Genomic DNA, 144,179 nt, shown 5'->3' on the forward strand with positions numbered 1-144,179 from the left:
GAGCATTTAAGAGTCGAAGAGGTCACCAACTTGATTAATGATGCTGTCAGAGAAACGATTAGACCCAAAGCTCTTTTCCTTCAGAAAATGGAAGTCTTGTTTCAATCAAGACAACAACAATAAAAAAAAGGGAACACCCAGTTGCACAAAAAAACGAGACTTTGAGGAACATATTGTTAATCACACTAAGCCCAGCCATAAAATGCTATTTAAATTCATCCTAGCAGGAACCTACTTTAAAGGGTGTGTGAGTGAGAGAGACAGAGGCAAGAAGGATGGGGAAGGAATGCCAACATGAGAACCAGTGGTGAGTTTCTACTGGTTCACCCTGGTTCGGACAAACCGGTAGTGTCACTCTGTGCATGCGTACACTCACCGTTCTGAACCTGTAGCGAAGGTAAGTGGCACCCACTACTGATGTGAACATTGCAATGAAACTACCGGGAAACCCCAGGACGTGTGTGTTTGCATTGTGTGTCACTACATTGTTAGTTCTCAAGATTAAGAAAACTAAGATCATGGGTCCCGACCCTCTCAATTCCTGGCAAATAGATGGGGAAGAAATGGAGGTAGTGACAGATTTCATTTTTCCTGGGCTCCAAGATCACCGCAGATGGGGACTGCAGCCAAGAAATCGAAAGACGCTTGCTCCTGGGGAGGAAAGCTATGGCAAAGCTAGACAGCGTACTAAAAAGCAGAGACATCACCCTGCTAACAAAAGTGCGTATAGTCAAGGCGATGGTTTTCCCAGTTGCAATGTATGGCTGTGAAGGTTGGACCATAAGGAAGGCTGAGCGCCAAAGAATGGAGGCCTTTGAACTCTGGTGCTGGAGAAGACTCCTGCGAGTCCCTTGGACTGCAAGGCGATACAACCGTTCAGTCCTAGAGAAGATCAACCCTGACTGCTCTTTAGAAGGCCAGATCCTGAAGAGGAAACTCAAATACTTTGGCCACCTAATGAGAAAGAAGGACTCACTGGAGAAGACCCTAATGCTGGGAACGATGGAGGGCAAAAGAAGAAGGGGACGGCAGAGAATGAGGTGCTGGATGGAGTCACTGAAGCAGTCGGCGTGAGCTTAAAGGGACTCCAGAGGATGGTAGAGGACAGGAAGGCCTGGAAGAATGTTGTCCATGGGGTCGCGATGGTGGGAAAAAAATGAAGCTTTGATTTTGGGTTTTGCTGATGAGTAGAGTAGAGTAAGGTAGAACAGAACAGAACAGAATAGAATAGAATAGAAATGAGCTGGAAGGGACCCTGGAGGTCATCTAGTCCAGTCCCTTTCTCAAGCAGGAGAACTTATACCATTTCAGATAAGTGAAATGGTATAGGTTAAAAATATAGCTTAAAAATATCCAGTGATGAAGTGCTCACAATTTCTGAAAGCCAGCTGTTCCACTGGTTAGATAGGTTTGATGTTATAGAAATGGCTAGTTTACACTATCATGTAAAAAAGTAAAAAGTTTCATGTTATTATCTTGTTCTACCACGTCAAAAGGAGTCAATGCTTTTTAAATTATTATTATTTTTCCCCCGACCCATTTTTCTCTCTTCCCCTTTTCCTCCCCTCTTTTACCTTCATCTTCCTTTATATTTTTGTATTTTAAATTTTAAAAAAATATAATAATTTTTTTTTGATTAAAGAGAAGAATATAATTCCTTTGTTGCTGCATGGAAACCTCTGTGCTCGAGGTGGGGGGAAAAAACGAAACTATGATTTTGGGTCTTACCAATTCAATGGATATGCATTGATAGAAATGGCTAGTTTATATTACTACAGGATAAAACAAAGCAATAAAGTTGTGGTTTGGTGTTAATGCTTTATTTTACTGCAACAGTCGGAAGTCAAAATTTCTTTTTTTCATTTTCTCCAGCCCTTCCTCGCTTCTCTTTCCCCCCATTTCTCCTCCCTGTCTTCCTATTTTCTTTTATATTTTATATCTTATTGCGATGTCAGCATTCTGAGCAACGCGTCAGAAGAAATCAGAACTCCAAGGCAGGGAAGTTCCTCAAAGAACATTTTTTTGTATTTCTATTTATTTGACAAGCATGTATTTTATGACAGATACAAGTGTAAACATAACTATAAATACATGAAAAGGATACGAAGGTACGCCCCTTACAGACCTCTCAGGAATGGGGTGAGGTCGACAGTAGACAGTCTAAGGTTAAAATTTTGGGGATTTATGGAAGAAACCACAGAGTCAGGTTGTTGTGCCTCATCCTCCTCAGCCGGGCCCCTCCCATCTCCTCCCGGGCCTGTTATCAGACTCCGAGTCTGATAATGAAGATGAACGGCCTGTCATGCCTCCAGCCCCCGGCCCTGGCCCCATGCCCGGAGTGAAAACAGAAATCCAATACAGCTCACTCATACTGTGTGTGTTCCTTCGACACAGCCGTCAGAGCAGGAAGTCAGCCAAGTGGTGCAATTACCCGGACCTGCTCCCTCTGACCCCTCCCTTTCCCAGATGCCGACAGTAGAGACAGCTGAAGATAATTCAGAGTGGGAGGATCCTCGCTTCCGGAGATCTGAAAGGCGACGCCAGCAGAAGGAAGGGTGGTGCAGGACTGGATAAATGCTGAGTCATGGAGCCACACCCCACAGCCTATATAAAGGACCTGCTTTTGGCATTCCAACCTTGAGTCAAGCAAAGTCTCATCTAGTTTGCTGAAGTCACAACTTGGACTCCTGCCTGCCCTGAGAAACCTGGAAGGAATTTGGCAAAGCTTCAGAGGCTTCGTTGCCATGCTTGATACGGACTTCCTAGACTCCCCATCAGAGGGGGAATGGAACACGACACAGGTAGTGCATTCCAGGCATTGACCACTCTGTTGCTGAAGTCATATTTTATGCAATTGAGTTTGGATTGGTTTTCCATGTGTTTGTATCCATTGTGCGCTCTTGTATTGCTTTGGTTGAAGCTGAAGTATTCATTGGCTGGTAGGACATTGTAGCAGATGATTTTATGGACTATGTTAGGTCAGACTGAAGACGGCGAAGTTCTAAGTTGTCTAAGCCCAAAATTTCGAGTGGTGGCCATAAGGTATTTTGTTGCGAGCGGAGGAGTGGAGGACTCTTCTTGTGAAATATCTCTGGACTCGTTCGATTATATTAATGTCCGATATGCAGTGCGGGTTCCAGACAGATGAACTGTATTCAAGAATTGGTCTGGCAAATGTTTTGTATGCCCTAGTTTGCAGTTCAATATTATGGGAGAAGAAGCTATGCAAGATTAGGTTAACAACTCTTAATGCTTTTTTTAGCAATGCTGTTACAGTGAGCTCTGGCAGTTAGATCATTTGAAATGAGTACTCCAAGGTCTTTGACAGAGTGAGGGTCATCTTTTAGGTTGTATCTGTCCAGCTTGTATTTTGTGTTCTGATTTATTTTTTTTTGCCATTGTGTAAGACAGCATTTGTTGGTTAATAATAAACAATAAATATTTTTATTGTATACATCATATTGGCACAGCTAGTGAAAACCAACTCTAAAAGTTTTCCTGTGGTTATTATGTAATTAAAGTAGTACCCTCCCCAGGTGGCCCAGCAAAGCTAAACAGCGCTGCACAGCTGATCATCGGAAATACCGGTTCGGAGGAACCGGCAGCATTTTTTTAACTACTGGTTTGCCCGAACCGGTAGCTAACTACCGGTTCGCCCAAACTGGTAGCTTTTTTAACTGCCGGTTCAACCAAACTGGTAGCTTTTTTAAACTACTGGTTCACCCGAACCGGAGCGAACCAGTAGCATTTCACCCTTGATATGTATATATGTATGAATGTATGCATGCGTATAATAAAAATTTCAAAGCCGAAATTCTAAAACAGCTTTGAAAGCATCGATCCTTGGAGATCGCGGTGGCTAGTCATATGATCTATAAATGCATAAAAATATGCAAGTAAAGAATCTGGTGGCTGAGCTTCCGAGAGAAATTTGAAGCAGCTCCCGATCAAAGTTTTCTAAGAAAGCCAAAAGAGTCATAGGAAATGTGTCAAAGGAAATGTTCTACCATGTGCCAATTATGCGCAGAAGGGGACGCAAAAGCAGGAAGAAATAGTTTGGTGGAGGAACGCATGTAATTGGGTCCCTTAGGAAATAGGTTGAAGTTTATAGCTTTTGAGTTTCTTCGGAAAGAAGAAAAAAAAATTCAATAAAATGAAAGTAAGGTTGATAGAAATACTCCTCAACTTACAACCACAATTTGTGAGCCCAAAACTCCCGTCGAGTTAAACGAGACAGCCGTGAAGTGAATTTTGCCCCATTTTTACGACCGTGCGAAAAAAACGGTCGTTAAGTCACTTGGCTGCTGGTATTTCTGCTGACGGATTGCGTTACTTTTGACATTCTTTCCACCCAACAGTCGTCGAAAGACTGGTGATTAAAAAAAATATAAGCGAAGCCGCATAAAAGCATCCATCTCTGTCTTCCCCTGGTTTTTTGGCTTCCTTCTAATTATTTCATTAATCGATTTAATTTTTAATTAATCTTTCCTTCCAGCTACAATGTGGGCTGCAACTAGGGACAGAACTGAAAGTGCTTGAAATGAAAACAGTGAATATTATCTGTCTCTTTGCCAACTCTAGTATTACATTATGAGTTTCACTTCCATTTAAATTTCCTTTTCTTTTTTTCTTTCTTTTTTTGGCTCGGGGTTTTTTTGTACGTCCGGAGGATCAGATGTCTTTCACTGAGGCGGCTTGCAACATGGTTGAAGACCAGTCAGGAAGATATGTCTTCTTGAAGGAAAAATGCAGGCTTGGAAGAAATGTCCATCTGGGTTCTGCTCCAAGTGGGGAGAAAGACAGTGAAAACATGGAGACTGCTTGGAAAGATGGTTTAATGGTAGACAGGACCACGTGGTTTTGAGGTCCTGGGCAAAACAGCACATGGGAGAGAGAGGGGGGGAGGGAGGGAGGGAGGGTAGATTTATACCCTCTGTTGAGCTTTAAATTTGAGCCTGTATTCTGATTGGTTGTCAGACTCCCATGGGGTCATGCAGAGGTAACTTTGTAGGTTGTCTTTGGAGTCCCGGGCTTGGTTGACTCTTTCTGGGTGATGATCAGCGATGAAATCCTCTGAAGTCTGCTACGGGTTCTATGAGTTTGCTACCGAGCGCGAGCTTCACGTGCATATCCGCCTGAGGCATACCCGCACAGCGCTAAAAAAGGAACATTTTGAAGCCTTCCGAGACTACAAAGGTAGGTTGAACAGTGAGGTTATGTGTGTGTGTGTTTTATCCGCTGTGCCACGTGACTGGGCCTCTGTGGCTCAGACTGGTAAGACAGTCTGTTATTAACACAGCTGCCTGCAATTACTGCAGGTTCTAGTCCCACCAGGCCCAAGGTTGACTCAGCCTTCCATCCTTTATAAGGTAGGTAAAATGAGGACCCAGATTGTTGGGAGCAATAAGTTGACTTTGTATATAAATATACAAATAGGATGAAGACTATTGCTAACATAGTGTAAGCCGCCCTGAGTCTTCGGAGAAGGGCAAGATATAAATGCAAAAAAAAAAAATTTAGATTAGCTCGAAAGCAGGAAATCGGACGATTCTAGCTAATATAAGTTGCGCGTCACAGCTGATTGTCGCCCAGCTGTTCGTCGGAAATACCGGTTCTCCCGAACCGGTAGCATTTTTTCCTACCAGTTTGCCCGAACGAAATGATGTAATGAAAATGATGTAATGAAAATGATGTAATGAAAATGATGTAATGAAAGGGCTTTGGCCAATTCCTACTATGGCTCTGCCTGAAGGAAGTAGATCTGTGCTATGTAGAATGGACTGGCCCAGGCCTTAATGGCCTATTGACAAAGGTGGAGTGGAGGCTGAGTTTCTGCCTCCCTTTTAGGGCAGGGGTCTCCAACCTTGGTCCCTTTAAGACTTGTGGACTTCAACTCCCAGAGTCCCTCAGCAGGAGACCCCTGTTTTAGGGGAAATATTCTGCCCTTTTTAATATTTCCTTAAATATCTCATTTTCCTAGGATGCTAACTTCCCACACTTTGATAGCCTCTCATCTCTACCAATCTTGGGGGTGTGAAAAGGAGGGAGAGATTAAGAAAAAAAAAAATCACAGCTAGAAACGCTGAAGGAAAGCGGTTAAGAGCAGATGCAAAATTCCACACGAACGTTATCATTTAAAAGAGAATTTTTACAAAATGATGTACGGCGTGGTTGGCTACTGGTGAAGGCGGTTGCCTCCCACTTGGAAAGTTGAGAGTTCAATCCTAGATAGCAGCAAATGTTTCTTTCTCCGAAAGCGCGAAGAGAAAACCTTTACTGTGAACTCCTCCTAGGTATCAGGAAGGGCATCCGGCCAGTAAACGCTCAGCTCCATCCAACCGCTTTGACTCTACCCAAATTAAGGGACTACAAGGTCATAAAAAAAAGGGAGCTATGTACGGCTGGTGGATGACACCAGAAAAAAAACAACAACTTTCTCGAAGGTATAAAGGTATTTTAAAATCTATGTTGGAAATGGGAAAGCTGTTCTCGGCTGGGATTAATTAAAAGACCACCAGAAAAGATTTATTGGTTTTGTACCTGATCATTGCAGCAAATTATACACACAAAGATGGAGAACATCTGAAATGCCCACCCTGGTAAAGATGATGGGACTTGTTGAGAAGGCAGCACTGACTTGCTTGAACCGGGGAAAGGTAACGACTCTATTGAGAGTGACTGGAAAATCGTTTTGCTGCAAACAGGGAAAAAAACGAACTTGTAAGTTTGATGGTTAGAAAGTATGAAGTATGAAAGGAATGAAATTATAATGTAACCTTAGAGAGAGAGAGAGAGAGAGGGTAAAATATAAATGTATCTGTAACTGTTGTTATGAAGATTGGAATTCCTTCTCTTTTCCTTCCTTCCTTCCTTTTTCTCTTCACCCCTCCCTTTCCTTCCTTCTTCCCTCTTTCCCTCCCTTCATTCCTTCCCCCTCCCTTTTCCTTTTTCCTTCTTCTCTTCCTTCTTTTCCTTCCCTTCCTTCCTCCACCCTTCCTTCCTTCTTCCCTCCCTTCATTTCTTCCCCCTCCTTTTCCTTCCTCCCCCTCCCTCCCTTTCTCCACCCACCCTCCCTTCTTCCTCCCTCCCTCCCTTAACTTTCTTCTTGCCTCCTTCCTCCTTCCTTCCTTCATTTTCCCTCCCTCCTTTTCCTTTTCCTTCCTTCCTCCTCCTCCTTCCCTCCCTCTCTCTTCCTTCCTTCTTCCCCTCCTCCTTCCTTCCCCTCCCTTATTTTCCTTCCTTCATTTTCCCTCCTCCTTCCTCTTCCTCCCTCCCTCCCTCCCTTAACTTTCTTCTTGCCTCCTTCCCTCCTTCCCTCCCTTCATTCCTTCCCCCTCCCCTTTTCCTTCCTTCCTTCCTTCCTCCTCCTCCTTCCCTCCCTCTCTTCCCTTCCTTCTTCCCTCCCTCCCTCCCTTCCTTTCCCCTCTCTTCTTTTCCTCCCTCCCTCCCTTCCCTTATCTTCCCTTCCTTCCTTCCTTCCTCCGTCCCTCCCTCCTTCTTTTTCTCTTTCTTTCCTTTTTGCATCTTTCTCTTTCTCTTTTCTTTTCTTTCTTTCTTTTTCTTTTCACTTGTATTTTTGTGAAAAATGGCTTTAATAAAAAATCAGTTCAAAGGAGCAACCGACTCCAATTGCTTGCTGCCAAGCTGAAAAGTCAAGATGTTTTACGGGTTTGAGAAGACAATCGCCCCATTGGGGCAAAACTAGTGGAATAGTTTCATAAGGAAGATTCAGAGGTCTTCCTTCTTCCTGCCCGTCTTAAAATTGGAGCTAGGATAAATTTGGTGGAAGAATTCACCTTGCCCCCATTTCAACAATGTGTTTGATCATCGCACCCCAACCATCTCATCCCAATGATTTTGGATGGTCTGCGGCACAGAGGGCTAGCAACACAAATTAAAAACAAATCCAAAGGGAGAAATTCACTCCTCTGAAAATAATAAAATACCTTATGCCACCAGACTTGAAATCCTGAGATTAGAAAACTTAGAACTCCGCCGACTCCGACAAGACCTGTGTTTAACTCATAGAATTATCTATTGCAATGTCCTTCCTGTTGAAGACTACTTCAGCTTCAATCACAACAATACAAGAGCAAACAATAGATTTAAGCTTAATGTCAACCGCTTCAAACTTGATTCCAGAAAATATGACTTTTGTAACAGAGTTGTTAACGCTTGGAACTCACTACCTGACTCTATAGTCTCTACTCAAAATCCCAAAAACTTCAACCAAAAACTGTCTACTATTGACCTCACCCCATTCCTAAGAGGACTATAAGGGGCGTGCATAAGAGCACAAAAGTGCCTACCGTTCCTGTCCTATTGTTCCCTTTCATTACATCAAATTAATATAGTTGTTGCATACTTTTGCTTATATATATGTTTTTCTTTTATGATGTGTTGTTGTTTTATGTAGATGTTTATGTATACTGTTGTGACAAAATAAAATAAAATAAAAATGTTTCCCCTTTTGCATTTGAGCATGCAAGAGGGGACAGAAAAGGAGAAAGGGAAAGAGGAAAGACAAAGTAAAAGAAGGAAAGACGGGAAGAGAGCAAGGAAGGAAAAAGAAGGAAAGAGGGCAAGGAAGAAGAAAGGAGAATGAAGAGGGAAGCAAAAGGAAGAGAAGGAAGGAAGGGAAAGAAGGAAGGAAAGGAAGGAAAGGAAGGAAGGAAGGAAGGAAGGAAGGAAGGAAGGAAGGGAGGAAGAAAGGAAGGAAGGAAGGAAAAGGAATAGCGGTGGGTTGCTACCGGTTCACCTCAGTTCAGGCAAACTGGTAGTAGCAGAAGCAGGAGGCTCCGCCCACCCTCCCGGACATCATCAAATACTATCTGCACCTGCAAACCAGTAGCTAAGGTAAGTGAAACTCACCCCTGGAAAGGAAGGAAGGAGGGAACGAAGGGAAAGGAAGGAAGAAACTCCTTCCGCTGGAGTAGGGTGGGAATGGGGATTTTAGAATTAGAATTAGAATAGAATTTTATTGGCCAAGTGTGATTGGACACACAAGGAATTTGTCTTGGTGCATATTTTGCAGTATTCTTCCCCTGGAGTGAGGAGGGAATGGAGATTTTGCGGTATCCTTCCCCTGCCATGCTCACCAAGCCACGCCCACCAAGCCACGCCCACAGAACCGGTAGTAAAAAAAAATTGAATTCCACCACTGAACGGAGGGAAATTTTTCAGATGGACGTTGTGATATAGTCTTCCAAATTTTCATCTTGGGACTTACAAGAAACAGAGAGGCCTGTCTGAAAAATCTGTTCAACATCACAAATGTTTCTTTAAGGAAGTTTTTTTAAAATAATTTTTCTGTTTTTTCAGTCTGTGCCTTTCATAGACCCTGAAGGGAGATTTTGTAAATTTCACGTAGGTTTTTCTGTCTCTGGAGTGCCAGATAATCAAAGACAATATTTATGATGTCCTTGCTTGCCCTATCTGTGAGGAAAAATCAGGAGAAAACAAACAAACAAACAAACATTTGAAAAAATAAAGAAACTTTTTGGTAATTTGGTTATGGTTTTTTTTTTTTTTCATGCCTGTACTCAAATAAATAAAACGAGCCCAAAAAACCCCCTCCAAACCTCTTCATGGTACAAAAACCCCGAACTATAAACAAAAAATAAACAAAGTTAAACAACAACAAATGAAACGAGAGAAGGAAGCAAACAACCTTCTAAACTGTGTTACCTAAACAGGGGAAGAAAATTTCCAATTGCAAAGAAGATTCTTGGATTATTGAAAAAAAGATCGTAAAATTTGGGCCGGATGGAAACGAACACACCTCCTCCTTCGGTTTGTAGAAAAGATAAATTAAAAAAAAAAAAATGGTGGGGGGAATTGCAAACCCATTTCAGATACCATTTTACGACATCGAATGAAAGAAGAATACAAAACATTAAAAATATTTTTTTTTTAAAAAAAGCAAGCAAGTTAGGTAGAATTAGTGCTACAAATATAGTTATTGGCTGGCAGCTCCAGCTCACATTATTATTAGGTTTGCAGGAAGCTAAAAAGGATTGGATTTGGTTAATAATTGGATGGGAAATTTGAAGGAAATCCAAGTTTATAGGATAAACCTGGGAAGAGGAAAAAGAAAATCCGAGCAGATAATACAGGAAGTCCTCGATTTAGGACCACAATTGAGCCCCAAATTTATGTTGCTAAGCAAGACATTAAGTGACTTTTGTCCCATTTTACGACCTTTCTGGCCACGGTTGTTAAATGAATCGTTGCAGGGGTTAAGTTAGACAGTTAATCCTAAATAACACTAATGGTCTCCTAGGTGGATCTCGACTTGTAACCATAACTGAGCCCCGCATTTCTGTTAACAGTTGTTAAGTGAGTTTTGTTCCATTTCATGACCTTTCTTGCCACGGTTGTTAAGTGAATCACTGCTGTTATTAAGTTAGTAACATGGTTATTAAGCGAATCATTGCTGTTATTAAGTTAAGTAACACGGTTGTTAAGTGAATCACTGCTGTTATTAAGTTAAGTAACACGGTTGTTAAGTGAATCACTGCTGTTATTAAGTTAGTAACACGGTTGTTAAGTGAATCATTGCTGTTATTAAGTTAGTAACACGGTTGTTAAGTGAATCACTGCTGTTATTAAGTTAGTAACACGGTTGTTAAGTGAATCACTGCTGTTATTAAGTTAGTAACACGGTTGTTAAGTGAATCACTGTTGTTATTAAGTTAAGTAACACGGTTGTTAAGTGAATCACTGCTGTTATTAAGTTAGTAACACGGTTGTTAAGTGAATCACTGCTGTTATTAAGTTAGTAACACGGTTGTTAAGTGAATCACTGTTGTTATTAAGTTAGTAACATGGTTGTTAAGTGAATCACTGCTATTAAGTTAGTAACACGGTTGTTAAGTGAATCTGGCTTCCCCATTGTCAGAAGGTCGCAAAAGTTGATCACGTGACCTCGGGACACTGCAATGGTCGCAACTACGAGTCGGTTGCCGAGTGCCTGAATATTGATCACATGACCATGGGGGACGCTACAATGGTCATAAGTGTGAAAAACAGTCATAAGTCGCTTTGTCTAGTGGCGTCGTAACTCTGAATGGTCACTAAGTGAACGATTATAAGTCGAGGACTACCTGTACTGATACAAGATAATGAGACATATAATCAACAGTAGGCAAAGTTGACCGCAGGAAAACTGTATTATTTTACTGCAGAACTCTATTAGGGCGTTTGGAGTGGACAAAGTAATCTTTTACCGATGGTGAAAAAAAATATGTAAAATGTATACTTGATTATTCACGTAATAAACTGCGGCTAGAATTGTATTTGCAAAGAATTGGAAAGGTGAAGCGATTCCCCGCAGATGAAAATATTAAGAAAATATTGGAATGGGCAGAAATGAATAGATTAACATTAGCAAATAAGGGAAAGGCAGAATCTGATTATTACGATAGATGGGATTTACTTTTCTCAATGGTTAGAGAATAAATATGAAAGTAATGTATAATAAAGTTAAATAAGAAGAGAAATGGTATGATAATAGATATGTTAAGTATTAAGCATTAATGTTAAAATAAGAGTCGATATAAATAATGAATACGGTGGTAAGCTTTAATTGCTATGACAGAAAAAAATTTGTAAATAGACAACACACCGTTTAATGAATGATGGAACGTTTTGTGTTAAAAGAAAATTTAAATTTTTTTTTAAAAAAAATGAAATTTAAGGGTTTGGATTATCATCTCTTTAATCACCGTTCTTGATCTGATGCTTTTATAGAAGAAAGCTTCTTTGAAAGTGGCCAATGACCAACGTAAGCAACTGTTAAATAAAACAAAAAAGCAAATATATGATAGGTGGGTCCAATCCTAATGCGTGTACGAAGACCGGAGATGATAAAACTGCTAAGACGATAAAACTTCTTGCTTTGGCCCGTGCTTGAAGCTTGGTCATTGGGTGGCTGTGTGTAAGTTGTGTGAATTCAGGTACCCTGGTTGACCGAGCTTTGTGAATGGTTGCTATTCCTTTGGCTGATATGGAGCCTACTTGAGGCTGCAGAATTTTAGACAATTACGCATTGCAAGCATCCATCTCTGTCCCTCCCTCCCTCTCTCTTACTCTCCTTTCCTCCCTCTCTCTCTCCTTTCCTTCTTTCCCCCTCCCTCTTTCTTTTACCCTCATTCTCCATCCCCACCCTCTTCTGCTCTCTCCTTCTTACTTTCCTTCCTTCCCTCTCCCACTTTCACTTACTCTCCTTCCCTTTCTCCCTCCCTTGCTTACTCTCCTTCCTTCCCTCTCTCTTATTCTCTTTCTCTCCCTCTCCTTCCCCATCCTCTCCTGCTCTCTCTCTCTTACTCTCCTTCCTTCCCTCTCTCTCACTCCCACTCACTCTCCTTGCCTTTATGCCTTCCTCTTTCTCCCACCCTTGTTTACTCTCCTTCTCTCCCTCGCTCTCTTCCCTCCTCTCTCTCTTCTCTCCTTCTCCCTTTCTTTCTCCTTTTCTCTCTCTTCCTCCCTCCTTCCTTTCTTCTCTCTCACCTCCACCCCTCCCTTGCCCCCACCACCTTGATTAGAACCAACCTAGGTAACACACAAAGCATCTTCTTGCAGAACCCTTGGCCTTTTTAATCCAAATTGGGTGCAGCACCATCAAATAGAAGAGAAGAGAAGAGAAGAGAAGAGAAGAGAAGAGAAGAGAAGAGAAGAGAAGAGAATTAGAATAGAATAGAATAAAATGGAATGGAAGGGAAGGAAGGAAGAGAAGGAAGAGAAGAGAAGGAAGGAAGGAAGGAAGGAAGAAGGGAAGGGAAGGGAAGGAAGGAAGGAAGGAAGGAAGGAAGGAAGGAAGAGAAGAGAAGAGAAGAGAAGAGAAGAGAAGAGAAGAGAAGAGAAGAGAAGAGAAGAGAAGAGAAGAGAAGAGAAGAGAAGAGAAGAGAAGAGGTATTTTTATTGGCCAAGTGTGATTGGACACACAAGGAATTTGTCTTTGGTGCATATGGTCTCAGTGTACATAAAAGAAAAGATACCTTCATCAAGAATCATAAGGTACAAGACTTAAGGATAGTCATAGGGTACAATTAAGCAATCAGGAAACAATCAATATCAGTATGAATTGTAAGGATACAAGCAACAAAGTTACAGTCATACAGTCATAAGTGGAAAGAGATTGGTGATGGGAACTATGAGAGGATTAATAGTAGTGCAGATTCAGTAAATAGTTTGACAGTGTTGATGGAATTATTTGTTTAGCAGAGTGATGGCCTTGGGGGGGGGGAAACTGTTCTTGTGTCTAGTTGTTCTGGTGTGCAGTGCTCTATAGAGTCGTTTTGAGGGTAGGAGTTGAAACAGTTTATGTCCAGGATGCGAGGGGTCTGTAAGTATTTTCACGGCCCTCTTCTTGATTCCTGCAGTATACAGGTCCTCCATGGAAGGCAGGTTGGTAGCCATTATTTTTTCTGCAGTTTTAATGATCCTCTGAAGTCTGTGTCTTTCTTGTTGGGTTGCAGAACCAAACTAAACAGTTATGGAGGTGCAGATGACAGACTCAATCGTTCCTCTGTAGAATAAGCCTCTCTCTCTCACACACACACTGCCTCACCACCACCATCCACCAACTTTTCCCAACCCAGACGGGAAAGAAGGCCAAGCAAGCAAGCAAGCAACCCCCCCCCTTCGGGGCTCTAAGGGGCTAGCTTTCTGCAAGCAGGGAGTTTTTTTTAAAAGTAAGAACAATCCTCCAGCTCCAAAGCGGAGCTGCTTCTCCAGAGTGGCTTCTCGCCACCTCCTTGGAGGGGACCCCCCACCCTACTTTGGAAACGTGGGTTCTGGCCGTCTGCGCTGCGCTGCGGTGGTCTCTGTGCCTCTCGGTTTCCCCCCCTCCCCGGGCTGGGCTGGCGGGGAGGGGAAGGCGGGGAGAGCGCGGCGGCGCCGCTGCTGTGAACGCGCTTTCTTACCGTAAGAGGGAGTTGGGACCGAGGGTTTTCCTGTTACTCACTCACCCAAACCGGGGCTCTTTGCAATAAATAGCAGCTCCTCGCTCTCGGGCTCCTCTGTTGCCTCCTCTGCCTCCTTTGGGGACCCCTGGAAAGGGGGAAGAGCCCTCCCCTCCCCTCCACACCGGCCCCAGGTAGCCAGCCCCCCCTCCTCCTCCCCATCCATGTGGACCCACCAGCTGTTGTCACTCGGGCTCTTCTTCCACTCCGTCCTGACCGTCCCGCCGGCAGGTTAGTTTGCGCTCTAGTTGGCCGGGCGCCGCTTTCGGGGGGCGGCGGGGGGGTCCCAAGCTGTCGGCGAGGTGAAGGCTGCCGGTGGCTTTGGAGAGGGAGGTGGGTCGTGAAGACGCGCACACGCGTGTCCGAGGGAGGAGGAGGAGGAGACAGAGGTCTGGGCGCTCTGGGCGCTTGGAGGCAAACGCAGCGGAGGGGCCTTGGGCGGAATGCAATGGTCGGGGGGGATGTTACGGGGTCGTGGACACGCGGACACGCGTGTTACGCGGGAGGGAGAGGAGGAGTTCTGGCCCCTCCGGGAGCTTGGAGGGAAACGCCGCGAGGGGCGTTGGGCGGAATGCAATAGTCGGGTGGTGGTGGTGTTATGGGGTCGTGGAGACGCGGACACGCGTGTACGCGGGAGGGAAGGGAGGAAGAGGAGGGGGAGAGAGGTCTGGACGCTCGGGACGCTTGGAGGCAAACGCCGCGAGGGGCGCTGGGCAGAATGCAATCGTCGGGGGATGTTGTGAGGTCGTCGCGGTCGTGGAGACGCGGACACGCGTGTACGCGGGAGGGAAGGTGGGAAGAGAAGAAAGAGAGGTAGCGTCTGGGCGCTCCGGCCGTTGAGAGGAAAACGCCGCGAGGGCTTTGGGCATATTGCAATCGTTGTGTGTGTGTGTGTGTGAGGGGGATGTTATGGTTCTTTATGGTTGTGGAGAGGCGCAGACACGTGTACGCGGGAGCTTGCGCGTCGCGCGCGGCTCTTTAAAAGGTTTCGTCCCTGGGGGAGCTCGGGGTCCAAGAAGTGTGCTCTTGGACATCTGCTTGCCCGCCCAGGTTTTGTTTTTTTGGGAGGGGGGACCAAGTGAGGTGCTGTAGTCGGGACGAGGAGACGCGGGAGAAAAAAAGAAAATCCGGGCCTGCAAGGGTTACGTTTGGGGGTGGGACGCCTCTTCCCGGGACAGATTTAAAGGGAAGGGGAGAGCTGGAGAAAGTTCTGAAAGAGACCCAAACAGCTGGCTGGTCTTCGCAGAAGCGCCTTTGGTCTCCTTTTGCAGACTTCGTGCGTCTATTTGGACCGATAAAGGAGAATAATATTTGTAGCTTCAGAGTTGAAATGAGCGGTCCTCATTCTCAACTAGCTAAGATCAGCGCTGATGACCAGCATTGGTGGCTTCCCCTAGTTTGGGTCACGAAACGCCTGCAAGCAAACTTACTAAGCTCGGAGAGCTACTCCCCCGAGTGTGCTAGTGTATACAAACAACAAGTAGGCGCGCGTGCGTTCTTTAAACCCTCTGAGCGTTTGTGTGTTTGTATGTGTAGATCTATCTATCTTTCTACCTTCTCTCTCTTCTTTCTCTTTTCTCTCTCCTCTGTCTTCTCTCTCTTTTCTATCATGTATCTATGATTTATGATCTATGATCTATGTTTTTACCTATCTATCCTCTATGATTATCCTCTCTCTCTCTCCTCTATTTCATTATCTATCTATCTATCTATCTATCTATCTATCTATCTATCTATCTATCTATCTATCTATCTATCTATCTATCTATCTATCTATCTATCTATCTATCTATCTATCTTTCCTATCTTTTCTCTTTTCTGTCTCTTCTATATCTTCTCTTCTCTCTTTTATCATCTATCACCTATCTATATTTATGATCTATATATCTATTCTCTCTCTCTCTCCCCTCTCTTTCATCCATCCATCCGTCCGTCTCTGTCTGTCTGTCTGCCTATCATAATCTCTCTCTCTCTTGTATCTCTTCTCTCTTTTCTTTCTATGTCTTCTCTCTTCTATCATCTATGATTTATGATCTATGTATTTTGTGTATTTATTTGTTTGTCAAACATGTACAAGGTAGCAAGTATAAGTATGAACATAAACATGAACAAAGGAAGTAAATACAGATAAATGGGGTATCTACCTATCTATCTTCTAAGAGCTATGATCTGTCTATCATCTTTCTTTTATTCTATCTATCTATCTATCTATCTATCTATCTATCTATCTATCTATCTATCTATCTATCTATCTCAGTCTCTCTCTTCTCTCTCTTCTCTCTTCTCTCATCTATCTATGGTTTATGATCTATTCTCTTTCATCTGTCTGTCTCTGTCTATCTATTTATTTATCTATCTGTCTTCTATCATCTATCTATCTTCTATCATCAGTCTATCTATTTATCTATCCATCCATCCATCCATCCATCCATCCATCCATCCATCCATCCATCCATCCATCCATCCATCCATCCATCCATCCATCTATCTATCTATCTATCTATCTATCTATCTATCTATCTATCTCTTGTACGTGTGAGCAGCCCGCACGGCTGGTACGCCAGTACACGTGCAAAACCGCTCAGCTGTTGGACGACTCGGCTGTGCCAGCTTCGGGGTAAACCTCCACTTTAAATTCCAGATGCGGTTGGGTGGGAGGGATTCGTCCGTTTGAGAAGGAAGCAAAGGATCCCCTCCCTCCCTCGCCTGTCCGGACCTTGGCAATCTGTCCACTGGGGCAGGGTAACCCTTTCGAGCAGAGTTTAGGACAGTCAACTTCTCTATACCAGTGTGACTTTCAGCGCTTGTGCGTGCCTGGGGTTGTCTATTTTTGGAGCCAGATGGTTTAATTTTGCCCTCTCTGACCGATCCCAACTTCAGACAAGTGGCAAGGAAGAAACATACATGCCAGAAGTGATGCGTAAATGTACAACGCTGGATGGAGATTTTTTTTTTCTGAGGGTCTTGGATAGGAATTGCAGCTCTTCCATCTTTTTTAAAAAGATTTTTTTAAAAAGTGGGCTTGATTTCTTGTCTCTCTCTCTCTCTCTCTCTCTTTTCCCCCTTTCACTATTTGAGTTGAGACAGAATAGAATAGGAGTAGGAGTAGGAGTAGGAATAGGAATAGGAATAGGAATAGGAATAGGAATAGAACAGATATTGGAATGAAGAATACAATAAGATGGAGTGGAGTGGAGTGGAGTGGAGTGGAGTGGAGTGGAGTGGAGTGGAGTGGAGTGGAGTGGACTGGACTGGACTGGACTGGACTGGACTGGACTAGACTAGACTAGACTAGACTAGACTAGACTAGACTAGACTAGACTAGACTAGACTAGACTAGACTTGACTTGACTTGACTTGACTTGACTTGACTTGACTTGACTTCCTTATTGGCCAAGTGTGATTGGACACACAAAAAATTGTCTTTGGTGCATATGCTCTCAGTGTACATAAAAAAAAATACATAAAGTTGAGATACGATACAGAGGCAAGAAATCTTAGAGGACTTTAGAGAGAAACAGGAAGCAACTAAGGTTCACCCAAATGCCATGAGTGAAATGTTGCTTTTGTAGGTTAAATTAGGAAGGATTTTTTGTGTGTGTGTAAGTGGGGCAGGGGGAATGGATAAGGATTCCTGACCCAAAAGCGCTAGCGACATATAAATGCCAATAAATAAATAAATAAAATTAAAAACAGGTTCGTGTTGAGTAGTCATCGGGAGTTGACTTGGAGTCTCCAGAGAGACTTGACTTTGATGCCAACGGGATGGAAGCATCTCACCAACCTTGGCTGAGCTCCAAAAAAACCCAAAGCAAGACTGGATTAATTAGTTATGGATGCTTGCAGGAGATGGTCAAGAACATTGTTAAAACGGTGGCCATGAAGATGTAGGAAAAAAAACAGGTGGAACTTCCAATTTTTTTTTAATTTGAATTTATATCCCGCCCTTCTCCGAAGACTCAGGGCGGCTTACACAGTGTTATGCAATAGTCTTCATCCATTTGTATATTATATACAAAGTCAACTTTTATTGCCCCCAACAATCTGGGTCCTCATTTTACCTACCTTATAAAGGATGGAAGGCTGAGTCAACCTTGGGCCTGGTGGGACTTGAACTTGCAGTAATTGCAAGCAGCTGTGTTAATAACAGACTGCATTAGTCTGTTGAGCCACCAGAGGCTGCCATCTTGACTTGTTTTGACTGTACCTTGGGAACATCATTGTAGCATCACTGTAGTTGGGATTGAATGGGAGACACTGGAAAATCCCAGACTTGGGGTCTTGATTGGAAAGCTGAAACACATCCAAGAAGGCAAGAGAAAGCTTCTATCGATCTATCGACCTGCTGACTTACTTCTCTCTCTCTGTATCTCTCTCTCTCTCTCTTTCTCTCTCTCTCTCTCTCTCTCCCCTTATCTATTGATCTATCTATTGATCTATCTCTTCATCTGTCAATCTCTTGATCTATTGACTTATTGACCTACCAATCTCTCTCTCTTTCTCTCTCTCTTTCTCTCTCGACCTATCTGTCAATCTATTATTCGATCTATCTGTTGATCTAGCAACCTATTGACCTACCTCTCTGTGTCTCTATCTCTCTACCTCTCTCTTTCTCTCCTTATCTATTGCCCTATCTCTTGATCTGTCAATCTCTTGATCTGTCTGTCAAACTATTGATCTATCAATTTATTGATAGATAATCAATCTCTCTCTATAATCTCTCTCTCTGTCTTTCCCTATCTATATCTCTCTCCCTATCTCTTGATCTGTCAAAATTGATCTATCTGTTGATTGATCTATCTATTGATCTACTGATCTGTCGACCTACTGACATACCTCTCTCTGTCTCTCTCTGTCTTTCTCTCTCCTTAGCTATTGATCTGTCAATCTCTTGATCTACCTCTATTTCTCTGTCTCTCCACCTATCTATTGATCTGTCAATCTATTAATCTGTCAAATCTATTTTATTGATCTATCAACTTGCTGACCTACCAACATATCCCTCCACCCACCCACCCACCCATATTTGTCTGTCTGTCTGTCTCTCTCTATCTCTCTCCCTCTCTCTCTCTCTCTGCCTATTTCTGTCTGTCTGTCTGTCTCTGTCTCTGTCTATCTCTCTCCCTCTCTCTCTCTCTCTCTGCCTATCTCTGTCTGTCTGTCTATCTATCTATCTATCTATCTATCTATCTATCTATCTATCTATTTATCTTATCTTATCTTATCTTATCTTATCTTATCTTATCTTATCTTATCTTATCTTATCTTATCTATCTATCTGATTGATTTGCATGTCACCCATTTTGTCTAGATAACTTTCCTAATGTTGACCTCTGGAGGTATCAAGAGTACCGGCTGACTCTACTTTTACCCTTGCAAACATTATATAAAAAATATAGTTTACGCACCAGGAAAATTATAGCTTCTCATCTGATTGCAATTTTCAAGAATCTTCCCAGTCATCATCTCTATCCATTCAAAATATTAGAGCAGGCTTGTCCTTGTAGCCTTCAACTGTTTTATCGATGCTGAGGCTGGTACCGGGGTTTCCTCTTTTTTTCATTCTGTCCCCTTCCAAATAACTTCACCATCTAAGCAATTCCATCATTAACATTATCTCGAGACACAATATTTTCTTTTGGATCACGTGGATGTTATTTCAGTCTCAGTTCCTCCTTTTGGGGGAGATAATAATGGCATTTAACTTAAGTAGAGCTGTGTGTACAATATGAGTCCACTCTTTAACACCAGACTGATTTTCTTATTTTGCTAGTATGGATGCTAAAGACTCCCCCTCCCCACTCCAAAAAAATTCATTTTTCATCTCAATTGCAACCGAATCAGTAACAGAGTCTCTTTTTTGAGGTGGGTGGCTACAGACGTTAATTAAATAAAATTCCCTATACCTATTCGAAATAAAATTTTAAGTCTGGATAGCCTTGAACTATTTTGCCTATGTTCCGACCTACGGTTAGTTCATAAGATTATTTACCAAAACGTCCTACCTGTAAATGAATACTTTAATTTCAACTGTAATAAGACAAGGGCCATCAGTAGATTCAAACTCAATGTAATTCGCTTTAATCTTGGTTGTAGGAAATACGACTTCTGCAACAGAGTAGTAAATGTCTGGAACACTCTACCTGATCCTGTTGTTAGGCTCTTTAATCCCCACACTTTTTACCTTAAACTGTCTACAGTGGACCTTTCATGTTTCTTAAGAGGTCCCTAAGGGGGTGTGCATAAGCGCACCAGCGTTCCTACCATCCCTGTCCTACTATTCCCAATGATATGTAAATAAACATATTAATCATATTCCATTTAGAAGTTTTCTGCTGTGGGGTGGGTGATTCTATTTGCTACAGGCTTTGTAAAAAGCGATTTCACTTAATATTTCCAATGAGGTTTGAATTTGCTACAGCCGACGGTGAGATTTGCATTTAGCTCCAGCGCAAGGGGAGAAAACAAAAACAAATGCATGTTCACAATTTCTCTTCACTTTGAATTAAACTCCTTTTAATATAGTCCGTTAAATGACCTCAAGCCATCGGATCTGGATTGCAAAACCTTGAACGAGTCCAGTGTGACAGCAGGCATATTTTTTAAAAAAATCTCTCTTCCTTGTCCTCATGTGGACACCTGGATTTTTGCAACCCAAATTGGACATCCTTAAATTGTCAGAAATATGGGTACAAACTGGCCTGTATTTGTATATTTTTTCTTTCTTTCTTTTTTTTCCTTCTGCAATCTGTTCTCTATTTTTCCACATGACCAAACTCTGCAGGTTATAAACATAGGTGGGATTCAGCCTGTTTGCACCAGTTTGAACAAACCTGGTTTGGCGACTTGCCTGTGGCGCAATCCCGTCCTATATGGCTGTGTGTTTGAAGGCATACGAATGTGCAGGTGATATGCGCAAGCAAATTACCATGTTGTTTGATGTTGCATACATGTTGCATGCAAAAAAACACAAAATGCACAGGTACTGGATATGTGGTACCTTGCTCAATAGTAGTAATTGTGAGAGGGATCTTGGAGTCCTAGTGGACAACCATTTAGATATGAGCCATCCGTGTGCAGCAGCTGCCAAAAAAGCCAACACAGTTCTGGGCTGCATAAACAGAGGGATAGAATCAAGATCACGTGAAGTGTTAATACCACTTTATAATGCCTTGGTAAGGCCACACTTGGAATCTTGCATTCAGTTTTGGTCGCCACGATGTAAAAAAGATGTTGAGACTCTAGAAAGAGTGCAGAGAAGAGCAACAAAGATGATTAGGGGACTGGAGGCTAAAACATATGAAGAACGGTTGCAGGAACTCGGTATGTCTAGTTTAATGAAAAGAAGGACTAGGGGAGACATGATAGCAGTGTTCCAATATCTCAGGGGTTGCCACAAAGAAGAGGGAGTCAAACTATTCTCCAAAGCACCTGAGGGTAGAACAAGAAGCAATGGGTGGAAACTAATCAAGGAGAGAAGCAACCTAGAACTAAGGAGAAATTTCCTGACAGAACAATCAATAAGTGGAACAACTTGCCTGCAGAAGTTGTAAATGCTCCAACACTGGAAATTTTTAAGAAAATGTTGGATAACCATTTGTCTGAAGTGGTATAGGGTTTCCTGCCTGGGCAGGGGGTTGGACTAGAAGACCTCCAAGGTCCCTTCCAACTCTGTTATTATGTTATATGTGTGGATGGCGCATGTAAGCGAATTGCCGGGTTTTGTGACACCGCACACCTGCGCGGATGGTAAGGTGACTAACTTTTTTACAACGAGGAGGAGGATACAAATAAATTGAAGAAAAAGAATAATCATAAATAAAAGAAACATTTTATTCATTGCAACAGTAATACAGAATACACTATGAAACGATAAATGCATAGTAAAAAAAATATTTGTAATAATATTATTACGGTTATTTACGGGACCGCCTGCTGCCACCAATAGCCTCCCAGCGACCTGTGCGCTCCCATAGGGAGGGCCTCCTCAGGGTACCGTCAGTCAAACAATGTCGACTGGCGACACCCAGGAGGAGGGCCTTCTCCGTGGGGGCTCCTGCCCTCTGGAATGAGCTGCCTCCGGGGATAAAACAACTCCCCGACCTCCAGACCTTTCGGTGCGAGCTGAAAACCTTCTTGTTTTATTGTGCAGGGCTGGCCTAACGTATTTTAAACTTTGGTTTTAATGTGGTTTTATTATTCCTTTATCTTTCGGCCTAATTGAATTTAGTTTTTAAATTATTTCTTAATTTTTGTAACCTTATTTTTATCTGGCTGTGAACCGCCCTGAGTCCTTCGGGAGAAGGGCGGTATATAAATCTAATAAATAAACAAACAAACAAACAAACAAACAAACAAACAAACAAACAAACAAACAAACATTTTATATTGTAATTTTGCTTACGTGCCTATGAATTGTTATTTAAACGAGTACTTTTCCATTGAATAAATAAGCTTGTAAATAAAATTATATACATTTGGAAATGATTAAATAGATAATGAATTAATAAAATGTGAATTATTGTGCTCACCTGTGTATGATTGAATATTCACTGAGAAAGAAGTGAGTCTAATGCACGCATGTGTGCTGTGTCGTGTTTCGGTAGGAAGTAAACAAAGCCACTTGCGCGTGGCACACTCTTGTGCACAGTGCACTCTCTCAAAACAATTCTCTTATGCGGAGCGCATGCATCTCATAATCGCGTCTCACCGCCCTGTACCGAGCCTTGACGAACCATCATGTCAAATACAAATACGTCACATCACACGCAACGGATTGGATCGGCATCGATCGAATAGGGAGATTTACAGATTAGTCTTCAGATATCGAAAAGGAGGAGATGTAGGAGGACACTTATCGAGAGAGGACAGAACTTACAAAAGAAGGACTCTCCTCCCTAAAAGAGGACAAATGGTTTTGTGAATATCTATTTGAACGCTTTCCTCTTTCTAAGCGTCTCCGATCAGTTAAGTAAATAAGGGTCGAAACCGGTCAAACTCCCTTCCTTCTATTATCCTGGATTAACACTATGGCCTCATTTGAACTTTCTGAGGTAGATTAGGGTTGCGAAACAATTTAGTCAAGGCTATCTTGGAATTAAATGTCAGACCAGGAATTTGAACCTGAAAACATACGTCAGTATAAAATGTATAAAACGTGCTACATTTTATTGTGCGTTGTTAAAACTTCCAGCAGGTGCAATGAACAACACGACATAGCTAAAGTAAAAGTAAAGGTTCTCCTCGTACATATGTGCTAGTCGTTCCCGACTCTAGGGGGCGGTGCTCATCTCTGAAGAGCCAGCGCTGTCCAAAGATCATGGTCATGTGGCTGGCATGACTCAATGCCAAAGGCGCAAGGAACCCTGTTCTCTTCCCACCAAAGATGGTCCCTATTTTTCTACTTGCATTTTTTAAGTGCTTTCGAACTGCTAGGTTGGCAGAAGCTGGGACAAGTAACGGGAGCTCACCCCGTTATACGGCACTGGGGATTCGAACCGCTGAACTGCCAGCCTTTCTGATCGACAAGCTCAGCATCTTAGCCCCCGAGCCACTGCCTCCCTTCCCAACATACTTGCTTTAAAAATTCTGACTTTTGCAAATGTCCATAGCAGTTTATGTCTGCCCAGGACACAAAGGAGCGGTTGTGTGGACAACAATCCTGTACACGTTTATCTGGGAATACATATTTTTGAACTCGGAAGTATTTTCTTCCGGAGGACAGCACTGAAAAATAAAATTTTGTACCAGTTGAACCATCGCCGTACAAAACCCTGACCCTAAGTCTACTAGGGGAGTTAACTCTTTATGGAATTACACTTCATAACAACAGATAGCCCTGGATTTACAACCAAAGAATTCTATCGTTGAGTGAGACATTTGTTAAGTGAGTGATTTTGCAAACTTTTGCAAACTTCGGACACGCAAAGTCAAAGGGGAAGGCCGGATTTGCTTAACAACCCAGTTGCTAACTTAACAACGGCAGTGGTTCGCTTGACAAGAGTGACGAGAACAGTCGTAAAATGGGGGCAAAACTCACTGAATGAAGGTCTCACTTAGCGAGAGAAATGTTGGGCTCAGTCGCGGTCGTAAGTCGAGGATTAGCTGTATTCTGACTGAAGAACCAACTCCGTGGTTTTAAGCCGCCCGGTGTTTCCTTGGGACCCTGTCTGAACACAGAAAGGGGGATCTTGCTAGCTTAAACAGAATAGAGCTGGAAGGGACCTTGGAGGTCTTCTAGTCCAACCCCCTGCTCGAGCAGGAGGTCCTATACCCATGATGGCGAACCTATGGCACAAGCTGTTGCCCAGCTCAGCTCCACCACGCATTGTCGTGTCCCACTCCTCCGCTGACGGCCGGGTCAGGGAAATCCGAATCAGGCATGCCTCTGCAGCTCTGCCAAAGTCCTAGCAAAGTTCTCAAGGCAGGCAGGAGACCAGAAAGTGATTTCAGCAAGATATGTTAAGACTTTGCCTGACTCAGAGAATGCCAGAAAGCAGATCCTTTATATAGGCCATGGGGTGTGGCTCCATGACTCAGCACTTATCCAGGCCTGCCCCTCCCTTCCTTCTGTTGATGCCGCTTATCAATTCTCCTGAAGCGAGGGTCACTCCAGTCTGCAGCTGTTGGTAATTGACCTTCCTCAGGCTCACATGCTGTGGGGGAGGGGGAGGGGTCTAGTTGCTCCTGGGCATGGAGCCAGGGCTGGGGGCTGGAGGCGCTTCTTCTTCCTCAGCCTGTCTGGGCATGGAGCCAGGGCTGGGGCCGGGAGGCATGCTAGGACATTCTTCAGCGTTCGGAAGCAGATAAGAAGGCCCCGGCTGCGAGGAAAGCGGACGAGGCACAACACGCATGCGCGCGCGCCTCCCACCAGCCAGCAGATTTTCTGGTCTCTGGCACTGGGATGTGGCCCATTTTTGGTCCCATGAGGCTTCAAGGAGGCCTGCTAGGCCCAAAATGGGCTGTGGGGGTCGTGAACACATACGCGGGAGCACAGGGGGGGGGTTGTGCACGCATGTGCAGGGCGGGGGGAGCACGGGAGGAGGCGTGCACATGTGCAAGGAGCATGGTGCACAGGGGGACATTGCATTATGGGTGTGGGCACATGTGTGTGTGTTCTGTCCCCCTCGCCTCAGTCCGAGCGATGGCTTTATTAGCCAGCATTATCAGCTCTGGCAGCAAACTAGCGAGCGTCTGCCAAGTGTCTCTGTTATCTCGCTTGATGCTGATGAGTCAATCAGGAACAAACAGTACTTCAGCTCTAGTCAAGCAGTTGATTTGCCTGCTATGAAGAGGCATAGCAGCCCTTGCTGCTTTTCTATCCTGTGGGGTGTGGCTCCATGACTCAGCACTTCCTAGGCCTGCCCCACCCCTGCTTCTGTTGTTCCCACCTCTCCTGCCTATGAAACCTAGGGTCCAGCCAGGCCTGAATGCCATCAGCTGGGCCTGTAGATGTGGCCTGGGGGGGAAAGAGTCAGGGAATGGAGGCCTCATTATGTCCTCCACCTGGCCTGCCTCTGGCTCCTGGAGCAGAGCCAGGGAAGCCGATGCTCCCAAGGTAAGTCCTGATGGCCCTTCCCCCTCACTTTCCAAGTCACTTTCTGGCAGGGGCCCCAGCTCGGGGGGGCGCAGACACAACAGCGTGTGACCCCCCTCTACTCTCCCTGCATTTGGAACATAACAGCAAAAAGGTTAGCCATTACTGTCCTATACCATTTCAGATAAATTGCTGTCCAGTCTCCTCTTGAAAACCTCCAGTGATCGAGTAACCACAACTTCTGGAGGCAGGTTGTTCCACTGGTTAATTGTCCTCACAGTTAAGAAATTTCTCCTCAGTTCCAGGTTGCTTCTCTCCTTGCTTAGTTTCTACCCGTTGCTTCTTGTCTTGCCTTCTGGTGGTTTGGAGAATAGGTTGATCCCCCTCTTCTTTGTGGCAGCCCCTCAAATATGGGAAGACTGCTATCATGTCACCCCTTTAAACAGTTTCAACTCCTACCCTCAAAACGACGCTATAGAGCACTGCACACCAGAACAACTAGACACAAGAACAGTTTTTTCCCGAAGGCCATCACTCTGCTAAACAAATAATTCCCTCAACACTGTCAGACTATTTACTGAATCTGCACTACTATTAATCTTCTCATAGTTCCCATCGCCAATCTCTTTCCACTTATGACTGTACGACTATAACTTGTTGCTGGCAATCCTTATGATTTATATTGATATACTGACCATCAATTGTGTTGTAAATGTTGTACCTTGATGAACGTATCTTTTCTTTTATGTACACTGAGAGCATATGCACCAAGACAAATTCCTTGTGTGTCCAATCATACTTGGCCAATAAAATTCTATTCTATTCTATTCTATTCTATTCTAATTCTATTCTATTCTATTCTTAGTCCTTCTTTTCACTAGACTAAACCTACCCAATTCCTAACTCAATACTTTCGCTGGCTTTGATGTTGACGTAAATACTTGGCCCTGCGTAGCTGTTGACCTCGACTCTCCTTAATAAATTGCACAGTGGGAAGTGGGATAAAGGAAAGGTGTAAGAACCAGTGGGAGGGAAACCATGGGAAAACAATGTCCTTTCCGCCATAAATATGACAAAGCTGATGGCCCTCCAAAGGACAGAGGAAACCACTCTTACGGGCGCACCTGAGCTTCCTGCAACACACTGAGATCAAATCCGCATTTTTGTGGTGTTTCCTTGTTATTCTTTCCAAGCCCAACGGAATGTCGGAAATAAACTATGGAAAAGGGATCTGGGACCTTCTCTGCTCTCACCAACTTAATTATTCTCCAAACGCTGAAAAGCATCGAAGCAAAATATGGGTGTCGGGGGAGAAAGTGGTAATAGAAAGGTTGAGTTCAAAAGTTGGCTGGATCTGACCAGGGTCTGCAGGCATGTGACTCGGGAGAATTTTATTTATTAAGGGGTAGGAAAAGCTCATGAAAACCAGATTTCCTCGCCATTTATGATGAGCAATATTCCAAGTGTGCCTTGGTAAGGCCACACTTGGAATCTTGCATTCAGTTTTGTTCGCCACGATGTAAAAAAGATGTTGAGACTCTAGAAAGAGTGCAGAGAAGAGCAACAAAGATGATTAGAGGACATGAGGCTAAAACATACGAAGAACGGTTGCAGTAACTGTATGTGTCTAGTTTAAGGAAAAGAACATGATAGCAGTCTTCCAATATCTCAGGGGCTGCCCCAAAGAAGAGGGAGTCAAGCTATTCTCCAAAGCACCTAAAGGCAGAATAAGAAGCAATGGGTGGAAACTAATCGAGGAGAGAAGCAACTTAAAACTAAGGAGAAATTTCCTGACACTTAGAACAATTAATCAGTGGAACAACTTGCCTGCAGAAGTTGTGAATGCTCCAACACTGGAAATTTTTAAGAAAATGTTGGATAACCATTTGTCTGAAATGGTGTAGGGTCTCCTGCCTGGGAAGGGAGTTGGACTAGAAGGCCTCTAAGGTCCCTTCCAACTCTGTTATTATTATTATGAACAAGAACGATCTGAAGTTGGTGAGCTTTTTTTTTTTTTAACCATTGGATTTCATTTTGTTAGATAGCGCCCATTGTTCAAGTCTGTCAAGATCCTTCTGTATGTTCTAAGTCTATCTTCTGGAGTGTTGGCTGTTCCTGCCAGCTTGGTGTCCTCTGCAAATTTGATGAGTTCCCCATCTATCCCCTCGTCCAAATCATTGATGAAGATGTTGAAGAGTACTGGGCCTAAAACAGAGCCTTGGGGTACTCCACTGCATACTTCCGTCCATGTGGATGTAGTTCCACGGAGGACTACACGTTGAGTGCGGTTGGTCAGCTAATTACGGATCCATCTGGTGGTGGTGCTATCTGACCCACATTTTTCTATCTCATTAAATAGTTGTGTGGTCTACTTTATCAAATGCCTTACTGAAGTCTGGTGGCTCAACAGACTAATGCAGTCTTGTTATTAACACAGCTGCTTGCAATTACTGCAAGTTCAAGTCCCACCAGGCCCAAGGTTGACTCAGCCTTCCATCCTTTATAAGGTAGGTAAAATGAGGACCCAGATTGTTGGGGGCAATAAGTTGACTTTGTATATAATATACAAATGGATGAAGACTATTGCTTGACATAGTGTAAGCCGCCCTGAGTCTTCGGAGAAGGGCAGGATATAAATGCAAATAATAAAAAAAAAGAATGATAACCCCAGCATTCCTCTGGTCTACTAATTTTTTTGTTTTTGTTTACATTTATACCCCGCCCTTCTCCGAAGACTCAGGGCGGCTTACAGTGTATAAGGCAATAGTCCTCATCCTATTTGTATATTTATATACAAAGTCAACTTATTGCCCCCCCAACAATCTGGGTCCTCATTTTACCTACCTTATAAAGGATGGAAGGCTGAGTCAACCTTGGGCCTGGTGGGACTTGAACCTGCAGTAATTGCAGGCAGCTGTGTTCTTAATAACAGGCTTTACCAGCCTGAGCTATCCGGCCCTTTTATTTTGTCACTTTTACAGGCAACACCCCCCTCCTTCTCTCACTCACACACACACACTTAATACTGCAGGTGTTAAGTTAGTAACATGGTTTTTAAGTGAATCTGGCAAAAATTGATCACATGGCCTCAGGAGACTGCAACCGACATAAATATGAGTCGTTTGCCAAGCGCCTGAACTTTGATTATGTGACCATGGGGATACTGCAACGGTCATAAGTGTGAAAAATGATCATAAGTCACTTTTTTCTGTGCCCTTGTAACTTCAAATGGTCACTAAATGAACTGTTATAAGTCAAGGACTCCTTGGATATGTTTAATGTGAAACTGAAAAACGATTTGCATTCTTTTTTTTTTTTGTATTGTATTCTTTTTCCCCCCTCGGTTTTCTAGAACTGAGTTTGAGAAGTTTACTTCTCAAATCATCTACTGCAATATCCTTCCTGTTAAAGACTACTTCAGCTTCAATCGCAACAATACAAGAGCAAACGATAGATTCAAGCTAAATGTCAACCGCTTCAAACTTGATTGCAGAAAATATGACTTCTGTAACAGAGTTGTTAACGCTTGGAACTCATTACCTGACTCCATAGTCTCTACTCAAAATCCCAAAATCTTTAACCAAAAACTGTCTACTATTGACCTCACCCCATTCCTAAGCGGACTATAAGGGGCGTGCATAAGAGCACAAAAGTGCCTACCGTTCCTGTCCTATTGTTCCCTTCATTATATCAAATTAACATAGTTGTTGCACGTTTTTACTTATATATACATATATTTCTTTCATGATAACTTGTTTTTTTATTTATGACGATGTTTGTGTATACTGTTGTGACAAAAATAAATAAATAAATAAAAAAGTTAGATAGAAAGGACCTTCATTCTCCGTAGCTTGATGCCTGAAACATGTCTGAATTCAATTATGTTTTGCCAAGGATAGATTTTTAGATCAGGGGGATGCAAATTTTATGGCAATCTGGGAATGGGTGCATGCATCTCACACGTTTCCACCAATTTTAGAACCAGTCGGACTTGCTGCTGTTGAAGGACAGAAACAATTTTGAGACACATATTTAATACATGATCGCAAAGCATGCTCCCATCTAACGTCGCACATTAGGAAAGAGAGAAAATATACTTGGTTATTCATCCCCTTCCCCCCACCCTCCCCTCTTCGGAGCCTTAATTGGCTCTGCATGATTGTGGTTGTGTATTGTTTGAATAACATCGTTTGGGAAACTGTTCCGGTGAGCTAACATCTTTATTAAGTCCTTCTGTGTTGCTAATAGAAAATCGTGTCTATTCAAATTCCCATCCATCCCCTTTCTATGGTTAACTTTGCCAGCCTTCGTTTTTTTTTTGGCAAGCAAAAAGAAAAGAAACAAAAAATTTGCTTGGCGAAGATGGGAACAGGAGTAGAAATTTTTTTAAAAAATGCATCTGGGAAGAATTCCTATATTCAGATCCCAAAGGATTGAATTAACCCTGGATCATTTTGGCTGATGTGCTGAACCATCACTTGAGTGCAGTTCATCTTTATTGTTAGTTGTGAAGTCTTGTCCGACTCATTGCAACCCCATGGACAACTTTCCTCCAGGCCTTCCTGTTCTCTACCATCCTCTCACTGATGGGTTTCAAAAATTTTTACTACTGGTTCTGTAGGTGTGGTTTGGTAGGCGTCGCATGGCTTGGTGGGTGTGGCTTGGTGGACGTGGCAGGGGAAGGATGCTTTAAAATCTCCATTCCCACCCCATTCTAGGGGAAGGATACTGTAAAATCTCTATTCTGTCCTCAATCCAGGGGAAGGTTACTGCAAAATTCCCATTTCCTCCTGATCAGCTGAGACTTGGGAGGGAGAGAATAGATATGGGCAGGGCCAGTCAGAATTTTTACTACCGGTTCTCCGAACTACTCAAAATTTCCGCTACTGGTTCTCCAGAACTGGTCAGAACCTGCTGAAACCCACCTCTGCATCCTTTTAAGCTCACGCCGACTGCTTCAGTGACTCCATCCAGCCACCTCATTCTCTGCTGTCCCCTTCTTCTTTTGCCCTCCATCGTTCCCAGCATTTGGCTCTTCTCCAGTGAGTCCTTCCTTCTCATTAGGTGGCCAAAGGATTTGAGTTTCCTCTTCAGGATCTGGCCTTCTAAAGAGCAGTCAGGGTTGATCTCCTCTAGGACTGACTTGTTTGTTCACCTTGCAGTCCAAGGGACTCGCAGGAGTCTTCTCCAGCACCAGAGTTCAAAGGCCTCCATTCTTTGGTGCTCAGCCTTCCTTGTGGTCCAACTTTCACAGCCATCCATTGCAACTGGGAAAACCATCGCCTTGACCATACCCAATTTATCTACAAGTCACTAAATGAACTATTGTAAGTCAAGTCAAGACTATCTGTTCTCCCTTTCACCATTAGAAAATGTAGGAAAAGATTGAAGTGCATCAAGACCTGGATACTTATTCATGCTTTGGCAAGTCAGTTTCTCTCTTTTTTTTTTCTTTTTAGCAATTGTATTAATTTCATGAGTCTGGAACCATAAGCCTGGCATGTTTTTTATCTGGAAGCTTGAGAAGCTACAAAATAATGCAATCCCTGCAAACTTTTTCTCCAGCCAAGATCTGATTTATCTCCCTGCACAATAACTCCTTCAAGAGAGCTTTGAAAGCAGATACATCCAGCTGCAGAATTCAATATTGTGCCTCTCTGCCTTGTATGATACCAATCTTTTGGGAGAAAGTAAAAACAGGATTGGCTGGACGAGAAGGCAGATTTGAGATGAAATGAACCTATTTTCAAGTTGCCTCTCATAGCGTAAAACTAGTTAGAGATGCATCAACCTCAAAACAGCAGCACAATTCCATAAAGTTATATACCGTGTTTCTGCGAAAATAAGACCCTGTCTTATATTTTTTTGAACCTCAAAATAAGTGCTTGGCCTTATTTTCGGGGAGGTCTTATTATTTTGGGACGCGTGGAGCGAGATGGGGCTCCTCTTGCCATCTTACCTGATTTCCAGTTCTGCGTTTAAATATTTTCGGGGAGAGCTTATTTTCGGGGGGGGGTAGGTTTATTTTAACGCATGCGCTCAAAAGCCCGATTGGGTTTATTATCAGGGGATGTCTTATTTTCGAGGAAACGGGGTATTTTTTTAAAAAGTCTATCCGGTAAACAGACAAAATCAGATTTGGGTCCCAGTTGAAAACCTAAAAATCCCAGGCAGTGACTGTTTTTTCCTGGAGGTGTAAAAAAGTATGTGTGTGCGTTTTTTTTTTAAAAAAAAATGCAAAGTCTTTGACAGAATTCATGCATCTTCTGTATTTTGTCCCTGGTGTTTTCGCGAGTGTTTTTCAGGAAAACGAACGAATGTAGCCGAGATTCGTCTTCGGTAGCTCTGAGGTTGCGTTTCGATGTATGTTGTAAAAATCTATGCTGTGGGGATTTGAATGATTCATTTCGCTTCAAGTCACTGGATTTTGAATTATCCATCTGTTGCAAAAAAAAAAAAAATCGGCTTGGTTAAAATGGATCAGCTTTCTCGTTTGATAAAGAACTCGCCAAAGCACCAACTGACATTCTTTTCTTAATTAAAAATAGAAAGTCTTTTTGATTAAGGTTCATTAACTGGTGGCTACTGGCTAGGCAGCTGCTCTCCCTGCAGATAAATATCTATTGGGATTCCAGCTGTATGAAAGATGTAATCTGTAGCTCTGGTACGCCTTGAGATTTTAGATAATTTCAAGAAAAAAATCAGGAAGCTGCATAGAATTAGCGCTTCTTATATGGGTCATCCTCGACTTATGACCCCAATGGAGCCCAACATTTCTGTCGCTGAGTGAGACTTTTGTCAAGGGAGTTTGGCCCCGTTTTAGGAGAAGTTTGTCATGTACCACTGAGTCAAAAGCTTTACAGAAGTCTATGTAAAAGTCTTCTGCAACCTTGCTTGCCAATCACTGCCGTCGTTAAGTTAGTCACATGGTTGTTAAGTGAATCTGGCTTCCCTATTGACTTGGCTCATTGGAAGGTCTCCAAAGGGGATCACGTGACCCTGGGACACTGCAGTCGTCAGAAATGTGAGTCAGCTGTCAAGCATCTTTCAACCATCATAAATATGAACCAGTTACCAAATAGCTGAATTTTGATCACATGATCAGAGGAATGCCGTAACGGTTATAAGTGTGAAAAACGATCATAAGTCACTTTTTCATTGTCGTTGCAATTTTGAATGGTCACCAAATGAACTGTTGTAAGTCAAGGACGACCTGTATACAATAGTGGCCAAAATTGTGGAAACATTTTGGGAAAAGTTTCTTTTCTAAAACTAGCTAATAACACCACGTTTTTTGGGAGTACCCTAAAATTATATATCAATGGAAAGATAATTTAATCATGAATGTGATGCAATAACTTTTAGGAAGGGTTTGCTATTAGAGTAGCAGTTCCAGTAGAAAGAAGAAAAGTGAAACATGTAGAAAAAACATGATATACAAAAATTATCACCATGTCAGTTAATCCTTAGTTGGGTAAACTTTAGCATGAATGACGGCCTTACAAGGTCTTCCCATGGAGTGAACCAAGTCTTTTAATTCTGCAGCTGTTAACATGTAGAATAGAATAGAATAGAATAGAATTTTATTGGCCAAGTGTGATTGGACACACAAGGAATTTGTCTTGGTGCATATGCTCTCAGTGTACATAAAAGAAAAGATACCTTCATCAAGGTACAACATTTACAACACAATTGATGGTCAATATATCAATATAAATCATAAGGATTGCCAGCAACAAGTTATAGTCATACAGTCATAAGTGGAAAGAGTGAAACCAAGATTGAATGATGGCTTCTATTAACTGGGTTTTATTGCTGGGTCGCTTCTAACTAACAAGTTTCTTTAGTCAACACCATAGATTTTCAATTGGGTGAAGGTCTGGGCTATTCCCAGGCCATTCCAACAGTGGAATATGATTATCCTGAAACACAAAAAAAAAAAAAAAAAGTGCTGTTATTAGCCATTAAACCTCAAAAATACACTTTTCCCAAAAGGTTTCCACAATTTTGGCCACTACTGTATGTTTTCGCATCTGGTCCCCTAAATCGTCTTAGTTGCTCTTCTCTGCACTTTTTCTAGAGTCTCAACATCTTTTTTTTTTTTTACAGCCTGGTGACCAAAACTGGATGTTGACCTTAGCTGATCTCAAAAACAGCTAAGCAGGCAGACATTTGTAGGGAAAACTCAGAATAATAGACTAGCCTGAGAAGTAAAATATATCCTAAAAGAAAGCCGTGTCAAGACCTTTTCCAGATCATTACCCCCAAACCTAATGAATATATCCATGAATTTCACAGGAGCTGAGCCGAGGGAGAATTAATCTTACATGCATTGATGTTGTATTTAACAAGAATGTTCTCTGCCTTACGTATTTACTCATTTTCCTTTTTTTTCCTCGCATTAAAAAATGACCACCTATTGCTTTCAGGGGCACCATGGAGGTCTGGGAGGCTCTAAATATCCATATGCACCCCGACTATATATTGTCGTGTGCCGGGAACTTAATATTTATATCACTAAGCACACGCTCTTAAATCAGCGAGGCTGAATTACATCAGGGCCCCAGGTCTGAATAAATAGGCAGAGAATTATGACATCACCCAGTCCTTCTCTTGCTTCCTGGACAGACAGACAGACAGACAGACAGACAGACAGACATGTGTGTGTGTGTGAGTGTATGCATATATATGCATACACACTGTATATATATAAAAGGAAGAAACAGCTGCGAGCACACATTGCTCCCAGTAGCACGAAGCTGAAGCCTGAAGATGACGAATGAGACTTCGTTGAAATGTTGCCAACACACTTCCAATTTTAGGCGGGAGAAAACCCAAATAACCAAAGACCTACATACATACATACATACATACATACACACACACACACACACACACACACACACACACACACACACACACACACACACACACACACACACACACACACACACACACATATATATATATATATATATATATATATATATATATATATATATATATATATATATATATTCTGAGGTTTTCATGGGTGTTTGTATGTAGGTCTTTGGTTATTCGGGTTTTCTCCCACGTAAAATTGGAAGTGCCTTGGCGATGTTTCGACGAAGTCTCATTCATCATCTTCAGGCTGGTGTTTACAGCTTTGTGCTTCTAGGAGCAATGTGTGATCGCAGCTGTTTCTTCCTTTTAACTGCTAGTGGGGGTTTGAACCAATCAGTAAACTAGAATAAAAAAACCAATGTTAGATCGGTTAAGGTTTGTTGTTGTTAGTTGCGAAGTCGTGTCCGACCCATCGCGATCCCATGGACAACGTTCCTCCAGGCCTTCTTGTCTTCTACCATCCCCTGGAATCCATTTAAGCTCACGCCGACTGCTTCAGTGACTCCATCCAGCCACCTCGTTCTCTGTCGTCCCCTTCTTCTCATGCTAGGACTTATTTTCTAGTTGGTTCTTATTTTTGAGGAAACAGGGTATTCCCCAAAGACCAGAAGGCAGAATGAGAAGCAGTGGATTGATACCAACCAAGGAGAGAAGCAACCTAGAACTAAGGAGAAATTTCCTAAGAGTGAGAACAATTAACTAGTGGAAAGTTCAAAGTTACAACGGCGATTAAAAAAATGACTTATGACCATTTTTCATACTGTTCCATTTTTGCAGCATCCCCATGATCAAGTGATCAAAATTCAGATGCTTGACAAGTGACTCATATTTATGATGGCTTTCCCGGGGGCGGGGTCATGTGATTCCCCTTTTGTGACCTTCCAACAAGCAAAGTCAACAGGGAAAGTCAGATTCACTTAACAACCGTGTTGCTAACTTCAACAACTGTAGCAATTCACTTAGCAACCAAGGCAAGAGAATAGGGCAAAACTCACATCATAAATATCTCACTTAACAAGAGACATGTTGGGCTCAATTGTGCTCATATGTTGAGGACTACCGTGTCTGATGTAACATGCAAGGTACATTGTGGTGATGAGTTGTGATTCCTTGTTACCTTTCCATCTTCTGAGGATATAACGCTGCCTTGTGTTGTGACCCAGGCCCAAGTAGGTAGTAGTAAACTTAGTCCGTGGAAAAACAAACTTTATTCGAATAGCTGGGAATTACTTGATTCCCAGCGTCGTTCAACTCAACGTAAAACAAATGCCTCCCAACACAAATTCCTCAGTTATCTCACAAACCTTAGTCCAATTAGGCAAACTGCCAAAGGCCTTTTTTGGCAAACGTTCAGAAGTCACAAAAATAAAGATGTATACGAAGCAGAAGATGAAGCAGAAGATGACGCTACAACGTTGTTTTCCGGCAAAGTTGAAATGCCGTTGCTGGTCGTTTAAACCTAATGGGAGGGGTCAATCATCCCTTGGCCCTACTCCCAAGCCATCCTCTTTGCTTGAGCTACTCTTGCCTTCTGGCAGCTCTTCTCATGCGTGCATTAGGAACAGACTCCTCCTGTTCCTCTGCCTCACTACTACCAGTCTCTCGAGGCTCTGGAGTCCGCACATCATTCCCCGATGGTCCTGGCCTCACCTCAGCCTCATCGCTGTCCAACTCTGTTGCCAGCTCCATAGGCTGCTGATGGACCACGACACCTTGGTTCAAGTCAGACATAATAATAGAGCAATGATACAAGAGATTCAGGGCTTTGTTCCTTCGGGTTTGTCTTTTTTTTCAAATCCTTCTAGGAAACTTGTGTTGAAATCTGAATACTTCTGACACACGCCTGACTTCTTACTGGTGCAGCTTCTTTAGAGGAAGTAAGGAACAATTGCAAAACAAGAGAGAGAGAGAGAGAGAGAGTTTTATGAGAAGCAAAATGACATGTTTTGGGCACTTCTGAAGTTGCTTCGAGATTTAACATCTCATGCAGCTTCTTTGCAAAAAAATGCAATCGATTGGATCTCGCCAAGATCCTCATTGCAAACCAGGGAAGACCATTAAGGAATGGCTCCCTTTAGGGTGCTTGATATTTTTCCCTTTTGGAAATTGACGGTCGTTCTTGGTTGTGTTTAGGTTGTCGTAAGGACAAACCTTCCTGAGGGCTTATGCCAGTGATGGCAAACCTTTTCCGGACCAAGTTTCATCGGGGCCACGACCAGGAAGAGGAACTGTCTGGGGGCATGCGCGCGCCGGATAAAGTACTTTTGATTTCCGGCGTGTGCATGCACACCGGCCAGCAAGTCTTCCAGTGGTGGGATTCAACCGGACAACTGGTTCGCTTCGTGCGCGACAAACAGGCGAACTGCGCGCAGGCAGTACATTTGAAAACAACACCTTCTACAGCAGCTCCGGTGACTGAAAGAGCTGCGGCGTGGCAATTCGCGCTGCCGCACTGATCAGCTGGGCTTCAAACAAAGGAAATAAAGGCAGGTATATCGCAGGGACAGGCAGGCCCAGCTGATCGTTGGAGCGAACCGGTTCACTCTCAGCTGATTGTCGGAGCTACCGGTATGCCCGAACTGGTCTGAACCACCAGAATTCAACCCCTAAAGTCTTCAGGTTACTGCCGCGCATGTGCACACACCAATCAGCTGGCCGGCATGCATGCTCATGCCAGAAAATGGAAGACCAGCTTTTCCGGTTTCCAACACTGCTGCACATATAAAGGCCAGCTGATTGTCACGTGTGCGCCAGAAACCCAGAAGAGGAACGGGCAACATTTAATATACCAGGCGACATGGCTTAGCATGCCACTTCGGACACATGTACCGTAGGTTCGCCATCACAGGCTTATGCCTTAATTTTAGCGAAGGACAGGTTGAAGTTAATCTCCTGGGGAGACAGCAAAAAGAAAAAAGAAATTGCAAGTATGGTTTTAAAATCAGCGCTTCTTCCGAAGCCATACAAGTTAGTCTCATGCGCTCTGATCCAGTCTCCTTATATCTTTGCCCAAAATTATTTTCACTCTAGAAATAGCCGTTGTCCATTTCAGAGGGAAAGTCAAATAATTCTTATATCTGGAGATTTCCCCCCCCCTACTTCCGAGATTTTTCAAATAAATAATTTGAATTTAGAGAAGATTTTTTTGGGGGGTAGGGCAGGGGGAGTTGGGAACAACAACATATGGGGAAAAGAATGGTACTTTTTCGTCGACTGTGGTCTTGTTTAAAAAGAAATTCCCACCCCATCAGATGCTAAGAAGACATGAGTCAGCACTAATTTGATTTCAGCTGCGCTTCTGAGATTGAAAGAAAAACACGCTTTGATTCTGAGTTTTTTGGCTCTTTGAAATTCAAAGGTAATCTCATCTGATTTGATCTGATCTGCTTTGGGATTCAGTTGGAGGGGGAAAAATTGGTCCCTAGGCGATAAAGGAAGAACATCAAAACTGTAGTTGCTTCATTTTTTTTTTGTTGGCGGAGGTAGATGAAAGTTGCAAGAATCTTTTAGAGGACATCAATGGTGCCAAAATTCAACTCAATATCTTCAATACTTTGTAGAATTGTTTTTCTGTAGCTCTTTTAAGGAAAAAAACAACAACGCAGTGATCTCCAAATTGTCTAACAATTTTTTGTGGAAGTAGATCCTCTGTTGAAGAATTAATTTAAACATATATTTTGCAAAAACATCCAAGTTTTTGGTTTTAAGCTCTCGGTTTTCTACTCTTTTATCTGAGATGCTATGTTGAAGAATCCCAAAGGTGCTTAGATACAGATAAACGGAGTGGGAAGGGACCTTGGAGGTCATCTAGTCCAACTCTCCGCTGAAGCAGACCCTACACCATTTCTGACAGATGGCAGTCCAGTCTCTTCTTGAAAGCTTCCAGTGATGAAGCTCCCACAACTTCCGAAGGCAACTTCTGTTCCATTGGTTGATTGTTCTCACTGTCAGAAAATTTCTCCTTATTTCCAGGTTAAATCTCTCCTTGATCAGTTTCTATCCATTATTCCTTGTCTAGTCTTAGGGTGCTTGAGGAAATACGTTGACCCCCTTCCTCCTCTCTGTGACAGCCCTTCAAATATTGGAAGACTGCTATCATGTCTCCCCTGGTCCTTCTCTTCACTAGACTAGCCAGGCCCAGTTCCTGCAACCGTTCGTCATCTGTTTTAGCCTCCAGTCCCCTAATCTTCTTTCTTGCTCTGCACTCTTTCTAGAGTCTTAATATCTTTTTTATAGTGTGGTGACCAAAACTGGATGCAGTATTCTAGGTGTGGTTTTACTAAGGCTTTATAGAGTGGTATTAGTACCTCACTTGATCTTGATTGTATCCCTCTGTTAATGCAATTTAGGATTGTATTGGCTTTTTTGGCTGCCACCGCACATCGTTGGCTCATATTGAATTGGTTGTTCACTAAGACTCCGAAATCCCTCTTCTAGTTACTGCTATTAATCCTGGTTTCACCCAGTCTATATGTGTACTTTTGGTATTTCCTGCCTAAGCGTAAGACTTGACTTTTCTCTATGTTGAATTTTATTTTGTTAGCGTTTTTCCCCCCAAAAAATTCAACTGGAATATTTTTTTTTCTTGAAGACATTTCGCTTCCCATCCGAGAAGCTTCTTCAGTTCTGCTTTGAAATTCCCCACCATTCCGTCAGAGTTGAAGAAGCTTCTCGGATGAGAAGGGAAACATCTTCAAGGCAAAAAAAAAAACCCCAAGAAAATCCATTTGCCTCTTGAAAAAAGCACCTTTGGGAGTCACCATGACCTGGATGAGTGAGAATCTCTATAGATGTTGAGTTAAAATTCTGTGGTTTTTCAGGGAACATTCAAGGTTTCTCTCAGATTTCTGATGGGTATCATGGAAGTAAGTAAGTTAAACATTTATTCATGGTCCCAACTAAAAATCTTTTCCATTAAGATGTCAGATTCATTTTTATCCTAATTTAGCATTTGGAGGCAAGAGACTGTAAGGTTCTTCCTATTCACACACGCACCTGGAACAGGTTAGAGACTACAGAAGCTTTGAATTATGTGCTAAACAAACTTTTACTATTAAAAAGGGCAGTAGTTCAAAAAAACTGAACCAATTTTCTCTACTTTCCTTCACTCGGTACATCCACTTCCCTTGTCTCTCTCATGCCTCCCACACAGAGTTCCAGCCTATAACGAGTGACTTAATTTGTTTTGTTTTTGCAATTTAAATACCATGACTCAAGGGGAACTCTTGGGCTTTTCATTGTAGAAGATGACCAGGCTGAGCTGGAGGGAAGGGTCAAATGTATCATCAGTCACGAGTCACTGCATGTCTGCAAGAGATGAATAGAATATAGAATTAGAAGAGAAGAGAAGAGAATAAAATAAGAAAAGAATTAGATTAGATTAGAATAAATACTATAGAATAGAATAAACTAAAATAAAATAAGAAAAGAATTGGATTAGAATAGAATAGAATAGAATAGAATAGAATAGAATAGAATAGAATAAGAAAAGAATTTAGAATAGAATAGAATAGAATAGAATAGAATAGAATAGAATAGAATAGAATAGAATAGAATAGAATAGAATAGAATAGAATAAGAGGTTGGGTTGGGATGGATTGGATGGGATGGAATAAAATATAATAAAATAAAGAATAGAATAAATAAGAAAAGAATTAGATTAGAATAGAATAGAATATAGAATAGAATAGAATAGAATAAGAAAAGAATTAGGAATAGAATAGAATAGAATAGAATAGAATAGAATAACCAAGTTGGAAGGGACCTTGGAGGTCTTCTAGTCCACCCCCTGTTTAGGCAGGAAGCCCTCTACCATTTCAGACAAATGGTTGCCAATCTCTTCTTCAAAACTTCCAGTGTTGGAGCATTCACAACTTCTAGACGCAAGAGATCTAAGTCCGACCTACCTTGAATGACTTTCTTATCTCCCGCTCATTTCCCTTGACTGTTAGTTGGCCAGATTCTTGTAGAGAGCTTAACCTTGCAATAAATCATTATACTCAATTGAACTGCCTGAATTTCCTGATTTCTCCTGTGCTTGACATTCATAAGATTTCCCACCCCCCCCTCCCCATAAAACCTACAAACAAAATACAAATGAACTGTTCCCAGGTGCTAGTGAGAGCAAAACACTTCTCCAGTTATTATTATCTTATTAAGGTTACAATTTACGAACACAATGGAGACCAGAATCCCCGTTGTAATATAGACAGGGAGTCCTCGACTTACAGCCGTTCATTTAGTGACCGTTTGAAGTTACAACGGCACTGAAAAAAATGACTTAGGAGCGTTTTTCACGCTTATGACCTTTGCAGCATCCCCACGATCAAAATCCAGACGCTTGGCAAGTGGCTCATACTTACGACGGTCGTAGTGTCCCGAGGGGTCCCCTTTTGTGACCTTCTGACGAGCAAAGTCAGTGGGGAAGCCGGATTCACTTAACAAGCAGGTGACCCACTTAACAAATGCCCTGATTCGCTTAATCGCGGTGGCAAGGAAAATCGTAAAGTAGGGCAAAACTCCTTTAACAAACGTCTCACTTAGAAGCATGGATTTTGGGCTCGATGTTGGTCGTAACTCGAGGACTCCCTGTATACAGTTGTCCTTTATCAGGTTGACTTTCTTGGAATGATGCAACGGACAGGTGTGTCTGTCTGTCGTGTACCACCCCCACTCCGACGAACGAGTCAAGGAAATCCGTAACAAACTTGGCAACGAAGTCTTTGCAGCCTGCCAAGTTCCTTCGAGGTTTATCAGGGCAGGCAGGAGTCCAAGTTGTGACTTCAGTGATAGGGTCTGATATCAGCAAACTAGATAAGACTTTGCTTGACTCAAGGTTGGAATGCCAAAAGCAGGTCCTTTATATAGGCTGTGGGGTGTGGCTCCATGACTCAGCATTTATCCAGGCCTGCCCCGCCCTTCCTTCTGCTGGCGTCGCCTCTCAGATCTCCGGAAGCGAGGGTCCACCCACTGTGAATTGTCTTCAGCTGGATCTGCTGTCAGCGTCTGGGAAAGGGAGGGGTCAGAGGGAGTAGGCCCGGGTAATTCTACCACCTGGCTGGCTTCCTGCTCTGAAGGCTGAGCCAAAGGAACACACGCTGTCTGAGTGAGGTTTATCGGGCTTCCCCTTTCAGTCCTTGAATCCTCTCCGGGCATGGGGCCAGGGCCAGGGGCTGGAGTCATGACAGGGCTTTCATCTTCATTATCAGACTCAGAGTCTGATAAAAGGCCCGGTTGGAGACGAGAGGGGCCCGGCTGAGGAGAGGAGGGAGGACGAGTCACAACACTGTTGCTTCCTCCTGCAGAAAACAAAGGGAAAAGAAACCCACTCCATGACTACCGGAAAACAGCGGATACCTCATTAATAAGGATAGACAAGGCACTGAAAGTGAAAACGAAGCTGCTAAATACGACAGAACAGTGTGCCAAGAGATGCAGCCGAAGTAAAGGACTTTTATTCATTTGCAGGTAAGGAATGTTGCAATTTTTTTTTTTGGCATCTAATGGTTCTACTCAGTGGTGGGATTCAACCGGTTTGCATCAGTTCGGGAGAACCGAGTTGTTAACTTTCTGAAGAGTTTGGCGAACTGGTTGTTGGAAGGAATCATTAGGGCAGAGAACTGGTTTTTAAATTATTTGAATCCCACCACTGGTTCTACTTTTTAGAAGACGCAGACAGAAGCAGCTGGAGGGAGCCAGTTCTAAAATATAGTACAAAGCTATATTTTTTCTCCCGGGAATAGGACAACTCGCCGTGGCCCATTCAACATGGTCATCCTGCCCTGGTCACCTTTCCGGGATCAACTCACCACAGGACAACTCACTGCGGGAGTTTATTTTGAGGTCCTGTTCTGACCTGGCTCCCAAACATGACAAACCCTCTGTAGTTAAATAAATATTCCCTTCATTAGGAGCACCGGCAGCCCCTGCAAAAAGTTTCTCTCTCACTGCAGGCTAACAAGTCTGTCCGGCAGAGAGAGGAATAGTCATCTGCCACACTTATTCATCTCCACCCCTTGCCTTTTATCCTGAGATGGGCTTTCACTAGCAGCCATGTCTCTTCCATGCCAAGGACCGGGATTATGGGGTCATTAAAAGAAGATGAGGATGAGGCTGATGTTGTAGAGGTTGAATTTTCAAGATCTTGGAGCAATGATTGTTCCCTTGCACGGAGTGTTGGATTTTTCAAGCGTTTCATGGTTAAAAATGAAAACAAAGCCTATAGCTTTGTTCTAAAAAATAAAAAAAAATATTCCAGTGGAAGTAACAAATATTCTCTGCTTATAGTATAGACTTCATGAGGGGGTGGCAGAAAAGTTTGAGATTCTCCAACTTTCTTGAGTGTGACAGATTCTGGGCTCCATCTAGAAGTTGTTTGTGAGGTAACTGATACTTAATTGGTTGAGACTCAGAAAAAGTGAAGGATAATAAGACTCTACCATACAATAACGTAACATTTTTTTACTCCCACACAGCTTACTCTTGTGCAAAATTTAATTTTTTTTAAAAAAAACCCATTTCCTTTCCATGTAATCATTTTTGAAATCAGAGTTAAAACCCCCGATGATAAATCACCAGGACCTCCTCTGCTCATAAATTATATTCTCATCATCAGAGTCCTTCCTACTGAGTCCAGCTGGAGTGAAGCCCAAAGAAAATGCTTGTTTACATTCTTCAAGTTGTGTTTTCTGAGTCTATTAGGTACAACATCTTTTATTCGAAGAAAACAGGCTTCAGGCCTCTATCATCAGCTGAGCAAAGCGATGATGGATCAGAAACTTCTTGGCCTACCGTAACCTTTCCAGATATTTTGACCATAGCAAAACCTTCTCGGACTGGTAAGATTCCTACATTTGTCTGGATCAAACTCGACTCTCAATGAAAAAGGCTAGTCTTCTTGAGTCAAGAGGAAGAAGAGAAAGAGGAAGAAGAGGGAGAAGGGGGAGAACGGAGAAAAGAGGAGGTGAAGGAGGAGAAAGAAGAGGAAGAGGAAGAAAATTATTTTATGTGAAGTTAAATTACTTTTATCTAGACTGAGATTTTCGGCTAGGAAGCCTCCCTGAAGCCTCCTGGGAGCAAAAACGGGGCTATCATCAGCTATCATCAGCTGAGCAATGCAATGATGGATCTGAAACTTCTTGGCCTACCATAACCTTTCCAGATATTTTGAACATAGCAAAATCTTATCGGCCTGGTAAGATCCTACATTTGTTTGGACCAAACTTGACACTCAATGAAAATGCTAGCCTTCTGGAGTCAAGAGGAAGAAGAGGAAGAAGGGGGAGAATGGAGAAAAGAGAAGGAGGAGAAAGAAGAGGGGAGAAGAAGAGGAAGAGGAAGAAGATTATTTTACGTGAAGTTAAATTACTTTTACTTAGACTCTGAGATTTTCGGCTAGGAGGCCTCCCTGAAGCCTCCTGGGAGCAAAAATAGGGTGTGTGGAGACTCCTGAAAGGGGCAGAGCCAGCATCAATTTAACTACCGGTTTGCCCGAACCGGCTCGAACCAGCTGAATCCCAGCACTACTGCTAGTTATGGTAATAATGAAAGCCATATGTCCTCATAGAAGTTAACTCCGCAATATGTTTTATTTTCTATCCAGAGCTTTCGCATTTGACAAAACAGCCAAACGTTGCCATTGGTTATCTTTTACTAGCCTAGAAAATGGAGTCAGGAAGAAACATGACAATGCGTTCCTTCTCTATGAAAAGAAAGGTACGTAAGTGGCTAACTTGGGTGAGCCATGCTACAGAGCTCAGACCATTTTTGTTGTTGTTGGAGAAGAGTTTCATGTGATTATGCAAAGAAGGTGGGGCTGTGGGTTATGGATCAGGTGGAAGGGGGATGAGGGTTTTTCCTTGTTCCCACTGATGCTGTTTCATTCCACCTTTAGAAGAGAATATTGGTTGCTCAGGGTTGAACTGTGGGGTACTTGGTGCTCTCTGAGTTTAGTTGTTTCCTTGCAGATGTTTCCTTATCTTCAGTGGGGGAGGAGGAGGAAGAAAGAGGAAAGAGAAGAGAGGAGGAAGAGGAGGGGAGGAGGAGAGAGGAAAGAGGGAGGGTAAAGAAAGAGGAGAGAGGAGGAGGAGGAAAGAGAGAGAGGAAGAAGAGGAGAAGAAGAGGGGAGAAGAAGAAGAAGAGGAAGAAGATTATTTTATGTGAAGTTAAATTACTTTTATTTAGACTCTGAGATTTTCGGCTAGGAGGCCTCCCTGAAGCCTCCAGGGAGCAAAAATAGAGTGTGTGGAGACTCATGAAAGGGGCAGGGCCAGCATCAATTTAACTACTGGTTTGCCCGAACCAGCTGAATCCCAGCACTACTGCTAGTTATGGTAATAATGAAAGCCATATGTCCTCATGGAAGTTAACTCCACAATATGTTTTATTTTCTATCCAGAGCTTTTGCATTTGACAAAACAGCCAAACGTTGCCATTGGTTATCTTTTACTAGCCTAGAAAATGGAGTCAGGAAGAAACACGACAATGCATTCCTTCTCTATGAAAAGAAAGGTATGTAAGTGGCTAACTTGGGTGAGCCATGCTACAGAGCTCAGACCATTTTTGTTGTTGTTGGAGAAGAGTTTCATGTGATTATGCAAAGCAGGTGGGGCTGTGGGTTATGGATCAGGTGGAAGGGGGATGAGGGTTTTTCCTTGTTCCCACTGATGCTGTTTCATTCCACCTTTAGAAGAGAATATTGGTTGCTCAGGGTTGAACTGTGGGGTACTTGGTGCTCTCTGAGTTTAGTTGTTTCCTTGCAGATGTTTCCTTATCTTCAGTGGGGGAGGAGGAGGAAGAAAGAGGAAAGAGAAGAGAGGAGGAAGAGGAGGGGAGGAGGAGAGAGGAAAGAGGGAGGGTAAAGAAAGAGGAGAGAGGAGGAGGAGGAAAGAGAAGAGAGGAGGAAGAGGAGGGGAGGAGGAGAGAAGAGGGAGGAAGGAGGAGGAGGTGAAGAGAAGAGGAGGAGGAAAGAGCTTTAACCAAAAACTTTCTACTATTGACCTCACCCCATTCCTAAGAGGACCATAAGGGGCGTGCATAAGCACACAAATGTGCCTACCGTTCCTGTCCTATTGTTTTTCTTTTCTTCTTCCTATATATATATATATGTAGGTCTTTGGCTATTCGGGTTCTCTCCCGCGTAAAATAGGTAGTGTCTTGGCGACGTTTTGACGAAGTCTTATTCGTCATCTTCAGGCTTCAGCCGTGCTTCATGAGCACTAAGCTGAAGCCTGAAGATGACGAATGAGACTTCGTCGGCATCATACCAATTCTTACGGGGAAATAACCAATAACCTACATGCAAACACCATAAAACCTCAGAAAACAAATATATATATATATATATATATATATATATATATATATATATATATATATATATATATATATATATATATATATATATATATATATATATATATATATGCATGCTTATACCTCCTAATATTTACTCATATATATGTTTATATACTATATAAATTTTTTGTATGATGTTTTGACAAAATAAATAAATAAATAAAATAAATAAATAGAGAGGAGAAAAGAGGGAGGGAAGGAGGAAGAGGAGGAGGAAGAAAGAGGAAAGAGAACAGAGGAGGAAGTGGAGGAAGGGGGGGGAAGGAGGAAGAGGAGAGAAGAGGGAGGGAGGGGGGAGGAGGAGGAGGAGGAAAGAGGAGAGAAGAGGAAGAGTAGGGAAGGAGAAGAGAAGAGGGAGGGAGGAAGAGGGAAGTAGAAAGAAGAGAGGGGGTGGAGAGGAGGAGGGAGGGAGGAGGAGGAGGAAGAGGAGAAGAGGAAGAGGAGGAAGGAGGAGAGAGAGGGAAGGAGAAGAGGAGGGAAGGAGAAGAGAGAGGGATGGAGAGGAGGAGGAGGAGGAGGAGGAGAAGGAGGAGGAGGAAGAAGAAAGAAGAGGAGGAGAAGGAGGAGGAGGAGGAAGAAAGAGGAGGAGAAGGAGGAGGAGGAAGAAGAAAGAGGAGGAGGAGAAGGAGGGGGAAGAAGAAGAAAGAGGAGGAGGAGAAGGAGGAGGAGGAAGAAGAAAGAGGAGGAGGAGGAGGGCCACGATGACAACTGTGGAGTCCTTGGTGTTTTCTGAGCTTGGTTGTTTCGTTGCAAACATTTCACGATTTTAACATCATAACAAAAAATCGATTGAAACAGACATTTCAAGGCCTCAATCACCCGCTAGGTTTGTCCTCCTGCTCTTCAGAAAACGTTCACCTTCCTTTTGTCTTTGTTTCGTTGATTCTAACAGACTACATTCAAAACTGCATCATTGGGAAAGGCGCGACCTACAAGGGGAACATATCGGTCACCAAAAGCGGGATCGAATGCCAAGCCTGGAATTCGACCATACCTCACGAACACAGGTAAGATTGGTGGGATCCACCCTGCCTTTTCCAACAACGGGGGTTCTTTACATGGAATAGGATCCTGGATCTCTACAGAGAGGATGGCTGTAAAAAGTCAAGATCGTAATCCCTTGATGGCTGCCATCTTCTTCCCTTTTTGGACGCTGAGCTTGTCGATCGAAAGGTCGGCAGTTCAGCGGTTCGAATCCCTAGTGCTGCCGTGTAACGGGGTGAGCTCCCGTTACTTGTCCCAGCTTCTGCCAACCTAGCAGTTCAAAAGCACGTAAAAAATGCAAGTAGAAAACTAGGGACCACCTTTGGTGGGAAGGGAAGAGCGTTCGGTGCGCCTTTGGCGTTGAGTCATGCCGGCCACATGATCACAGAGACGTATTCAGACAGCGCTGGCTCTTCGGCTTTGAAACGGAGATGACCACCGCCCCCTAGAGTTGGGAACGACTAGCACGTATGTGCAAGGGGAACCTTTACCTTTACCTTTATGGGTGTGTTGAAGTGTGATGGAAACCTTCTTGCTTTGAGTAGCTGACCAACACGTGTTTCGTGGTATGAAAACAGGAACGTACAGGAAGTCCTTGACTTAAACCATTCATTGAAGTCCCAACAACAGAGTGGTGTGGTGGCCTAGAGGTGCAGCTCTCGCCTCACAATCAGGAGGCTGTGAGTTCGATCCTAAGTAGAGCCAGATATTTCTCTCTCTGGGCACAATGAGAATGTATCTGCTGTACAAAACTCCACATTGGTGACAGGAAGGGCATCCAGCCAGTGAACACTCAGCTCTAATCAGTTGCCCGAACTCCACCCCGCGAGGGATTATGGGATCATTAAAACAAGGTGATTGGAGTTACAACAAAGAGGACTTATAATTGGCTCTTGTTGCTTTAGATACGTTTATTACAATTTTTTTTCTGGGCCAGGCTGAAGGACGATAGTACATTTAGGATAATCTGGGTGTTTGCTACGAACTTGGAGTGAGAGCTTATCTCTCCTAGCCTGGAAGATTTTGCTCAGATGTGGAGAAGGATATTCCCCTAAATACAGATAGTCCTCTACTTCTGACCACAATTGAGCCTACAAATTCAGTCGCAAGAGGGGATCACGTGACCCAGGACACTGCAACAGTCATAAATATGAACCAATGGCCAAGCGGTTGAATTTTGACCACGTGACCTGGGATGTTGCAAAAGTTGTAAGTGTGGAAAATGTTCATAACTTCACTTTTTTTCTGTGCCGTTGTAACTTTGAACGGTCACTAAATGAACTGTTTTTAAGTCAAGGACTGCTTGTACGCTGCTCTCCAAGAGCGGAGCGCACTTGAATGTAAAAATGAAGTGGAATTATCAATCAAAAAAGCTTCCCTGAAGCCTCCTTTGGTTTAGAAGTTGTAAAATAACTATACAAAATCGTGATGGGCTGCATTACGCAGCCGAGTGTATCATTCAGGATGATACCGCTGCGCCATGGTGGCGCAGTGGTTGGAATGCAGTACTGCAGGCTAGTTCTGCTGACTGCCGGCTGTCAGCAGGTCGGCAGTTCGCTCCTGACCAGCTCAAGGTTGACTCAGCCTTCCATCCTTCCGAGGTGGGTAAAAGGAGGATCCAGATTGTTGGGGGGGCAGGGCAAGAGGCTGACTCTGTAAACCTCTTAGAGGGAGCTGAAAAGCAAATTGAAGCAGTATATAAGTGCTATTGCTTGCAAAAGAAGGAAAGGAAAGGAAGGAAGGAAAGAAGGAAGGAAGGAAGGAAGGAAGGAAGGAAGGAAGGAAGGAAGGAAGGAAGGAAGGCAGGCCAGAAGAAAGAAGGAAGGAGGGAGGGAGGGAGGGAGGGAGGGAGGGAGGAAGGAAGGAAGGAAGGCAGGCAGGCCAGAAGAAAGAAGGAAGGAAGGAAGGAAGGAGGAGGAGGGAGGAGGAAGGAAGGAAGGAAGGAAGGAAGGAAGGAAGGCCAGAAGAAAGGAAGGAAGGAAGGAAGAAATAAGCCCAATTGGGCTTTTGAGCGCATGGCAATAAGGTCAAGCGCTTATTTCAGGGTTCAAAAAAATATAAGTCAGGGTCTTATTTTTTGGGGAAAACGATATCTATGTATTTATTTATGTATGTATGTATGTATGTATGTATTGGGGTGGGTTCTACTTACCTTTACCACCGGTTCGCAACGGGACTGCGCATGTGCAGATCACCCCATGATGACATCATGGCGGGTGGGTGGAGCCTCCCACTGGTTTTACTACCGGTTCTATAGAACTGGACCGAACTGGGAGCAACCCACCACTGGTATGTATGTATATCTGTCTATCTGTCTATATGTCTATATATGGGTGGATGCAGTTATGTTTATGTATGTACATAGCATTTGTATATGTGTGTTATATATGTGTTTAGGTCAGTGATGGGTTGCAATTTTTTTTTACTACCGGTTCTGTGGGTGTGGCTTGGTGAGCGTGGCTTGGTGGGCGTGGCAGGGGAAGGATATTGCAAAATTTCCCCATTTCCTCCCAGTCAGCTGGGACTCGGGAGGCAGAGAATAGATGGGGGTGGGGCCAGTCAGAATTCTTACTGCCGGTTCTCCAAATTACTCAAAATTTCCGCTACTGGTTCTCCAGAACTGGTCAGAACCTGCTGAAACCCACCTCATGCTTTCTCTTGAGAGCAGGCAACGGAATTTCATTTTTAATCTGGGCCGAAGCTCTCACTCGAAAAATTATGAGAATAAACGCTATCTATCTAGAATATATGGGTCGAGGAAGCCCACGGTCAGACCGTTTAATTCGTGAAGTTGGGGAGCTTCGGAGCCACATGTGCATGCCCTTATATACTGTAATGATTGTCATTTTAAAACTAGCTTTTTACCTTCGAGCTATCGAGGTAAAGATCTTCAGAGTAACTACTGCCGGAACCCGCGAGGAGAGGAAGGGGGCCCTTGGTGTTTTACCAGCGATCCGGAAACACGCCACGAAGTCTGCAAGATCCCGCTCTGCTCGGAAGGTAACGCCCGGGCGGTTGGGATAACCTGGCTTCAGATTGGGGTGACGGTTGGCATCGGGGGGGGGGGGAAGGGGGGAAACATCGCCAGAGGTTGGGTGTCACAAATGTTAGGTTACTCCTCCCATTCCGCTTTGAGGTTTTTCTTTCCTGCATCTCTACAACCCCCTCATCACTTTGTGGGGTGGGTGTTTTTGTTTTTAAATTACATTGTAGAGTTGAATAATGGTGTTTGTTTGGCTTCTCCCGTCTCTTCTGTAAGCCAAGGAGAAGAATGAGAACTCACAGAAAATATGTTGGTGATAAAGGCATGGTATCTTGGAGCAGTGGGACTGATATTCAAAATTTTAGAAATATATATTTCTAAAATATATATAAAACCGTCTTCCCTTCCTTCCCTCTCTCCTTCCTTGTCTTTTCTTCCCTATGTCTCCTTTCCCTTCCTCCCTCTCTCCCTCCCCCTCCCCATCCTTCCCTCTCTTCTTCCTTATCTCTTCTTCCTTGTCTCTCCTTCCCCTTCCTTTCTTCCTTCTTATCTCCCTCCCTCCCTCAACCTTCCCTTCCCTTCCTTCCCTCTCTCCTTGTCTTTTCGGTGTCTCTTTCCCATTCTTCTTTCCTTCCTTTTTTTTTAAAATTTGCATTTATATCCCGCCCTTCTCCGAAGATTCAGGGCGGCTTACACTATGTCAAGCAATAGTCTTCATCCATTTGTATATTATATACAAAGTCAACTTATTGCCCCCCAACAATCTGGGTCCTCATTTTACCTACCTTATAAAGGATGGAAGGCTGAGTCAACCTTGGGCCTGGTGGGACTTGAACTTGCAGTAATTGCAGGCAGCTGCTGTTAATAACAGACTGCATTAGCAGTCTGAGCCACAGAGGCCCATTCCTTCCTTCCTTCCTTCCTAAATCCCTCCCTCCTTCCACCTTCCCTTCCCTTCCTTCCCTCTCTCCTTTCTTGTCTTTTCTTCCTCCCTCCCTCCCTCCCTCCACCTTCCCTTCCCTTCCTTCCCTCTCTCCTTTCTTGTCTTTTGTTCCTTGTCTCTTCTTCTCCTCCTCCATCCCTCCCACTCTTTCCCTCCCCCTTCCCCATCCCTTCCCTGCTTTCCGTCTTCCCTTCCCTCCCCATCCCGTCCCAATCATCTTAGTGAGATTGTTGATTTTCTGCTTTTCAGTTGAGTGCATGACATGCAATGGAGAAGGCTACAGAGGTCCAATGGATCATACCGAAACAGGCAAAGAATGTCAACGTTGGGACCTTCAAAGACCACATAGACATCCTTTTCGACCAGAGAAGTAAATATGCTAATTCTTTCCCCATTTTTATACATCTGTAAAACAGAATGATGTTCGATTATTGCACCTAGGCCTTTTAGGAAATTAAAGCAATGGAGTACCAAAGAGCACAAGTTCATCTTTATTATTTCTTTGGCTAAATATACCGTATTTTTCGGAGTATAAGATGCACCTTAGTTTTTGGGGAGGAAAATAAGAAAAAAGCTGATTGGCAGGTGGATCGGCCTCCCGGAATACCCCCAATCAGCTGTTCCCAAGAGGTGAATTTTAGCAACAGATGATTCCTTGATTGTGAGCTCTGTGCCTTGTTTTTTTTTTTTTTTTGCTTTTTTTTTTCTGCCTCTGAAACTTCTGAAACTCTGTTTTTTCCTGCCTCTGAAAGCCTCCGAAACAGCTTCAGAAAAAAAGCTGCTGAAGCTCTGTCTGGGGGCTTCTTTTCTGAAGCTCTGTTTGGAGGCTTTTTTTCTGAAACTCTGTTTGGAGGCTTTTTTTCTGAAGCTCTGTTTAGAGGCTTTTTTTTCTGAAGCTCTGTTTGGAGGCTTTTTTTCTGAAACTCTGTTTGGAGGCTTTTTTTCTGAAGCTCTGTTTGGAGGCTTTTTTTCTGAAGCTCTGTTTAGAGGCTTTTTTCTGAAGCTCTTTCAGGGGGCATCTTTTCTGAAGCTCTTTCAGAGGGCATCTTTTCTGAAGCTCTGTTTGTTTTTTGTTTTCTGAATCTCTGTTTGGTGGCTTCTTTTCTGAAGCTCTGTTTGGGGGCTTCTTTTCTGAAGCTCTGTTTGGGGGCTTCTTTCCTGAGGCTCTGTTTGGAGACTATTTTTCTGAAGTTTCATTTCTGATGCTTTTTTCAGCCTCTGCAACTGCTGGGCAGGGCTACATTCGGAGCATAAGATGCACCCAGATTTTCACCCTCTGTTTTGTGGGGGAAAAGGTGCGTCTTATACTCTGAAAAATACGGTAGCTCCACAGAGTGGTACCATTCCCCAACTGAATTCTTCCCAGTGAAGAATGAAACAAAGGAAATAATATACATATGGCAAACATTAATGAGCTTCAACAGAATCTAAGAAGGATGCTTAGGAAGCAGCAATGAAGCTTTGTTCAGATTTTACCATTGTCTGCTCCTCCTCTTCCTTTCTGCAAACCCCACCCCCTTCTAGCACTGATGATGTTACCTAGTTGGGTCATGAAACGTCTGCAAGAAAACTGCCAAGCTCAGAGAGCTCCAAGGACCCCTTGTTTTGTAAAGTTCTCTGAAAAGGCTGTCATAATCTCTACATACATTTCCATCAGGAGTGAAATCCAGCAGGTTCTGACAGGTTCTGGAGAACCGGTAGCGGAAATTTTGAGTAGTTAGGAGAACCGGCAAATACCACCTCTGGCTGGCCCCAGAGTGGGGTGGGAATGGGGATTTTGCAATATCCTTCCCCCCAGGAGTGAGGAAGGAATGAGGATTTTGCAATATCCTTCCCCTGCCAATCCCATCAAGCCACACCATGCCCACCAAGCCACGCCCACAGAACCGGTAGTAAAAAAAATTGGATTTCACCACCGATTTCCATCCATCCAAGATGAGTCCAAACTAATGATCATCCTTTATAGTTATTTTATTAATTGATTAATCTCATCTCATAAAGTCTCATAAACTTTATCCCGTGCGGAATTTTATTTGATGCCATTTTCTCTGAGAGAATTTGAGACGGGCGCCTCCACCTTACAAGATTTTTTAGTTAATATTAATGATACAGAAACCTCTTTTAAGCTGGCACCCACGAAGAGCCTCATTAAAGGCAAGGAAGGCGAATTATTATTCAGATAGCTGGGATTTTAATAAAATAAAGGGGAAAGAGGGTATTCGCAGACAGGTTCAGGAAGGAGAGTTTAAAATTAACTTGAAAGAAGCCACTTTATCAGAGATACTGAAATAATTCTCATTATTAATGTTCTTAACTTTCTATATAACTCTCTGTAGAAATACTTCAACTTTCATCTTGTCGAATGTTGGGTTCTCTGCTTATGAAAGATACAAGACATTCCGGCCAAATGGGATAATCTGTATTTAATTTTTTATTTATTTCTCTTCCTCCCCCCACCCAGCCGCCATCTACTTCAAAAGCAGAATGGGTATTAATGAGTGGTTAAGTTCCGCGTTCTACGTTCCATGAAAGCCAAAGTGAGAGCCAGCGATAGTGTAGGAAGGCTAGAGTTTAGGGCTCCTTGGTGCTCTCTGAGGTTGGATATTTTCTTGCAGATGTTTCATGACCCATCTAGGTAATGTCGTCAGTTCTAGAAGGGGAGTGGGGTTTGTGGAGAGGAGGAGGAGGAGAGGCAGGAGGAGGAAGGGGAGGAGGAGATAGAAGAGGAGGAGGACTGTGGTGTCCTTAGTGCTCTCTGAGGTTGGTTGTTTTCTTGCAGATATTTCATGATCCATCTAGGTAACATCATCAGTTCTAGAGTGAGGTTTGTGGAGAGGAGGAGATAGAAAGAGGAGGGGAGGAGGAGGAGGAAGAGGAAGAAGAAAGGGGAAGAGGACGATGACTATGGTGTCCTTGTTGCTCTCTGAGGTTGGTTGTTTTCGTGCAGATATTTCATGATCCTCCACAAACCTCACTCTCTTCTAGGACTGATGATGTTACCTGAACAACATCAGTTCTAGAAGGGAGTGAGGTTTGTGGAGTGGAGGAGGAGGGAAGGAGGAGGAGGAAGAAGAAGAGGAGGGGAGGAGGAGGAGATAGGACAAGGGGAAGGAGGGGGAGGAAGAAGAAGAAGAGATAGGAAGAGGAAGAGGAGATAGGAGGAAGAGGAGAAGGAGGAGGAGGAAGAGAAGGAGGAAGAGAAGGAGCAGGAGCAGGAGGAGGAAGAGGAGGAGGAGCACAACTGTGAAGGTCCTTGGTACTCTCTGAGCTTGGATATTTTCTTGCAGATGTTTCCTGACCCATCTAGGTAACATCATCAGTTCTAGAAAGGAGTGGGGTTTGTGGAGAGGAGGAGGAGGAGGAGATAGAAGAAGGAGGGGAGGAGGAGGAAAAGGAGGAGGAGGAAGAGGACGATGACTGTGGTCTCCTTGCTCAAGCAGGAGACTCCTATACCTGGGATGGCGAACCTTTTTGCTGTTGCGTACCAAAAGCAGGGAGAGTGCCGGGGTGCGTGTGTGTCACGCACACGCGTGCCCACACCCATAATTCAATATACCCTGCTTCCTGGGCATGCGTGTGTGACCACTTGCACTCTGCCCGCTTTTGGCACGTGATGGCACGATGGGGCCTGGTAGGCCCCTTTTTTGCCCTACCCAGGCTCCAGAGCCTTTCTAGGAGCCTGGGGAGGGCAAAAACGGCTTTTCCCACCCCCCTGGAGGCCCTCTGGTGGCCAGAAACAGCTTGTTTTCCAACTTCCGGTGTCCAGAAGGCCTGAAAATCAGCTGGCGCGCCAGAGCTCAACTAGGGCAACACTCGCGTGCCCACCGATATGGCTCCACATACCACCTGTGGCACACGTGCCATAGGTTCGTCATCATGGTCCTATACAATTCTGGACAAATGATTGTCCAATCCCTTGGAAACCTCCAGCGACGGAGCACCCACAACCTCTGGTGGCAAGCCGTTCCACAGAGTTCCAGTCAAAGAAAGCCATCTCCTCCTGCTTTGGTTTCAAGAAAAACTAATCACGTTTTTTTTTAATTTGCATTTATATCCTGCCCTTCTCCGAAGACTCAGGGCGGCTTACACTATGTCAAGCAATAGTCTTCATCCATTTGTATATTATATGCAAAGTCAACTTTTTTTTTTTATTTGCATTTATATCCCACCCTTCTCCGAAGACTCAGGGCGGCTTACACTATGTTAGCAATAGTCTTCATTCTATTTGTATATTTACAAAGTCAACTTATTGCCCCCCCAACAATCTGGGTCCTCATTTTACCTACCTTATAAAGGATGGAAGGCTGAGTCAACCTTGGGCCTGGTGGGACTTGAACCTGCAGTAATTGCAGGCAGCTGCTGTTAATAACAGACTGTCTTACCAGTCTGAGCCACAGAGGCTCAGTTGAGCTTCGTCTCTTAAAAGGAACAGAATTCTGCAGTGTTCAAATAAGTTTGAGGAAGAGATATATTTTTAGACCCTTGAGAATTTTTTTTTTTAAAAAAACTTTCTCCGGTAGGCTAATGGTAAATTAGGTTTTAATCTTCTGGCGAGGACCACATCTGTAGAAATTTTTAAAGGCCTCCAGTCAAAGATAGTGGCACGCTGTCTTCCTTTAAATTTAATCTAACCTTCCCCTGCCAGGAGACTAGAAGTAATAAACTTAAAACCAACAAACAAGGAGTTTTAAATGAATAATGGGAAGCTCTTGATACAAGAAGCTCATCGTTGTCTTGGAAGTCCACCACCTGTTGGTTTCCTTCGCAAATAATTAGGGAAAGGGTAGGGAAATTACTTAGAAGCAGGGAGCAAAAAATAAAATAAAAAAAAAATAAAAATGACTCTGACAAGATACAGGAGGGCAAACGGGAAATTTAATTTCTTCTTGGCTTGTTCCCTACAGTGACTGGAAATGAGGGCATGACCTCCAAGTATGCTGGCTCCTAAAAATAGAACTTTGGGTTTGTTGAACATAGCTTTGCATCCGGGGCTGTTGAACTCAAGACCCCCTTTGGTTGAAGAAGTCTGCCATCCCATGAAATGTTTACATTGCTCGCACTTAATTGGGCCCCTCGGGAGGAAACCAATTAAGACTATTGTGTCATGGAATGGACCCTAATGGGGAGAAATGACCCAATTAGCAGGTTGACCTCCTCCCCCAGAATGGTCTACAGCCTATCGAAAGAGGTCCTAGTCAAGATAGGATTTCTGCTGAGGGAATCACTTCGTGACCTCCTGTCTCCAAAGTCGCTCAGTAGCTCACGTGCTTGGACTCTTCTCTGAGTTGGGGGTTAATTGGGGAGGATGTATCTACTCTGGGTTGGGGGTCATTTGGGGAGTTTTTATCTTCTTCTCTGAGTCGGGGGTCATTGGGGGAGATTGTATCTGTTCTTTTTTGAGTTGGGAGTCATTGGGTGGGGCTTGGTGGGTGTGGCAGGGGAAGGATACTGCAAAATCTCCATCCCCACCACACTCCAGGGGAAGGATACTGCAAAATCCCCATTCCCTCCCCACTCCAGGGGAAGGATATTGCAAAATCCCCATTCTCACCCAACTCCAGGGGAAGGATACTGCAAAATCCCCATTCCCTCCCCACTCCAGGGGAAGGATATTGCAAAATCCCCATTCTCACCCAACTCCAGGGGAGGGATAGTGCAAAATCCCCATTCCCACCCCAGTCTGGGACCAGCCAGAGGTGGTATTTGCCGGTTCTCCAAACTACTCAAAATTTCCGCTACCGGTTCTCCAGAACCTGCTGGATTTCACTTCTGATCTTTGGGTTGGGGGTCATTGAGGGGGATTGTATCTTGTATCTGCTTGTCTTCTCCTGGCAGCTGTCTCAGTTAACATGCTTGTTGGTGTGGTTTGCAGATACCCCGACAAAGGATTTGATGATAACTATTGCCGAAATCCGGATGGTAAACCAAGGCCGTGGTGTTACACCCTTGACCCAAACACCCCCTGGGAGTTTTGCTCAATTAAAACATGTGGTGAGTTTAACAACTTGAAATATATATATATATGTATATATATATATATTTTCTTTTTCCAAAGTCCAGATGTCAATAATGTCCTTGGGATAAGGACTATGTTCGATTGCATGCTGATTCAGGTTTTAATTTTGTAGAGTCTCGTCTTTTGTGACATTTACATTGTGTTGACACTAAGGGTGACATGATAGGAGTCTTCCAGTATTTGAGGGGCTGCCACAAAGAAGAGGGAGTAAAGCTATTCTCCAAAGCACCTGAAGGCAGGACAGGAAGCAATGGGTGGAAACTAATCAAGGAGGAAGGAAGGAAGGAAGGAAGGAAGGAAGCAAGCAAGCAAGCATTTTATCTATCCATAGTTTAATGAAAAGAAGGACTAGGGGAGAGATGATAGCAGTGTTCCAATATCTCAGGGGATGCCACAAAGAAGAGGGAGTCAAACTATTCTCCAAAACTCCTGAGGGCAGGAAAAGAAGCAATGGATGGAAACTAATCAAGGAGAGAAGCAACTTAGAACTAAGGAGAAATTTCCTGACAGTTAGAACAATTAATCAGTGGAACAACTTGCCTGCAGAAGTTGTAAATGCTCCAACACTGGAAGTTTTTAAGAAGATGTTGGATAACCGTTTGTCTGAAGTGGTGTAGGGTTTCCCACCTAAGCAGGGGGTTGGACTAGAAGACCTCCAAGGTCCTTCCCAACTGTTATTCAGTTAAAATAGAAGAAACCAGTATGCCGGAGTTCTGATTCAGCTTTGCATCTGTGCAGCAAATGCTGAATTTTCCCATGCCGCCTATCAACAAGTTATAGAAGTAGTAAAAAAAATATATTAAAAAATCTGAGAAGCAATTGTTACAAGCCTTGTCTAACAGGTGTTATTTTTATGCTAACTGTTAACATGTAAAACCGAAGTTGGAAGACTTCTCTTGGGAACCCAAACATCTGCTGCCTTTATAAGATGTCTGGATACGATGCAGCTCAGTGTTTTAACTTCTAAACGATAACTGATCAACTAAAGAGACTTTTTTTAACGCAATACATATGAGTTTCAGCATGTGTTTTTATACAGTGGTCCTGCAATTAACTCAGGGGTGAAATCCAGCAGGTTCTGACAGGTTCTGGAGAAATTTTGAGTAGTTTGGAGAACCAGCAAATACCACCTCTGGCTGGCCCCAGAGTGGGGAGGGAATGGAGATTTTGCAATATCCTTCCCCCAGGAGTGGGGAGGGAATGGGGATTTTGCAGTATCCTTCCCCTGGAGTGGGGTGGGAATGGGGATTTTGCAATATCCTTCCCCCAGGAGGGGAGGGAATAGAGATTTTGCAATATCCTTCTCCTGCCACACCCACCAAGCCACGCCCACAGAACCAGTAGGGGAAAAATTTGGATTTCACCCCTGAATTACCTGCATGGTTCTTTTTCTCTTTTAATTTTATTTCCTTATACAGCTATAAGAGGCCTTGTGAGCAACCTGCACTGTAAATACATCCTTTTCTTATGACAGGTCATTGTGCTTTTGAAGAATGTGTTTATTAATGTTTGGTATTTTAGCAACTCATTCTAAAGAGTGTTAATTTCAGTTGATCACGCAGTCAGCCAGATGTTTAGGCTGGATTTGGTATTTTTGTCCACCTATCAAGGCCTTCCCAAAGATTGGGAAGATGTTTTTTTGTGTGGTGGTGTTAGAGGAATTGATACAGGATGTAAGCTGTTCCAAGAAAAGCTGCCTTTTGCAGTTGACTGGATGGATGGATGGATGGATGGATAGATAGATAGATGGACAGATGATGATAGCTAGAGGATAGATAGATAGATAGATAGATAGATAGATAGATAGATAGATGGATGGATGGATGGATGGATGGATGGATGGATGGATGGATGGATGGATGGATGGATGGATAAATGATAGGTAGGTAGGTAGATAGATAGATAGATGGATGGATGGATAGATAGATAGAGGAATGATAGGTAGGTAGGTAGATAGATAGATAGGTAGATAGATAGATAGATAGATAGACAGATCGATATATAGATAGTAGATGAATGGATGGACGGACGGACGGACGGACGGACAGAGAGAGAGGGATAGATAGATAGGTAGATAGATAGATAGATAGATAGATAGATAGATAGATAGATAGATAGATAGATGATGGATGGATGGATGGATGGATGGATAGATAGATAAATGATAGGTAGGTAGGTAGATAGATAGATAGATGGCTGGATGGATAGATAGATAGAGGAATGATAGGTAGGTAGGTAGATAGATAGATAGGTAGATAGATAGATAGACAGATCGATATATAGATAGTAGATGGATGGATGGATGGACGGACGGACAGAGAGAGAGGGATAGATAGATAGGTAGATAGATAGATAGATAGATAGATAGATAGATAGATAGATAGATAGATAGATGGATGGATGGATGGATGGATGGATGGATGGATGGATGGATGGATGGATGGATGGATGCCACAGCAATGAGAGCTAGATAGATGATTGATGGAGATAGATAAATAACAGATATAGATAGATGAGAGCGAAGGAGGGAGAAATAAATGAGAGAGAGAGAGAGGTGTGTGTATGTGTGTGTGTGAGAGAGAGAGAAATAGAGATGATGGACAGTTGATGTACTGCAGTGAGAGTTCATTCATGGATTAATCAGACAAGCAGACAAAAATCTGTCTGCCTGTCCAGCAGCTGTCTGAGAAATGTGATGTTGGAGACAAACCTGCATTTACAGTGTTGTATTCCATTACACAATCTGGGATAACAATTCTTATTTCATTTTTTCCCCCCCTGTGAGTCATATCCAGAATAGAACAATCAAATCCACATGATTGGAATTGTCCAGTTCCTGTCCAATTACCCCTGGAGTTTCTGTTCATTGCAGGAGAAATGCTGCTTGAATCTCCGGTTCCCAAAAATAAATACCAATAATAATAATAAAAATAAAAAAAAATCAGAATTCAGGTAGCCCCTTTCCCATCGCACAAGCCTTATTAAAAGGGAGAATCTTTCATGAGCCCCAGCTCACCTTGTCAGATGCGTAGAGTTTGCTAGGGCGAGGTAGGATTTAAATTGGACTATGGGGAGGGAAGAGATAGACCTCTTTCCTCCTCTCTTTTTCCCCTCCATCGCACCCCATCTGAAATCCTGTTCTGGTCTGGTCACTCTGTGAATCTGAGGCAGCTCAACATACATTCCTGATTTTTAATGAAATGAGTTAGTCAGAAAAGATCCAATCACACTTGGCCAATAAAAAGTTCTATTCTATTCTATTCTATGACTATCATTAAGTGTTGTACCTTATGATTCTTGATGAACGTATCTTTTCTTTTATGTACACTGAGAACATATGCACCAAAGACAAATTCTTTGTGTGTCCAATCACACTTGGCCAATAAAAAATTCTATTCTATTCTATTCTATTCTATTCTATTCTATTCTATTCTATTCTATTCTATTCTATGACTATCATTAAGTGTTGTATCTTATGATTCTTGATGAACGTATCTTTTCTTTCATGTAGACTGAGAGCATATGAACCAAGACAAATTTTTTGTGTGTCCAATCACACTTGGCCAATAAAAAATTCTATTCTATTCTATTCTATTCTATTCTATTCTATTCTATTCTATTCTATTCTATTCCTATTCCTATTCCTATTCTATTCTATGACTATCATTAAGTGTTGTACCTTATGATTCTTGATGAATGTATCTTTTCTTTTATGTACACTGAGAGCATCTGCACCAAAGACAAATTCTTTGTGTGTCCAATCACACTTGGCCAACAAAAAATTCTATTCTATTCTATTCTATGACTATCATTAAGTGTTGTACCTTATGATTCTTGATGAACGTATCTTTTCTTTTATGTACACTGAGAACATATGCACCGAAGACAAATTCTTTGTGTGTCCAATCACACTTGGCCAATAAAAAATTCTATTCTATTCTATTCTATTCTATTCTATTCTATTCTATTCTATTCTATTCTATTCTATTCTATTCTATTCTATTCTATTCTATTCTATGACTATCATTAAGTGTTGTACCTTATGATTCTTGATGAACGTATCTTTTCTTTCATGTAGACTGAGAGCATATGAACCAAGACAAATTTTTTGTGTGTCCAATCACACTTGGCCAATAAAAAATTCTATTCTATTCTATTCTATTCTATTCTATTCTATTCTATTCTATTCTATTCTATTCTATTCTATTCTATTCTATTCTATTCTATGACTATCATTAAGTGTTGTACCTTATGATTCTTGATGAATGTATCTTTTCTTTTATGTGCACTGAGAGCAAATGCACCAAGACAAATTCCTTGTGTGTCCAATCACACTTGGCCAATTAAAAAATCTATTCTATTCTATTCTATTCTATTCTATTCTATTCTTTCTATTCCGCTTCACAGTGCTTTGACAGCCCTCTCTAAGTGGTTTAGAGAGTCAGGATCTTGCCCCCAACAATCTGGGTCCTCATTTTACCCACCTTGGAAGGATGGAAGGCTGAGTCAACATTTAGCCTGGTGAGATTCGAACTGCCAAATTGCTGGTAGGCAGCCTGCAGGCAGCAGAAGTAGCCTGCAGTACTGCACTCTAACCACTTTGCCACCCCATCTGAAATCCTGTTCTGGTCTAGTCACGCTGTGAATCGGATGCAGCTCACGTGCATTCCTGATTTTTAAGGAAACGAGTTAGTCCGAAAAGATGCTAGCAGACTCTTGATGTTACATTTTAGTCTCCATTGTCTCTCTTCTTTAACACTGCCCAAGTTTTCTTTGTTGATACAGAAGTTCCATGTGCCCGTTTTCAGTCAGCTCCAGACCTTTCTTCTAAGTTGTCTCAAAGTGCCTGGACTTAGGGATCTTTGTTGTTCCTCAGTGGCCAAATGGTTACCTCTCGGCCAGCGATGGAGTTCAAATAATTTAACAACTGGTTCTTCTGCCCTAATGAATAAATAATAAATCAAACTATTTAACACCACAGACAATACAACTATCATTCAAAAAGACCTTGATCATCTAACCGCTTGGTCTAAAACTTGGCAACTCCAAATCTCAAGCAGCAAATGCTCAGTCTTACATATAGGAAAAAAGAACCCAAAAACTAAGTACATACTAGATGGACATTACCTTACAGACGACCCCCATCCCGTTAAAGACCTTGGAGTTTTCATGTCAAATGATCTAAGTGCTAAAGCCCACTGCAACTACATAGCAAAAAAAGCTCTAAGAGTTGTAAACCTGATCTTGCGTAGCTTCTTCTCCAAAAATACCACACTATTAACCAGAGCATATAAAACATTTGCTAGACCAATTCTAGAATACAGCTCACCTGTTTGGAACCCTCACCACATCTCTGACATCAATACAATTGAACGTGTCCAGAAATATTTTACAAGAAGAGTTCTCCATTCCTCTGAAAACAACAAAATACCTTATCCCACCAGACTTGAATTCCTAGGCTTAGAAAACTTGGAACTCCGTCGCCTACGACAAGACCTAAGTTTAACTCACAGAATCATCTATTGTAATGTCCTTCCTGTTAAAGACTACTTCAGCTTCAATTGCAGTAATACTAGAGCAACCAATAGATTTAAACTTAATGTCAACTGCTTTAATCTAGATTGCAGAAAATATGACTTCTGTAACAGAATCATCAGTGTTTGGAATACTTTACCTGACTCTGTGGTCTCTTCTCATAATCCCAAAATCTTCAACCAAAAACTGTCTACTATTGACCTCACCCCATTCCTAAGAGGACCATAAGGGGCGTGCATAAGCGCACAAACGTGCCTACCGTTCCTGTCCTATTGTTCTTCTTTTCTTCTTCCTATATATATATATATGTATGCTCATACCTACTTATATTTACCCATATATGTGTTTATATATTATATAATCTTTTTGTATGATACCTACATATATAGTTATGACAAAATAAATAAATAAAATAAATAAATAAATAAATAAATAAATGACCAGCTGGGGGGGCGTGGCCATGGTAGGCATGGCCAGGGGGTGTGGCAGGCAGCACTCAGCCTCCTGCCCCCCCCAGAAACAAAAATGGGCCATGGAAGGGACAAGCCGCACCCCCCGTGCCCCTAGTAGGCCTAGTTTTTGCTCCCTGCAGCCTCCTGGGAGCTAAAATGGGCTGCGGGGGCCCGCACCCCCCCCCCGTTTTGGGCCTAGTAGGCTTCTCTGCACTTACCTGGGAGGCAAAATGGGGCATGTGAGGACTCCTGGGAGGGGAGGGGCAGGGTGGGACCACCCAGCCAGCAATTTAACTACCGGTTTGTCCGAACTGTCCCGAACCATCTGAATGCCACCACTGCTCCCAGCGCCATATTTGGTCAACTTGAGATTTCCTTGCAGAAGGTCTTTCTGTGGGTTTTTCTGGAAATACCTGAAGGAGCCATTGTTCTCTTCTTCTCCTGCCTGAGTGAGAGAGGGAGAGGGAGGAGGAGGAGGAAGAAGAGAAGGAGAAACGTTTAAAACTTCAGAAAAACAGATCTCGCCTAAAAGTGTGTTGATCTTGTAAACTCTTGAGAATCAAGGTGGATTTTTTTTTTTTTTAATTCTTCCTGTTGCAGACTGAGTTGGGAATTCAGAAGCTTATAAGCCCACCGATCATTCTTTACCATTAACTCTCCGTAGGAAATGAGGCTGAACAATCTTGGCAGGAAATTATGCAAAACCACCATGATAAAGCATTTATATGCATTCGGGGAAAGATAAAACGGAGCCTCAGGAAAGCATCAATATGCTGCAAAGTGCCTTGATACACGTGTGGAGAGCGGGTGCACTTCCTTAAAATAGCAATAGGAGTATGTAATCTTTCTCTGTAGCAAGATTTGGTTTTTACTGAGTGTTTTTCCCCCCATTGATGGCTGCGTCTTACTTCTTCTATATAACTGCATAAAGCATGAGCCTCTGGTGGCTCAGACTGCTAAGACAGTCTGTTATTAACACAGCTGCTTACAATTACTGTAGGTTCAAGTCCCACCAGGCCCAAGGTTGACTCAGCCTTCCATCCTTTATAAGGTAGGTAAAATGAGGACCCAGATTGTTGGGGGCAATAAGTTGACTTTGTATATAATATACAAATGGATGAAGACTATTGCTTGACATAGTGTAAGCCGCCCTGAGTCTTCGGAGAAGGGCGGGATATAAATGCAAATTAAAAAAAAAATAAACACTAGTGTAGCACCAGTGTATATTGGTCACCACAATATATAAAAAAAAGATGTTGAAACTTTGGAAATAGTGCAGAGAAAAGCAACGAGAACGATTAGGGGACTGGAGGCTAAACCATATGAAGAATGGTTGCACGATTTGGGTATGTCTGGTTCAGGGGTCGGCAACCCGGGGCTCTGGAGCCGCATGTGGCTCCTTCATCCCTCTGCTGTAGCTCCCTGTCGTCGGTCGGCTCCACAATTGATAGGACTTTCGGTTAGGACAGGTAGAAGAAAAAGGACGCCGTGCTAGGAGGTGACTCTATGGTGGGGTAATCGGACTTTCGGTCGGCATAGGAAAAGGGATGCCACACTAGGAGGAGACTCTATGGTGGGGGAACCGGAGTTCTGGTTGGCTCCAGAGTTGAATGGGGGGCTTCTGGTTAGCACCTTTGTGGTTCTTTGAGTGTTTAAGGTTGCCGACCCCTGGTCTAGTTAATGGAAAAAAGGACTACTGGGGACATGATAGCAATTTTCTGGTATTTGAGGGGCTGCCCCAAAGAAGTGGGTATCAACCTATTCTCCAAAGCACCTGAACGCAGGACAAGAAACTGTAGCAGGTTTTCTGCTCTTTTCTTACTTTCAACTACTGCATTCTTATCATATATTATTAAGGCATATTCTGGTATTTATATATGCAGAGCCTTCGGTTCCATCAATATTTTAAATGAGCAGTGATGTTTCAGTTGTGAGAAACTTCAGCGAAGACCTATCTGACGAACGCTTCTCTTTCTAATTCTCATTTTTAAGGATCCCATGATAAACCTTCTCTTAAGACTGCAGCATGCGCCCAAAAGATCTAGAAATTGGCACTGCTTCTTCCAAAGATACTGCTCTGTGGAGAATTTTTGATATTGGATCTTGCCATTCTTCCCTGTGCATAAACATTAGCTTCATCTCTCTTTTGGAATATTAATTTCAAGGAGTTCTTTGATTAGTTATTTCCATGCGACACAGATCCAACTTTTGCAGTTCTCCAAACAGGAATTCAGGACTTTAAAATTTTGCACAATATATTTCTTTGAACTCAAGGAAGAGAGATACATTTAATATGTTTGCTTTGTGTAGGATTGAGGCTATGGTCCCAAATATTACTCCTCTGCACCAGCTTCACATGAAAATGCTGATCAGTGTGGCCCGTTAAACATTTGGGACTGATTATTCTCAAGCAGGCACATAATTCCGTTAACTTCCTACATTTTGAAAGTTGTTGTTTTTTTCATTTTTTTTTTTATTGGCCAAGTGTGATTGGATACACAAAGAATTTGTCTTGTCCATATGCTCTCAGTGTACATAAAAGAAAAGATACTTTCATCAAGGTATACTTACAATACCTAATGATAGTCATAGGCTACAAATAAGCAAATCAGGAAATAATATCAGTATGAATGGTAAGGATACAAGCAACAAAGTTAAAGTGATAAGAGGGAGGAGATGGGTGATGGGAATGATGAGAAGATTAATAGTAGTACAGATTTAGTCAATAGTTTGACAGTGTTGAGGGAATTATTTGTTTTGCAGAGTGATGGCCTTCGGGAAACAGCTGTTCTTGTGTCTAGTTGTTCTGGTGTGCAGTGCTCTGTAGCGTCATTTTGAGGGTAGGAATTGAAACAGTTTATGTCCAGGATGCGAGGGGTCTGGATTAAGACAACCCTTCATCAGTAAGGAATTATGAAAACTAAAGAAAATCAATCATTATGAAGTGATTGTCCCTGGTATTCCAAGTCCAGGAAAATTCAAATTCAATTTGATTTTGACAAATTCAAAGCAAATTTAATCTCCCAAAACACAAACAGGGCCCTCATACAAAGTGTCATGCCTCCGTCAGAGCCTGAGGAGGAGCAGGAGCTGGAGCTAACGGAGGTCGAGGGGGCGGCCTTGTTGGCTTCGGAGGGATGCGTGGAGGAGCAGGACAAAGCAGCTCAGGGCCTCTCAAGATTGGGGCAGCATGTTAGCAGGGAGCAATGGGGGCAGGATGACCGAGGGAGGACAGGCAGTGGAAATGAGGAGTGATGGAACTCAGGCAATGAGCAAGGACTGCCCCCTCCTGATCCCCGAGCACAGAGAGTGGAGAGGAGGCAGGAACAGAGCAGGCTGACCCGACGACTCAGGAGGAGAGCACCCTGCTCCTCTTCACAAGGCACACCTGGGGACTGAGACTTAAAGAGATGCTGTGGGGAGGGGCGTTTGTCGGGAACGAACACTGAATTTGTGGAGTTTTGTGTGCCGTTGCTGAAGTCTGGCATTTGGAAGAAGTCTGCTTGCCTTCTTCCTTGCTTCATAGATTCTAGTCCCCTGCACCGCTCCTCAGAAAGATACAATCATTGTCCTTTTTCCTTTTTCTAGCTCAGAACGTGGTGCGTAGCTCCTCAGCGGTTATTGAAACAACCGAGTGCATACAAGGACAAGGAGAAGGCTACAGAGGTACCGTGAACACCATCTGGAGTGGGATTGAATGCCAACGCTGGGATTCTCAGGTGCCTCACCAACATAACTTCACGCGGGAGAACTTTAAGTGCAAGTGAGTAACACAACTTTGATAAGGGTGGTTGACCTCAATATGGAGAACACTCATTAAGGTTTCTTAACCCCAAGGGCAAAAATTAGTGCTATTATGTCGTTTGGAATTCTCTGTCAACACAACTTCTATAACAAGTTGACAAATGGAGATTGGTGGCTCATAAGGTTAAAATGCATGGCTTGCTTTTGAAACCCGTTGTGTTGTGAGTTCCTTTCACTAGCTCCAGCTCCTTCTAACCCAGTGGTAGTCAACCTGGTCCCTACCACTCACTAGTGGGTGTTCCAGCTTTCATGGTGGGCGGTAGGGGTTTTGCCCGATACTGAAGCACTTTCCTTTTTTTTAATTTAATTGACTTTTTTTAAAAAAAATCATAGCATTATTTAAAAATATTTTCATTAGGTTTTCGTAAAATTCCCCGTGACAATTTAAATTTCTGAAAATATACTATTTGTATCACCCGTGCATAAGTTTAGTTCATGTTACATAAGTGAAACTAAATGGCGCTATACTGCGACCGCAAACCAAAGAGCCTCGTCCCAGAATAGCTCGCGCATCTCCCCCCACACCACCCAGCTGTAACAGACAAGCAGAGCTGGTAGCCGGTGCCTCCCCCAAACCTACTTTATACATCACCATTACTGGAACTGGTGGGCGGTTAGAAAATTTTACTACTAACAGAGATACAAAAGTGCGTGGTAGGTACAAAAAGGTTGACTGCCCGTGTTCTAACCTCCAGTTGGAGCAGATTTATGAGCACTACTTCAATGGGTAACTTCATAGGGATGTGAAAGGAATCCCATAACTGGACACCCGCCGGGCAACAGTGATATCACCGACAAATCCTTTTGCCACATTGGGTTAAGTGAATCATTGCGGTTGTTGAGTGACACGGGAATAAAAACCCAAATTGATACGTCATTTGTGCTGCAGGAGACAAATTCTCTCCAGGTGTTGTATCTGTTTGGGGGCTGACCCCCAGTTGTTTCTTGTGTAGTGTTCTAACATTATGGATTTGTTGTTCAAACCAATTTGCAATCTTTGTGGGTAGACAATAATATTGGCAGAAATTTGTTGTATTTTCTGAATCCATGTCTGATAAGTTCCTTAAGTAGATGATTGTTGTGGCCTGCCGGCAGCCAGCAAAGCTGGCAGCAGAGTTGGACAGTGAGGAGGTTGTGGAAGAACTTGGGCCAGTCCTGTGGGTTGAGGAAAGCTCAGAAGAGGGCTCTGCGTCAAAGGCAGAGAGAGAGTTAGACAGCAAGAGGAACAGCTGGAGCCTGTTCCCAGTGTGAATGCACAGAACTGCCAGAAGACAAGAACAACTCAGAGAGTTGTAAAGCCACACCTTGGAGGTGATTGGCCCCTCCCATAGGTAACAAAAGAGGAGCAAATGGGGAGGAGGCTTTTGCAGGAAACAATTCATTCGTTCCATGACTCTGAGAGACTCTGTGCCAAGTTTTGACTTGTACTGCGGCTGGAAACAGGTTACGTGGCAGCTTGCCAAATGAGATATGATGTGTTGAGAAACATTCCTTTGAAAAACTGTTTGGACAAGCCTTCCTGACTGTGAATGAATGTAATTCACAGTCGTGTAAATAAAAAAGGTTTTCCAGGACCAATTCCTGCTTCCTGCTTGTTAAGGAAGCTTAGGTCAGAATAATGACTACTTGTAGTATGTCTTATAAATGGCAGTAAAACTCCGTTTTTATGACCCTGTAATCCCTTAATTTGGGGTTAGAGTCAGGTGACTGGGTGGAGTTGAGCATTTGCTGGCTGGATGCCCTTCCTGACACCTATGTAGAGTTCGCAGCAGATTTTTTGTTTTTGCACCTTGGGAGAGAAACGTCCGTCGCTACCTTGGATTGAACTCTCAACCTTCCAAGTGGGAGGCAAGCGTCTTCACCACTAGGCCACCTTGCCACTCTGCCTTGTAAGTGGCAATATGGTGACTGTATGTAGGTGCAGATATTTGGACCAACATTCCCACAGTTGACTGCAGCTGGGAGAGCTGTTAACATAAGAGCTATGTGAAGAAACATGCTCTTTTTTTCTGAACTTGGACACTTCTTCTCCATCTTTCCGTATTTTGAGAGAAGCTGCAGGTTTGCCTTCCCCACCCCCCACCCATCACTGGCTGCTTAGTGGACCTGAAGGAACCTTCATTCTGCCACACCTGTTCACCTGTAGATAAAACTGTGCAAGATCCACCATCAATATTTCCCCTCCTAATTGGATTGCTACTAGTCTAGAAGCTCTTATTGTATGGAACCAGGATCTTCTGCAGCTCTTCATTCTTCATTACTTAAATTGATTGGCCGGTTCTTGTGAAAGGATTCACTCTCACGTATCTTCAATCTTCAGAAGGACATCAAAGCGGCCAGAGTCTTCCTTGACGGTAAGTGAGGCTTAATGTGTTATGACGTCGCGAAAGTGTGCTTCTTTGGCAAAGTGGGCAGGCAATGTTAATTTTAACCAGTAGAAAAGACAGCATCTCAAGATTGAAGTAGCTCAGGGTTGAAGTGAGGTTACCCAATTAGATAATAACATCAGTGCTAGTGAATGTAACTTGCTCCCTGTTTATATATAGTAGCTCTGAGCTTGGTTGTTGTCCTACAGGTATCTCATTATCCAACTGATGATGTTACTCAGTTGGGTAATGAAATGTCTTCAAGAAAACAACCAAGCTCACAGGGCATTGAGGATTCCAGTATTTCAGGGGGGAAATGCTCCCGGTTCAGACCGGATCGGCCGATCCGGTAGCAATGGCAGCGGGTGGTTCAGAGAACCGGTAGCAAAAATCCCTGGTCGCCCTGCCATGCTCAGCTGAGTTGCCTGGTACATAAAGGTAAAGGTAAAGGTAAAAAGGTAAAAAAAAGGCTCTGACCATCCCAGCTGAGCTGCCTGATCATCAGGAGTCTTTTTTTTTTTTACTTTTAAAAGCATTTGCTTTACAACCTCTTCGGCTGAATAGGTTGTAAAAAAAAATGCTTTTAAAAGTAAAAATAAAGATCGTGCGCCACAGCTGATCACCCCCTCCTGCACGCTGTTCTACTTACCCCATGCCTCCTTCTGGCGTGCACTGCGCACGCACCTCCTCGTATTTGGTGCGTGGTGCGCACTGTGCATACGCAGCCAAGGAATCGGCAGTAAACCGGTTCAGATTTCACCACTGCACTATTTTATTTATGTTATGAATGCTTATCAAAAGCTCCAGATGTTCACCGTAGGATGCTCCATTTTATTTTTTAAGTTTTGCACAAATAATGCAAAGATGCGGACTAAGTACAGGGCCTGTTTGGTATGAATTCTTTTCTCAGCTTTATCTGTTGTCCCCATTTAAATTTCAGTTTAATTCTGAGAATCTGGTTCTAGATGGAAAGGGTGGGGGCTGAGGCACGAATACCCATAGAAATAGAAGTGTGTGAATGAAGACACTCATCCCGTCATCCATTCTGAGCCGGACTTAGACACATAACACCACCGGAGCTCCAGAATGGAAATGATGGAGAATATCAATGGAGATTCTCAGTCATCCAGGTCAAAGCTGTCTCAAAGGTCCTTTTTCAAAAGACAACCGGACTTTCTTGGTTCTTCCTTGCAGACATTTTGCTTCTCATCCAAGAAGCTTCTTCAGTTCACGAGCGAAACATCTTCATGAAAACACAAAGTCCACTTGCCTTTTGAAAAAGCACTTCTGGGATAAAACGGTGGAGAGGTTCTAGCATCAGTAGAAGAGAATATTTATGGCTTCGGGGTTGAACTGTGGAGTCCTTGGTGCTCGCTGAGCTTGGTGGTTTTCTTGCAGATGGTTCATTACCCAACTAGGCAGCAACATCAGTGCTAGAAGGGAGTGGAGCTTGTGGGGAGGAGGAGGAGGAGGAGGAGGAGGAGGACTTATGGGGTCCTTGGTGCTCTCTGAGCTTGGTGGTTTTCTTGCAAACGTTTCATTACCCAACTAGGCAACAACATCAGTGGTAGCCATTTCTAATATTTTTAATTCAAGTTTCACATAATCGGGGAAATTGAGCCAAGAGTTATTGTGCTCTTTTTTGTTTGTTTGTTTCTTTTTTCCAGGATGCACAATTTTAACATCGTGCCATTAGTCTGCATCCCCGATGAAGATCTTAGGATGCGATGGTCACAATCTGACTTCCATTCGAACCTTCTCATCCTTCCATGGAATATGATGTCCAGATGTTGGTCAGCTACTCCTCCATTTGAAGACCTCGTCACCGATTTCCAGCCAGACTGAATACAGTGGAATTAGCAACCATCGTGAAATTAAAAGCCACTCTTCTGCATGCGGGAGATATTGATGGATGTTGGATATCGCATGATGCTTGAATCAAGGGGAGAGGTTTACCGAGAGCTGGGAATCTTTGTCCATTCTTTGGAATGCAAGACTCATCGGAATTTGGAAGGTTAAAGGATCCAACCTGGGTCAGTCACCGGTACCAGAGGTCTACTTTTCTGAGCTTTTGGATCCATGGTGGAGCCCATCCTCAGGGACCTTCTCTCCACCGGAATGGATACAGTAGAGAGAAGGTGTTGGATCCTGCAACATTGTTCTGGGACACATATCCTTCATTCATGAAAAAGAATGATCTTGTTGGAGCAAATCAAAATATAAATTACCATATTTTTCAGAGTATAAGATGTTACGGAGTATAAGACACACCTTAGTTTTTGGAGAATAAGAAAAAAGTTGATTGGCAGGTGGATCGGCCTCCCAGAATACCCCGAATCAGCTGTTCCCAGAGGTGAATTTTAGCAACAGGTTCCTTGGTTGTGAGTTTTGTGCCTTGTTTTTTTTTTGCTTTTGTTTCTGCCTCTGAAACTTCTGAAACTCTGTTTCAGAAAAAACTTTTTTTTTCTGCCTCTGAAAGCCTCCAAAACAGCTTCAGAAAAAAAAGCCTCTGAAGCTCTGTTTGGAGGCTTTTTTTCTGAAGCTCTTTTTGGGGGCTTCTTTTTGAAGCTCTGTTTGGGGGCTTCTTTTCTGAAGCTCTGTTTGGGGGCTTCTTTTTTGAAGCTCTGTTTGGGGGCTTCTTTTCTGAAGCTCTGTTTGGAGGCTTTTTTTCTGAAGCTCTGGGGGCTTCTTTTCTGAAGCTTCTTTTCTGATGCTTTTTTCAGCCTCTGAAACCTCCGTTTGAGAAGCTGCGTGGGTTACATTCGGAGTCTAAGACGCACCCAGATTTTCATCCTCTTTTTTGGGGGAAAAAGGTGTGTCTTTTACTCCAAAAAATACAGTAATCTCCTTCTCCAAATTGGTGTCCTCCAGGAATTTAGGGTTTTAGCTCCCATAATTGTTTTAGAAAGTTTAGGAAACATGAAAACTATAGGCGCTTAAGTCTAAATATACTTGAAGGGCATAAAGTTGTCAGAAGTTGGTCTAAAGCTTTACTTTTCCCAACAATAACTCATAAATCCTGGATAAACATAAGCTAGCCATGATTATCCAAATATAGGTAGTCCTCGAATGACTACCAGTTCATTTAGTGACTGTTCCAAGTTACAACAGCCCTGGAAAGAATGACTTATGACCGTTTTTCACACTTATGACCATCTCCAGGATCTACACTCAAATGCTTGACAACTGACTCATATTTATGACGGTGGCAGTGTCCCGGGGAGGGGATCACGTGATCCCCTTTTCTGACCTTCTGAGAAGCAAAGTCGATGGGGAAGCCAGCTTCACGTCACAAATGGGTTGCTAACTTCACAACTGCAATGTTTCGCTTAAAAAAACCAAAAGCGGCAAGGAAAGCCATAAAGACGGACATGGAAGCGACTTGCCGTCAGAATTTTGGAGGGAAGGACTTTTCAGTCGGAATCAATCCTGTTCTGGGATGGGAACCTTTCAAAAACCGGTCTTGTGGAAAGCTGCTTCCGGTTTTTAGATTTTTGTATGTTTATAAATTTATAAATTAACCAAGGTATGTAGGAAGCACATCACAGTAGTAATGGGGGATTTTAACTACCCTGACATCAACTGGGAAACAAACTCTGCACCAAGTGGAAAATCCAACAGGTTCCTAACAAACCTAGCAGACAACTTTGTTTCCCAAAAAATAGAGAAGGCGACAAGGGGGTCAGCCATATTGGACTTAATTCTCACTAACAGAGATGAAATGATAGAAGGTGTTGAAGCTACAGGAACCTTGGGGGCAAGTGACCACGCAATATTGGAATTCAACATTAAGCAAATACAAGTAGTAGAACAAAGTCAAACTAGAGTCTTGGACTTTAAGAGAGCTAATTTCAATAAACTTAGAGAGATCTTGAGAAGGATTCAATGGATGAGAATCCTCAGGGGGAAAACAACTCAAGAAGCTTGGGAAATTTTGAAAAGTGAGATTATAAAAGCACAGTCTAACACAATACCAATGAAGAAGAAAATAGTAGATCACAAAAGAAACCAGCATGGATGCATAAAGAACTATCTGACAAATTGAAAGACAAAAGGACAAATATAAAAATGGAAAGAGGGCAAATAACTAAGGCAGAATATCAGCAAATAGCCCGAGCCTGTAAAGATGAAGTGAGGAAAGCTAAGGCTCACAATGAACAAAGGCTAGCGACAAAAGTAAAAATAATAAAAAGCTTCTTCCAACATGTTAAAAACAAGAAAAAGTCAAGGAAACAATTGGCCCATTGCTGGGAGAAAGTGGCAAGAAGATGACAAGCAACAGGAGAAAGCAGATCTACTTAACTCATATTTTGCATCTGTCTTTACACAAAAGGAAAAACAATCCAACCTATCAAAAACAGCACTACAAAAACAGATTAGAAACACAAGTTAAAATAGGGAAGAAAATGGTAAGTGAACACCTGTCTACCCTAGACGAGTTCAAATCACCAGGACCGGATGGATTACACCCCAAGGTTCTGAAGGAACTGGCAGACGTGATCTCAGAACCACTGAACTATATCTTTCAAAGATCCTGGAGCACAGGGAGCTGCCAGAGGACTGGAAAAGAGCTGATGTAGTTCCCATCTTCAAAAAGGAAAAAACAGATCCAGGAAACTACAGACCTATCAGTCTGACCTCAATACCGGGAAGATTCTGGAAAAGATAATCAAGCAACGAATCACCGAACACCTAGAAGCAAACAAAGTAATAACCAAAAGCCAACATGGGTTTGTCAAAACAGATCATGCCAGACTAATCTTATCGCATTCTTTGACAAAATGACAAAATTAGTAGACCAGAGGAATGCTGTTGATATAATTTACTTGGACTTCAGTAAAGCATTTGATAAAGTAGACCATAACCTACTACTAGATAAAGTAGAAAACTGTGGGTTAGACAGCACCACCACCAGATGGATTCGTAACTGGCTGACCAACCGCACTCAACGTGTAGTCCTCAACGGAACTACATCCACATGGAGGGAAGTATGCAGTGGAGTACCCCAAGGCTCTGTTTTAGGCCCAGTACTCTTCAACATCTTCATCAATGACTTGGACGAGGGGATAGATGGGGACCTCATCAAATTTGCAGATGACACCAAGCTGGCAGGAATAGCCAACACTCCAGAAGATAGGCTCAAGTTACAGAAAGATCTTGACAGACTTGAACATTGGGCGCTATCTAACAAAATGAAATTCAACAGTGAAAAAAGTAAGGTTCTACATTTAGGCCAAAAAAACAAAATGCACCAGTACCGTATATGTGGTACCTTGCTCAATAGTAGTACCTGTGAGAGGGATCTTGGAGTCCTAGTGGATAACCATCTAGATATGAGCCAGCAGTGTGCAGCAGCTGTTAAAAAAGCCAACACAATTCTGGGCTGCATAAACAGAGGATAGAATCAAGATCACGTGAAGTGCTAGTACCACTTTATAATGCCTTGGTAAGGCCACACTTGGAATATTGCATCCAGTTTTGGTCGCCACGATGTAAAAAAGATGTTGAGACTCTAGAAAGAGTGCAGAGAAGAGCAACAAAGATGATTAGGGGACTGGAGGATAAAACATATGAAGAACGGTTGCAGGAACTGGGTATGTCTAGTTTAACAAAAAGAAGGACCAGGGGAGACATGATAGCAGTGTTCCAATATCTCAGGGGCTGCCACAGAGAAGTGGGAGTCGGGCTGTTCTCCAGAGCACCTGAGGGTAGAACAAGAAGCAATGGGTGGAAACTGATCAAGGAAAGAAGCAACTTAGAACTAAGGAGAAATTTCCTGACAGTTAGAACAATTAATAAGTGGAACAACTTGCCTTCAGAAGTTGTGAATGCTCCAACACTGGAAATTTTTAAGAAAATGTTGGATAACCATCTGACTGAGATGGTGTAGGGTTTCCTGCCTGGGCAGGGGGTTGGACTAGAAGGCCTCCAAGGTCCCTTCCAACTCTGATGTTATGTTATGTTATGTTATGTTAAATTTAAAAATAAAATAGCTCTAAGTATGGTGTTACGTCTCCAGCGTATCCTCCTGCAAAGGAAGCTAAGAGTTTGATTCAAAGCTGTCCTGGTGGTTTGTTTTGAATGGCTGGCACAGCAACGCACAATTTTTTGGGTGGGCCTTTTTTTGAGTTTGGGTTTTTATTATTTCATCAGGCTCACTTCTTACATTTTACGCTCAGCTCAGTGTTGCAAACTTTTGTTTCCTACTGTTTCGGTTGAAAGACTTTAATCAACTCGTCTCGCTGATTTTGCAGTCCCTCTGTATGTGGGTGGGTGGGGGGAGAATAGCTGGAGGTCTATTTGCAATTATCTTCACTTCTGCCAGCGGAGAAATCCTGCGAACAGGAAGACACCACTTTAGGTCCCACAACAATAGTAAAAATTACTTCATTCCACACGAAAAGAAAATAGAAAGAAAATTACCACTCAAAAGTCAAGTCAATAAGAAGTGATACTACTTTCTTCTTCTTCTTCTTCTTCTTCTTCTTCTTCTTCTTCTTCTTCTTCTTCTTCTTCTTCTTCTTCTTCTTCTTCTTCTTCTTCTTCTTCTTCTTCTTCTTCTTCCTCTTCCTCTTCCTCTTCTTCTTCCTCCTCCTTCTCTTTCTCTTCCTTCTCCTCCTCCTCTTCTCCTTCTCCTCTTCCCCCTCTTCCTCCTCCTCTTCCTCTCCTTCTCCTTCTCCTTCTCCTTCTCCTTCTCCTTCTCCTTCTCCTTCTCCTTCTCCTTCTCCTTCTTTTCTTCTTCTCCTTCTCCTCTCTCCCATCTCCTCCTCCTCCTCCTCGCCCTCCTCCTCCTCCTCTTCCTCCTCCTCCTCCTCCTCCTCCTCCTCCTTTTTCTTTTCCTTCTCCTTCTTCTTTTCCTTCTCCTTCTTCTTTTCTTCATCTTTTTCTCCTTCTTCTTCTTCTTCTTCCTCTTCCTCTTCCTCTTCTTCTTCTTCTTCTTCTTCTTCCTCTTCCACCTCCTCCTCCTCTTCCTCCTCCTCTTCCTCCTCCTCCTCTTCCTCCTCCTCCTCCTCCTCCTCCTCCTTTTCCATTTTGGGTGTTAATAAAGATATAAATTTTTGGCTTTTACTCTTCTGGCAGCCTCAAACCATTATTAAGTGATGTTAATAATGATACAGCGTTACAACCTATGTGTACCACTGCATACAACACTTTACAATGATGCAACCACTGTATTTACGATAAATTTTTGTTCTACTGTCCTGGAACTCAGCTCGGTTGGTTTTGTGAATTGGTTCCAAAGATAGTTTTGTGCAACTTTTCACAACTTAGAACTGTGGAAATACAATTGTTAAAAAATTATCCAGAAGAAGCGATAAAACTCAGTCAACCTTGACTGATCCTAAGAAAATGAAACCTAGTCAGACCTGGTTAATCCTTGAATGAAGGACCACCACCACCAGGAAATTTCTGAATTATAGGGGATTTTTTTTAAAAAAAGACAAAATCCTGGATGAAGGCTGGACGGTACCAGTTGCCAAGAAAACATCATAAGTCAGCAGGACTTCAGATTGGTTTGAGGGAGTAATTCACACCCTAAGCTAGAGACTTTCTTAGAAAGTGAAAAATCCAGATTTTAGATTGATGATGTTTGCACACAGGAATAAAACGAGGAGTTAGAGCTCTGTGTTCAGGTCACAAAAATTTGATCCTTTTCACCGGGTTCTGTTCTCTCAGTAAATTCCATGGGTTTCTTAGACCTTACTTTCAGATTAAAGGCGCAAAGCAAACCAGGATATAAAAGTCTCACTTGCGGTCTTCTGGGCTTTTACTCTGAATGCTGTCCTGCTTCAATCGATCATGGAGGACTGGAGTGAGCAATTTCAAGAGTTCAGCCAAGTATGTGTAACGCTTTGCCTTTGACAAATGCATATACAAACCCGAGAGCATTTCTCGTCCTCGTCATAGTCAGCCAAATTCCATAAATTGTACTTATTAGTATGGGTCTATCCCCTATAAATCCTCCCACCACCACCCAGAAACCTTTTGTAACCATGCAAGAAGACAAAGTAGGACCTTGGTCTTCTAAGTTTGCTGAGGCAGTTGACTCACCTGGACAAGGTGGATAAAAAAAATGATTTTTAAAAAATATATATACCGTATTTTTTGGAGTTATAAAACACACCTTTTCCCTCCAAAAATGAGAGTGAAAATCTAGGTGCGTCTTATACTCTGAATGTAGCCCCACCCAGCTTCTCAAATGGAGGTTTCAGACCTCTTAGGAATGGGGGGACGTCGACGGTAGACAGTCTAAGGTTAAAGTTTTAGGGGTTTGGGGAAGAAACCACAGAGTCAGGTAGTGCATTCCAGGCATTGACCACTCTGTTGCTGAAGTTGTATTTTCTGCAATCGAGTTTGGAGCAGTTTACCTTAAGTTTGTATCCTTTGTGTGCTTGTGTATTATTGCAGTTGAAGCTGAAGTAGTCATTGACAGGTAGGACATTGTAGCAGACAATTTTGTGTACTATGCTTAGGTCAGACCGAAGGCGGCGTAGTTCTAAGTTGTCCAAGCCCAAAATTTCAAACCCATAAGGGATTCTATTGTGAGCAGAGGAGTGGAGGACTCTTCTCGTGAAATACCTCTGGACTCGCTCAATTGTATTAATGTCTGATATACAGTGTGGATTCCAGGCAGATGAGCTGTATTCAAGAATTGGTCTGGCAAAGGTTTTGTATGCCCTAGTTTGCAGTCCGTTACCAGAGAAGAAGCTTCGAGTTGATTTAAATCAAACCTTTTTATCAGTGATGTAAATCATGATTTAAATTGTGATTTAAATTGACTTGATTTAAATCAAATTCACCCTGCTTCTGTATTCCCTCAGAAACTTCAAAATATTATTTTGGATTGCATTTTTAGCGCAAATACTGGTATAACTCTACAATCTCGCTCTCAATTTCGTGATAATCGTGTCTTCCTAGGACGTTAAAAAAATGTCTTAGGTATCGAAATTAAGAAAAATCAAGCTCAAATAGTCAACGCATAAAAAGCATTGAAAGCCGATGGAGTCTTTCTTATGACTTCCAATCAGCCGCAATTTTTTTTTAAAAAAAATGCAGACAGGGAGAGGTGATGTCGGGGACAGACTCAAAGTCAACTAACTTGTCTTCGAGTGATGACCAAACAGTCTTTCGAACTGAAAAGCTGTACTGAACTTCGGTGGGGGGGAAACAGACGGTCATATTTGCGTTTTTTCCAGAAGTCGATACTTTTTAATATAAGCAGAGAGTTTGTTTTAAGGAGATTTTCCTGAAGATTAGATACTCGGGGAACACATGGATAAAATTTCTGGAGGTATATATTCTGTACAATAGGGTTTGGTTTCCTAATTCAATTAGTGATTAAAAACTCAGCAGCCGATTCTATAATGCGAACATCCATTCAGAACAATAGCTGGGAGCTTATTTTGGTAGTGTAAACCCGACAGCTGGCGTTAATAATCGATTTCAGATGTGGTTGAAGTTTGCATGGAAGCTTTTGCAATAGACCAAAAATTAGTGTAACGCCAGTTGTTAAGTTGCTGTTGTTCTAGCCTCCGTTTCTAGTGCTGGTTATCTTGAAAACATACATAGGCATATTACGAATTATGAATCTCAGGATAATGTTGCAAGATCCAACCTGGATCGGTCACTGGGACCAGAGTTTTAGTTTTCTGAGCTTTTGGATTTGTGCTGGAGCCCATCGTCAGAGAATTGCTCTCTACTAGAATATGTGCTTTGGGCTATTCTGTGAGTTGTATTGATGTCGTGCTTTGTGTACACTGAAGATGGCATTTAATTTTGTTGTATGAGGTGCAATGACAATAAAGTAAACTATTAACTATTGTAGTTGCCTTGGGCTGCCAAGCCCTCGTCTCCTAAGTATCTGATAAATTGATGGTAAATCAGCACTCCTGTTGACTTACAACGGACCTATTTTCTAGGCTTCAATCAAGGTGGCGCCGTGGTTAGAGTGCAGTACTGCAGGCTACTTCAGCTGACTGCTAGCTGCAGTTCGGCAGTTCAAATCTCACCAGGCTCAAGGTTGACTCAGCCTTCCATCCTTCCGAGGTGGGTAAAATGAGGACCCAGATTGCTGGGGGCAGCAGGCTGACTCTGTAAACCGCTTAGAGTGGCCTGTAAAAGCACTGTGAAGCGGTATATAAGTCTAAGTGCTATTGCTATTTCCCTGGCTATTTTTGTACCTGCTCGGCCGACAAACTTAGTAGCTGCGAAATTGAATGAATATTCTTGTTCATTGCAATGTGAGACTACCAATGAGTTTGGCTCTCCCCAACTGACTGAGTTCTTGCGCACAGACGTATCAAGCAATGCAATGCATAGTAAGATCTGAGAGACTGGATATTTGGGGAGAATATAGGTAGCCGTTGAGTGACAAACATTTATTTAGCAACTATTTGAGTTTATGATGGCCCTGGAAAAAGTGAACAATGCCTGGACCTTGAACTAATCTGTTGCAGCATATCTAAGGTCACGTGATCAAAATTCAGGCACTTGGTACCCAGCATCATATTTATGATGGTTGCAGCTTCCCAGGGTCGTGTGGTCCAGGGATCCGTTCCAGCTGGCTTCCCACAAGCAAACACATATAGGGAAGCCCGATTTGCTTAATGTTCACATGGTTCACTTAACAACTGCCACGATTCGCTCAGCCGTAGCAAAGCAGGTCGTCAGATTGGGTGCAACTCATTTGGCTTTGCATACCAATGGAAATTCTAGCCCCAATTGTCATTGTTAAGTCAAGGGCTACGTGACAAAGGGAACAAAGTAGCAAGCCATTTTGTGGTGGCCATCTGAGATTATGGGTGATCCGACTCTTCCTCGCATTTCACAAATAGGCCAAGATCATTTTATTTGAACACCTTTTGGCATTTAGTTGATCGTGGTGCGTCATTATGTTACGTATTTCCCTTTTCCTTTGGCTTGTCTATTATAGCTTTTATAGCTTCTATAGCTTTTATAGCTATCTATCTATCTATCTATCTATCTGTCTGTCTGTCTGTCTGTCTCTCTGTCTGTCTGTCTGTCTTTCTGTCTCCCTGTCTATCTCCCTATCTCTCTCTGTCTCCATCCATTCATCCATCTCTCTCTCTCTCTCTTTCTCTCTGTCTCCATCCATCCATCCATCCATCCATCCATCCATCCATCTATCCATCGATCGAGCTCCCTGTCTATCTCCCTATCTCTGTCTGTCTGTCTGTCTGTCTGTCTGTCCGTCCGTCCATCCACCCACCAACCCACCCACCCATCCATCCATCCATCCATCCATCCATCCATCCATCCATCCATCCATCCATCCATCCATCCATCCATCCATCTATCTATCTATCTATCTATCTATCTATCTATCTATCTATCTATCTCCCTGTCTATCTCCCTATCTCTCTCTCTCTCCATCCATCCATCCATCCATCCATCCATCCATCCATCCATCCATCCATCCATCCATCTATCTATCTATCTATCTATCTATCTTTCTTTCTTTCTTTCTTTCTTTCTTTCTTTCTTTCTTTCTTTCTTATAAAGCCAGTTTGGTCTAGTGGATAACGCACCAGGCTAAACATCAGGAGACCATGAGTTCTAATCCTACCTTAGGCATGAAAGCCAGCTGGATGACATTGGGCCAATCATTAGAAGTCTGTGAGTTCTTGTCCCGCCTTATCTATGAAAGCCACCTAGGTGACTTTGGGCCACTCCCTCTCTCTCTCCGCCCAACCCATCTCACAGGGTTATCCCTCTCACAGAGAAAAACAGGAGGAGGAAAAACATTTGATGTCTTCACGGCCTTGAGTGATTTGTAAAAGCTAATAAAGCAAATAAAATTCTCATCTATTAAAAGTCAGATCGGATACAGATCTCAGACAGAAATGTTTTTTAAACAGGCATCATAGACTGTGCTGGTTTTATAGTTTATGGTTACGAACCTATGAAATGGAACTATTTCTGTCAATGTTGCCACAACCCATATTACTATAAATTGAAATAATTTTAGTAGCTGTCTAGCATTTGGAATTTCCTGTTTTACAAAAATGTGTGTGTGTGTGTGCGCACACATTTTCTATTGTTGTTTTAACACATTCATTTTTCCCCCTGCAGAATTGAGTTAGTGACACGGTTATCAAGTAACTTTTCTTGCTTATGGGAGAGAATTCCAGCAGTTTGCCAGACATATGTTAGCACCATTTATCATCTTCTTCTCCCTCTTATTTTTTTCCGCAGGGATCTGAGAGAGAACTATTGCCGAAACCCAGATGGAGCTGAGGTACCCTGGTGTTTTACGACCAATCCTCATATTCGCATCGGAGATTGTTCCCAAATACCAAAATGCAACGCATCCACTGAAAAAGGTAACACTTGCTACGTAGATAAGAAAAAAAATTAAAATAATAGCAATAGCGCTTAGATTGATATACCTCTTCATGGCGCTTTACAGCTCTAAGTGGTTTACAGGCCAAACAATCTGGGTCCTCGTTTTACCGACCTCGGAAGGATGGAAGGCTGAGTCAACTTTGAGCCTCAAGGCTGGCAACTGTCGTGTCCCACTCCTCCGCTGACGGCCGGGTCAGGGAAATCCGAATCAGGTGTGCCTCTGCAGCTCTGCCAAAGTCCTAGCAAAGTCCTCAAGGCAAGCAGGAGACCAGAAAGTGACTTCAGCAAGATATGTTTAGACTTTGCCTGACTAAGAGAATGCCAGAAAGCAGGTCCTTTATATAGGCCATGGGGTGTGGCTCCATGACTCAGCACTTATCCCGGCCTGCCCCTCCCTTCCTTCTGACGCCGCTGCTTATCAATTCTTCTGAAGCGAGGATCACTCCAATCGGCAGCTGTTGGTAATTGACCTTCCTCAGGCTTACATGCTGTGGAGGAGTGGGAGGGGTCTAGTTGCTCCGTTTGCCTGGGCATGGAGCCAGAGCTGGGGGCTGGAGGTACTTCTTCCTCTTCAGCCTGTCTGGGCATGGAGCCAGGGCTGGGGCCGGGAGATGCCCCCTCCTCAGCCTGTCTGGGCATGGAGCCAGGGCTGGGGCCGGGAGATGCCCCCTCCTCAGCCTGTCTGGGCATGGAGCCAGGGCTGGGGCCGGGAGATGCCCCCTCCTCAGCCTGTCTGGGCATGGAGCCAGGGCTGGGGCCGGGAGGCATGCTAGGACATTCTTCAGCGTTTGGAAGCAGATAAGCAGACCCCGGCTGTGGTGAGATTGGGCGAGACACAACAGCAACCTTGAGCTGATCAGGATCGAACTGCTGGCCGTGGGCAAAGTTTGCCTGCAATACTGCATTCTAATTACAACACCACCAGGAAGAAGAATGAGAATGAGGGAGGGAGAGAGGGAGGGAGGAATGAACGAATAGCAATAATACTTAGACTTATATACCTCTTCACATTGCTTTACGGCCCTCTCTAAGTGGTTTACAGAGTCAGCCTATTTCCCCCCCCCCCAATTATCTGGATCCTCATTTTACTGACCTTGGAAGGATGGAAGGCTGAGTCAACCTTGATTCTGGTCAGGATCGAACTGCTGGCAATGGGCAGAGTTTAGCCTGCAATACTGCATTCTAACCACTATGGCACCAGGAAGAAGAATGAGAAAGGGAATAAGAGAAGGGAGAAAGGGAGGGAGGGAGGGAGGGAGGGAGGAAGGAAGGGAGGAAGGAAGGAAGGGAGGGAAGGAGGGAGGGAGGGAGAGAGGAAGGGAGGGAGTGAGTGAGGCTTCTACTTGGCAACTTTAAGACATGTAGACCTCAGCTCTAAGAATTTCCCAGCCAGCACCCTGAGGAATGCTTCAAGTTCCCAAGTTTGAGAAACTTTATAGAGTCTTTAAGAGCTGCAGTGTCAGAGTGGTTAGAGTTCAGTACTGCAAGCTACTTCTGCTGATAACCAGCTGCCAGCAGATCAAATCTCACCAGGCTCAAGGTTGACTCAGCCTTCCATCCATCCGAGATGGGTAAAATTTATTTTATTTTATTTATTTAATCATATTTGTATACCGCCTTATCTCCCAAGGGACTCAGGGCGGTTTACAGCCAAGTAAAAAATATACATAAATACAAGTTAAAACCCCAATTTAAAAAACTTATTAAATACGGCCGAGTATTAAAACCCCAATAGAATAGTAAAAACCCCATTAAAACCAAAATTTAAAATTTAAAATTCTAGTCCAGTCCTGCGCAGATAAAAAGATGTGTTTTAAGCTCGCGGCGAAAGGTTCGAAGGTCAGGAAGTTGGCGAAGTCTTGGGGGAAGTTCGTTCCAGAGGGTGGGAGCCCCCACAGAGAAGGCCCTTCCCCTGGGCGTCGCCAGCCGGCACTGCCTGGCTGACGGCACCCTGAGGAGTCCCTCCCTGTGAGAGCGTACGGGTCGGTGGGAGGCAATCGGTGGCAGTAGACGGTCCCGTAAGTATCCCGGCCCAATGCCATGGAGCGCTTTGAAGATAGTTACCAAAACCTTGAAGCGCACCCGAAAGGCCACAGGTAGCCAGTGCAGTCTGTGCAGGAGAGGTGTCACATGGGAGCCACGAGGGGCTCCCTCTATCACCCGCGCAGCCTGAGGACCTAGATTGTTGGGGGCAATATGCTGACTCTGCAAACCGCTTAGAGAGGCCTGTAAAAGCATTGTGAAGCGGTATATAAGTCTTAGTGCTATTGCTGTTGCTGTACTTTTTTAGAGATAGCTGATGGCAGCATCTACCGAAACCTTGGCTGATGTTGAAAAAGTTAAGCAAGGTTAGACTTAGCTACTTTCAGGGGAAACCCGAAAATCCGAGACTAAAGTAATATTTTTTTTAAAAAAAATAAACATCGTGGAAGAAGGCATGGGTAATTCTCTTCTGGAGTGATGCCAGGAAAGCTTCGTAGACCTGCCTACAAAGCCATCAAGAGCCAAAGTTGACTCAAGGGATTCTTTTATCTAGCTGGTGGTCTCCGAGTTTTAATAAATAAGCAACGGCGCTCCTATAAGCTTAAGACACCCCCCCCCTCGATTTCTGCTCCAGCGTGCTGGAAACATCTGGACTGAAACTGCAGTGCTGAAGATATGCTGGCGGATTTCAAATACGTTAATGCATTGGCCGACCTTGTCAAGTTCACAGTCAAGGAATTACCATTTAAACTAAAACATTTCCAGTCCCTCTGCAGGAGATGGCAAGAAGAAATCACCTATTTATTTCTGGATTATTTATTTACATCTTAAGACATATTTATTGAGCCCCAGACCTATTAATCAATTAGAACAATTCATCGTTGCCTCCAGAAGTTGTAAGTTGCTGCAATACTGGAGGTTTTTAAGAAGACATTGGACAACCATTTGTCTGGAATTGTTTACTGTTTCCTGCTCATGCAGAGGACTAGACTAGAAGATCTCCAAGATCCCCATTATTCTGCGTTCTATATCAGGGGTCTCCAACCTTGGCAACTTGAAGACTTGTGGACTTCAACTCCCAGAATCCCTCAGCCAGCAAAACTTGAAGTCCACAAGTCTTCAAGTTGCCAAGGTTGGAGACCCCTGTTCTATATTCTATATAAAACTAATGCTCTTAGCATGATTGGGACAAAGACACAGGTTTTAAGGAGCTGGAAATTGCAGCATCAACTCAAGACATGAATTGACTTGGTCATCAGAAATGGCAGCATGAATTGTCCGAATCTGCTGGTTCTTATATGCTACCTAAAAGTACAGTATCCTCCTGCTGAGTCACATAACATGTTCAGTCCTTAAAGGTGAAATAGGTGACCATGGAACTAAGGATGGGTTTCCTGACAGTGAGAACAATTAATCAGCGGAACGACTTGCCTCCAGAAGTTGTGAATGCCCCAACACTGGAAGTTTTTAAGAAGATGTTGGATAGCCATTTGTCTGAAATGGTGTAGGGTTTCCTGCCTGGGCAGGGGGTTGGACTAGAAGACCTCCAAGGTCCCTTCCAAGTCTAATAGTCTGTTATTCTGTTATGCTGTTTTCCTTCCTTCCTTCCTTCCTTCCTTCCTTCCTTCCTTCCTTCCTTCCTTCCTTCCTTCCTTCCTTCCTTCCTTCTCCATCTCTGGAGGCTTTCAAGAAGATATTGGACAGCCATTTGTGTGGGATGATGAAGGGTCTCCTGCCTGAGCAGGGGGTTGGACTAGAAGACCTCCAAGGTCCCTTCCAACTCTGCTATTTGGTTATTCTGACCTCTCTTTTACCCATCTGCCTGTGGATTTTTACACATTCGTATGTCCTATTGAAGTATCCATTGATCTGTATTTCTGTGTTACATGAATTTGCACAGATATAGGTACCCTGTATTTTAAACTTTTTCAACCTTGAGTTAAGGAAGATCCAGAACGGATTTCTTTATCTCAAATGGACAGCTAACATCAAAAACATCATTAAAAAAGGACAACAAAGAATGTTCTTTCTGCGCCAACTCAGTAAACTCAAACTGCCCAAGGAGCTGCTGATCCAATTCTACAGAGGAATTATTGAGTCTGTCATTTGCACCTCTATAACTGTCTGGTTCAGTTCTGCAACCCAACAAGAAAAACACAGACTTCAGAGGATAATTAGAACTGCAGAAAAAATAATTGCTACCAACCTGCCTTCCATTGAGGACCTGTATACTGCACGAATCAAGAAGAGGGCCGTGAAAATATTTGCAGATCCCTCGCATCCTGGACATAAATTGTTTCAACTCCTACCCTCAAAACGACGCTATAGAGCACTGCACACCAGAACAACTAGACACAAGAACAGTTTTTTCCCGAAGGCCATCACTCTGCTAAACAAATAATTCCCTCAACACTGTCAGACTATTTACTGAATCTGCACTACTATTAATCGTTTCATAGTTCCCATCACCAATCTCTTTCCACTTATGACTGTATGACTATAACTTGTTGCTGGCAATCCTTATGATTTATATTGATATATTGATCATCAATTGTGTTGTAAATGTTGTACCTTGATGAACGTATCTTTTCTTTTATGTACACTGAGAGCATATGCACCAAGACAAATTCCTTGTGTGTCCAATCACACTTGGCCAATAAAATTCTATTCTATTCTATTCTATTCTATTCTATTCTATTCTATTCTAACAACTTGATTTTTTTTTCTTTTAATCCAAAACACACAGATTGTTTTCGTGGAAATGGGACAAATTACATGGGCAATTTAGCCCACACAAGGTTTGGCTTGACTTGTTCCATGTGGGATAAAAACATCCAAGATTTAAGAAGGTATGTACAAAATTAATTCCTCCTCCTAGATGGGGTGGAATATTGTAGCGTATCGTGCAAATAAATGTCTTCCAGGCTTCAGGATTTCCGATTTTAGCTTTGATATTACAGCTGGGATGGTGGTTTTAAGAAAAATGTGCTGATTATGTGATAAGGGACAAGAGATTTAGGAAGAGTTAATTAAATTCTGTAGTCAACCCCAAATTCACTTTTCACTGTCTTTAGAATGCCATCGTGTCATCTTAGGTAATTACTTAAAAGGTTGGATTTTTTTTTTAATAAAGAACCTAGGAAATCATGTGAGATTAGCAATAGCATTAGCACCTAGACTTAGATACCGCTTCACAGTGCTTTTACGGCCCTCTCTAAGCGGTTTTGCAGAGTCAGCCTCTGGCCCCCAACAATCTGGGTCCTCATTTTATCCACCTCGGGAGGACAGGAGGCTGAGTCAACCTTGAGCCAGTCTGGATCGAACTGCTGGCAGTGGGCAGAGTTAGCCTGCAATGCTGCATTCTAACCACTGCGCCACTACGGCTCTCCTGAAATAATTCTTTTTACAAAACCTGAAAGATTGCAGTCTTCTAAAATCGTGTGAGATTTCTCCTTACCTAGGGCCTACCTAGCATCTAATTGAGGTTATATATGTGTTTGTCTGCTGTTTGTCTGTCTGTCTGCCTGCCTCTCTCTCTCTCTCTCTCTCTCTCTCTCACACACACACACAGACACAAACAGACACACACACACACACCTGTCTGTCTTATCACTCTCTCTCTCTCATTTATCTATCATCTACCTATCTATCATCTCTCTTTATCATCTATCTCTTTATCATCTATCTCTTTATCATCTATCTCTTTATCATCTCTATCATCTATCTCTATATCATCTATCTATCTATCTATCTATCTATCTATCTATCTATCTATCTATCTATCTATCTATCTATCTATCTATCTATTATCTATCATCTATCTATTTATTTCTCTATCATTATCATCTATCTGTCTCTGTCTATCTATATATCTATCTATATGTATCCATCCATCCATCCATCCATCCATCATCTATTTATCTATCATCTTTCTATCATCTATCATCTATCTGTTTATCTCTCTCTCTTTCTATCATCTATTTATCTGTCTGTCTATCTATCTATCTATCTATCTATCTATCTATCTATCTATCTATCTATCTATCATCTATCTATCTATTCTATCTATCTATCGTCTATCATTAATCTGTCTGCCTGCCTCTCTCTCCCTCTCCCTCCCTCCCTCCCTCTCTTTCTTTCTCTTCTGTCTGTATTTGATTTCTATAGCCGTCCATCTCAGCAAAAAACTCTGGGTGGCTCGCAATTCAGAAACATGTGTTACAATTAAAAATCTTTAAAACCCACATAAAACAATGAGAACAATAAGGAGCATTAAAACATTGCAAGAACTTTAGAATCCTGCATTTCCTCTTTTGAGTAGGATTTCGTAGCTGAATCTTTTTAAATCACGGCTGTGTATCACATCCGGCTTGTTTATTGCGGTACCATTTCAGACGGGAAAGGAAGCTAAAGCAGATGAGACGTCCACATTCCATTTGATCATTCCTCTGTGACAAGCCAGGATTAATCTAGGTTTATTTCAGATTTAGCTACCTTGGAATCCCAGCTCTCTCTGAATTAAATGCAACCATCTTCTTGAATGTGGTTGGGACAAAGCTAATCCTTCCTTGATGCAGTTACCAACTGAGCTGCCTTTACATAAATCTACTTCTGAATACACAGTGTTCTTTTGTGGGGTTTTCCGGTACACTTAGGAAAGCCGACTCACAATTCTTTCACCACAGTCGGACCAAGATGCACTTACTTCCAAGACACATGCATATATATTTTTTCCCAACCATAATTGGCCTCCAATGTGAGAGGTGGCTTCATAAATTTTGGTTCTTCTGCAGGGTTATTTGGTAGGGTAGAAGCGTTGAATTTAATGTGGCTTCTATCGGCAGGAAAGGATTTCGCTAGTTACTGTTTTCCATCTCCAAAAAGCACAAAATGTGTGCACATCTGCATTTCTTTTTTTTTTTAATTGTTGAAAAAAGTTTCTTATTTAACTCTAACCCAACACAGGGACGTGGCGACTCAGTGGCTAAGATACTGAGCTTGTCAATCGAAAGGTCGGCACTTCAGCGGTTTGAATCCCTAGTGCCACGTAACGGGGTAAGCTCCCTTTACTTGTCCCAGCTTCTGCCAACCTAGCAGTTCGAAAGCAGGTAAAAAATGCAAGTAGAAAAAATAGGGACCACCTTTGGTGGGAAGGGAACAGCGTTCCGTGCGCCTTTGGCGTTGAGTCATGTCCGCCACATGACCATGGAGACGTCTTCAGACAGCGCTGGGTCTTCGGCTTTGAAACAGAGATGAGCACTGCCCCCTAGAGTCGGGAATGACTAGTACATATGTGCAAGAGGAACCTTTACCTTTACCTAACCCAACACAACACAACAAACACAAAACACATAACATACATTCCCTTTTTACAACTGTTTCGTAGCTTTGATCTCCTAATATTTCTATTTTCTCCCATTTCCCCTTATAATATTGATATCCTTCTTATCCCGTTATCCCTTATTACTCTATAGTTCCTATCACGCATAATATTAAATTTATACATTCTATACACTATCTTGCAGACATCTTGCATTTATTTTTTCTCCCCTTTCATCACTGTTCATTTCTCCAGCCACTTGTACCAGTTATCCCATATTGCATAATATTTTGTATCTTCCTTTTCTTTAATTTCCTTTGTTAATTTGTCCATCTTGGCACAATCTAAGATTTTCCATTATCCATTCTTCCTCTGTTGGTGTATTTCCTTTTTTTTCCAATTTTGTGCGTATGAAATTCTTGCGGCCGTTATGATATGTAAGATTAAGTATTTTATTTTTTTGATATAGTGTCTGGTAAATATTCCTAACAAGAATGTCTCTGGTTTCCAATCAATCGGCTGGTCCCGTTATTTTTTCTAGCCATTTTCTAGCACATCTGCATTTCAATAGATATTTTTTAAAGTTCATGGTTATACAACAAGTGGCATGTTTTGTCACTCTTAATTTCTAATTCTTCTGTCCCAATTTTCCTCTGGCTTCTGCGGTCTTTGGATTTACAAAGATCTTTTCATCATGTTTTTATTTAATGTTGTTTCAAAAGCCAGTAAGGATCATTGAGTAACTACACTGTGAATGTATACTTCTGTTTCCATAATAATTCTAGTAACTTTTTAAAAAATGTACAAATGAAAACTGGCATAAACTAATAATCAGGAAGAGAGATAAAGTGGGAAAGGAGAGAGAAATAGACGGGCAGAAAGATAGAAAGAAGAAGAAAGGAGAAGAAAAATATATACAAAGAATTATTTCCAATTTCTTCTTCCAAGAATATAAGAAACATATTCAGCTCTTAGTTTAAAATGCAATACACTGTCTATTTCCCCCCATCAAAGGGGGGGGGGGATTTTTAATTTTTTTTTAACATCCATCAACTCCATATGTTATTAATTGACTTTTCTTTGTGCGTGCTGGAGCCCCCGAAACCTGAAGACCAGCTGGCTGGTGTGCATGCGCTCGCCGGAAACTCAAAGACCAGCTGGGCTTTGGGTTTCCAGGGCTCCAGTGCATGCGAAGACCAGATAGCCAGCATGCGCATGTGCACCGGCTACCTGGTCTTCGATTTTCCGGGGCTCAGGCTCATATGCGTGTTCCGGTTTAGGCACTTGGTTCCGAAAAGGTTCGCCATCACTGCCCTATTGTCGTGTCCCACTCCTCCGCTGACGGCCGGGTCAGGGAAATCCGAATCAGGCTTGCCTCTGCGGCTCTGCCAAAGTCCTAGCAAAGTCCTCAAGGCAGGCAGGAGACCATAAAGTGACTTCAGCAACCAGATGAGACTTTGCCTGACTCAGAGAATGCCAGAAAGCAGATCCTTTATATAGGCCATGGGGTGTGGCTCCATGACTCAGCACTCATTAAGGCCTGCCCCTCCCTTCCTTCTGTTGCCTCCGCCTATCCAGTCTTCTGAAGCGAGGGTCACTCCAGTTGGCAGCTGTTGGTAATTGACCTCCCTCAGGCTCACATGCTGTGGGGGAGGGGGAGGGGTCTAGTTGCTCCGTTTGCCTGGGCATGGAGCCAGTGCTGGGGCCGGGAGGTGCTTCCTCCTCCTCAGCCTGTCTGGGCATGGAGCCAGGGCTGGGGCCAGGAGGCATACTAGGACATTCCTCAGCGTTCGGAAGCAGATAAGAAGGCCCCGGCTGCAGTGAGAGCGGGCAAGACACAACACCTATAGCCTATGCATAGGAATCTTCTTCTCAACTAACTGTCCGAACCTGCTTGGAGTTTAATAAAGTCCTACAAAATTCAAGGACAGGTTGGACTTTGTTGGCTTGCAGCTACGTAGAGATTCTAGGCTGATTCATCTTTTCATGCCTCCGCCCCTTTCAGTTCTTTCTCCTACAGTTAGGATAATAAGGTCTACATTTCTGCAATAACTTATATACTTCTGAAAAAAATGGTGATCTTAGGGCTGTGTGTTGTGGTCCGTCAGCAGCCTACAGAGCTGGCAACGGAGGCAGACAGTGATGAGGCTGAGATGAGGCCAGGGCCATCGGGAAGTGAGGTGTGGACTCCAGAGCCTCCAGAGACTGATAGTAGTGAGGCAGAGGAACAGGAGGAGCCTGTTCATAATGCACGCATGAGAAGAGCTGCCAGAAGGCAAGAGCAGCTCAAGCAGAGAGGACAACTCGGGAGTAAGGCCAAGAGATGATTGGCCCCTCCCATAAGGCTTAAAACAGACCAGCACTGGCATTTCAGCTTTACTGGAAGACAACGTTGTAGCTGCGTCTTCTGTTCCATCTTCTGCTTTGTCTGCGTGCTTGTTTTTGTGGCTTCTGGAAATTTGCCAGGAAGGGCCTTTGGGAGTTTGCCTAATTGGACCAAGGTTTGTGAGATAACTGAGGAATTTGTGTTGGGAGGCATTTGTTTTACTTTGAGTTGAACGACGCTGGGAATGAAGTAATTCCCAGCTGTTCGAATAAAGTTTGTTTTTCCACGGACTAGGTTTATTACTACTTACTTGGGCCTGGGTCACAACATTGTGTGTGTGTTTTTTTTTCTCCTTCTAGGCACCTCCCTATATATAAAGACCTAGATATAAGCAAGGTGAAGAAGAATTACTGTCGCAATCCGGATGACGATGCTCACGGCCCTTGGTGCTACACCAGCAATCCTAAAATGCCTTGGGACTACTGCCGTATATCTAGATGTATGTATCTGGGTCATTCCAAAAGACATGGAATTCCCTAATTAAAAGGCATAGTAATGATGAGAATTGTGCCCATGTGATTGTTGATCCCCTCAAGTAAGAGCTATTTCTTATGGCAAGGATGAAAATAAGCAAGTATGCGTTTATTGCATGACATCAGGATGTGGTCTGGTTCTTTTATCATTGCTGTTAGCAGTGGCTCTGGACCAGAGATGATGATGATGATGATGATGATGATGATGATGATGATGATGATGATGATGATGATAATAATAATAATAATAATAATAATAATAATAATAATAATAATAATAATATTTTAATTTTTATACCGCCCTTCTCCCGAAGGACTCAGGGCGGTTAACAGCCAAATAAAATACAGTACAATACAATATAATAAAATCACTATTAAAAAACTTATTCGATATGGCCTATAAATTAAATTATAAAAATACATAATATATTATAAAACCGCATTTTAAATCCTATTTAAAAAACCCATTTTATGCCAGTCCTGCTCGGAAGAATAAATATGTCTTCAGCTCGCGGCAAAAAGTCCGGAGGTCAGGAAGTTGTCGAAGTCCTGGGGGAAGCCCATTCCAGATAGTATTCAGTCGGTTTGGACCGGTTCCGCCCGAACCATTAGCAGAAATGGCAGATGCGCCTACCCCACCCTTCCGCCCCAGCTCTATGCCATCCTATTTAGGCACGTTTGTGAGGCTGGGTGCATGCGCGGATGGCGTGCTCACTTTTGCGAACCGATAGGGAAAGTAAGTGAATACAACCCCTGCTCTGGACAAACAGTACTACTATTTGTTAAGAGTCTGTAGAGATTCTCAATCATCCAGGCCATGGTTGTCCCAAAGGTGCTTTTTCAGGAGGCAACTAGACTTTCAGCTGAAGAAGGTTCTTGGATGAGAAGTGGAACGTCTTCAAAAGAAAAAAAAAACAAGGAAGTCCAGTTGCCTCCTGAAAAAGCACCCTTCGGGTCTACTATTTGTTGTATAAAGCCCTCCCCTCCCCCCATCCTTTAAAATCTTCACATTCTGAGATTCTTTAAAGAGGAGAAACAGCCGAGCAGCTAGTAATTTAGCACTAGCACTAGCGCTTAGACTTATATACCGCTTGGCAGGGCTTTACAGCCCTCTCTAAGCAATTTACAAAGTCAGTACAATTGCCCCCAATAATCTGGGCCCTCAGTTTACTGACCACAGAAGGAGGGAAGACTGAGACAACCTTGAGCCGGTCAGGATCGAACTGCTGGCAGTGGGCAGAGTTAGCCTACAATACTGCACTCTAACCGCTGCGCCACCATGACAGAGATAGCAATAGAACTAATATCTAATAACAAATATCTCACTTAACAGCAGAAATTTTGGGCTCAATTGTGGTCATAAATTCAGGACCACCTGTATTGATGAAAGAAGGGATTGTTGAACGTTTTTCACAGAACAAGGCAGTAGAAAGGTCTTGTTTTGTTGCATGACGTGTTTTGTTGGTGTTAAATGAAGTGTCCTTCTTGAAAGTTATCCCAACATGATTGCATTGTGTTGTCTGTTTAGGTGACAATGATCCAGTTTCTATGATGAGCAGTTTAGACAGTAAGTAACCAAAAGCTTCCAACTGGTGGGGCTGTCCGGGAGCGGTGGTGAATGATGACCCCCAGAAATGATCTCATTGTCTCATGGATGAATGTCTATGGAGATTCTCAGTCATCCAGGTCATGGTTGTCCCAAAAGTGCTTTTTCAAGAGGCAACTGGACTTTTTTGTGTTTCTCCTTGAAGACGAAAACAAGCTTCTTCAGCTCTGACTGGATGGTGGAGAATGGAAGTCCACATTCTGGACAGAGAGGACCGCTGGTTTGAAAGAGGGGTCAGAGAGGCCACCTACATGGAGATTGAAAAGGTCTCTCCCAACAGAGGGGGAGAGAGATGACACCACGTATCTCCTTTTACAAAACAGACCTTTCAGCAGTCCCAAGAAGGTTCCACCCATCATCATCCGTCTATCTGTTCATCTACATATCTATCTTCTCTCTCTCTCTCTCTCTCTTTCCACCTATCTGTCACTCTCTTTGCATTCTCTCTCTTGATTGTATCTCTCTCTCTCTCTCAATCATCCATTCATCCATCTGTCTGTCTGTCTGTCTGTCTGCCTATATCATCTATCTTCATCATCATTGATCATCTATTGATCAATCTATTATCTATCTATAGCTATCTATTATCATCTATCATCTATCTATCATCTATCTTCATCATCATCTATCATCTATCTATCTTCAACTATCATCTATCGATCAATATATTATCTATCTATCTATCATCTATCTCCATCATCTATTTATCATCTTTCTTCATCATCTAACATCTATCAATCAATCTATTATCTATCTATCATCTATCTTCATCATCATCTATCTATCATCTTTCTTCATCATCATCTATCTATCATCTTTCTTCATCATCATCTAACATCTATCAATCAATCTATTATCTATCTATCTATCTAGCTATCATCTATCCATCATCTATCATCACCTATCATCTATCAATCAATCTTCTATCTATCTATCTATCTATCTATCTATCTATCTATCTATCTATCTATCTATCCCAACGACTCTCAGAAAGAGTACTAACGACCAGATAACTTCAAGGAATATAAATCCTCTCATCCACTATTCAGTCAAAACCGAAGAAGCTTCTTGGATGAGAAGCGAAAACTCTTCAAGGAAAAACAAAGTCCAGTTGCCTTTTGACAAAGCTCCCTTGGGATATCTCATAGATGAAAATTTATTTACTTATTCCTGACATCATGACTCAAGTAAATAATTCCATTACAATGTGATGATGATGATGATTTTTTAAGACCTGGCTTTGTTATGGATCTAATCCTAAATTGCCTTTATGTTAGTCCAATAAACTAGCAAATATGGAACCTGGTTAATTGAGAAGACTGTAAATAAGATTATTTCATTATTTTCCTTATGACACAGCATCAACTCTTTTTTCACACTTACTGTCTCAAAAATATGTTAAGCCTAAACTATATATTATGGTTGATTATCTTTTTCTTATCCCAATAAGAACTACTACTACTGTTGATTTAGAAAATCTAATACAGGAGTCATTGGAGTGATTAAAAGCTTACAGAATAGATATGTATATATTATACGCAGAATATATAACCAAAAGTCTTTGGTTGTTTATTAGTTTTTAGAAGTTTGAACATAGTTCTATAAAGTGGTGAATTTTCATTTGGGGAATTCTACGTAACCCGATCAATTATCAATATTCCAGTTCCCATCATCCCTTGTGCGTCGACGAAGCATCTAAGAGTTGTTAATGGGATCCCTACACAACCTGATAAAGGATGGATGGTCAGTTTGAAAGACAGGTGAGAACCGAGGCTTAGCTCTCTTTCTCTGTGTTGATTCCCACCGTGGTCATCAAAACCAAAATATAAACTATGCATCAAACGGTGGGGGTTTTATTTTTATTTTTTTTATTTTTTAGAGATCTAGAAATGCCAGTTATTGATTAGGTCGCAGCTAAAGTTCTTCACCTTTTTCCTTCAAGAAGCCAATTGTTCCATCTTGAGGAACAACTGTTGAAGGATTGTTTCTCAGGTCTGTGTATGGACCAATCCAATCCTTTCTCAACTAACATCGTAGGTATTGTCTAGTCCAGGGGTCAGCAACCTGCAACTCTGGAGCTCCATGTGGCTCTTTCACCCGTCTGCTGCAGCTCCCTGTCACTCAAAATATGCGTCACAACCGCCAATGTGTGACACCCACCGGCATGTGATTTATTGAGCTTTTCAACCCCCGGTAGGCCAACCATGGATAAATCTTTATTTTATTTTATTTATTTATTTTGTCACAACAGTATATATAAGCATATGCATAAAATAACTATATGATATAGAAGCATATATATAAGTATAAGCATAAAATAATTATATGAGTTGGATACGATCAAGGGAAACATTAGGACAGGAACGGTAGGCACTTTAGTGCTCTTATGCACACCCCTTATAGACCTCTTAGGAATGGGGTGAAGTCAATAGTAGACAGTTTTTGGTTAAAACTTTGGGGATTTTGGGAAGAGACCACAGAGTCAGGTAGTGCATTCCAGGCATTAACAACTCTGTTACTGAAGTCATATTTTCTGCAATCAAGATTGGAGCGGTTCACATGAAGCTTAAATCTATTGAGTGCTCATGTATTGTTGCGAGAAAAGAAAAAAAAAAGTTTCAGAAGAAAACAGAACATTTAATTCAACTACAGATGCTCGTTTTGTGGCCGCTCAAGAGATAGTCAGGCACAGGATTTTGTGGCTCCCGGCGTTTTCTTTTCTGTGGGAAACGGGTCCAAATGGCTCTTTGAGGGTTTAAGGTTGCAGACCCCCTGGCCTAGTCAGTCCATGAATCCAAATTAGCAATACCCATCTTAAATTTTGGAAGTTAAAATTGTCCCGTTGGTCGATGTCAAATAAGCCACGTATCGTTTACGTTCCTCTAGACATGTCCAAGCAAAATCTGCTTTCCTCATTGGCTCAAGTAAAATGTAATGCAGGTAGTTTTCAACTTACAACAGTTCATTTTGTGCGACCATTCAAAGTTACAATGGCACTTTAAGTGAGTGTTGTTTTTTTCCACACTTATGACCATTGCAGCATCCCCCGGGGAGCAAAATTCCAGATGCTTGGCAAACCGACTCATATTTATGACGGTTGCCATGTGCCGGGGTCACGTGATCCCCTTTTGCGACCTTCTGACAAGCAAAGGCAAAAAGGAAGCCAGTAACTTAACACCGGCAGGAATTCACTTAATGACCGTGGCAAGAAAGACTGTAAAACGGGGAAACGTTCACTGAACTATCTCGCTTAGCAACAGAACTCTTGGCTTCCATTGTCGCAAATCGAGGACCACTGCGTGACATAAATGTGAAGTTTCTATTAGCAGATTGGGCCCCCAAGTAATTGTTTGTTCCTTGGTTTCTCCAGCAGAGGCAGGCATTTCTGTGGCGGTTCGCTGGTGAAAGAAGACTGGGTCCTGACAGCCAAACAGTGTTTCCTCTCCCGGTATCTATTTCACCTTTTTTTACAAGATCTTCTAATAGAATCCTAACTTTTGCATTTGGCCCTTGGGTAGAAATGTTGATTTTTCTGACAAACGGAGCTCGGGAGGGCTGCACGCAGCAGTGGTGAATTGTAAAATTTGTTACTACCGGTTCTGTGGGCGTGGCTTGGTGGGGAGGGGGTTAATGTGACTGGCTGGGCGTGGTCAACTTTTTGTTTTTTTACTTTTAAAAGCAGTTTTTCTACAATGCTTTTAAAAGGCTAAGTTGCCTGATCGTCAGAGGCGTCTGTTTTCTTTTAAAAACTTTTTTTTTTTGCCTTTAAAAGAAAAGAAAAGGCTTTGACGATCAGGCAACTCAGCCGGGATCGTCAGAGGAACCTTTTAAAAGCATTTTTTTACAACCTCTTCAGCCAAACAGGTTGTAAAAAATGCTTTTAAAAGGCTCTGACAATCCCAGCTGAGTTGCCTGATCGTCAGAGGCTTTTGTTTTCTTTTAAAAACATTTTTTTTTGCCTTTAAAAGAAAAGAAAAGCCGCTGATGATCAGGCAACTCAGCTGGGATCGTCAGAGGAACCTTTTAAAAGCATTTTTTTACAACCTCTTCAGCCAAACAGGTTGTAAAAAATGCTTTTAAAAGGCTCTGACAATCCCAGCTGAGTTGCCTGATCGTCAGAGGCTTTTGTTTTCTTTTAAAAACATTTTTTTTGCCTTTAAAAGAAAAGAAAAGGCTCTGACGATCAGGCAACTCAGCTGGGATCATCAGAGGAACCTTTTAAAAGCATTTTTTTACAACCTCTTCAGCTGAAAAGGTTTTAAAAGCCTCTGATGATCCCAGCAGAGCCACGCAATCATCATAGGCTTTTATTTTAACTTTTAAAAGCATTTTTTTGGCCGAAGAAAAAAATGCTTTTAAAAGTAAAAAAAAAACAAAACCCTCTGAGGATCACACAGCTCAACTGGGCATGGGGGAGAGAGGGATTTTTGCTACCGGTTCTCCAAACCACCTGCTGCCATTGCTTCCGGATCGGGCAATCTGGCCCAAACCGGGAGCATTTCACCCCTGCCTCCCAGGCTCCATTTTCGGCTGCAATGGTCTCTTGCACACCTCTGCCAGTGAAAATGGAGGCTAGGGAGGCCATTGCAGCTAAAAACGGAGCCCAGGCAGGCCACATGCGGCCTCCTTTAGCTTTGTTTTCAGTGGCAGATGGCTGCAGGAGGCTGTCGCGGCCGAAACCGGAGATTCAATGCCGAGCTAGCCACGCCCACCCTGGCCATGCCCACCTGTCCCTCCGAGGTCAAACAGAATCCTGATATGTCCCTCAATGAAATCGAGTTTGACACCCCTGTTTTATACAATGCAACTCTGGAATATTCAGGGCATTTGAATAGAAAACCATTATTTTAGTTTGTGATGGTGGCAAATATCTGTAGCTCGGGTGGAGGATGAAGGTGGAGGTTCGTTCTCGGAGCTTGTGGGTTGGTTTCTGAACATCTCATTACCAGGATGGGTAACATCTTCAGTGGAGTTTCAGGGAGGTCAGTGTCAGTGTTCTTCTGCTTATAAGGGCTTTGTGTGGTCAGTAGGACTTGTGATGGGAGGGTCACATCGAGTGAGAATTTAGTGATGGGTCTTGTGATGGGTCTTATGGTGGGTGTTGTGATGGTCAGGTGTGGGTCACATCAAGTGAGGGTCTTGTGATGGGTCAGGTGGTGGTCAGGTGTGGGTCATGTCAAATGAAGGTCTTGTGATGGGTCAGGTGTGGGTCACATCAAGTAAGGGTCTTGTGATAGGTCAGTTGGTGGTCATGTCAAATGAGGGTCTTGTGATGGGTCAGTTGGTGGTCATGTCAAATGAAGGTCTTGTGATGGGTCAGGTGTGGGTCACATCAAGTAAGGGTCTTGTGATGGGTCAGGTGTGGTCAGGTGGTGGTCAGGCGTGGGTCATGTCAAATTAAGGTCTTGTGATGGGACAGGAGTGTGGGACACATCAAGTGAGGGTCTTGTGATGGGTCAGGTGGTGGTCAGGTGTGGGTCATGTCAAATGAAGGTCTTGTGATGGGTCAGGTGTGGGTCACATCAAGTAAGGGTCTTGTGATGGGTCAGGTGTGGTCAGGTGGTGGTCAGGTGTGGGTCATGTCAAATGAAGGTCTTGTGATGGGTCAGGCGTGGGTCACATTAAGTGAGGGTCTTGTGATGGGTCAGGTGGTGGTCAGGTGTGGGTCATGTCAAATGAAGGTCTTGTGATGGGTCAGATGTGGGTCACATCAAGTGAGGGTCTTGTGATGGGTCAGGTGTGGTCAGGTGGTGGTCAGGTGTGGGTCATGTCAAATGAAGGTCTTGTGATGGGTCAGGTGTGGGTCACATCAAATGAGAGTCTTGTGATTGGTCCTGTGGGTCTTGCAATGGGTCAGGTGTGGGTCACGTCAAGTGAGGGTCTTGTGAGGGTCACATTTTGTGAATTTTCTTAGAAATGCTCTGCTTTTCTAGATGAACCCATATCTAGAGAAGGCTCTTTTTTCTTGGTGAGGCACAGTCCAGGAATTGGACATATTTTGATTCAATAATGGTAGGGTTTGAACTATTTGCACTAGTGCTGTTATAGTTCAACGCCTTTTTCAGAGTAAAAACCCAAGAGGGAAGTCCAGATGGCACCGTCTTCACAGCGTGAACCGCTGGAACGGTTCCAGCTTCCACTTTGGGAGACTAAAATATGACAACAACCTCATGAATTTAGTGATTTATTTTGTTTGGGGAATGAACTGTCCCCTGCTTTAGCTACCTACGTTTAAATCGAGCAATGGTTATCTAAATAGATCACGACAAAGCAAATAAGCAGAGTGAGTAGTCTGTAGAGGCTGATACCTATCTAACCTAACTTGCATCCTGGTTTATTTATTGACCCATAATCCAATTGCGTTTGCTTTCTTTAGGCATAATCTCAAAGACTATCAGGCCTGGCTTGGAATCCATAACGTGGAAAGAGCACATGAAGAAAAACATAAGCAAGTCCTGAATATTTCCCAGTTGGTCTACGGGCCTGAAGGATCTGATATAGTTTTACTGAAACTTTCCAGGTGGGCTGAAGTTGTGCGAATGTTTTATAGGCAATTCCTCTGTTTGTTGGATTTAAGGGAAGGGTGAAACCATGCTACTGAAGCAGTGGCGGGATTCACATTATGTTACTACAGGTTCAACGCGCACATGCTTCTGGCTTTAAAAACGTGCCTGAATAGGATGGGATAGAGCCAGGGAAGGGGAGGCAGGTGGGTGGGCCCACCAGCGATTTCTGCTACCGCTTTAGATATATCAGTCCGAACCGGCTGAATACCACTTCTGTACCACCTGTGATATCCGCTACCGGTTTAGGAATATCGGTCCGAACCGGCTGAATATCATTTCTGTACCACCTGCGATTTCCGCTACCGGTTTAGGTATATCAGTCCGAACCGGCTGAAAACCACTTCGATACCACCCGCGATTTCTGCTACCGGTTTAGGTATATCGGTCCAAACCGGCTGAATACCACTTCCGTACCACCTGTGATTTCTGCTACCAGTTTAGGAATATCGGTCCAAACTGGCTGAATACTATTTCTGTACCACCTGCGATTTCCGCTACCGGTTTAGGTATATCGGTCCGAACCGGCTGAAAACCACTTCCGTACCACATGCGAAGGGAACAGTTAAACAATGGGTCGACTTGGGAGTAAGGCCACAGGTGGACGATGAATGGCCCCTCCCAGAGGGAATAAAAGAGGAGTGAAAGGAGGGGGGTGTTTGCAGGAGTTCGCTAAATTGGTTCGTGACTCTCCGAGATTCCTTGCCAAGTGTTGAAGATATCGGCCTGGCAGCTGTCCAAGCCAGTTAAGTTCTGTGACTGTCAATTCTCCCTTGAAAGACTTTGCTGAATGTGAATGAGAGAAATTCACAGTAACTTCATAAAAAGGGGTTTTTGTCAGGACAAGGAGTTTGCTTCGTGGTTTGGGAATGCCTAGGTCAAAACACACATCTGCATTTCCCAGATCCTCGGGAAGAACTCGATAAGTGTCTGAAAATGCCAAATCCAGTCTTAACATCTGGCTGACTATGCAATGAATCATAAGACTCTTTAACTTCTTCGTCCGATTTGAAAAGACGTGTTAAATTTACCGACTTATTCCTATAAACGTCCATGTTCTCCTTTTTTTCAGACCTGCAGTAAGCAATAACGCTGTAGCTATTATCCGTCTGCCCATTTCTGGCTGCACCATTCCAGATGGGACCACGTGCAGTGTTTACGGATGGGGACACACAGGAAGTAAGTAATTCAAGTTTGGGAAGGGACACTCCCCCCCCCCAAAAAAATCCTCTCCATGGCCTGTTTTCCTTGCTACCTTCTGGGAGGGGGCTTGGTGGTATCCGAAGCAGATTCAAGCCACAGTTTTGTTCCATATAGCATTAGGGCCGTGGTAGCTCGGGCTGTTAGAAGCCTGTTATTAGAACACAGCAGCCTGCAATTACTGCAGGTTCAAGCCCGGCCCAAGGTTGACTCAGCCTTCCATCCTTTATAAGGTAGGTAAAATGAGGACCCAGATTGTTGTGGGGGCAATAAGTTGATAAATTTGTAAATATACAAATAGAATGAGACTATTGCCTTATACACTGTAAGCCGTCCTGAGTCTTCGGAGAAGGGCAGGGTATAAATGTAAATAAATTTAAAAAAAAATCACTTCCTGAACTCTCAAGTTTTCTCTTTCTGCCACGGAGTTCCAGGTATACTTGTAAAGAAAGGAATAAGCATTCTGCGAACTCCGGAACAAAAATATGGCTGACGAAAGCTTAGTAGAATAAAATTTTAATTATTTTAGTTCCGGAGTTCGCAGAACATCTGTTCCTTTCATTACACACACACACACACATACACACACACACACACATACATGTGTGTATGTATAGGTGTGTGTGTGTGTATAGCATGCATGTAATAACAACAGAGTTGGAAGGGACCTTGGAGGCCTTCTAGTCCAACCCTCTGCCCAGGCAGGAAACCCTACACCATCTCAGACAGATGGTTATCCAACATTTTCTTAAAAATTTCCAGTCTTGGAGCATTCACAACTTCTGCAGGCAAGTCGTTCCACTTATTAATTGTTCTAACTGTCAGGAAATTTCTCCTTAGTTCTAAGTTGCTTCTTTCCTTGATCAGTTTCCACCCATTGCTTCTTGTTCTACCCTCAGGTGCTTTGGAGAACAGCCCGACTCCCACTTCTTTGTGGCAGCCCCTGAGATATTGGAAGACTGCTATCATGTCTCCCCTAGTCCTTCTTTTCATTAAACTAGACATACCCAGTTCCTGCAACCGTTCTTCATATGTTTTAGCCTCCAGTCCATTAATCATCTTTGTTGCTCTTTTCTGCACTCTTTCTAGAGTCTCAGCATCTTTTTTACATCGCGGTGACCAAAACTGAATGCAGTATTCCAAGTGTGGCCTTACCAAGGCATTATAAAGTGGCACTAACACTTCATATACGTGTGTTATGTATGTGTATGGGTAGATATGTACTTTATATATCTACAGGCAACAAAATTTCATTTTTAATGTGGGCCAGTGCACTCACAGTAAATAAATGACAATAAAGGTCTTGTCTTGTCTTGTCTTGTCTTGTCTTGTCTTGTCTTGTCTTGTCTTGTCTTGTCTGGGAGTAAGGAGTGCTTAAGAGAATGCATTATCTTTTGGGGACGTTGATAGATCATCATGGTTAAATTCTTTCTATGTGGTTACTAAGAGTTGACCATGACTTGATAACCCCCAAATCAATCAACCAATGAGATGGAGTAAAGAACAGTTATTTCTCTTCACAATTTCAGCAAGAAATTTTGACGGGCAACTTCAGGAAGCCAATATGATCATTATGGGGAACGAACGCTGCAGTCAAGATTTTGGAGGGAATGTAATCCTGAAGGAATCAGAAATGTGCGCGCGAGCCGAGAGCATTGGCAGTGGAACTTGTGAGGTACAACTTCTTAAAAACCATTCTTATGCTAGTGTTATACATACAATGGGCAAGTCTTTACCACGAGCTTTGCTCGTCATAATCTCTTTTCCATAAACACATCTATGTGGTTTTTTCTGTTTTTCTCTTTCTAGCGGGATTACGGTGGCCCACTGGTCTGCGAACAGAATAGAATCAAGATAGTAATGGGAGTGATTATCCCCGGACGAGGATGTGCAGTTCCCAAACGGCCTGGGATTTTCGTCAAGGTGGCTTACTACTCCAAATGGATACACAAGATCTTAATGACATACAAGTCATAGCCGAAGAACCCTACCAAAGGGGTTGAGGGTTGGGGCAGCCAGTTCTAGGGATACTGGAGGAAAGTGGGACATTGTATTGTGATAGAGAAAACTTGGACTTTTCTGGGGGGGAAAAAATGTCGTCCATCAAATATTAACTTGATAATAGTCAAGTTTGACAGATATTTGTGGCTCTTCCTGTCCCATTCTGCTTCTGGCTGCGTTGCATGGGGGTAAGAAAAAATGCAGTGACTTATTTCCTGAATATACTTGAATAGGAAAGCAAATCTGCGAACATGGTGGCTGGAAAAATGCACATTCTTTATACTTAGCCCAGTTGTTTTTTTTCTTCTTCTCCTAGGCTGCTAGTTAGGAGAGCTTTGTTCATAGGCATAAACACCCCTCTGAAATTTGCAGTATATTGTTCTTTTCCTATACCCAGCCCTGAATTCATCTTTAAGATGGCATGAAACACGTGCATAAGTCAGAGACAATGTCGTCTCTTACATTGTTTCATTGTGTTTTCATTCCTTTATCAATGGCTTTCTGGACGTGCGACCCCGTTGAGCAATTCATTTGCAAAGTCCATTCTATCGTGATAGCGAAGGACATTCCAACCAAGAGAATGTAATTTGTTTCTGGAAGAGTCCATAAACAGATACCAACATGGGTTGGGTGAGGATCCAATAATGTGTTTTACTAGCTCTCTATGTCCACGGTCATTTTTACACAGAAGGCCACGTCCTTCGCTGATGCTATGACGTGCAGAGATGAAGAATCGCCACTAGGAAGTGAGGTGGACAATGACAAACATCTAGTGAGGTTTCCGAGATCTCGTGTGGTCTCCAAAGAAATCTAAAGGATTTCTTTGAAGAACCAAGCATAGTGTTTCCTTTAAGCCAAATCTTGGATCTTATTGTTTCGGACCTACAAATTTCACTCCATCCCATTTCTTTTTAAGTTCGGCTCCTGCTTCTTCTCCTCTAGAATGTAAACTTTCCAAACGCCTTTGTTTTCTAAATGGTTCCGCCACACTATCTGGCCTTTTTTGGCTGTAAGATATTATTAGTTTGTTCGCTCCTTCGTTCCTACACTCCTTCCTGTTTGATGAAGTTCTAAACTTGAGCATAGTATAGACCCATGATGGCGAACCTATGGCAGGCGTGCCAGAGGTGGCACACGGAGCCATATCGGTGGGCACGTGAGCTCAGCTCATGCACCTTCTGGGCCCACCTTCTGGGCTTATCGGAAGTAGGGAAACAGGCTGTTTCTGGCCTCTGGAGGGCCTCCAGGGGGGTTGGGAAAGGAGGTTTTTGCCCTCCCCAGGCTCCCAGAGAGGCTCTGGAGCCTGGAGAGAGCAAAAAATGGGTCCACTTTGCCCTCATGTGCCAAAAGCGGGGGGAACATGAGGGGTTGTGCACGCATGTATGTGGGGGCATAGAATTATGGATGTGGGGATGCGTGTGCACGCCCCCCCTATACTCCCCCCCGTTTTTGGTACGTGATGGCAAAAAGGTTAGCCATCACTGGTATAGACCTAGGATTGGGGTTGGAGAAAAAGCCAGCTTTCTAGTTTTCTAAACAGCCAATCATCCCTTTATGTAATATTGGGCACAGAAATGTCAAAATATCTCCTAGAAATGGGGATTGCATCACTATCCCTTATCTGCTGTTGCCCTTTAAAATTCCAGCAGATCGTGAATGCTTGTCCTAAGCTAAAACCCTTAATTCATATTCATGTTCCCAACAAAAGCCATCCTGGAACAGATAATTTTAATCCTAACAGAATTAAATACCTTGATCTGTTTTAAAATGAGAATTTAGAAATCAGTTCCTCCCCGGTTTGATGTTCTTTGATTTGAGTTTAAGTGTCCAGATTAAGGCAAAGATCATGATAAAATTTATTCTTTATTTAGAATTAGCATTCCTTCAACCGCCAAGATTCTGATCTTTGATTCTGATTTTATAAGTGTAAGAGTAGATTTTATCTGTAATCCACAGTCAATCCTTTCCAAAGGATCGAGTCGTATGCTACACGAACCTTTGCATGTTCCATCTTTAGTCTTTCAAGATTTAAACCTTTTGTTTTTCGAGATTTAAAAGTGAGGATTCTCATCCAATGAACTGTCAAATATTGGCTTGTAGTTTTTTGTGTTTTTTTTTAAAAGCAATTTTAAAAAAACCATCCATGTTACGGTTTGAAAGAGCTGCGATGTGTTTTCTACAGCGTGTTTCCTTCTGTTTGCAATCACCGTCCTGAAAGACTGTTTTCAGATTTTAGAAGCACACAAATGTTGATTGTGTAGAAACAAACTCCTGTTCTCTCGATTGTATATTGAGAGTCATTGCTAACCTTAGTTTTCTTGTGCAAACTATCTGTATAATGCATGGACTTTGCAACATGTTCGTTCTTGCATTCACATTTTAAATACGTTTTAAGTATGCACTTCTACATGTAATGTATGAAGCGTTCCATAGCTTTCAGTTCGGTTCCTATTATGCTTACTTCCTAGTAAATGGATGTTCTATTATATTAGCTTCTTAATCTCAGAACGGGCAGAACAAATATCAACCGATGAGGTCTATAAGGCTTCTGTGTATTTCTGCTGGCCTTTTGTTTAAAAGGACTTGCAATTAATTATCTGGTGGCATATTCAGAACTTGATGAGAACTAAAATACCTCAAATGCAAAATGAGGTATGGATTAATGAAAGTCATGTTTCCAAACCCTTAGTGTAAATTTAACGTTTTCCAGCTCTGAACCAGAATATAATTCGATATAAGATAGATCAAAATATTGCTTTAGACAGGTTTTTTTTTTTTTCAAAGCTTGGGTAAATTACTGTTACTTTTCCACACTGTAAGATATTTTGCAAACGTTTCCCGTCTCTGCTTCCCTGTTCCTTCTTCAAATTGTATATATTTGTATGATGGACATGAAAAGAATATTCATGACACTATAAATGTAATTCGTTTTCCTTTTTTCTTCTTCTTCAAGGTTTATGTATTCTCCGTTATATGTGCAGGCATTTTGTATTATGTATGCAGGCCTTTCTGCTCAGTGTAATAAAAAAAAAATATTCTAAAATATTATAAGCTTCTGCGGGGCAGAAGACAATACTGAATTTATATATAAAATATGTATAGGGGTATTATTATACATTGTGTAAGACTTCTTGCAATGAGTTGAGTCTCTTTACAATGAATTTATAGATCTGATTACTTGTAAAATTTCTGACCGCCTTCTGGAATTCATTGATCTTCTAATATACTGTCATGTGGAGAAATGTAATTTGTGTGTCATTAAGATCGCAGGGATTGTGTTTGTACACACACACACACACACACACACACACACACACACACACACAAAGGCAGAGATATATATATGGTGAAAGATTAATCTGAGATGCATAGATTATTCTGAATTTTCTCAGTTCAGGCAGTCGAGGCCCAGAAATGTTCAAAAGCACCTAATATTGGAATACTAAGCAGACGTGAATCCAGTTTCTTCTAGACAATTCACTAACCCTTGAAATCTGTCGTCTGTTCTTGAGACATGCTGGAGATGGAGGCGAAGGAGAAGGAGAAGAAGAAGAAGGAAAGAAGATCAAGAAGGTAAGAAGAAGAAGAAAGAGGAGGAGGAAGAAGAAGAAGGAGGAGGAGGAGGAGGAGAAAGAAGGAAGACAAAGAAAGAGAAGAAAGAAAGAAAAAAGTAAGAAAAAAGAGAAAAAGAAAGGAAAGGAAAGAAAAAGAAAGAAGAAAAGGAAGAAAGAAAAAAGAAAGATTCCTGCAAATTACAGATTACTGATAGAATTCATGCATCTTTCTGGTCATACGTGGATGGAAGATCTTTCTACAAAAAGGCAATTTGCCATTTATTCCCCGGTACAGAAAACTGTAGCTACCAATTGTACCAACCAACATGGGAACCTGGGTTTATTGGGTTGGGGGACGGGGGACCCTGCAGAACATCTTGTTCAGGGTCCAAGCTATCATTCCTGGCGTGAAATGGATCTGATGCGTCTTGAGGACGGAACCTGCCCTGCAGAAATGGTTTCGAGTTTGATTGGTTTGAAAGAAAAATCTTTTTTTAATTCCCACCCCCGTTAATCACTGCTGCCTATCTTCTTGGGGTAAGGTTTGGGCACCAGAAATGGAGAGATTGTTTTTTAAAAGACTGTACTGTCATATGAAGTAAAAACAAAACAAAACAAGGACTTTTGTTAGCTTAGGAATTAGAGTAGGTTATCTGTTGGGTAAGGTTCAGTTTCGTGTATATTTTGCCCTATTAAAAAGAAAAAAAAAGATGGATGGTTAATAATTCATGAACCTTGACCCATCTGAGAAAAGGATCTTAATTCTTGAAAAGTTATGATGATTCAAAGTGGCTCCATTTTTTTTAGTGCTGTAAATTAAGGGTCTCCAACCTTTGGCAACTTTAAGCCTGGAGGAGTTCAACTCCCAGAATTCCCCAGCCAGCTTTGCCAGCTTTGTTGAAGTCCTCCAGGCTTAAAGTTGCCAAGTTTGGAGACCCCTGTTGTAAATTATAGTCTCTTTCCCTTCATCCTTTCCAATAGAAACGGATTGTTGATTGTCGTTGTTTAGAAGTGTATTAAAACTAACGCTCTGACTTTATGATAATTCTGTAAGTAAAGGCATCCCTTAGCCATGAAAGTTGCTATTTTTGTATCTCGATGATTACAGTTAATAAAATATTTTATGAAAAAAAAATTGGATAGGTCCTTTATTTATCATAAAAAGTCAATGCATTGAGAAGGAATTGTAGGCTGATCTCTCATTTAACTCTGCAAGTTCTGCATGTCCTTCTCCTACAATATATGTACATATGGGTGATATTTATAGATCCATCTACAGAGTAAATGTACAAATATATATAGTTCACACAAATGTGAAGAAGAAAAAAACAACACGTAAAGAGGGGTAGGAAGGGAAGATGTTAATGTTAATCCCATATTCACCCAAAGCTCTTGGTGGCAACTGGACTTTTTTTCCCCCCCCTTCCTTGAAGACTTTTCACTTCTCAGACAAGAAGCTTCTTCAGTTCTGACTGAAGGGTGGAGGATGGGAGGATTTCTGTTCCTTGTAGTCATCTGGTGGGGAGCCTTCTTGAAACTGCTGAAAGGATTGTGTTGTAAACAGGAGATAGGTGGCATCAAATCCCACCCCCTCTGTTGAGGGAGCGCTGTTCAATATTAGTTTGACCCCTCGTTCAATATATATAATATACATATACATACACCCCTTCGCTCTCCCTCTCTGTCCATCCATCCATCCATCCATCCATCCATCCATCCACTCACCCACCTATCTTGTCTGTCTGTCTGTCTGTCTGTCTGTCTGTCCGTCCGTCCGTCCGTCCGTCCGTCCGTCCGTCCATCCATCCATCCATCCATCCATCCATCCATCCATCCATCCATCCATCCATCTATCTATCTATCTATCTATCCATCCATCCATCCATCCATCCATCCATCCACTCACCCACCTATCTTGTCTGTCTGTCTGTCTGTCTGTCTGTCTGTCTGTCTGTCTGTCTGTCTGTCTGTCTGTCTGTCTGTCTGTCTGTCTATCTATCTATCTATCTATCCATCCATCCATCCATCCATCCATCCATCCATCCATCCATCCATCCATCCATCCATCCATCCATCTATCTATCTATCTATCTATCTATCTATCTATCTATCTATCTATCTATCTCAATCATCTATCTATCTTTCATCTATCGTCTATCAAGATAGATAGATGTAATCTTATGTATCATCTACCTATATCATCCATCCATCCATCCATCCATCTATTTATCTCTGTCTATCATCGATCATTCATCTATTTTTTGTCTGTCTGTCTATCATCTATTGGTCATTTGCTAGACCAATTCTTGAATACAACTCGACTGTCTGGAACCCATACCACATTTCTGACATCAATACAATTGAACGTGTCCATAAATATTTTACAAGAAGAGTTCTCCACTCCTCTGAATACAACAAAATACCTTATGCCACCAGACTTGAAATCCTGGGTTTAGAAAATTTAGAACTATGTGCCTTCTATGAGTTAAACTCATAGAATCATCTGTTACAATGTCCTTCCTGTCAAAGACTACTTCAGCTTCAATTGCAACAATACAAGAGCACACAATAGATTTAAGCTTAATGTTAACCGCTCCAATCTTGATTGCAGAAAATATGACTTCAGTAATAGAATTGTTAATGCTTGGAATACACTACCTGACTCTGTGGTCTCTTCCCAAAATCCCCAAAGCTTTAACCAAAAACTGTCTACTATTGACCTCACCCCATTCCTAAGAGGTCCGTAAGGGGCGTGCATAAGAACACAAACGTGCCTACTGTTCTTGTCCTATTGTTTCCTTTTGCTGTATCCAATTAATATAGTTATTACCTACTCATACTCATATATATGCTTATATATTGTACAGTTATTTCATACTTATGCTTATATATACTGTGTGACAAAATAAATAAATAAAAAATAAAATAAAATCTATCTATCTATCTATCTATCTATCTATCTATCTATCTATCTATATCATCTATCTATCTTTCATCTATCATCTATCAACTATCATCTATCTATCTTATGTATCTATATCTATCATCTATATCATTCATCCATCCATCCATCTATTTATCTATCTATCAATCTATCTATCAATCTATTTATCATCTATATCATCCATCTATATATCCATCTATCCATCCATCCATCCATCCATCCATCCACCCACCCACCCACCCTATCTATCTATCTATCTATCTATCTATCTATCTATCTATCTATCTATCTATCTATCTATCATCTATCTATCATTATCTTTCATCCGTCTGTCTGTCTATCATCTGTCTATCTATCATCTATCTATCTATGTACTAATCAGGCACCTTTTTTGTTTTTTAAATGTTCAACCTAGAATATTTTTTATCAAATATGAACAGCCAGGCTGTTTAAATCAGATGGGTAAAAATATTACAAGAGAACGAGAAACGTGATGCTAGAAGAAGGGGAATACGATAGCAAGTCATTTGGGAAAAACTTGAAGAACTCTTTCATGTCGCTGCGTGCTTTTGCAGGGTGATAACCCCCCGTACAATATAACTGTGTAACGTTGGGATTTTGAAAAACCTGGCTTTGAAGAATTTTTGATGCCCTGCCTGTTTTCAACGGCGTTGAAAACCGATTCTCACTGAATCGATTCTCCCCGTAAAATCATTTTCTACTTCACGCTGAACGTGTATTTTTCACACCGCTGGGGAAAAGGCCAGCCGCTTAAGGCTGCCCCACCACATCCTTCAATGGTTTGCAAATTGAACAAATGTATCCATCTCTAGTAAACCATCTAAAAGCCGAAGTTCTTTTTTTTTTCCCCTCCCCAGAGGGCTGCCCTGTTTTATGTGGTGGAAACCTGTCTCTGGCTGGCACACAGCCTGGTTTCTCATGTTTATTCCATAAGCACTTATGGCAATGTGAGAGCCAGGTGGTAGACTTTATAAAATCCATGTGCAGCCTTTGACCAGAGCTGTGTGCAGACTCTTTGAGGCCTCCATGATGGCCATTTGTTGTAGAGAGATTGCTTGCCAGCCAAGTTTCGTTGGCTACATCTCTCTCTCCTCTGCCAACGCTTGCTAATTCAACATAGTTTGGGATCTCGTATACTTGCTGTTTTGTCTCAACGCTTTGGTACCGGCCCGTTTTCCTTTTGTTGAAAGTTTAAATCACCTCCTTTTTTTTTTAATTTTCAAGACGATTCAAAAGTCTTGTCGTTTGCACCTCTACAATTGTCTGGGTTTGGCACAGCAGCCAAACAAGGACAGACGCAGACTTCAGAGGATCGTTAGAACGGCAGAAAAAAAACATGGCTACCAACCTGCCTTCCACTGAGGACCTGTATACCGCACGGGACAGAAAGAGGGCTGGGAAAATATCTACAGACCCCTCACATCCTGGACAGAAACTGTTTCAACTCCTACCCTCAAAACAATGCTATAAGGCCATGATGGCGAACCTATGGCACGTGGAGCCATATCCGTGGGCACGTGAGCGTTGCCCTAGCTCAGCTCCAGTTTGTTTGCGTGCGCCGGCCAGCTGATTTTTGGGCCTTCTGGGCCCACTGGAAGTTGGGAAACGGGCCCTTTCCAGCTTCCAGAGGGCCTCTGGGTGTTGGTGAAGGCCATTTTTGCCTTCCCCAGGCTCCTAGAAAGCCTCTGGAGCCTGGGGAGGGTAAAAAATGGGCCTACCAGGCCCGCCATACCATCACATACCAAAAGCAGGGGGATCACGGGGGGGGGGGGGGGGTCGCACGGGCATGCGTGGGAGGGTGGGACACATTAAATTATGGGTGTGGGTACACACACGCGCAACCCTCCCGTGCTCCCCTCACTTTTGGCAAAAAGGTTAGCCGTCCCTGCTATAAGGCATTGCACGCCAAAACAACCAGACACAAAGACAGCCGCCCACCCCCCCACCCCCCACTCCCAATGCTATCACTCTGTTAAACAACTAATGCCTACAACCTTGTCTAGCAAGGCTGTATTACTTATTCTTCTTCTCATCTGTCCTATTACCTAGGTCCTTGGATTCTTATGGCTATAACCAGTGGTGGGATTCAACCGGTTCAGGCTGGTTCGGGCGAACCGGTAGTTAAATTGTTGGCTGGGCCCTTCCCTCCCCTTTCAGGAATCCCCACGCGCCCCATTTTTGGCTCCCAGGTGAATGAATGGATGCCTGCTAGGCCCAAAATGTAGCGCAGGGGATGCGATGCGCTCCCCCTCCCCCTCGTGGCCCATTTTCACTCCCAGGAGGCTGCAGGGGGCCCTACTAGACCCAAAACGGGAGCAGGGAGGTGATGTACCACCCATCCCCCGTGGCCCATTTTTTCTCCCAGGGGGGTGCAGGAGGCGGAGTGCTGCCTGTCACACCCCCTGGTCACACCCACCATGGCCATGGCCACCCAACCGGACATTAGGGCAGAGAACCGGTTGTTAAATTATTTGAATCCCACCACTGGCTATAACTTTGTTACTGGAGACTTTCAAGAAGAGACCGGACAGCCACTTGTCTTAAATGGTGTAAGGTTTCCTCCCTGAGCAGGGGGTTAGGCTGGAAGACCTCCAAGGTCCCTTCCAACTCTGATATTCTTTTGTGCAATGATCTTATCTTCTTAAAATCATCTTAAAAACCTCCACTATTGGATCACCCACAACTTCTGGAGTCAACTGTTCCACTGATGAATTGACAGGAAATTTCTCCTTAGTTCTAGGCTGTTTCTCTCCTTGATTAGTTTCCACCCATTGCTTCTTGTCCTGCCCTCAGGTGCTTTGGAGAATAGTTTGACTCCCTCTTTTTTGGGGCAGCCCCTGAAATATTGGAACACTGCTACCATATCACTCCTAGTCTCTCCCACTCTCCCCCCATTAAACTAGTTCAGTTCCTGGTTAGAGGGTTTTTAAACCATATAAGATCTAAGTAATTTGAATGGCTGCTTGTATCTGGTGAGTTTCCATAAAGCCAAGAACAATAGTACACAATTCAGTTTTGGTCGCCATGTTATAAAAGAGATGTTGAGACTCTAGAAAGAGTGCAGAGAAGAGCAACAAAGAGGATCAGGGGACTGGAGGCTAAAACATATGAAGAACGGTTGCAAGAACTCAGTATGTCTAGTTTAATGAAAAGAAGGACTAGGGGTGACATGATAGCAGTCTTCCAATATCTCAGGGGCTGCCACAAAGAAGAGGGAGTCAAGCTATTTTCCAAAGCACCTGAGGGTAAAACAAGAAGCAATGGGTGGAAACTGATCAAGGAGAGAACCAACTTAGAACTAAGGAGAAAATTCCTGACAGTTAGAATAATTAATCAGTGGAACAACTTGCCTGCAGAAGTTGTGAATGCTCCAACACTGGAAATTTTTAAGAAAATGTTGGATAGCCATTTGTCTGAAATGGTATAAGGTTTCCTGCCTAAGCAGGGGGTTGGACTAGAAGACCTCCAAGGTCCCTTCCAACTCTGTTTATTTATTTATTTATTTTATTTATTTAAATTTTTATACCGCCCTTCTCCCGAAGGACTCAGGGCAGTGTACAGCCAGGATAAAAAACAGTAAATATACAAAGTTAAAAATATCAATTTAAAATACCTATTCAATAGTGGCCGAATTAAAACCGTCAGATTGACCAACCTGTTATTCTATTCTATTATAATCCTGGTGATTGTTTAATTTTATTGATGAAGGGTTAGGGTTTTGGGGTTACGATTTTTCCAGGTAGCTTAGAACAGCAAAAAGCAGAAAAACAAACTAGTTTTGAAATTCCATTCCATTTATTTTTCATATGATGACCTACAACAACAATAAAAAAAAATATCACGGGGATCAAACTCTTGGAAAATCAAAGCGATGCTTACTCCAAAGTCAATCTGAAGATCTGAAAACCTCGCACACGTGGGATTCGCTTCATTAAGTTGATTTTAACATATACAACATTAGCATGTTTTTTTCTTTCTTTTCTGCGAACAGCAGCGCTAACTAGTTTAAATTGTGTCAGTCTCCACCTAACCCATAAATGAGGGGGTCTAATAAGCCCTGATCTTTTTTTATCCACAATACTCCTTCGGGAGAAAGTAATTATGAGTGGGAAGATGAGAACAACTCATTGTGGTATGCGATGTCCTAAATCCTTCTTGCAAATTGCTTGGGTAGATTAGAAGAGTACAAAATAGTAGCTGGCAGGGATCGTCTTAGCCCTGCTTCGGAGCCTCCTGTGATGTGGAAATTTCTGGTAGGGAAAACCCGGTATGATACCGAACCCAAAGCCAATGAAAGGAGAAGCAGAAACAATCCGGGTTTAAAATAAAGATGTAGGAGAAGATCAGGTTGAGGGAGGGGTTCAAATGGGTCATCGGTTTTTGAGTCCCAGTTTCATGCCCACAAGAGATCTAAGTCTAAGCCTTCCTTGAATTCTGTTGCTTCTTACCTGCCGCCGATTTACTTTGACCGTTAGTAGTTCAGATTCTTGTAGAGAACATCACATTGGTAGGCACGGGAGCGTTGCCCTAATTCAGCTCCAGCAGGCATGCACGTTCCGGCTTGCTAATTTTCAGGCCTTCCGGGCCCACCAGAAGTCGGAAAAGGCTGTTTCTGGCCTCCAGGAGGGTGGGAAAGGCCAGTTTTTTGCTCTCCCCAGGCTCCAGAGCCTTTCTAGGAGCCTGGGGAGAGCGAAAAACAGGCCTACCAGGCCCACCATGCCATCACATGCCAAAAGTGTGTGTGGGGGGGCCACATGCGCATGCACAGGGCGCATTGAATTATGGGCGTGAGCACATGCTCCCCCCGCTTTTGGCATGCAACTGCGCTACACCTAGAAAAGAACACGCCTGACTTCTGTCTACATGGTCTCCTTTAATTTTTAACTTTTCGGTAAATCGTAGCTGGAGCGGTTTGTTGGCCTCCACACAAAGAAAGCAAACCTTTGGTGCGTATAATATACACCTCTCGGCGTGTGTTTGTGTGTGTGTGTGTGTGCTGCAGGGAGGTCGTGTGTGATTACAATAATGAGAATTCCAGGCTTAAAACTCATCTGAGTTCTGTTTCAGTTCAAAGACAGCTGGCACTCCAGTGTGTCTTTTATCAAACCGCTCTGCGGGTCTCGTGGCATTAATTCAGTGTTAAACACAAGTTTCTGTAAGCTGGCTCCGGACAGTTTCAGAATAAATAGCAGTCCCCCTTCAAGGTTTTGCTATTAAAATATGCTCTGGAAATGATCGGCGACAAGGGAGATAGCCTTCAAGACCACGGCAAGGTTTTAGAGCCGATGGTAGCTAATGGCTTTAATCTATTTATTCATGATCAATATTGCTTGTACAAGTGGTCATTCCTTTATTGACCATTCAAGGTTACAACAAGACACTGAAGAAAGTGAGTTATGACCGTTTCTCACACTTACAATCATGGCGTCATCCTCATGATGAAGAATCGCCTTCAGAAGTTGTGGCTGCTCCACCACTGGAAGTTTTTAAGAAGAGATTAGACAGCCATTTGTCTGAAACAGTAGAGGGTTTCCAGCATGAGCAGGGGATTGGATTAGAGGACCTCCAAGGTCCGTTCCAGCTCTCCTCTCCTTCTCCTTCTCCTTCTCCTTCTCCTTCTCCTTCTCCTTCTCCTTCTCCTTCTCCTTCTCCTTCTCCTTCTCCTCCTCCTCCTCCTCCTCCTCTTTCTCTTCTTCTTCTTCTTCTACTTCTTCTTCTTCTTCTTCTTCTTCTTCTTCTTCTTCTTCTTCCTCCTCCTCCTCCTCCTCCTCCTCCTCCTCCTCCTCCTCCTCCTCCTCCTCCTCCTCCTCCTCCTCCTCCTCCTTCTTCTCCTCCTCTTCTTTTTCTTCTTCTTCCTCCTCCTTCCTCCTCCTCCTCCTCCTCCTCCTCCTCCTCCTCCTCCTCCTCCTCCTCCTCCTCCTCCTCCTCCTCCTCTTCTTCTGTACTCTACTCTACTCTACTCTACTCTACTCTACTCTACTCTACTCTACTCTACTCTACTCTACTCTACTCTATTCTATTCTATTCTATTCTATTCTATTCTATTCTATTCTAATATTATTATTGAGAAACTTCCTAACAATGAGGACAATTAACCAGTGGAACAGCTTGCCTCTGGAAATTGTGGGTGCTCCATCACCGAAGGCTTTTAAGAAGAAACTGGACAGCTACTTGTCTTAAATGGTATAGGATCTCCTTCCTCCCTCCCTCCCTCCCTCCCTCCCTTCCTTCCTTCCTTCCTTCCTTCCTTCTTTCCTGCCTTCCTGCCTTCCTGCCTTCCTTCCCCCATCCATCCATCCATCACTGGAGATTTTTAAGAAGAGATTGGACAGTCATTTGTCTGAAATGGTCTAGGCTTTCCTGCCTGAGTGGGAGGTTGGACTAGAAGATCTCCAAGGTCCCTTCCAACTCTGTTATTCCATTATCAAAATCCGGACACTTGGCAACTGGCTCATAATTATGACTGTCACACTGTCCTGGGGTTACATAATCCCCTTTTGTGCCTTTCTGACAAGCACAGCCAATGGGGAAGCCAGATTCTCACATCAAACGTGTTACTCGCTAAGTGACTGCAGTGATTCGTGTAACTATTGTGGCAAGAAAGGTCGCAAAACTCACTAAACATCTCTCCCGCTTAGTGACAGAAGTTTTAGGCACCATTGTAGCCGTAAGTCAAGGCCTATCTGTATGCCTTCTTTTATTCTCTAATTTACCAAATCATGGATTAGTTAGAATTATAGAATCAGATTAGAGTTAAATACCATCTTGGCAATTGTATGGATCACAACTAAGATGAAGTAGGCTTCTGGCCAAACTGGATTAGATTAATTTGTTCTCAATTTGAAAATAAAAACAAAAAAGAGGTTAAACTGAAAAGGGTTCATAATCTGCCTTGTTTAGTTGTGGGACGGTTCCTTGTCTTGGGTGAATACAGAGATACATGCCTTACTCTCTAGAATTAAATGAAGACCTCTATTACATTGTGGCCGACTGTAATTTGAGTGCATATTCAGATCCATTATCTGATATATTTTTAAAAAAATACAAACATGCTTCAATGGTTAGATGATCTGGACCAGTGGTGAAATCCAATTTTTGGATTTCACCTGTTGTGCCTCGCTCGCCCCCCTCTCCGCAGCTGGGCCCCTCTCATCTCCTGCCGGACGCTGATAGTGCAGAAGAATTCCCTGGCATGCCTCCAGCCCCCAGTCCTGGCACCATGCCCGGACAAACGGAGCAGCTGGGCCCCTCCCCCACAGCATGTGAGCCTGGGGAGTGCGAAGCCAGTCACGAGCTGGAATTGCCGGCAGCTGGAGGTTGGAGGGACCCATGCTTCCGGAGAGTGGAGACGTGACGTCAGCAAAAGGAAGGGAGGGGCAGGCCTGGATAAGTGCTGAGTCATGGAGCCACACCCCACAGCCTATATAAAGGATGTGCTTTCTGGCATTCTCTGAGTCAGGCAAAGTCTAACTTGGATTGCTAAAGTCACATCCTGGTCTCCTGCCTGCCCTGAGAACTCTGACAGAACTTTGGCAAAGCTGCAGAGGCACGCTTGATACGGACTTCCCCGACCCGGCCATCAGAGGAGGAGTGGGATACGGCATCACCACTGAAAGAATACTACAAAATCTCCACCCCACTCTACGGGAAGGATACTGCAAAATCCCCATTCCTTCCCCACTCCTGGGGAAGGCTACTGCAAAATCTCCATTCCTACCCCACTCTGGGGCCAGCCAGAAGTGGTATTTGCTGGTTCTCTGAACTACTCAAAATTTCCGCTACTGGTTCTCTGAACTGCTCAAAAAGGAGAGGGAGGGAGGACTACAAACATGGCACTAGACGCAGCTTCAGAGGATAATCCAGGGCTGGAAGGGACCTGAAGGTCATCTAGTCCAACCCTGCTCCAGCAGGACATGGTTATTGAGTTTCTGTCTTTTGATTCCCCCAGTCACATAGCCACGCCCACCCAGTCACATGACCCCCACCACCACCAAGCCACACCCACAGAACCGGTAGGAAAAAAATTTAGATTAGGTTAAACCCCCCCCAAAACAGCTGTTGGAGGATGGAAACCACAATGTAAGTTTTTTTAAGATGCTCCGCGGCGTCTGGAATATGATTTAATGAGGCCTAAGGCAGCTTTCAAAACCAGCTACGTTCCCTAAAAAAAGAACAGATATGACATAGAAGCTGTCTGAGAATGTTTTCCACCGATAATATACACATGTAAAAAAATTACCTACTTTATAGCTTTGGCTGGGCTCACAAAACCAGCATTGATTAAACCATCAACTCTATTTGGCTTATTGTTAAAAAAAAAAAAAAAGATCTAATGGCCCACCAGAAGCTCTGTTATTTCTTTATTTCTTTATTTTATTTTATTTTTTCAAGTTTTTATTTTTTATTTTTACACACGTATCATTGTGTGAACAGTGCGGTACCGGCGTGTCTTATATTTTAGTACAAATAAAACAATAGTCCTCTTATTTAACACGGTTGACAATCTTAAAGAATTTTAGTAACAGTACACATATGTTGTTAAATGATCATCTTTCTTTGATTTTTCAATATTTCAGTATGTTATTTTTTTTATTTTATTTTTTTGCACCAATCTCCCTAGATTAGGTCAGTGGTGGGATTCAGCCAGTTCGCACCAGTTCGGGAGAACCGGTTGTTAACTTTCTGAGCACTTTGGCAAACTGTTTGTTGGAAGAAATCATTAGGGCAGAGAACCGGTTGTTCAATTACTTGAATCCCACCACTGGTCTAGGTGTCACTCCTTTTGCTACAAATAAAATATTAATAATCATATTTATTAAGTTTAACACGCTTATCTAGTTCTAATAGCCGTACGCAGATTTATATTAAATTATAAGCTTCCATTGTTGATCCCCTTTCTAATTTTTTAGCTATGCCACACTTATATTTGAAAAATATCCCCTTTCTAATCACAGTTTAAGACAAACAAAATAGCATTCATCGTATTTACCTTTGGCAAGTTATAGACTTCTAATAATAATGTTGCTTCTTTATAATGGCAGGGATAACAGCTAAGTCCTGGTGGAACAATGATATCTGTTTTCTCCGCGCTGTTCCTTTTGCCAACTCAAAATGAGATTATAAAGACATATTTTACGACTGGGAAAAAAAGTTACAACAAATTTTTATTAGAATCAAAAGAGATGAAGCTATTTTTTTTCCCCCTGTCTGGCCTTCTAGGATTTTTTCCCCCCTTTTATTATTATCCCAATGTTTCATTCTGGTGGTTTCCCAAATCTAAATCTGGCTCGCCTCTCTAAGCAGGCACCCCGTAAATCCTTGCTAAGAATGGGGAGTGCATTGGGATCCAACAACCAACGTTGATTCCTGAAGCAACTTCTCAAAACAGTTCCCAGCCACTGCAGTTATCAGCACAAACTCCACGAACTTCAGGAAAATAAATTTAAAAGTGAATAAAGAAAATGAAGAAAAGCTAAAATCTGGAGATGTAAACGCAGTTGTTTTTGGTGCCCGTTTTCAATTCCTGGGAACCGTCCCTTAAAATGGAATAGAATAGAATGGAATGGAATGGAATGGAATGGAATAGAATAGAATAGAGTAGAATAGAATAGAATAGAATAGAATAGAATAGAATAGAATAGAAAAAATGGAACAGAATGAAACAGAATGGAATGGAATGGAATGGAACAGAACGGAACGGAACGGAACAGAACAGAACAGAAAATATGGAATGGAATAGAATAGAATAGAATAGAATAGAATAGAATAGAATAGAAAAAATGGAACGGAATGGAACGGAATGGAACAGAACGGAACGGAACGGAACGGAACAGAACAGAACAGAACAGAACAGAACAGAAAATATGGAATGGAATGGAATGGAATGGAATGGAATGGAATGGAATAGAACAGAATAGAATAGAATAGAAAAAATGGAACGGAATGGAATGGAATGGAATGGAACGGAACGGAACGGAACGGAACGGAACAGAACAGAACAGAACAGAAAAGAACAGAAAATATGGAATGGAATGGAATGGAATGGAATAGAATAGAATAGAATAGAATAGAATAGAATAGAATAGAATAGAATAGAATAGAATAGAATAGAAAAAATGGAATGGAACGGAACGGAACGGAACGGAACGGAACAGAACAGAACAGAACAGAATAGAAGAATGGAATGGAATGGAATGGAATGGAATAGAATAGAATAGAATGGAATGGGAATGGAATGGAATGGAATGGAATGGAATTGAACGGAACGGAACGGAACGGAACGGAACGGAACAGAACAGAACAGAACAGAACAGAACAGAACAGAATAGAATAGAATAGAATAACAGAGTTGGAAGGGATTTTGGAGGTCTTCTAGTCCAACCCTCTGCTTAGGCAGGAAACCCTACACCACTTCAGAAAAAAATGTAATCCAATCTCTTCTTAAAAACTTCCAGTGTTGGAGCATTCCCAACTTCTGGAGGCAAGTTGTTCCACTGATTAATTGTCCTCACTTGTCAGGAAATTTCTCCTTAGTTCTAGGTTGCTTCTCTCCTTGAGTAGTTTCCACCCATTGCTTCTTGACCTGCCTTCAGGTGCTTTGCAGAATATCTGTAGCCTTTGCTTGCTGTGATATTAGAGCTAATGTTGCCTTTTGCAGTTTCTATTATTGGTGGTTGTGGGAATGAGAAAATGAGACAGAGTCAGGAAGAAGAAGGACAATAACAAGGGTGTTCTGTCTCGATCTGGCTGTAGCAAATGCCTGCCGAAGCCCGCCCACTATTCAGAAGTCCCCTACCTATTAATCTTAAGAAAAAGTGCCCTTCCACTTAAAAAATCTCTCATACCCCTGGCTCCTATGAGCGATGTGAAGTGAACTATCGAAGGAGAAAAGAAGAAAAGAGGTAGTGTTAATGCAGTTCACTGAAAGTCCTAAATTGATGGTTTTTAATTCCCTCAAGTACAGGGGTGAAATCTACTTACCTTCCTTATCGGTTTGGAAGTGCACATGCCATGCACATGCGCTCGCTTCGGTTGCACGCGTGCACATGTCACATGCATGCGCAGACATGTTACTTCCTGGTTAAAACCAGGAAGGATGGGTGGGTGGGTGGGCAGAGCTTCCCTTCGCCATCGCTACCGGATTGCTGAACTACTGGCCACAGTCGCTACCGGATCGCTGAACTACTGGCCACAGTCGCTACCGGATCGCTGAACTACTGGCCACAATCGCTACCGGATCGCGCTATCCGGTCCGAACCGGGAACATTTCACCCCTGCTACAGTATCTAGGAGACCTTGAACTGAACTGAAAGAGTCGGCATAAAGTGAAATTTCATGAATGCATTAAAAACTAAATTGAATACATCGCAGTGGCTGGCTGCAGTGGTCACTCTTGAATTCTTGTAGTTTGTTCGGAAATTGAAGAGCAGCGGCAGAAATTGCCCGCAAAACCATGTTTTAAATTGATTTTGTTTTTTTTTTCCTTTGCCCTCCAGCTATTTCACCGAATTTAAGGAAGGAAAGGACTCCACTCAACTTTTGCAGTCTCATTCTAGGACAGTGATGATGAACGTTTTTGGCACCGAGTGACCAAACTGGAACACGTGCGTGCGCCGGAAACCCAAGAACCAGCTAGCTGGTGTGCATGCATGTGCTGGCCAGCTGGTCTTTCAGTGCGCCAGAGTTCTGAAAACCTGAAGACCTGCTGGCCAGCAAGCATGCGCTGTTGTGTCCCCCTCCCCCTCCGACGACCAGGTCTAGGAAGTCCGTATCAAGCGTGGCCACGAAGCCTCTGCAGCTTTGCCAAATTCCTTCCAGGTTTCTCAGGGCAGGCAGGAGTCCAAGTTGTGACTTCAATAAACTAGATGAGACTTTGCTTGACTCAAGGTTGGAATGCCAAAAGCAGGTCCTTTATATAGGCTATGGGGTGTGACTCCATGACTCAGCATTTATCCAGTCCTGCCCCACTCTTCCTTCTGCTGGGGTCGCCTCTCAAATCTCCGGAAGCGAGGATCCTCCCACTGTGAATTCTCTTCAGCTGGATCTGCTGCCAGTAATTCTAGCACGTGGCTGGCTCCCTGCTCACACGCTGTAGGAGTGAGATTTGTTTGTTCATTCCTGCTGTTGTAGAATGAGGAGACACAAGCCAGCTCTTCTGGGAAGGAAAGGTTTATTATACATGCGCAGGTTCAGGGAACAGAACAATGCTGAGGGTTACCTTACTGACATCCTTTCCGGGCATGGGGCCAGGGCTGGCGGCTGGAGGTATGACAGGCCGTTCATCTTCATTATCAGACTCCGAGTCTGATAACAGGTTCGGGTGTAGGTGGGAGGGGCCTGGCTGAGGAGAGAAGGGAGGACGAGGCATAACATGTGCACGTTGGAAACCAAAAGAGCAGTAGGCAATGGCGCGCGTGTCCATAGAGAGGGCTCTGCGTGCCACCTCTAGAACACATGCCGTAGGTTCGCCATCAGGGTTCTAGGACATAATCACAGCCGCAAAAGCCTGAATGACCTATATATTGGATGTTAGGATACAGTGAGAGTTTCCTGTATGTCTTTGATGCCATCTTGTGGCCACCACCTGTATTACAGCAGACCGCATACAGTAATTTTTAGGATCTGAGGGCTCTGACCTTGATTATTTTTCTGCAGATGTTTCATTACTCAACCAGGTAATATTATCAGTACTCCTTGGATGAGGTTTGCCTCGATGCAAGTTTCTCACATTTGCATGCTTTCTGAAGCATTTCACGATCATGCGTCATACCGACAGAAGGGAATATTTGTAGCTCAGGGTTGAAGGACCTGAATTTTGATCATGTGACCATGGGATCATAAACCCCTTTTTTTCAAGGGCCGTTGTAACTTCAAATGTTTGCTAAATGAATGGACATCCATCAAAAACTACCTGTAGTACGAAATGAAAAACCTCAATGTTACATTTCTAAGCTCTTGTGTTTCTTTCTTTCTTTTTTTAAGGAAAAGAAAGATCATTGTTCACCTCTGTGCAGATGGTACCCACTGACCTAAATAGTATAAACCAAATATGATGTACAGCCTCAAAAGGAAATGACACGAGACTGTATAACTATATTAAGAAGAAACTTAATACTGTTTACAGATTCCTCAAGGGCTCCACAGTGACAAATAGAAATGTAAAATATTCAGCCGAGGTTTTCAGCCTGAAAATGTTATGTTCAAATGACAGGTTTTATCCACAGTTGTAAATTGGATCCAATCTGATGCAATTTGGGATGCAGTTTTAGCTTATTTTCACATCAAGGCAGCCAGATTTTTTCTTTCTTGAAAGAGAAAAAAGAAAAGAAAAAGAGGAGTTTTTGAGTCAATCTGGTGCGATAATCGGTTTTTATAATGAAAGAATGCATTTTGGGGCAAGCTTTCTAGATTGTGGAGTTTACTTTGCTCTTTCAGATCGCATAGTAAAGGTAGAGGTAAAGGTTCCCCTCGCACATATGTGCTAGTCGTTGCCGACTCTAGGGGGCGGTGCTCATCTCCATTTCACAGCTGAAGAGCCAGCGCTGTCTGAAGACGTCTTCGTGGTCATGTGGCCGGCATGACTCAACGCCAAAGGCGCACGGAACACTGTTCCCTTCCCACCAAAGGTGGTCCCTATTTTTTCTACTTGCATTATTTAATTGCTTTCAAAACTACTAGGTTGGCAGAAGCTGGGACAAGTAACGGGAGCTCACCCCATTACACGGCAGCACTAGGGATTCGAACCGCTGAGCTGCCGACCTATAGATCGACAAGCTCAACGTCCTAGCCCCTGAGCCACTGCGTCCTCAGACTGCATGGGATGATCCATAATTACCATATTTTTTGGAGTATAAGATGCGCTCCCCCTCCTAAAAAAAAAAAGAGGGTGAAAGTTTGGATTTTCACCCTTTGGCCTCTGCCTCCCAGCAATTTACCTCCTTGCAGCAAGCAGCAAACAGCCTGTTTCAGCTTCAGCACAGCCTGATTAGCACAAGCAGCTGATTGTCGGTTGGATCGGCCTCCCGACCCTCAGCTGTTTCAGGCTGCAGGGATTGCCATTGCCAATTGTTGGGCGGGCCTCCACTGTTTGCTGCAACCAGGCAAATTGCTGGGAGGCAGAGGCAGATTTTTTTTCTTATTTTCCTCCCCCAAAAAGGTAGGTGTGTCTTATAGTCCAGAGCATCTTATACTCTGAAAAATACGGTATTGTCTGTGGTACAACCAATAAAAAACCCAAGTAAACAAACAATGAGAAGGGAATCGAATTGTCTGGTCATTGTTCTCCAACAAGTTTAAGCTTCCAAAATTCTTTTTGTCATCTGAATTTGGTTCACCTTGGGGATTTTTTCACTTGCCTAGCCTTATTTCATGTTGGCTGAATAACTAAGCAGTGGAGGCAACATTCAAAAGGCTTCAACTAATACGAGACCCTACACCATTTCTGACAGATGGCAGTCAGGTCTTTCCTTGAAAGCCTCCAGTGATGAAGCTCCCACAACTTCTGTTCCATGAGTTGATTGTTCTCAGAAAATTTCTCCTTATTTCTAGGTTGAATCTCCCCTTGATCAGTTTCCATCCATTATTCCTTGTGTGGCCTTCGGGTGCTTTGGAGAATAGCTTGACTCCCTCTTCTTTGTGGCAGCCCCTCAAATATTGGAACACTACTATCCTGTCTCCCCTGGTCCTTCTCTTCACGAGACTAGCCATGCCCAGTTTTTGCAACTGTTCATCGTATGTTCCAGCCTCCAGTCCTCTGATCATCCCAGTTGATCTTCTCTGCACTTTTTCTAGAGTCTCAACGTCTTTTTTATAGTGTGGTGACCAAAACTGGATGCAGTATTCCAAGGGTGGTCTTACTAAGCCTTTGTAGAGTGGTATTAGTATCTCCCTTGATCTTGATTGTATCCCTCTGTTAATGCAATTTAGGATTGCATTGGATTTTTTGACCGCCACCGCACACCATTGGCTCATATTTAATTGGTTGTCCACTAAGATTCCAAGTTCCCTCTCACAGTCACTGCTATTAAGCCTGTTTTCCCCCAGTCTATATGTCTATATGTTTGTTTTTTGTTTCTTGCCCAAGTGTAAGACTTTACTTTTCTCTACACTGAATTTCATTTTGCTAGCTAGAGCCCAGTGTTCAAGTCTGACAAGATCCAGCTAGCTATTCATGCCAGTTTAGTATCATCTGCAAATTTGATAAGTTCCCCTTCTATTTCCTCATCTCAATGGTGGGATTCAGCCAGTTCGCACCACTTCGGGAGAACCGGTTGTTAACTTTCTGAGCAGTTTGGCAAACTGGTTGTTGGAAGAAATCATTAGGGCAGAGAACTGGTTGTTAAATTACTTGAATCCCACCACTGCCTCATCTAAGTCGTTTATGAAGATGTTCATAAGATGTTCTCCAATGAATTTGCACACATGACATGGCTGAAGTAAAGTAAAGTTGGCAAAAGCTTGATAGAAGTAAAACCATGGCCAGGGCTTTAGATCTTGCATGGTTTTCAATCAGACATGTGGCACCATTGTTTCCAAAGTTTACGAGATCTCACACCGTCAAGAACATCAATGTTTTTGTAATTTCATTGGAAGAACCTGATGTTTAATCACTTCATCGAAGATTAGAAGAATGTCCTGGGATTTTACCAGAAACTTATAGTAAAGAGAATGTATATTTGATTATCCATGTAATAATAGCAGCTAGGATTGCATTTGCACGAAACTGGAAAAGTGAAGACTTTCCTACAGATGAGAATGTGATTAGGAAAGTATAAGAATGTGCAGAAATGAATAGGTTAACACTTGCAATTAAAGAGAAGGAACAAACTGAATATTATAATGCATGGGAACTATTTTACTGATGGCTAGAGAATAAATATGAAAGTTAGAAATAAAAGTAGATTAGTGAAATATGGAAATAAGTTAAGAATTGTTACAGTATTAGACATGCAATGTATATCAATATTAAGTTAAGAATAGAGAAACAGCGAATGTGGCTGTAAATTTTAATTGTTATTGCGCAAGACATTTGTACCCAGACGACACGCTCTTTAATAGAAGAGGGATTGTTTGTATTAAAATAAAATACAACTTTTTTAAAAAATAAAGAAAATTAGAAGACTGTCCTAAAAATGCAGCTTCATCAAATGCAGAAAAATTTCTTAAGTGTCTTGTAAAACAGCATCAGAAAAAAGGGAAATTTGTCTTGGCCAGTCATTTTAGATGTGTTTTTTCCCCCTTTTTTGTATACATTTTCTTTCGATCCATTTCGATGACTTATCGAAAAGTTATGGTAATTGTTCACAGACCTAAATATACTTGCTTCAAAGTTCCTCCTTATAAATCTTTCTAGACTGTATGGGAGGATTGTAATTAAATTGGCACATATTAACATCTCTGGTGCTGCTATCCATCAAGTAACATATTTTGGTTGATTTAAAAAAGTGAAATTAATATTTATTTACCTTTAGTTAATAATTCTCATGCAGATAATTATTTTCCCAAGCTATGCAACGTAAGAAATGTTTTCGCTATTAATGGTTAGCTGCCAGATTTGGTAAAACAATGGAAAACGAAAGTATATTTTTCTTTCCATAGGTGGTATTTACAGTGAGGGAAATAGCACCGATGACAAATTTATACAATAGCGAAGAAACCTGAAGTATCCTTTAGTTAATGATCATTTTATTCAGATTGCTTTTCCTCGATACTTTACCTATCAACAGAGTAAATCTGAATAAATGACCTCCATCTATATAAATACCTTGTTGGACAGAACTACTGAACATTAATTTAAAAAAATTCTCTCTCTCTCTCTCTCTCTCGAAGATTACTGAAATATATTTAGATCAACTTCTTAAACGTTCTTTTTGCAAGCATTTAAATCTTATTTTGGGGAGATATTCAGGATGTTTTCATTTCCCTGCTTGTAGTATTTTGTTCCTATATTGTTCAAGCATGGAAAGAAACATTCAAGCAAACAGAATAGAGCTGGAAGGGACCTTGGAGGTCTTCTAGTCCAGCCCCTTGCTCAAGCAGGAGACCATATACCATTTCAGACAAGTAGCTATCCAGTCTCTTTTTAAAAACCTCTGGTGATGAGTGATGAGGAAGGAAGGAAGGAAGGAAGGAAGGAAGGAAGGAAGGAAGGAAGGAAGGAAGGAAGGAAGGAAGGAAGGAAGGAAGGAAAACAGCATAACAGAATAATAGAGCTGGAAGGGATCTTGGAGATCTTCTAGTCCAACCCCTTGCTCAAGCAGGAGACCCTAGACCAGTTCAGACAAGTGGCTGTCCAGTCTCTTCTTGAAAACCTCCACTAATGGAGCAACCACAACTTCTGGAGCCAAACTGTTCCACTGGTTAATTGTCCTCACTGTTAGGAAATTTCTCCTTAGTTCCAGGTTGCTTCTCTCCTTGAGTAGTTTCCATCCATTCTTTCTTGTCTCGCCTTCTGGTGCTTTGGAAAAATAAGTTGACGTCGATAATATGGTATTCCTGACTGTGAGTAAGAGTTCAAAATTCCGTTTCAGGAATGCTTAACTTTTAACTTTAGCCTTCTCAACACAGGAAGACCCGAAAAGACTGAGCAGAAATGATCCCAGAACTGAAATTCTATTTTTAGGCATAAAATAGCCACCGAACCGGATGGGTGATTCAGGCATATACATGGTGATTCAAACGTACCGTATACATAGGGGAGGGTTTCACATGCTTTAACTCTTTCCCATTCAAACAGGTTTTTAGGTAACATCCTGGTGACTGAACGCCATAGTTGTTCTGAGTAAGGCGCGAGTCACAATGGACGGCATATTGCAAAATGGCTCAGACGCTACCAAGAATGTGGAGTGGATTGTGATTTCAGTAAGGAATTGGTGCTCTTAACAAAACATGCCTACTCTGCACTCTACAATTCATTCTACGTGGGGCTGCCCTTGAAGGCCACCTGCCAGCCACAGCTGGTCAAGAATACATGGGCTCACATAAATTACCGTACTTTTCGAAGTATAAGATGCATTTTTTCTCCCCCTAAAAGTGGGTGAAAACTGTGGTGCGTCTTATACACTGAAGTTGCCAAAGTCCCACCCACTCACCGGCCTCCACCCTTTGGCTGTTTTTGGCCTCCACACATCGCTTTTTCTGCCGGTTCCAGGTGGCGGGGATTGGCAGCGGCAAATGGGCTATGGCGAATGGGCCATGGCGGGAGCAACAGGCAGAGAGTAGATGGTGGCGAATGGGCCTATTCTGTCTCCGTCCTCATTTTGGAGTAACGAGCTGGCCTACAGCCAGTGGTTACACGGCTCCTATCAGTCCTGGCTGAGAAAACGCAGCTGCCTGCCAAAAAGTTCAAACAGATTAAGACTTCAGCTCACTTCGACACGGTTCAGCTAATTTGCTTCCCGTAGAAGTGAGAGCAGTCCCAAAACTCCTTATATATCCTGTGGGGTGGGGCTCCCTTTGATGACGCCGCCTCTCTAATCTTCTGAAGCGCAGGTCGATCCAAGCTTGATTATTATTATTATCAGCTGGGTCTGAAGGCGTAGCCTGGGGAAGGGAAGAATCAGGGGATGATGGCCTCATTACGTCCTCCGACTGGCCTGGTTCTGACTCCTGGAGCCGGGCCAAAGGAATCGGTGCTCCTGAGGTAAGCCTTACCGGTCCTTCCCCTCACTCTCAGAGTCACTTTCGGGCATGGGGCCAGGTTTGGGGGCTGGAGCCACAACAGGGCCAAGTCGAATGGTCCGTGGCAAATAGGCTGCGGTGGCGACAAATCAGCAAAAGCAGATTTTCTTTTTTTTTTTATCAAAAGTTTTTTATTTTGAACACATCAAAACACAAGACAAACATACAACATTTATATACATACCACTGTTTCTTATCAGCTATTCAAAGCGGTCCTTTCTTACTATTTATACATATTTTAATTCTATCTTATTCTACTTTTATACGATCTATCTTCCTTTATTTCATCTACATTTCATCTACATTCATCTACATTTTCTTTCTGGGTATGTCTAGTTTAATGAAAAGAAGGACTAGGGGAGACATGATAGCAGTGTTCCAATGTCTCAGGGGCTGCCCCAAAGAAGAGGGAGTCGGGCTGTTCTCCAAAGCACCTGAGGGTAGAACAAGAAGCAATGGGTGGAAACTGATCAAAGAAAGAAGCAACTTAGAACTAAGGAGAAATTTCCTGACAGTTAGAACAATTAATAAGTGGAACGACTTGCCTGCAGAAGTTGTGAATGCTCCAACACTGGAAATTTTTAAGAAAATGTTGGATAACCATCTGACTGAGATGGTGTAGGGTTTCCTGCCTGGGCAGGGGGTTGGACTAGAAGGCCTCCAAGGTCCCTTCCAACTCTGATGTTATGTTATGTTATGTTATGTTTATTTCATCTACGTACAGCTTTTACCCTGTTGTTCAGTTGTCATTATCGTTCCTATTTTCCAACCATTCATACCATCTACACCAGACCTTATAATATTCTGTATCCTCTTTTTCTTTGATGCCTTTTGTGAGTTTATCCGTCTCTGCACAGTCTAGGATTTTCTTAATTAAATCTTCTTCTGTTGGCGGGTTCTCCTTCTTCCAATTTTGCGTGTAAGCTATACGTGCTGCTGTTAATATGTGTGGTATCATTTGTATAGTTTTCTATAACAAAGGCAGATTTTCTTTTTCTTGTTTTCCTCCCTCAAAAAGGTAGGGTGGTGAGTTTTATAGTCCGAAAAATATGGTAAGGGTGCCTGAGTAGTGCCACTAGTTGCAAGTGCACCTCTGGGTTGAAACCAGGCTCCACACGGCTCAGGAAACCTGTGGGACAACGTTGTCAAACTCGATTTCATTGGGGGCAGTGTTTGATTTCCAGGGGCTGGGTGGGCGTGTCCATTGTGGGCGTGTCCAACTCAACATCACTCATGTCGGGGACACCTGTGGTAACCTGTGTGTCGCGAGGATGGGAGGGAAATCCACTTTTGCTAGTAGTTTGTTTTGCTAGCACTCTGTCAGCGAGAACAGAACTTGGGGGGCCCCATGTGCCCCCCCAGGGCTCTATTTTCAGCTGTGACGGCCTCCTGCGCATGGCCCTTGTGAGCTCCACATTACATGGCAATGGCATCACAGGCAGTCCTTTACTGTTTCCAGGGTGGCCCCGCGGGCCAGTGTTGTGACCCAGACTCGAGCAGGTAGCAACCAACGCAGTCCCTAATGAAAATAAACTTTATTCAAGTCGTGAAACTCAAAAGAAAGCAAAGGCTTCTCACACAAAACAGTCTGTCATTATTTCCAACCTGGTTCCAATTTAGATAATTAATAATAATAACGAGTTGGAAGGGACCTTGGAGGCCTTCTAGTCCAACCCCCTGCCCAGGCAGGAAACCCTACACCATCTCAGTCAGATGGTTATCCAACATTTTCTTAAAAATTTCCAGGGTTGGAGCATTCACAACTTCTGCAGGCAAGTCGTTCCACTTATTAATTGTTCTAACTGTCAGGAAATTTCTCCTTAGTTCTAAGTTGCTTCTTTCTTTGATCAGTTTCCACCCATTGCTTCTTGTTCTACCCTCAGGTGCTTTGGAGAACAGCCCGACTCCCTCTTCTTTGTGGCAACCCCTGAGATACTGGAACACAGCTATCATGTCTCCCCTAGTCCTTCTTTTCATCAAACTAGACATACCCAGTTCCTGCAGCCGTTCTTCATATGTTCTAGCCTCCAGTCCCCTAATCATCTTTATAATAATTGCCAAAGTCTTTTAATTGGCAAAGTCCTTTGGCAAAGTCCTTTGCAGATAAGCGTTTCGAGCAGAGAATGGAGAGCTGCCAAGGTCTTCTCGGAGAAACATCCAGAGCAGAGAATGGAACGAGCGCAGCTCCAATGTTGTTTTCCGGCAAACTGAGACACCGATGCCGGTCTCCTTTTAAACCTTCTGGGAGGAGCCAATTATCTCTTGGCCCTACCCCCAAGGTGACCTCTCTGCTTGAGCTGCTCCTGCCTCTTAGCAGCTCTTCTCATTTGGGCATTAGGGACAGGCTCTCCCAGTTCCTCCTCCTCCTCGCTACTCTCGGCCTCTGGAGGCTCTGGAGTCTGCACCTCACTCTCACTACTCTCAGGCCCTGGAGGCTCTGGAGTCCACACCCCATTTCTCGATGGCCCTGGCCTTGCCTCTGCCTCATCACTGTCCGATTCTGTCACCAGCACCGTAAGCTGTTGACAGACCACAACAGCCAGTTCCAAGCACCCTGCGAGCCAGATCCGGCTTGCGGGCCTTGAGTTTAACACCCCTGCTGGGTGAGCATCTTCTCCCAGTGGTTTCAGTCCATTTTATAAGGTCTAGTAGAAGGCCGCCTTTGACCTCCATCTTTGAAGGATGATCATGACCAGGAACTATAAGGATCTGCTTTTTCAGTTCCTTCATCTGTCCTCTGCTACAATGCTTCTGCTGAGAGATGGTGAGCACCAATCCTGTTGGCCTTCAGGAAGTCCACCAAGATCTTGCAGTTCCTTGGGGATCGATACGATAGTGAGTAACAGAATAACGTAGTCGGTTGGGGCTTTGGAGGTCTTCTAGTCCAATCCCCTGTTCAAGCAGGAGATCCTATATCGTGTCAAACATATGGCTGTCCAGTCTCTTCTTGAAAATATTCAGTGATGGAGCACCCAGAACTTCTGGAGGCAAGTTGTTCCACCGGTTAATTGTCCTCACTGTCCAGAAACATCTTCTTAGTTCTAGGTTGCTTCTCTTCTTAATTAGTTCACATCCGAAGCTGCTTCTCCAGCCTTCAGGTGCTTTGGAGAACAGCTTGACTCCCTCTTCTTTGGGGCAGCCCCTCAAATATTGGAAAATGGCTATTGCGTCACCCCTAGTCCTTCTCTTCTTCAAACTAGACATCCTAGGTTTTTCTTCCTTTATAATATAATATTCGTAATGTTTATAATACTCTGTTCTTCCTTTGCAGTGTGCAGTTGTTGTTGTTGTTGCAACTGTGGTTTGAGGATAAGTTACGGACAAGTAGCTTCACAGTTGTTATTGATTTGGAAACCCTGTTATGTTTTCGTTCATGTGTCTGCAATGTTATGGGGTTTCCTGCTTGAGCAGGGATTTGGATTGGAAGACCTTCAAGGTCCCTTCCAAGCCAGTTCTTCTCTTATTATTTTTATATTTTTGGGAAGCCCCTGTGAGGGCTGAGCCACCCTGGGCCTCTGGTGGCTCAGACTGGTAAGACAGTCTGTTATTAACAGCAGCTGCTTGCAATTACTGCAGATTCAAGTCCCACTAGGCCCAAGGTTGACTCAGCCTTCCATCCTTTATAAGGTAGGTAAAATGAGGACCCAGATTGTTGGGGGCAATAAAGTTGACTTTGTATATAAATATACAAATGGATGAAGACTATTACTTAACATAGTGTAAGCCGCCCTGAGTCTTCAGAGAAGGACGGGGTATAAATGCAAACAAAAAAAAAAATCATATACATTGCATTTTGCACGATGACTCATTTCCCATGGTTTCTGCCTCAAGGAGCCGTGGATCTTCAGCCTTGTTGCTCATGGAGGCCTCTAGGAGATTCCAAAAGAAGAATCAGACACAACATGTGACTCACCATCACTGATCCCACCCATGTGCTGGACTGTGGCCATCTAAGGAGAGCGATAGTCCCCTGTGTGTAGTGCGGTGGATTTGGGTGGCGACCAAGTGCCGAAAGTAATGAAGCAGATGGACGCAGGATTATTCTAAAACAATTAACAGGATAACAGAGTTGGAAGGTACCCTGGAGGTCATCTAGTCCAATCCCCTGCTTAAGCAGAAGACCCTATACTATTTCAGACAAATGGTTGTCCAATCTCTTCTTAAAAACTTCCAGTGTTGGAGAAGGGAGGGAGGGAGGGAGGGAGGGAGGGAGGGAAGGAAGGAAGGAAGGAAGGAAGGAAGGAAGGAAAGGAGGGAGGGAGGAGTGTTCATCTACTTGGCAACTTTAAGGTATGCAGACCTCACCTCCAAGAATTTCCCAGCCATTTTCCTGAGGAAATGTTTGAGAGTCCCAAGTTTGATAAACTTTATAGAGCCTTTACTTTTTAGTGATAGCTGAGGGCAACATCTACTCAAACCTTAACTGATCTTGAGAAAGTTAAGCGGGATTGGATCAAGCCATTTTCAGGGGAGACCTGAAAATCCCCAACTAAAGTAATATTTTAAAAAAAAAAAATTGTGGAAGAAGGAATGAGTAAATCACTTCTGGAGTAATGACATGAAAGCTTACAAAGTCATCCAAGAGCCAAAGAAGGAAGGGAGGGAGGGAGAAAGGAAGGGAGGAAGGAAGGATGGAAGGAAGGAAGGGAGGAAGGGAGGAAGGGAGGAAGGGAAGAAGGAAGGAAGGAAGGAAGGAAGGAAGGAAGGAAGGAAAGGAAGGGAGGAAGGAAGGAAAGGAAGGGAGGGAGGGAGGGAGGGAGGGAGGAAGGAAGGAAGGAAGGAAGGAAGGAAGGAAGGAAGGAAGGAAGGAAGGAAGGAAGGAAGGAAGGAACCTCCATTGATGGAGCACCCAGAGCTTCTGAAGGCAAACCGTTCCACTGATTAATTTTTCTCAATGTCAGGAAATTTCTCCTTAGTTCCAGGTTGCTTCTCTCCTTGATTAGTTTCCATTCATTCTTTCTTGCCTTGCCTTCCATCATTTTGATATTGAGGGAATGCCCGGGGAAAAAAAATCCCAATAGGAACAAAAAAAATAAAATAAAATAAATTCATGGTGAATTAAAGAACCATAAATAAAGCATAAGAGAGAGAGCTGGGAGGAAGGAAAGGGAAACAGGGAAATGAGAAGGAACAAAAATGCCCTGTTATTTTTCAGAAGTCTGGCAGTCTCGACATCTAATAGATTTATTTTAAAGTAAGCATTTGTGGGCTGCATCTCGGTTCACCTACGATATCAAGTGTTACCCTTCAGTGGCACTGGAGATATGTGCAAAAATCCAGGGTACAGATTGCAAACGGAACAGGCAAAATGCCTAAAAATGCTGCCTCTGATTTTATCCTGACTGGTGAAAAGAAATAAAAATCAGAAAATCTTTCTTTCTTTCTTTCTTTCTTTCTTTCTTTCTTTCTTTCTTTCTTTCTTTCTTCCTTCCTTCCTTCCTTCCTTCCTTCCTTCCTTCCTTCCTCTCTTTCTCTCTTTCTTTCATTCTATCTATCTTCCTCTCTCCCTCCCTCCCTTTCTTTCTCTTTCTCTCTCTCTCTCTTTCTTTCTTCCTTCCTTCCTTCCTTCCTTCCTTCCTTCCTTCCTTCCTCTCTTTCTCTCTTTCTTTCATTCTCTCTCTCTTCCTCCCTCCCTCCCTCCCTCCCTTTCTCTCTCTTTCTCTCTCTTTCTTTCTTTCTTTCTCTTCCTTCTTTTCTCACTTTCTCTCATTCTCTCTCTTCTTCCTTCTTTTCTCTTTCTCTCTTCCTTCCTCTTTCTTTCTTTCTTCCTCCTTTCTTCCTTTCTCTCTCCTTCCTTTCTCTCTCTCCTTCCGCTTTCTTTCTTTCTTTCTTTCTTCCTCTCTCTCCTTCCTTCCTTCTTTTCTCTCTCTCTCCTTCCTTCCTTTCTCTCTCTTCCTTCCTTTCTCTCTTCTTCCTCCTCCTCCTTCCTTCTTTTCTCTCTCTCTCTCTCTCTCTCTCCCTCCCTCCCTCCCTTCCCCCCCCTCTCTCTCATCATTCCTGCAAAGGATCTCTAACCCTTGGAGATGACTTCTTACCTAATTCTGCATCTCTGCACTAATGCTTCGTTCAAAACGTAGAATCCGTTTAATATTCAGAATTTGCTCTCTTGAAATTTTGCAGTGCTGTAGCTCTGACATTTTTTAAAAATCACATTGGGGAAAAGTTTGCAAAATCTTTTAAAGTCTATAAAAATGCATTCTGTCAGGGGAAACTAGTTACAAAACCTGTGTACTTAAAGCAAGCCAAAATAGATAAATGTGGAGTACCATGCTCCAATCTATTCACACATGCTAACTTTTTTCTTTCAAACAAAATAAATAAATAAATCAAGGCTGACAAACCAAATTATGTATTTTTTAAAAATGTAATTTTTAGTGCGAAACCAAAACGGAAAAGTTTTTTAATGTCACGATTCTATATATGCAGAGAGGTGGGTGAAGGTGTCAACGTTTTGGCTCATTTGTCGGTTTCTCTCTGAATCTTTAAATTCATCCCCGTCTGTTTCTTTACCTGTTACGGCAGTTTAAAAAAGGAAGCACAAAATGTGCCCAGGCAGATTGTCAGGTTCGTTGCCACGTTCAATTTTTCAGAACTGAAGGAAATACTTTCCAGAATGGAAATTGACCGATTTTTGTTGTTGTTAGTTGCGAAGTCGTGTCCAACCCATTGCGACCCCATGGACCACATTCCTCCAGGCCTTCCTGTCCTCTACCATCCTCTGGAGTCCATTTAAACTCATGCCTACTGCTTTAGTGACTCCATCCAGCCACCTCATTCTCTGTTGTCCCATTCTTCTTTTGCCCTCAATCTTTCCCAGCATTCGGCTCTTCTCCAGTGAGACCTTCCTTCTCATTAGGTAGCCAAAGTATTTCAGTTTCATCTTCAAGATCTGGCCTTCTAAAGAGCAGTCAGGGTTGATCTCCTTTAGGACTGACTTGTTTGCTCGCCTTGCAGTCCAAGGGACTCGCAGGAGTCTTCTCCAGCACCAGAGTTCAAAGGCCTCCATTCTTTGGTGCTCAGCCTTCCTTATGGTCCAACTTTCACAGCCATCCATTGCAACTGGGAAAACCATCGCCTTGACTATATGCAGTTTTGTTGGCAGGGTGATGTCTCTGCTTTTTAGTACGCTGTCTAGATTTGCCACAGCTTTCCTCCCCAGGAGCAAGCGTCTTTTAATTTCTTGGCTGAAGTCCCCGTCTGCGGTGATCTTGGAGCCCAGGAAAAATGAAATCTGTCACTACCTCCATTTCTTCACCACCTATCTGCCAGGAATTGAGAGGGCCGGATGCCATGATTTTAGTTTTCTTAATGTTGAGTTTCAAGCCAACTTTTGCACTCTCCTCCTTCACCCGCATCAAGAGACTCTTTAGTTCCTCTTCGCTTTCTGCCTTTAGAGTGGTATCATCTGCATACCTGAGGTTGTTGATATTTCTTCCGGCAACCTTAATTCCAATTTTTGATTCATCTAGCCCCGCCTTTCTCATGATGTGTTCATCCCTGTATTGTCTACGGAGATTCTCAGTCATCCAGGTCATGGTTGTCCCAAAGGTGTTTTTTTTCTTCAAAGAGCAACTGGACTTTCTTTGTTGTTCCTTGAAGACGTTTCGCTTCTCATCCAAGAAGCTTCTTCGGTTCTGACCGAATGGTGGAGGATTGAAGGATTTGTATTCCTTTTTTTTTTGCGGTCATCTGGTCGTTAGTCCTCTTTCTGAGAGTCATGGAGGCCGCTTGGAGGTTTATCTGCGCCCTCCGCGTCGCCTGAGTATTGCAAATGGGCTTGGAGGCTTCCTGCAACTGCAGAAAGGGGCTGTGTTATAAGCAAGAGACAGGCTCTCAACTCTCTAATAACCAGATGACTGCAAAGGACTATAAATCCTTCCGTTCTCCACCATTCGGTCAGAACTGAAGAAGCTTCTTGCGTGAGAAGCGAAACTTCTTCAAGGAAAAACAAAGTCCAGTTGCCTTTTGAAAAAAAAAGCACCTTTGGGATATAACTCTGTATCATAATAATCCCTGGAATTTAATCGATTTATACCTGCACCGTTTTAAGAATTTGACCTTGAAGAAGGACAAAAACAAGCCAGACTTGATTTGTTTATTTAATTTAGCCACCTGACTCCCGGTGACTCTGACATTAAAAAGAAGAAGGAGAAGGAAAAGGAAAAGGAGAAATAGGAGGAGGAAAAGGAGGAGGAGGAGGAGGAGGAGGAGGAGGAGGAGGAGGAGGAGGGGAGGAGGAGAAGAGGAGAAGGAGAAGGAGAGAGGAGGGAGGAGAAGAGGAAGAGGAAGAGGAAGAGGAAGAAGAAGAAGAAGAAGAAGAAGAAGAAGAAGAAGAAGAAGAAGAAGAAGAAGAAGAAGAAGAAGAAGAAGAAGAAGAAGAAGAAGAAAAAAAAGAAGAAGAGGAGGAGGAGGAGGTGGAGGAGGAGGAGGAGGAGGAAGAAGAAGAAGAGGAGGAGGAGGAGGAGGGAGGGAGGAGGGGGAAAGGAGAAGAAGAAGAAGAAGAAGGAGAAGGAGGAGGAGTGGGGAGGAGGGAGGAGGAGGAGGAGGAGAAGGAGAAGGAGAGAGGAGGGAGGAGATGGAGGAGGAGTGGGGAGGAGGAGGAGGAAGAAGAAGAAGAGAAGAAGAAGAAGAGGAAGAGGAGGAGGAGGAGAGGAAGAGAAGAAGAAGAAGAAGGAGGAGGAGGAGGAGGAGGAGGAGGAGGAGGAGGAGGAGGAGGAGGAGGAGGAGGAGGAGGAGGAGGAGGAGGAGGAGGAGGAGGAACAAGGAGAAACAGATCATAAGTACCCAGGTGACACTGATGAATTTTAATGAAATAACCAATGAGGCTGAACAAAAGTCTGCAAAAATAAATTTCCAGTGATTTTCTGAACCTCTGCAGGGTGGGACCTTGACAAATCAATGGGTGGATGGTCTCCATATTGTTCAAAACACTCCACCTATTGCCTGGACATCACATCTGAAGATCCCTTAAGCTCTCCAATATTTTGTTGATCACAGAGAGTATTGGCTCCTTGCAAATTTTGGAAATTTTCTTCATGCCTGAGCATTTTGCTTTGTTTTCCTGACAGATCAAACTAAGCCTGTTAATTATAACTTCTCCCGCCCGGATAATCGCCCCTTTCTGATCCACCAACGCACAATTTAAATCCCAACTAAGTTACTCGATGGTATAAAAAAATGCCTTGATGTTGATAGCAAGTGACACCAAATCGATTTTATTTCATTTTTTTTGCTTTTTGATTACAGGACAAATCTGCACGAGCAGCTCTCCTCCGAATGTCCCACCGTTTGAAAAAAAAAAAATACAATTAAGTTTAGTGTTGTTAGATTTTTATGTTCCTGGGTCTAAAATTCTTTTACAGCTCAGCTTGCCGTGAGTTAAAAGGGAATTATTCCCAGGCTCGGGAGCTATAAGGTAGCTTTGTACTTTAAAGTATTTTATGGTAAAACAAAAGAATTATATATATATATATATAATTTCTGTCCCTGTGGGTTAACCCGGTTTCACAAGACGAATGTGAACAGATCTGTTTGATTGGAGTGTCTTAAAATTCGTCTGCGGTTGAAATCTTTCCAAGATACGGAATTCCCAGTCCATTTTTTCCCCTCCTTGGCTAAATCAGATGAATGGATAGAGCAGAGATATTGAATTAGGAGCTGTCAATTTTATATAAACAGCAGAGGGCTTTTGTTAAGGCCTTGAGAAGAACAGCTGCTATCTACAGAAGCCCACATGAAAAAAAAAATAAACTGTATTTTTTATTTTTATTTTTATTTTTAGAGATGGGTAAGCTCCCTCCAACTCGTATCAATCTGGCGGAGAAATAAACCAATCTGTTTTCCTGCAAAAAAAAATAATAATCAAGGAATCAAGGAACAACTTTGGTCTTCTGAGAAAACCCGAATTAACCTCCCCACCACCCTGAGGATTAGAATTCATTTTCTTTCTCCCATATATCATCTAAAACTCATCTGTCTCAAAGATTTCTTTACTTTTGCTTTAAGTTTCACTTACCTGCCTCGTTCTGCGATGAGGAAGAGAAAGGAGGAGGGACAGATGCATGTCTCATGGTTAGAAGAAATTCTATCTTGATGTGCTACCTTGACAGAAGACGATCTTATACTGCACTCCAGACAATGATGGGATTCAGCCAGTTCTCCCCCTTCGGGAGAACCGGTTGTTAACTTTCTGAGCAGTTTGGCAAACTGGTTGTTGGAAGAAATCATTAGGGCAGAGAACCGGTTGTTCAATTACTTGAATCCCACCACTGACTCCAGGGGTGAAATGCTCCCGGTTTGGACCTGATTAGCTGATCCGGTAGCAGTGGCAATGGGTGGTTTGGAAAACCAGTAGCAAAAATCTCTGCCACCCGCCATGCCCGGCTGAGCCACGCAATCATCAGAGCCTTTTTTTTTTTACTGTTAAAAGCATTTTTTTAAAAGGTAAAAAAGCTGAAGCCTGCTAGGCAAAAATTGGGGGATGTAGGCAAAAAAAAGGGAGGGGTGGGAGAGAGGGGGAGAAAGGAAGGAAGGAAGGAAGGAAGGAAGGAAGGAAGGAAGGAAGGAAGGAAGGAAGGAAGGAAGGAAGGAAGGAAGGAAGGAAGGAGAATTGAGGGAGGGAGGGAGGGAGGGAGGAAGGAAGGAAGGAAGGAAGGAAGGAAGGAAGGAAGGAAGGAAGGAAGGAAGGAAGGAAGGAAGGAAGGAAGGAAGGAAGGAATTTCCAGTGTTGGGGCATTTACAACTTCTGCAGGCAAGTTGTTCCACTTATTAATTGTTCTAACTGTCAGGAAATTTCTCCTTAGTTCTAAGTTGCTTCTTTCCTTGATCAGTTTCCAAGAAGGAAGGAAGGAAGGAAGGAAGGAAGGAAGGAAGGAAGGAAGGAAGGAAGGAAGGAAGGAAGGAAGGAAGGAAGAATAGAATAGAATAGAATAGAATAGAATAGAATAGAATAGAATAGAATAGAATAGAATAGAATAGAATAGAATTTTATTGGCTAAGTGTGATTGGACACACAAGGAATTTGTCTTGGTGCATATGCTCTCAGTGTACATAAAAGAAAAGATACGTTCATCAAGGTACAACATTTACAACAAAGAAGGAAGGAAGGAAGGAAGGAAAGAAAGAGGGAGGGAGGGAGGGAGGGAGGGAGGGAGGGAGGGAGAAAAAAGGAGAGGAAGGAAGGACTACAAACCTGGCACTAGACGTAACTTCAGAGGATAATTCAGGGCTGGAAGGGACCTGGAGGTCATCTAATCCAACCCTGCTCCAGCAGGACATTGTTAGCGAGTTTCTGTCTTTTGATCCCCCAGTCACATGGTTACATAGCCACGCCCACTCAGTCACATGACACCCCCCCACCAAGCCATGCCCACCAAACCACGCCCACAGAGCTGGTAGGAAAGAAATTTAGATTTCAGCTCTGCTGAACTCTATATAAAACAAAAATTCCTTCTCACCCCAAGGGATGGTCTGTGTTTTCCTCACTTTTCCTTCTACTAGTATCTCAGTTGTTCCTAGCACTGTACTTTTCTGGATAGAGAATCCTGAAGTCATTTCTGGCAGAGGTAGTATTTAGCCGGTTTGGATCTGTTCGGGCGAACTGGTAGCATCCACCATCCACCCGCCAACCAACCCAGATGTAATGCCATCCTATTTAGCCACGCTTTTGAGGCCGGGAGCCAGCAAAGCACATGCACAGAAGGTTGGGTGCATGCACTAACTATGGAGTTATGATCAGAGGTGGGTTTCAGCAGGTTCTGACCAGTTCGGGAGAACCGGTAGCGGAAATTTTGAGTAGTTTGGAGAACCGGTAGAAAAATTCTGACTGGGCCCACCCCCATCTATTCTCTGCCTCCCAAGTCCCAGCTGATCGGGAAGAAGTGGGGATTTTGCAGTAACCTTCCCCTGGAGTGGGGAGGGAATGGAGATTTTACAGTATCCTTCCTTCCCCCAGAGTGGGGTGAGAATGGAGGTTTTACACCAGCGGTTCTCAACCTATGGGTCGGGACGCCGTTGGGGGTTGAATGACGATTTGCCAGGGGTTGCCTAAGACCATCGAAAATATGGGAAGTATACTTGCGAGTCGAAGAATGGTTGACTCCACAAGCCAGCTGCAGGCTCTTCAAATTGCTGGCCGAATTCGGCTTCAGGCACGATGAATTAAAAAAGAGAGAAATCTTTGCTCTGATGTCTCCCTCTCAAGCCAGCTGCAATCACTCCCAATCGCTAGCCTAATCTGGCTTCAGGTGCGATCAACTTAATAGGGGAGGAGTCTCCGCTTTAATGCCTCCGTCCTCAAGGCAATCGCAAGCAGTTCAGATCGCTAGCCAACACGGCTTCAGGCACGATAAATTCAAAACGAAAATAATTTTACGGTTGGGGTCGCCACATCGTGGGGAATTGTATTAAAGGGGTCGCAGCACTATAAAGGTTGAGGACCACTGTTTTACAGTATCCTTCCCCTGCCACGCCCACCAAGCCACATCCACAGAACTGGTAGTAAAAAATTTTGAAACCCACCACTGCTTATGATGTTCAGGAGTCTAACAGCCCACGGATAAAAACTCTTATTCAGCCTGTTTGTGAGGCAATGATCCCAGGAATCATTGGTGGGTTTTACATATTCTTACCACCGGTTCGCCATGTGCACACACACTTGCTTCAGTCAAGCATGTGTACCTTACGCACATGTGCCCGGCCTTCCACACACTCGCTGCTCCCACGAGCGTAACTTCCATGCATGCACTTTGCTCCCACCCGGCTTCGAAAATGTGGCTAAATAGGATGGATAAAAGTCCAGGCGGTTGGGTGGGTGGACGGGCAGTGTGTGTATATATATACAGATATAATGATAGATAGAAGGTGATGATGATGAAGACAGACAGACAGACAGACAGACAGACAGACAGACAGACAGACAGACAGACAGACAGATAGATAGATAGATGATAGTTAGACAGACAGACAGACAGATAGATGGATAGATAGATACCGTAGAAAGATGATAGATAGATAGATAGATAGATAGATAGATAGATAGATAGATAGATAGATAGATAGATAGATAGATAGATAGATAGATAGATAGATAGACAGATGCTGTAGATAGCTGGTAGATAGATAGATCTATCTACCAGCTTATATGGATAAGCTGTAGAAGATAGATAGATAGATAGATAGATAGATAGATAGATAGATAGATAGATAGATAGATAGATAGATAGATAGATAGATAGATGATAGACAGACAGACAGAAATATAGATAGAAAGAAATAGACTATTGTTATATCTGTATACACACACAAACACACACACACACAAACACACACACACACACACAAAATCTAATAGGCTTGTTGTCACTTGGCCTAGCTCCATCTATCACCACAACTGTCTTACTGGTCCTTGTCAACTCATACCATGGCTCAGTGGAGATATCTATGTGTCTGGATATTTGTATTCTACATCCCTTATGACATTGATTAAAAACTAGATGAACTGAATGGCTGTTCCTTCCAATCTTGGGCTGAGAACACACAGCGTCAAGCAAAAAAACAAAACCCAACCCAAAACAAAACAATGTATACTCTACAGAGTCCAGAGTCTTTGTTTAGAAGGGAGAACCATCCCAAGAGCAGCAAAAGGCCAAAACGGCAGAGCATTTCCAGATGTCCGGTGGCATCTGGAAACAGACCTATTTTCAGGCATCGTGTTTCAAGCGGTTGTTTATCAGCAAGGCGTAGTATCTGATCCGTGTGGGTGATGAGGATGCTACTGGCCAACAGGAACCATACTTAGCGGCTGTAGCTAAGTCACTCTCTGGAATTTGATGCATGCGTGCATCCACTGGAAAAGCTGGGTGGTAGAAAACATCAGGCCTCTGTTAAGAAGCAATTGGCAGCATTGAAACATCCCGGATGTACATCTGGCATGGGGACCGGTTTCGTGGGTGGCGATTCTTCTGCGGAGGCTCTGATGGAGAAAGTTGAAAGATGTCTTATTTTAAGAATAAGACATTTGGGGCAGTGGTGGGTTTCAATTTAGTTTGCTACTGGTTCGCTTGTCCTCATGCGCTTGCATGCACGACACTTCTGCGTATGTGCAGAAGCATCCAGGAGTGTGGGCGGAGCCTCCCGCTACTGCCGCTACTGGTACACCCGATCCGGGCGAACCGGTAGCAATCCACCCCTGATTTGAGGGAGTGGATTGTCGATTTTGTGGGGGGTTTTTTGTTGATTTTGGGTCAGAGAGGCTCAGAAACTGCAAAAAGTGGGGTTTGAGAATCAGAATAGAGCTGGAAGGGACCTTGGAGGTCTTCAAGTCCAACCCCCTGCTCAAGCAAGAGACCCTAGACCATTTGAGACAAGTGGCTGCCCAGTCTCTTCTTGCAAACCTCCAGTGATGGAGCAACCACAACTTCTGGAGGCAAGCCGTTCCACTGGTTGACTCTTCTCACCATTAAGAAAGTTCCAGGTTGCTTCTCTCCTTGATTAGTTTCCATCCATTGCTTCTTGTCCTGCCTTCTGATGCTTTGGAGAATAGGTTGATCTTCTCTTCTTTGTGCAAAGAAGAGAATACTGCAAAGTAGACTAGCATGAGAAATCGCCTTAAACTGAGGGAGGGAGGAATAAACTTAAACTGTTGGATGGAGATTGTGGAAGTCTTCTAGTCCAACCTCCTGCTGGAGGAGGAGGAGGAGGAGGAGGAGGAGGAGGAGGAGGAGGAAGGGAGGGAGGGAGGGAGGGGGCAATCAACCAATGGAACAGCTTGCATTCAGAAGTTGTGGGAGCTTCATCACTGGAAGTTTTCAATAAAAGACTGGTCTACCATCTGTCAGAAATGGTGTAGGGTGTTTGGGCAATGGGTTGGAGTAGATGACCTACAAGGTCCCTTCCAACTCTGTTAATCTGTTAGAGGAGGAGGAGGAAGTGAAGAGGAGGAGAGGAAGTGGAGGTGGAGGAGGAGAGGGAGAAGAAGGAGGAGGAGGAGGAGGAGGAGGAGAAGAGGAGGAGAAGTAGAGGAAGTAGAAGTGGAAGTGGAGGAGGAGAGGAAGAAGAAAGAGGAGGAGGAGGGGAGGGTGAGAGAAGGGAGAAGAAAAAGAAGAAAGAAATAAAAGAAGAAAGAAAGAAGGAAGGGAAGGAAGGAAGGAAGGAAACAAAGAAAGAAAGAAAGAAAGAAAGAAAGAAAGAAAGAAAGAAAGAAAGAAAGAAAGAAAGAAAGAAAGAAAGAAAAAGAAAAAGAAAAAAAGAAAGAGCCACAATGAAATGTTTGCGGTTGTTTTTCTGAGATATTTCTGCCCAGTTCCTCTGGCATTAGCTCACTTAAAAGTTAGCTCAGCCGACAAGTTGTAAAGTTATAAAGGGATCTAGAGGAAGAGTCATTTGAACCCAAAGACAATATTTGCTCACGAAACTGAGTTGAGACGGGTTTATTATAGAAAATCACACGGCTGTAACATTTGAATGCACATTTTACATTTATTCTAGTAAAAAAAAAAAAAAACTTGATGCAAGTCAGGATTGAAACGCTTCAGGAATTCAATTCTCCGTGAATCCCCGTAGCAAATGCTTTGATATGAAATTGAAATGTATGGAGCACAACGAGATGACATAAATCTGCATTTAAAAAGTAATTTTTTTTTAAAAAAAAGAAGAGATTTACAACTAGTTATTTAAATGAAAAAAAAATTGCCTGTCTTTAAAAGGGAAATTAATACTATAATGGAGTCAGCTTTAGAAAGAATGCCTGTCCTTTTTTTCATGGGTTCTTTTTTCTGGAGTTCTGCCACGTTAAAAAATGGTGCATTGGGTGGATACATGGGAAGCAATTTGCAGCCATAATTTTACAGCCTAACCATACACAGTTCCTTCTGAACAGAAAAGAACAGAATATATAACATAAAAAATAACAGAAAACCAAACACCGAGAATAGAATAGAATGAGTAGAGTAGAGTAGAGTAAGAGTAGAGTAGAGAAGAGAAGAGAAGAGCAGAATAGAGCAGAGCAGAGCAGAGTAGAGTGAGTAGAGTAGAGAAGAGAAAAGCAGAGAAGAGTAGAGTAGGGTAGAGTAGAGTAGAGTAGAGTAGAGAAGAGCAGAATAGAGCAGAGCAGAGCAGAGTAGAGAAGAGAAGAGCAGAGCAGAGAAGAGTAGAGTAGAGTAGAGAAGAGCAGAACAGAGCGGAGCGGAGCAGAGCAGAGTAGAGTAGAGAAGAGCAGAATAGAGCGGAGCGGAGCAGAGCAGAGAAGAGTAGAGAAGAGCA

At 42.9% G+C, this 144,179-nt stretch overlaps 1 protein-coding gene across 4 annotated transcripts; it reads left to right on the forward strand.

Annotated features, from left to right (window-relative positions):
- Positions 1-13,971: 13,971 nt before the first annotated feature.
- Positions 13,972-107,540, forward strand: HGF (hepatocyte growth factor). Of its 4 annotated transcripts, none has more exons than XM_058191179.1 (18): positions 13,972-14,195; positions 41,691-41,853; positions 43,988-44,100; positions 46,634-46,748; positions 49,598-49,725; positions 50,901-51,021; positions 56,524-56,642; positions 66,243-66,417; positions 81,041-81,168; positions 85,920-86,022; positions 91,179-91,318; positions 92,881-92,919; positions 94,622-94,718; positions 96,329-96,406; positions 99,335-99,478; positions 100,594-100,700; positions 102,251-102,396; positions 102,531-107,540. In XM_058191179.1, the coding sequence occupies exons 1-18, from the start codon at positions 14,129-14,131 to the stop codon at positions 102,696-102,698; spliced, it is 2,151 nt and encodes a 716-aa protein (XP_058047162.1). In that variant the 5' UTR covers positions 13,972-14,128; the 3' UTR covers positions 102,699-107,540. The 4 variants fall into 4 exon arrangements, with proteins under 4 accessions (XP_058047162.1, XP_058047163.1, XP_058047160.1 ...); XM_058191180.1 differs by lacking the exon at positions 43,988-44,100 and adding an exon at positions 44,783-44,895; XM_058191177.1 differs by having other exon boundaries at positions 13,974-14,195; positions 49,583-49,725; positions 102,531-107,539.
- The last annotated feature ends 36,639 nt before the right edge of the window (positions 107,541-144,179 follow it).

Source organism: Ahaetulla prasina, chromosome 7 (assembly GCF_028640845.1).
Source record: "Ahaetulla prasina isolate Xishuangbanna chromosome 7, ASM2864084v1, whole genome shotgun sequence".
In the NCBI taxonomy this organism is placed as follows: domain Eukaryota; kingdom Metazoa; phylum Chordata; class Lepidosauria; order Squamata; family Colubridae; genus Ahaetulla; species Ahaetulla prasina.

Bases quoted from the DNA above. Each gene is read 5' to 3' on its own strand.
- HGF (XM_058191177.1), top strand. From the start codon at position 14,129: ATGTGGACCCACCAGCTGTTGTCACTCGGGCTCTTCTTCCACTCCGTC. The intron at 96,407-99,334 runs GTATCTATTTCA...TGCTTTCTTTAG, and splicing joins AAACAGTGTTTCCTCTCCCG to GCATAATCTCAAAGACTATC. The intron at 99,479-100,593 runs GTGGGCTGAAGT...CCTTTTTTTCAG, and splicing joins GTTTTACTGAAACTTTCCAG to ACCTGCAGTAAGCAATAACG.